This window comes from Cygnus olor, chromosome 2 (genome assembly GCF_009769625.2).
Source record: "Cygnus olor isolate bCygOlo1 chromosome 2, bCygOlo1.pri.v2, whole genome shotgun sequence".
Classification (NCBI taxonomy): domain Eukaryota; kingdom Metazoa; phylum Chordata; class Aves; order Anseriformes; family Anatidae; genus Cygnus; species Cygnus olor.
The window spans coordinates 112,509,565-112,644,816 of NC_049170.1; the positions used below are offsets into that span (position 1 = coordinate 112,509,565).

General features: G+C 40.8%; 1 protein-coding gene across 6 annotated transcripts; it reads right to left on the reverse strand.

The window, feature by feature from the left end:
• Positions 1-82,914: 82,914 nt before the first annotated feature.
• On the reverse strand, positions 82,915-121,504 carry SS18 (SS18 subunit of BAF chromatin remodeling complex). Of its 6 annotated transcripts, none has more exons than XM_040550219.1 (11): positions 121,358-121,503; positions 119,485-119,561; positions 118,209-118,293; positions 105,299-105,452; positions 99,835-100,056; positions 93,282-93,449; positions 92,467-92,571; positions 90,226-90,318; positions 89,385-89,507; positions 86,722-86,855; positions 82,915-84,587 (listed from the first exon to the last, which is right to left on the reverse strand). In XM_040550219.1, the coding sequence occupies exons 1-11, from the start codon at positions 121,424-121,426 to the stop codon at positions 84,561-84,563; spliced, it is 1,257 nt and encodes a 418-aa protein (XP_040406153.1). In that variant the 5' UTR covers positions 121,427-121,503; the 3' UTR covers positions 82,915-84,560. The 6 variants fall into 6 exon arrangements, with proteins under 6 accessions (XP_040406153.1, XP_040406155.1, XP_040406156.1 ...); XM_040550217.1 differs by lacking the exon at positions 82,915-84,587 and adding an exon at positions 84,973-85,203 and having other exon boundaries at positions 121,358-121,504; XM_040550221.1 differs by lacking the exon at positions 90,226-90,318.
• Positions 121,505-135,252: the final 13,748 nt, after the last annotated feature.

Consider the following 135,252-nt stretch of genomic DNA (forward strand, 5'->3'; position numbering starts at 1 on the left):
AAGATGTTTCACGGTTGAACATACATCAAAGTCAGTTGCTGAGGGCATTATATATAATATGCTAAATCTTTAACAGATGGGCTATAGAAGAAGCTGAATAAGTCCTTGATTAGTGTTGTGCCTCTATTGCTCTACAAAACTTCCAGATGCCATCATGTTGTTAATAATCTGGGGATCTCTCTTCACCATATTGGACCCACTTGTCAGCTCTCCCCAATTAGCAAGGATAGCTCCAAGGTAGGAGCACAATTCCTAGGGCAGTGGTTTTCAACATTTTTCAGTTTGTGGACCCTTAAGGATTTGTCACTAGAGACATGGATCTCTGCACAGCAAATGAGAATCTACTGGCAGTGGGCACGCTGCTTTTGCTTACCTTTTGTGGTCCACATGGTCATAGTGTTGGGACCCACAGGAGTCTTCAAGCACACCAGATGGAAAAAGACTGTCTTAGGATAACGTGTTTCTCATAAAGAGGTTTCTGTTTTTCCTGAGTCTTGGTAGCTGAAACTTGTGATTTGCTGCCACATATAAGCAGTCACCAGTCCTAAAAAATCAAATCCTGTGAATAAAGCAAAGCAAGCCCTCTCAAAATGTTTGGGAATAACATATTCAAGTAATAAGTTGTGCTTTTTTTCTTTTCGCTTGACCACAGGAAACGTATAGCTTCATTTAATATTTTGAAAACATCTTCAGAGCATTCATGAATTCAAAGTGGAATAAATACAAGTACCTCAGCAGAACTGCCATTTAAATCAAATTAACTTTACTAATTAGGGGAAAAAAAGAAGGCATCTCAGTATCAGGCATAATTTGTGCTTATAGAACTTCACACTTCAGGTGATATACTCTGCCTGAGAGATAGCTAAGAGAGCAATGTACCCATCAAAATGGGAAATCAACCATGGCTACTAAATTTTTTAATTCGCAAAGATTAAGAAAAAAATCTGATTTGCCTAGAGGAATTTTAAGTCTTTAGAAGAAACCAAAGTCATTATATTCAAATGACTGAGTATATAGTTAGCCATTGATATCAAAATGATTTCTTGTTGGGTAGCTGGAAATAATGGATGGAAATGTGCTTGTCATCACACAGTACCTGAGCACGCACGTTTATTTCACATTTGGCTAGACTCTCAGGTTTCTTATTTTTTGACAGTTGAGACCACACAGTGGCTTATCTGATGACAGGACCAAACTTCCAAGCATCAGATCATGTGGGAAGAGGCACACTGCTCAGACACAACCAGAGGCCCCTGCCACCTGGCCGTGTCTCAAGTACATCCACATCTGCAGGGGGCTTTCCAGCCCTCCTCTTGCTCAGGGGCATCATGTGCAAAGTGCAATCAGTTGGCACCTCACGGCAACCTCCCAAGGCATTGCGTTGTGTCACAGAGGCAGACAGAGGCTGTTGGTGGTGTGTGTATACAAGAGATATAGGAGTAGGCATAGGAAAGCATGAGCATGTGTGAGACTTGCTTTCAGTACTTGGGACTTTATGGGTTTTATGGCTGTGTGATAGTATAATGATGCTGTAAATCATGCATAAAGTGCCTCTAGAGAATTTACCTTATGTACGGGATTTTGCAGGCAGGGTAAAGACATTTCCACCACTCTCTGGCATATGCAACAAGAGAAAACAGAAGAGGAGGCATAGCTGGTAAGCCGTGGCCTGTGGCTGTCATTGTTCAAACGCGTTCTCAAGATGAAAATTTGCCAAGGAACTCCAGTAGCCTGAGAATATGGTGCAAAGGCAGCTTAAAGTCATCATTAGCTTCCCTTCTCATTCTGCCCTTGGTTGCTGTACTGAGTCCAGCAAAGGAAAATTAAGGAATCTCTTCCTCCATAAATGTGAGCTGATAATGATTTGTCCATGAGGTTAAACAGCACAGAAAATAGTGGTCAATATTGGATGGTCGTACCTTAAAAGTGCAAAGGCCATTTGTACATTCTGGTCCGCCATGGAGGGAGTTACAGCACCATCAATAATTGATTCATAAACTGGGCCTACTTATTCCCAAATGCTACAATAATACGTAGTGAGGCTGAACTATGGATACTCAAAATCCTTTCTTTAGCTTGCAGTTGTTTCGCTCTGAAATGCAGCTGATTTTTAATTCTGATGTTCTGCCCCTATATTACCCAAAATCAAATTGTGACCTTTGATATTAATACATCATGCTAATAAAATTTAAGTTTTTTTTTAACAGACGTGACACTTGAGCTTGGCACAGAATTTTAGTTAACGATGCCTTTTTGGGGGAGAGCAAAAGAGCTGAGAGTTAGTTACTTACCCAGCCATCCATCATTTTGATAGTGAGACCTGGCCTAAGTCTTTCTTCTTCAAGACATTAATTTTCCACCTCCTCTTCCTTGCTTGGAGCAGGACTGATCCTGCTCTTGTGGAAGTCAATGGCAAAAATCCCACTAATTTCAGTGGATTAGTTCCAGTATCTCAATTTACATGTGATTAACAGTAATTTTGTCTACTCAGTGCCTAAAAAATTCATAATCAAATTTACAATAAGCTGTGCACTGATTTTGTAGGGATCCCAGCTTATTTTATAGGCTTCTAATTTCAACATTTATCACTTTTGGTTCTGGCCCAATACGCAATCATCTGACCACGGAATGTGTTCTTAAAAGCTTCCCACAAAGTTGCTGGATTTGTAGCTGATGGAATGTTAATTTGCAGAATTTCTTTAATACTGAAGTGCAGGCAGAATTGTTCTGCTCAACAGACAGACATTCATCCTCCGAGCATTTACCATATTGAAAGCCTTTTTGTACTTTATCTGCATTAGCTGAGGTGAACGCAGAGCAATTCACAGCGATGGGATGCAGTCTAGGAACAGGGGGCAGGTGTGGAGCGCGGTTTTAAAGGACATGAAGTTGTCCTTGCAAAAAACATGCATGCTTAAAACGTGAGGAGATCTCTGTGGGTTAATCTAAAACCACCCATGAGGTGTCTGTGTGGAATGGCCACGCCGCCATTTTGAGCCAGCCTAGGCCAAGCGGTCCATCGGCCATGTTATGATTGTCACCTACCCCACTGGCAGATGGGGGATGCTCTCCTTGGGAGGGTCCTGTTTGCAGCTGAAGTAGACCCTGAAAACAATCAACCAGAAGCTATATAGACCAGGCCTGATCTTGCAAGGTGCCCGGCACACATGGGTGCTGCTGTGAGCCACTTCCTCACTGATCCTACCAGTAGTGGACAATTAACAGCACTTCAAAGGATAAAATCACAAGGGGGTGATTTATAAAATATGTGACTGACTCCGTTACTCATTAAAATGAGGGACTAATTGCAGTGGTTCTACTCCAGTCGGGTAGTGCCTGAGCAGGTGTTGCATGTGCTTCCCCAGAGAGCTCAGGCATTTCACCTGTAAAAGGACTGCCGTCCCAGTATTGCATCCCTCTGGATTTATTCACTGGGAAAGATCACTAACAAGTGTTCAGCATCCTTTAGGGTATGGCTCTTCAGAGTGGTTTGTCTTTTCAGAAACAGCCGACTTCCATCATGCTATGACAGACTGCTTTCTTTTACTGCTCCATACATGATTTAGACATAAGTTTCCACAAGGGAAAGGCCACCATGTAAGGATCAGTGCTGAACTATTTTATTAAAGCCCTATCATGTTAACACATCAAGGGGATTCATTTGTAACCTGGACCTCCACCTCAAGTTAGGAATTTTGGCTTTTCCAAGCCTGCCCTCTTCCTTCTTCCCAAGCACTAGTCTCTGCCAGCAGCCCTCTGAGCTACTGTTCCCAAGATGCACCATGGAAACAGCGAGAAACTTTCCAAATGGCATTTTTTTGCATATGCTTGCCTGGCTAAATACATTATTTGATACTTATTCTTTAATTTATGGTTGTGAAAAAAATATACCAAGCCCTGCACAGCCGAGCTCATTGCTGTGACTCTTTCTGATCGCTTTATCAAATGGAACCCTTTCTTTAAGCTGTTAGCTAAATGTCGCGTGAAGTTCTGAGAACAAATTGTGCTGCTTTGGGACATTAACTTCACATTAATTTGGCTAATCACTTCTACTTGATAGAAGTTTGTTTGAAAAACAGGATACTTGGGCTGCAGTGAAACCTGTGCAGAGTCACTTAATAACAGCCATCATCTCTGGTAGTGGGCAGTGAAGTCTCAGGATGGGCAAATGTGGAGTTAAGTATGAAAACACCCAGGGAGCGTGTTTTTCTGGGTGGTTGTGTGTAACAGAATGGAGATAGGGATCAGAAGGAATTAGAAAAAGAAAAAAAGAAAGAAAAAAAAAACAGATTCAACAGAAAGAAATTAAAGCTTCAGTTAGGCTTAACCCTCACTTGCCTGTTTTATTCTGCCCATAGACAACAACATGTGGTATTGCCAAATTTTATCATCAGCTCCACAACACTTGTCTGCTTTCTTGCAGCCCCAGCCCCTGAAGTCAGAAGACTCATGTGAGGCTGCTCCCTTATTCTCTGCCTTCCTCCTCTCCAGCAAAGTCTAATACTTGCAGGAAATGCCTTAGAAACTCTGACTCCTGGTGGCTCCAGAACCAGAAGGCATAAAGTATGTTCTATTTTTTATATCCTGTGATTTTAATGCTAATTGATGACTAATAAGTGCCTGATGCATGATTTCTGAGCACCAAGGATTATCAGGGCTGAATGTGGTTTTCCTCTTCACCCAAGAGGGCAGCTGAGCAGGGGCACCAGCAGCTGGGAAGATTTATGTGTGCAACCAGGCACCTTCTGTGCATCTTACCTGGAAGGATATAATGACAGTAAAGCCTATCAGTGGAAGAGGACTATGAGCATGAAGAAGGAGAAATCTGCCTGCAGAAGGGAACAGATCTCCAGGAAGTGTGAGAATGGCAGGCAACACCACCTTGCTCTGCTCCCCTGGCAAAGTATGGGCAGCATGAACAGGAAAGGAAACGCCAGCAAGGTTTCTGCTGAGGTGAAGGCATCTGCCCTGCTCCTGTTCTTATCTCTGAAGCTTGCTAAACCATATTTCCTAATAGGAAAGATGCTATGTGGCATGGTGAATGTACCCCAGGGAAGAACAGTGAAGGGCTGTGGACAAACCCAATTAAGTAAATGATCTCCTCAGGAGCACCACAAACTGGGACAGCCTGTAAAAGAAAAGAGACAGCCACAAGGAAAAAGAAAATCAAGGGACTATGAGTGACTCCGTCCTCCTGGCAGAAGGCAGCCAAGACAGTCCAGCAGGCTGGAGGCAAAAGAATCCTCTTCCCTGCCTTTCCTCTGGACATGAAAAGCAGCCAGGGCACCCAGTGCTCTTCTCCATGGTGGCAGGCAGGAGGTAAGCCAGGGAGGAGCTGTGTCCTTCCTGCAGTGGATGTTAGATGAAACTGTAGAGACTGAACTCCAAGGCAAGTGAGCCAAGTTCAAAACATTTTTAGAAGTGTGGGGCAATAGAGAAATTCAGCTTCAGCTTCTTTTGTTCTTACTGATGGCACTTTCAAGGCCTGAGATGAAGATCTTCAACCACTGTGCCAGGGGTTTGGTACTTTTTGTCCCCAGAAACCTCCTTTGCCCACCCTTACATGTTTTGCCTCAAAACGCCTCTACTTGTGGTTGCTTTGGGTTTGTCCTGACTCAGCAGTCCTCCCCACAGAGAAAAAGGCAGATGTCTGGTACCCAGTTTGGAGTGAGCCAGGCCAGGCCACTGCATGAAGCAGGAGCTGGCATCCAGAGCACAGCCAAGACTAGTCAGCATCTATGGAGTGCCATCGTGCATCTACGGAGTGTCATCCAGCATCTTTTAGAAGTGCCAGGGCTAGGCTCAGGCATGTGATTAGCATATGCTAATGGCTCATTATAATATGCAAATGACACACTAGGTCAGAACTGCATGCCCATTCAAACTAATGAACTGTGCACTTTTTTTTTAAGTGGCACTAGTAATTGGGTGCATCATTTTTCTGTCGCTGCTAGGCAGAGAATAAGGAAGCCATCTGTAATGACAGGCCGATGTGTGTAGCGATCCCGTTGAGAAGTAAAGGAAAGCACTGCTAATTTCCAAGTGTCCAGCAGGGAACCAGTATACATGCCTCCAGTCACCACCATCACAATTCTTAGTATCTGAGCATGTAATTATATGGTCATATTTTTAGAAGGGATCAGCATTTAAGATAACTGTTGAAAACTCCTAGCCAGAGCAGCATGCAGAGATCTACCTGAGCACCTACTGCCTGAAATGCAGAACACCTGGGTTTCAAAAATGCAGCTGCATGTGACCATGCCACAATGAAGAAAATATTAATACCTCCTTTGTGGGGTCTGCTCTTCCTTTTTAAAGACAAATTCTCCTGTAGAGTTATGCCACTCTCTCTTGAAGCAGACTGGCACCCAGCTCAGTATCATCCACTAAAAATGGATAGACTATGAAGACTTACTAAAACTGATTTATTTCAGCCCTCACAATCGGATTATTTATTTATTCTCTCTGGTAATTAAAGTCCTTGCTTGGAGCCTGTATCAAGAATTAATTAATAATCAAAGAATGATTCAAATACCAATTCATATATTTTTTTAAAAAAAAAATACTCAGATACGTATTGCAAAGGGATATGATTATTCTTCTATTCCAATTTTAGATATGAAGACAAAGGACGGAAACAATTTGTGCTAAATGTCACATTGTAGACAGTCACCAGAGCTCGGAACAGAATCGAAACTGCCTGAGTCTCTGTCTCTCCAGCAGATTTTACCCACAATAGCACTAGAAGTATGGTAGAGCAACGTGCTTGGACTCCAAAGCTGACTGTACAAGGCAGATCTTTACACAACTCAGGTTCAGTGCAGTATCAATGTAGGATATCCCAGACTCAAGTTTAAGCAGGTAACTCACCACGACATTGCACCACACCACATTGACTTGCTTATTCAGGCTTTTGATAGCTTACAAATCTCTGCAGCAGGTTATGTTTTCTGGTGTAGGCATACCTCAACCTTATTAAAGCATCCAATCCCATAGTGTTGTCACTTTGGAGATTAGCTCTTTGATGCAGTGATTTTCAGAATCTTCTAGTTTGTAATCTCTCTTGTGCAAATTACCTATTTACATAAAGTCACTTGTGTCCAATCTTTGTTCTTTTCCATCTTTCCTATGCTGGGATGGCGTTGTGGGGACACAGCCACGCTATAATGCCTTCTCTAATATAACCAATTCAGAAAACTCATTAAAAATGTCTATTAATCCTAATTCATCCACTCACATTGCTATTCTGACAGTGAAGGTATTTCCCTTCCGGCAATTTTATGAAGTGTAAGATAGCAGCTCTGAGCTTCAGTGTTTATAAGGAGCCCTAGAACTTAAGAAGTGCTCACCATCATCACTAACTTCAGTAGCTTGATTGCTTAGAGTCCCCTCATGGGTGGATAGGTCAATAATGAGGCATGATGACAAGACAAAAAAAAAAAAAAAAGATTTTGACAAAATTGACTCAATGTTTAAAGCCTGGAGTAGCATTCAAGCATTCCCAGACAAACTCCATCAGAGGATGTCCAGCAGACAGCAGTGAGTAGAAAGGGCAACAACTTAACTGCTGTGATTTACTAAATGAAAACAGGGGCGTGTAACTGTGAGGAAACCCAGCAAATCTGATAGCAATCTGCAGATGGAAGTGTTAAACTCTTTGCATATGGCTCTTGCTTTTGATGTCAATAGATATATCAAAGAGATCAGGATATGGCCAGAGACTCTCTGTTCAATATCTCTGGACGCAGAGTTCTGGTATTAGTGTTATAAAAAATGTCTCGTTCCCAAAACCCAAATACATAATTTTTGAATGATATTATGTGTTTGCAGCTGGCAGTGAAGTGTGATATAGTGTTAATGTCTTTCTGCAAATGTTAGATGAATAGCTATCAAAACTCTATTGTCTGTATTGGCATTCATATAGCATAGTCTAAAAACACTTCAATCTCTCTCACTAAACTAGAGGTTTTACTATTTTTCACATCATTTGAATTTTTATTACATCTAAATAATAAAATCCATTATTAGGATCAATCTAAATCCACAGTATTTGCAATTTTAGGATTTTCTCCACAGTTTTGGCTCCACTTTCTAGAATCTAAGCCTTCACTATACAGAAGTGAACTTTCTCCTGCCCTTCTGGTTGCAAAGGTATCTTGGCAATATTTAAATGCTGTACCTCTCCAATATATGGCTTAGTGCTGAGCACAGAAGGATTGAATTCAAACTTGTAAGCCACATTCCATTTATAAAATGGGGTCTAATAAAAAACGCTTGTTTGGCTGCAGATAAGGTAGTCATGCTAGCAATTATGTTCCAAACTCTTTAGAACATTTGTAGGGCTTATTTAAGAGAAAATTAATAGAAAATGAACGTGATAGATGCATTATTTTCCAGTTGCAATGAATTTGAATAATATGTGATAATGTATATAAAATAATTGCCGCTCTTAATCACAGGTTTTGCTTCAGCAATGTCTGCTTAAATGACCCTAAGTCGTAGAGTGCTTTTTAGTGTCTCTTCCCATTTCTTAAAAATTGAATTGCTCTTGCTAAATGAGTGGTGGCTGTCTCTATTCCCTCCCCACAGACCACAGAGGATGAGAAAGGAAATATTATCTTGTTTCTATTTCAGAGCCATCAGCTAGCTTTAGAAATCTTTTTTGCTATCTACCTACGAGATGCCCTTTTCAGAGAGACTGTGCTGCACCTGTGTGGGTGTAAGAGCCAGGCTGAGGTATGATAAACCTTTAAATTGTGTCCCACTCACACAATTCACCAAGAACGGCTTGGGAGATGCAAGGGAACATTCTGCCCCGGGGTGAAAACTACCCTGCCACCTCACCAGCAGGGATCAGAGGGGCAAAGTCAATTATCCACAGTGGTGCCAAGTGGAAACTCTTCATGGCCACAAGGCCTTTGATATTCAGACCCAAATCTTGTATGACTTCAGCAGCTTCCAGTGCAAGCAGAAGCAGCTGGAGAAAAAGACATGAGATACAGAAGCTGAGGTTTTGTGGGATCTTTTAAGGAATGAAGGGGGCTGCAGGGCAGGTGGAAGCTCCCTCTCAGTGAAGATGCTACATGACAGAGGCATCCCCATCTCCGCAAGGATGCAGCTGAGCTAAGTGACTTGGGGCTGGACACCATGCCAGGCAGGGTTTGTGCAGCAGGAGAAAGAGGCCAAAAGCTCCCATGGACCTCCTGAGAGCCCACACCTGACAAGAGCCCTGGAACCAAAAGGGATGGTTTCTCCAAAGACAATACAGTCCAAAATTATAGACAGCACCGTGCAAAGATATTTAAACTCATGAGGCTGGATACTGGCAGCAGTTCAGCCACACTGGTAGCTGACAAATTTAGCCTGTGGCTTACCTGGGTTAAATTTTGCTTTGCTGCAGGACTATAAGCACATTAATCACTGTAGTCCAGCGTCTTTGTGTAGCCACCATGGTCCTGAGTGGAAAAGACGTCCTCCCAAACACCCACCAGTGCTCACCCACCCTTCAAAGTCCCAAGTCCAGTGGCACTCAGTGGCTTTCAAGTTGCCTTATGGTCTTTTGAAAAGCTTTGTCTTGCACTCTCACAAAAACATGCAGTTTTCACTTAAGTACAGTAAGTAAAGTTTAAATCAGAATTTGGGTCCTCCGTGTGGGCAGAGAGGAAAGCCAGAGGTCCGGTCTCTATGTGCCAGAGCTGCAGGGCTTGCTGTGCAACAAGCTACACTTGGGGCCTTCACAAAGGCAGTCCCAGAAGGTCTGCAGAAAGCCTGGAGGCCTGGCAGACCCTGTTCATCCATAGTGTTGGCTTCATCCCAGACTATTACTCTTGGCAGTAAATTGTGCTGTGTATTTTAATGGGGAGCTTTATTTGTTGAAAGGATTAAACTTCTGTAAAATATTTGAAAAATCAAATCTTAATTCAAATAATTAGGATTCAATGGCAGCAATACTGCATATATTCAATGCTGTGAACTTCGAAAGGCCTTTTAGGTCCACAAAGACTGCAGACCTGCAGTTTACTATTTTTATTTGCAGAGGTTTCTAAGGACTGTTAAGTCAGTATAAGATGCCACAACAAAATAATACAAAGAGAACCAGTAACCCACAGAGCTTGCAAGTTGGAGCATCGGCAACATTTAATAACCAAATAAACACGCAAATGGTTAGGGAGACAACTGATCAAAGACAGGAGAGTCCCATAAATCAATAATTACGGAGGTATCAAAGTTTGCAGCAGGCTGCTACTCCCGCCAATCCAGGCTTGTCATGATTCATTCCAGAGAAGCAGGGTCAATTTTACATGCCATATTTATCACTGATTTAGCATGACTTACGTATTAAAAGGGTTTTTGTATCATCTGCTGTGGCTGCAGTTAACTGAGAGGTGGCATGCAACCTTCAGACCTACAAAATAGAAAAAATACAGGTTTCCACTAGATATAAAGTGCAAATTATCCTTTCCGTGTATTAAGGGAAACTAAGTTCCTCTTAGCTGCATTTTCTAAAGTTATGTTGCATGGGCCAAAATCTGAGAATATGTTAGAATACTGATATATCAGAGGTGGCTGGATACATCAATGTCACTGACATTTTTAATATTTATGGCAGAATGCTGGGGCACACACTTAAACTGGGGGAATTACACAGACCGTTTGTTTTCTGGGAAAAGCTGTGACAGTATCCATTTGCCTTTTCCTGTTACGGGGTTTGCAGTGTGTGCGAATTCTGAGCAAATACTGTTTGGACAGGTTAGATGCTTCTTTGTTTTACCCTATGACTCTGGGAAAAAGCCAGGTGATAAATACATTGACTAGTCATGGTTCTTACCATCCATACGAAGTTTGTTTCATTTTTCCCTCTTTACTGATTAAATCCCATCAGATTATCCCTGTCAGTCAAGGCTTATGTGAACTAGTGATCCAGTCAGCCTCAGGCTATGTAAAGTAGCCTTTTGGCCCAGCCTGACTTTGGTTGTATTGTGTTACCTGGGATATTCTCCAACCAAGAGAGAATTACAGAGCTATTGAGAAGTGGCACATTGGCTCATCCCACCACGGCAGACTGCTTCCTGAGAAGCTAGCAGTTCTAGCCACGCTGAAAGTGAAATTTTAATACGGCCTTGGCAGCGCTCCCTTGGCATGTCCCCAAATTTACACTACTATAACCAAGATCAGCGCCTGTGCCAGCGTCTGTATTGTATTAAAGATAAATTGGACAAGATGCGTTCATATCTGACCAAACCCAGCAAATCAAAAACGAACTTAACAAAACACAATCAGATGGTCTGACTCATCCTCTTTTGATAGATCCTCACAAAATATGGCTGTTCCAGAAGTGCTAATGTGATCTTTTATTAAAAGATGACACTGTGAAATAGGTTGGTGGGGGGAAGGAGGAATGGGATGAATGGGATGGGACTTGACAAAAAGGAGTTTTCCTTGTGACTGGATCAGCCTCGTGAATCCCATCCCATCTAAATGGAAATAGATGAGCTATCTCATCTTCATTGACATACACAGAACAAAACCACTGCACAGGCAGAACACCATGAGCATGCACAGTAGGTAGACACCAGACTATAATTTCTTGTTCAAAATACCAAAGTGCACCAGTTTAACTGAAAGAACTAGGACATGATATGAAACAGGCATGAGCTAAAGCACAGAACAGGAGGAATGGCTGGAGCCTACCCCCTCCTACTTCCAAAAAAAGCTGCCTAATCATTAGCCTGGGGAGTCATGCTTTCACTCTCCCTCTCTCCTTCTCTCAGTGAATTCAAACCATTTTTCTGCACAGTGGTGCAGTTTCATGAGGAGTGGTAAAGTGTTCCCAGAAAAAAAAAACTACAGTCTAATGACTAGACGTGTGTTTGAATTCTTTCCAACAAGGATAGGAACGGAATGTGGATTTCCTACTTGCTAACCCCTTTTGCTGATGCAAGATAGAAATGTTGGTGGTTGCTTTTCCAGAAGAGTTTTAAAAGAAAGTGAATCCTTCTGAGAGTTTTCTGAGGAACTTAGTCTAGTCAGGCTATGCTGGGCATGCTCTGAGAGCATCTCCAGAGCCCCTCAAGGGGCTGCCATACCCTGCTGTTTGTTCATTACTGTAGAGGAAGGGGTCCATCAGCCAAACTATTTTCAAGCCCTGTTGGGCTGCAGAGATGGTAGTTAATAGGAAGAAGATGTGAGCATAACATTAGAGGGGGAGTTCATTTTCTGTCTTCAGAACTGCACAAAATCTGGTAAAGAGGAAGTCACAGCTCTGCTGCCATATGCCACAATGGCTTATTTACTTGCATACTTACCAAGTATTCGGCCAAGTCACTTGAACAGCAATATTCGTCACCTGTCTTATTTGTATACCTGTATGTCTTCTGTACAGGCCGTGACCTGACTCCTGGGAACACGCCATCCCTGTAGGACGTAGCCTCTCCCATGGCATGCCCTGGCTCCCACAGACATGAAGCCCAGGAGTAGCAGCCAGAGTGGGACCGTGCCGCCCTTCAAACCATTCCCATATGGAGGCTGAAGGGTGCACGAGACCCACAATGGAGCTGGGCACAATGCATATGAGCCACAGGTTAGATCAAATGCAGCCAAGAGAAGTCAAAGGATCAATCTCGCATGGTCTCATATAGGATAACCTACTTCTCAAATGGCGGTGACAGCCATGCCAGTAAAGCCAATGTCCATTTAGGGCTTGAACTCAGGATGCTGAATGTGAGACTGTTCCCAGGTGAACTCTGTCAGCCCTTTATCAGTAAAGTCAAGGAAAGCAAGACCATATGTAACACAATAACGCATGAGAAGACCTTTGTAATGGGGTCATTAAGATCAACCTGAGAGCGCATTCACAAATATCATGACAATGTTGTGGATGCTAAGTGCTACCTAAAAAACGCACTCCTGTCTAAGTGCTAGTATTAGACATGGTGCATTCTTGTCAAATACTGTTTGGTCCAGTAATTGAAAAGGATCATTAAACATTTACTGAAAGTCAAACTGGAAACACATGGATGAACGGAGTTGTACTTGAATACCCCGTAGCTGTCACTGATACTACAAATTAAGTGGCAGCATGTCACAGTTTCCAAGAGGAGAGGCAGCCCCCACCCGATGGCTCCCCACACAGAGCTAAAGAAGGCTACAACAGAGGGGGACACGTGCATGCGTGATCAATCTCCGTGCACCTCCCTCAGAGTGCCGGCCATCATGTTGGAGCAAAACATTGGCATTTGCACTTGCACTCCATTGACAAGATACACCTACAGATTTATTGTGCATGAATATTTGATATGACAACAGATTTGATATCAAGTAGGCAGAGTTTGAATTATTTAATTGCTTTCCTAGCGTATTTTTTTTTAATTATTTAATGAACTTTGTGATTGGAGCTGGACGGCCATGAAGTAAACCTTAACTCCAACATGCTCTTGGGCTGAACTAGTAATGTCCTCCACTGCTTTGAAGAATTTCAGCATCCACTAAATTCTGACCCTCTGCATGATACTGTCCTAACACAGTCTTTGAGATCAACCTGACCACCACCAAAACTACATCCTTGCATTGTGATGGCCTTCTGGCAAAACAAGGCCATGGATCAGCCTCAAACCCAGGACCATGGTCAAATTCTACAAAGTCCTTTCTCCCCATTTCTCTCCAACACTTTCTCTGCAGCAGGCAGAACTTGTATCAAGATTTGATGTCACAAATTTAAGACATGAAAGCAACACAAAGAGAAAATTAAAATGTTTGTGATCCATTATGCAGAAGGAGCATATTCTACATGAAAATATTATTTACATGAGTTCTCTATTCTAAAACTTGATTTTATATTCAAGGTTTAAGGTCTCCATGGACGTGGAAAAACACTTTGAGACTCTGAGGCTTTGAAATGCTGAATTGCCTTGTATAAGATAAAATCGATATTTTGAAAAAAAAAAAAAAGTAAAGTGGAAATTAATGTTCTTGTAATAGGTGAGTAGCTTTTACACAATTATTTCATGGTGATAGACTTGGTTCTGATGTAGCTTAATTAGCAGAATATAAATTATATATGTTTTTTTAAAGATGTGCATATGTATATTACAAGATATTTTTTTTATTTCATTGTGGAGCAAACCATTTGATGTGGCTCTGCAAAAAGCTCTAATACACATCAAAAAGCAATCAACAAACTCTTTGAGTACATCAAGCAGGATAATTTAGATGGTTTTTAATCATGATTATGAAAATATAATTAGGTGGTTTCATGTTGGTTGGTGAGTGCGTAGGGAAAAGTGATTCTCCAAACAGAAAAAATATGGATAATATTACCCAGGAGCCATGAAACAACCACATACACATGCATACACAAACCAAACAACAACAACAACAAAAAACTGCTGGCCTGCTTCTCTAGTAGATCAGCAGGTAACACGTTTAAATAGAATGTCATTTCCTTTAGGATGCCAGGAAGATTCTTATTTAACACCCAGAACTACACAGAAGTAGCTTTGGAAAAATGCCCCTTTTGAACGTGCTAGAAATCATTAGTCTGCAATTTAATAAAATAAAATCCTCTTTTCAGAATTTAGGCAACGAGCAGAAGATGCACTTTGGGTATAATCAAACAAGACTTTTATTGAAGGAAATGGAGGTATTGCTGAGAACGCTTTAACTCTGTCTGGGCCTCAAGTACTAGAGCCAATGCCTTGTGCATGTGTGCAGTCTTCAGAGGAAGACAGCTCTAGATGGTTTCAACCACCTTAAGTGTCCTGCTGTTGTCCTATCCCAAGGAAGGCTGCCTAAGGAACCCTCACTTATGAGGACTTTCAGTCTTTTTTTGTGCTGATCATGACTGCTGTTTCCAAATAACTTACTTTTCTGAAACACAATGCTGTATGCCATGACGCTTCACATCTTTGTACGACAATTACTTAAATATTTGAAGTGTCATTATCGAGTCCTTTCCTTTTATGTACTAACACCATATTTTGGTCGTCTGTGAACACCGATCCAATGTTCTCACTAACCAGAGGTCTGTCTCCTGGCTGGGTGTATGTAATTTACAAGCCCATAGTGCATGCCTACCTGCCTGTAATCCTCATGCTGATGCTCCTGTGTTGTGGTCTTCACTCACCTGTCTGGTTCTAACAAATCAAGGTCCCCACAGTTAACTTGCCAATATATTAAAGAACAGTCCTTTTTCAGAAAGTAGATTTTTTTTTTTTTTTTTGCTATAGTGAAAACTGCTTGTTTTGTCCTTTCTCTTTTCCCTTTCTCCTCACTGGGTCCTATTTCACGGAGGGCTTTATCTCTTGCTCTGAGGGAGTGATTATCACTGCAGTGATAACTGGAGATATCTCAATAATCTCCTCCAATCTCATGTGGATCCCTAACAAATAATCTCTCTCCACTTCATACCAAAGGCTAGATCTGTTTTCAGTGACTTAGTGGAAATGCATTTCATATAGTTTTAAGGATAAAAGAATTACTTAAAGTTCTTTTTAAGCATTTTAATCACTTTATTTTTTTAATGTAGGTAAATAGTTTTGATACAAACCTTATAGAGTTATATGCTGAGGAGGTGAGGGGAAAAAAAATGCAAGTTGGTGGAAAATGCCTGGAAGTGTTTTATTGTGGTTTTGGTTGGTTGAGTGGGTGGGTTTTGTTTGTTTGTTTGTCAGCTAAGCAAAAATCATGTGTGCCCTCAGAGACTGAGGAAAGAGAGGCAGGAGCAGGAGAGGCAGGTACTGACACGAGACCCAACAGTTTTTCTTGGTGCAGATTGTGAACAAAACAGCTGGGGGGTTGTATACTTGTAGATGTATGTGTGAGGGAATGAAAAATAATGAGCGTAGAGACAACACAGAGAAAGCCACCTGCTAGAGTAATAAGCAGGTGTGGCACACCTATAGCATGTGGCACAGAGGCTGATGAAGGAAATATCTAAAGAGCCTGTTGAAAAAACGTTAGGATTGTTTGTACATAGCAACAATGAGATAAAAGCTTTCCCCAAATTTGTAGGCTTAATGTCTAATGGTTAAATCTGTGATAAATTATTTGGCTGACTAATAAATGTTTGTCTTCTCTGTAGTTAGATGCACAATTTTTAGTTGGCACTGTTAATGTAGAGAACATACCCTTCATACTGAATTTAGATACTTGAATGGCTACTAAGCGTTTTAGGCTTAAAAATTTTACACAGTTGGGACTTTTTAGATTATAAACTGATACTGTTAGAGATCGAATTTTTTTAATCTTTCATGTGTGCCTTTTCAATAAACTTTGCCTGTTTGTATGTTCAGTTTTTATGAAATTTCTGGTGCCTAAATTTACTGTTTGGACAGGTTCTTAGATGATGGTACAGTTTTTAAAACATGACACTGTGATCTGATTTTTTAAATTCTTATGTACTATTTATACATTGCTCTAGGGTGAAACCAAAATACAGTTCTTCCTAGCCAAATGCTCACTAAACAGAGATACATTTCCAAACAAGAAACCACTTTGTTTGCTCCTGCCTTGCCATAATTAGGCTTCACATGCATCCTCTAAACAAATAATCAAGACCATTCCAAAAGAAATCCTGGGTTCTCATCATCCTCTTCGCTTCCTAACTCAACTAAGCCAGCAAGGCACAGATTTTGGCTAACAACTCAGACCTTAGGGAGAAAAATATTAGCTGGCATCAAAGCCTGGACTGCACAAAATAGACCTTCTTATCAAGAGTTAGAGAGAAGAACTATTGCTCTCTACCTGGGATGTTGGGTTCCATGCATTCCCACGTGCTGGCACAGGTAGTGATGCCTCCTTTCCTTTGGAGGACTGCTACAAACTCTGGCCTGATCCTGTTACTGCTGAAGCAAAAGGGAGTTCTGTTGTTGACTTCAAGGAGACCAGAAGCAGGCCCTCTGCTAGCAAATCTGTTCTTTATAGTCCTTTCCAGATACTAAATAAAACTGTGTTTAGCAGTAATTTGGATGCCAGCAAGCTGGCCCGGTTTGTCATGAAATTCAAAGATACCCAACCACGTGATGTTTATTAGGATACAATAAACTATCTTCTTCACAGTCCAAAGTGCAATTTCCTTTCCAATAAAAATATAAGCTTGCCGTATGTGCAAACAATTTTAGCATTTCTGTTTTTATGCTATCTTACTGACAAGAAACTCCCAGCTGTTATAATTTGTCTCATCCTTCTCTCTCTTGTAGAACCAGCCTTTGTTCCTTTTTGCAGTGCCAGGGACTTGCTGAGCTCCACCTGATGTGATTTGTCCAGGCATTAATAATGCATCTTCAAGATGCAAGATGCATGAATTCCTCCAGTAACAGATCTGCCGGCAGGCTGCTGCACTGCATTGTGCTGCTTTCTGGAGATGGGGGAGGCAAGAGGGCCACGCGGGCATGCACACGTGTGCACGCAAAGGTCACAAGGCTTGGGAGCGAGTGATGTCCTGTTATTATAAGGGGGTCACTGCATCCTCACACTGAGGTCAGGCTGAGGATAATGAATATTACAGGAACCGTACCTCCAGCAGGAAGGCCCTTACACACCATCCAACAAATCCCAGTGGAAAGGCCTAAGATGACAGCCACTTTAGACAATCCAGCAAGCAGAGCCTGAGCTGGTGCATGCCCCACCGCCTTCCCTAAACATCACAAAAACAAATTAACTTTGCTCCCAGACTCTCCCCACCACCCGTCTGTGAGCATCTGAGGCTCGACCGCACTCTTGGAGGATGTATGGTGCTCGCCAAGCGTGCTGTGGAGGGGAGAGCTCACCCCGGAGATCACCACCATAAACAAGGCCACCACCGATGGTGGTGGTGAGCCCTGAGAGCTGCCCTTGATGGCAGCCCCCACTTCTCCATGTTTCCTTCCCTGCACGGCTTGCGATGGGCTCTCCTGCCCTCCTAGCCCCCCAATCCTTAAAAAAAATAAATAAATAAATAAATAAAATAAAATAAAAATGCAATTATTATATTTTTTTCAAATCTCCTTTAATCGATATGATCGCTCGCAGGGCCGCGGCTCGGCTCTGCCGGCGTCGCCATGGCAACGGCTCTCGGCTCTCGGCGCGAGGACGCCCCGCGGCCCTGGCCCCGGCCCCGGCGGCCTCCCCCGCTGCCCGGGCCGGGCTGGGACCTCCGAGGCGACGGCCCCGGCCCGGCCCCGTGGTGCCGGTGTCCCCCCGCGGAGTTACCCCGCCGCCATCGGGGCTGGGGCCGGCAGGGCGGTGCGGGGAGCAGGGCGTGAAGCACCGCCTGTAATTATCGGCGAGGCTCCCGGGACGGGCAGTTGCTGCTCTTAATGATCCGCCAGGCTGCAGGCCCGAGGCAAAGCCCTGGGTCCTCAGCAGCTTCTGCTGGTCCTTTACTGCCCACGACCATGTGCTGACGGCCATTACAGCCCAGGCCCTTTCCTAGAGGAAAGCACGTCAGCGGGCAAAGGAAAAGCCTATACGAAATGCTTTTTTTATATATTTCTGCACTGTATGAGTACACCAGTGCAGGGTTTTCCAAACAACGTGTCCCCAAGCAATGTTTCCAATCCCCAGTGTTGAGATCCGGACGGAGAGGCTGTCCCCTTCTGCAGGCCTTGGCAGTCAGCCAGAGGATCACCAAGCAGCTCAGAATGGATGCACTTAGTACCAGTACCCAGCCCACGCTGACATTTTAAAAATGCACAGTGTTTGCCATTAAAAGTAGCTGATGCCCATGCAGGCAAGCCGGGCAGACCTATTTAAGCGCTGTTTGCAATCAGCGGTGACCTCAGATTAATGGTCTTCAGTCTGGTCTGCTGAGAATGACAGAGTTTCTTGTTGGAATTAAGCTTCCCTGTCTTAGAAAGTCTTTTAAACGCTTCAGGAAAAATATACAGCGTCTTTTCGCATTCATCTGGCCATGCAGTGTTTCTCAAATAACATTACTCTGTGGTTTGTTTGTTTTTTAAAGCTTAGCATAGCGTTCCCCCATGCTGTCATTTGGGAAGAACAGAGAAAATTATTAAGATGTGTCTAAGACCAGAGAGAGATTGACAGATCGGTAAATAATAGGAGGGAGAGGAGGAAAGTAGCTCTGAGGATCAGTTTTAAGAATTCAGTGAGGACAAAAATTAAACAAAAACCCACACACATTTAATTGTACAATAATTTCACCCATTTAATCCACACCGAACTTTATAGAATTCTTTCTTGTTTCACTGAGAATATTTCTGTTCATTTCAACAGGTATTCTCTTTTATTTATTTATTTATTTATTTATTTTGCATACACGTGTAGAAGAAAAGACACTGAAATTGAATTCACGTATCCATGAACTTTGTTTACAGCAAGCCTTCAAACTGTCTACAGAAGTCATCTTGAAATCACTTTTATATTTTTGAATACTATTCACCTACAGATCAGAAAGGATAGACTGGGACTCAAACGATCCATTGCACATAAACTAAACAGTGAATTACAACTCACAAAAACTCTGATACAGCATCTAGTCTGTAAGCAATACATAGGCTGAAATATATTCACATGAACAAGTCACAGAAGAATTTACACAGTGAATAAAATCAACAGAAATTAAAATGTGGTCGTTGATCAACCACAATCAGGAAAGAGAGCTAAATTCAACAAATCAGCTGTTTGCAACTAATAGTTTCCCTAGGTCTCATGATAGATGTGGGTAAATGTTGACTTTCTAATTATGACAACAGAACCAAAGAGAGTGTTGAGAAATCAAAATTAACTAGTGCCTTTCCTGAATTAGTGTCAGAATCTATCAGTACACGTCTAGATCATGGCTGTGAAACATCCTGAGTTCAGAGAAAGGGCTTTTTTCAATGCGTGGTTTATTACAAGGGAAGTGAGTTAGACTTTTTTTCGTGATATAGAGGAAAAAAAGTGTTCTTATTTGATGGCTGAGTTTTGATAAATTGAAAAAGGGTCTCTTACACCTTGGGAGATTTCAGGTGATCTTAATACCGGTGTAACTCACTGTGTCTTGAAGAAATAAATGCACATTGCTCCTGTGAGTGGAGTGGTGAGGCAGCCTTGTAGGTCCTCCAACCTGCTGCGGGAAGGGAAACTTCCCACCAGGCTTTTTAGTTTGAAGAGAATTTCTATGGATGCCAAGGAGTGTTTCATTCATCTGCTGTGCACTGGCTTGCCCACAAGAAGTTTTATGTATGGAAATCTAGATATACTAAGAGCAAAATGTGGTTTGGCAATCCATCCTGTTCAACATGATTTTGTTGTTGTTGCTCTGAGAAGCTAGGAAGGAGGCGGCTGTTTTCCTCATGGTAATTCTGGCAATATTTGCTTTGAAAATACTCCAGCATCAGCATGCTTTGAAAAAGGACTTTAACAGTTGGTGAAAGGATGATGGAAAATGCCTTGTGATGTTACTGTGCCACATACAGTACTATTTAAGAACAAATTTCTATTGTATATAAATAGGACATTATGAGATAATGTCATTTTACAATCTCAAATCTCAAAAATTTTGCACAAATCACTAAACGAAGTACACCCTAAGATGGAAAAGGCTGAATATTTTAATTTGATGTTTTTGTAAAATATTCATTTTGACTTCAGTTCTCATAAAACTTCAGTAGCCCAAATTTACTGGCAGTTCATTTATGCAGAATGGTTTGACAGTTGTGTCACTTTCTTTCCAAAAGCAGCTTCCATAGTGATAATTCAATAAAGTTCTTCCATTGCCAACAGTTCTGACTTTAACAAATTAGCATTTTCCAGAGCAGGGAGGAAATGTTTAGCATTTCTTTTACACACTGGTCATGTACATACAAACTGGAGGTCCAGCTTACACCTGGAGGTGGACAGGATTCCTGTAACTTGCATCATAGGAGACCTTGGGCCAGCCCCAGTGAGTCCTTTCTGGTCCACTCCAGGATGCTTCTTAGAGTTGCCAAAAGTGTGTTGCCTCCCATGGACTTTTGTGGTCCTTGTTTCACTGAGCGATGGTCTCAGCCATCGTTGTGACCCACAAATTGTTTCTCAGCTCTTTGTTGTGCTAAATAAACCCCATGCTCTCTTATTTAGGAGGTGTGATTAAAAATCCTCAGCTAACAACACTGCAGAATCTATTCTTTGGGAGAGGTGAACTCCAGGGGAAGGACTCTGCAGAGCACTAGAAAGGGGCAGCCCAACAGCGGCCCCACTGAAGTGGCAACATAGCACTGACCTAGACTCATAGCAGGTCCTTTGACCAGAGGGTCTGGAGTATTAATGGGCAATTTCAAGGCTGTAAATGCTGCCTTTCCTTGCATACTTCTCAAAGAGTTAGACATAGCCGCAACTAAAATCAGCAATCTATAACACTGCCGTGGCAGCCCCAGCCTACAAGCCATTGTTCAAGCGTAACCCCATGAAAGCCGAGACGAGAGGAGGCACAGCGCCTTGCCTCCGGATGCTGTGGTATTGATAGTCCCGGGAGCGAGCGGGAGGGTAAGCAGCGATAAACTCAAAAACATCAGGAGCTGAGCAGAACACCTGATTACAACAGCCTGCGCCAGGTCCCGGCGGTAGCGAAGTCGATGCACTCAGGCAAGGTGATGCAGGTCACCATTGCCGGGGAAGCGAGGGGAAGATAAGAAAGTGAGAAGAGAAGAACAGCTCTGCTTGCTACCCGGGCCCGTCGGGCAGATAAACCGCATGCACGCATGAGACTGGGAGAGCCCGGCTGGCCCCGGCAGAGGTGGTCCCTCGCCATCCCCGAGGCAGCCCTGGCCACAGAGGAGTGTCTGACCAGCGAGGAAGCAGCTGGCCTTAGCAGGCAAAAAATAAAAATTAAAAAAAAAAAAAAAAACAGAGCCTGAGGCGGCAGCAGCAGAAGAGATGGGAAAGAAGTGGTCTGAGAGCTGTTTACGCAGAGACACCACTTCCAACCCTTCCTCCAAGCCAAAAATGCAATCTATTTGTGTAGGTGTATGCGTATTTAGCAAACTTGACATTTTATCATCAGAAGTTATGGAGCTTTAGTGTTTGCTTAACTGTTCTCTTCTATAAATATTAATAGGCATGCTGTCTTTTATATATACAGAGTTTCATAACAACGGAGTCTATCCCGGCTTTGAAAACTCCTAGTCATCTATTTGCCTCAGGTATGTAATTTCTTTGATAGGCAAGAATATTCAGGCTTGCTTTCTCAACATTTATGGAAAAAATGGGGAGAACTGGGGGCTTGCCCAGGTAAACCTGCAGTATTTCAAGCAACTTGCAATATTTCAGTATTCTAATAAACTCCTGAAGGTTTCTCAGTTATATTTTTTTCCCTAGTAGTGTAGCTTGATATGGTATTGTACATAATTTAGACTATTTGCTTGGTAACATAGAATATCATACTACAATATGTACAAAGGAAGCAATGGCAACAGCTTACACTAACTATTCAGTACTTTACTCAGTTGTGCCATGTGCTGTGTGAGTTTTTTAATCACTGAACTATTAGATGGAAGGATAGTAGGGTTAATTCCTCGTTTCTCCCCTTCCTTCTAATCTTCATTGCAGGTATCTACAGCAGTGTTCCGCTTAGAGACTGAGAAAACCCTTTGTTTGTGGATCCAAACAGAATATACTGACACAGAAGCCAAACACTGCAAAGGATGATAAAAGAGTTTCTAGCGACACAGAGAAGTAGAACTTTAGAAATCCACTATAAGGTAGTTTTTTATATCAATTTCTTTAGCGCCTCCAGAATTATCCAGGATTTTTAGATCACAAGTCTGGACTTGGGCGCCTGCAGGTAGGTAGCATCAGGCCAATACTAAATATGTGAACTTTTTTGTCTATCTAACCACTCTTTTGAAAGGGGCATCGATACAACTCCATGACTTTGGCCATGAAGCTGACTTAATAGCTTCTTCCATGCCAGAGGCCATTTGTTTCTGGGCCAAAATTCATCATCTCTGAAGTCATGACAGTACCACTGCCATGCTTTGAACTGGTTCACTAGAATTAAGTCTCTACTTAAAAGAAAAAAGAAAAAAAAAAAAGAGTTTTAATCTGGTTTTGCTGCCAAAGCCAATTTATTGCATAACTGAATCCTTGGTCCCTTCAATCATTAAGCTGCTAGTGAAAAAGTTATTCGTTATCCCTGAAATAATGTTTGCCAGCAGCCTTTTCAGAAATGTATACCACATCATCCTACTGTCTGTAGCCTCGGATCAGCAAGGCAGTCAAGCGTGTGCTTACCTTTAGGTATGTACTTAGTCCCCTTAACTTGCTGCTTTCACAGCAGGTTAGAAAGGCTAAGCACATACTTAAAGATAGGCATACACTTACCTTTCCCCTTCTTTATTATAGCACTTGTAACCTGTAAAGAACTCTAACAGTAGCCAAATTCCTTTTTCTATTAATTCTGAAAAGAAGCACAAATATTTACTTAAAATATGAATTTGCTTGTCATATCTTATCTTTGGAATAATTACTTTAATTAAAGGAATTTATAAAAACTAACATTACACCTACATGCCTTAGAAGTTAACATGAGAATAGTGGAATGTAGAGTGGCTGATTTATTAGTCTTAAAATATGCACTTGGAACTAAACAGGTGAAATTTTAAGTTGGGAAACAATTCATTTGAATATTACGTTTTATAAATTAGACTTGGATGAGTTGTGTCTACACATAGGGAATACACAATCTGATTATCATTAAATATATTTTTCAAATTTATATTCTGTAAAATAAAATGCATAAAGAATGCCATTTTACTGCTTCTTGATGGCCATTTTTAGATCGCATTGACCTTTGATAAGGACAAAATTAACAAAACATAACCATGATCTTTAATACCATATGTATACTAATACTAATTCTATATACTATACATTTTTATGCCTGACCCCAGTTGCCACTAGTGCTACTACCCTGGTTCTACACGCATCAAATGAGTCAATCTCTGGTGTTTCCCTCCTCCCCTCTCCCCCCAAGAAAACTTCTTCAATCTGTCTCCAGTGCCTTGCAGTCAGGTGAAGTCTTTATTGACCTCTTCATAGCCAGCTCTACCCTCCTTAACCTGTGAACAACTTCAGACATTGCTCCCTTAACTATTTCTTGAAATCTTATTTTCCTTTAGCTTCTCTGACTCTTTCTGCTTGTCCTCCTACCTCTGTGATTTTTTTTTTTTGGTATATCATAGTGCTTTGTGATCACTACTGACCATTTTATCCAATACTGCCTCACTGGTTACTTTGACTCCCTGCCAGCATCTATCAGTTCACTCCTGGCTGGTAAGTATATTGCAAACACCTGGAAAGAACCATCTTTATTTTCCACATTGATAGAACACTGAGTACTGCTCTTAATACTAAGAAATCCAGGTTAATGTCTGGCTGCTGGGTCACAGGAAATACCTGAAACTAAGAATATGTTTTACTCTTTGATTTGTTTAAACAATTGGTAAGAGAAAGGCAATGTATTGTTTACATATTGTGGGAACAAAAATGTTTTTTGTTTTTTTTTTGCACCAGAATTGGTAACATAAGCAAAGGAAGTACCAGGCATGCTGCTTCCTGGGATTGCACAGTGTATGGGGGGGAAGACAAGTACTAGATTGATGTTCAATGGAAAAACATTGACTGGGTGTATGTGACCAGATGGCTAAAAAGCCATTAAAAACAGTAAGAAGGTAGCAAAAGATAAGACAAACAAAGGGGGGAATTAAAGTTTGATAACATTTGTAAGAAACTAGTAAACAAGCATCGGGTAGTTTGTGAACCTGTAGTATTCATCCAATGAGGAACCAGGGAAGAGAGGGTCGGGAAACAGAGCATAAAAGGTGTGAAAATTGTATCCACAATCGCTCTCCTGTTTGTGAGATGCCCGCCATTGCAATTGCAAATAAAATGTTACATCAGTGAGACCCTTGCCTGAGTCTGCATTATTGGTTAGCGAGTGTTTCTCACAATATGGTTATTTCATGTCAACTTTACGATATTATCTTCTCTAATGTGATTACACAGCAAAATAAACAATGCCAAATCATGACTTCTGTGTAGGGAAGTCTAGTCTTTTAGACTAGAAGTCTGGCATGCCAGCCAAAAGCATACATAATTTAAAAAGCACTTTGAATACTGCCAGAAAAATTGTGTGAAATATGTGTGAACTTGAAGAGCAGAAACTACGCAAAGGTTAAGTTGTGTAAGAAAATCTTTCTCTCAACTGTGGTCCTATTAGAAAATAAAGGCCTTTTTTTCTCTCGTACATACATGCATGTCAGTGATGTGTACAGCACACAGACCAGAAACACGTATTTATTTGTGTCCCTGCCTGTTTGGAAAAGCACACAATTTCATACTGAAGGAAATACAATTATGTACTCTCAATGTGAATGCTTTCTTATATCAGGTTCAAAGTTAGTAAAGAATATTGCATAGTCATTAGTGTTTGATTCTAATACACTCAGCCAAACACCTTCAGTCCTTCCTGCCCTGGTCATTAATTCTAATAGCAATGGGAAAGCAGGAAAAAGATACACGTCACGGCATGAAACAAAAATCCTAAGATGAAGAATGATTTAATGTTTAAATCAAACCTCCTTTATATTATGTTAGGGAGTTTGAGATGTGCTTTTTTAATCTTATCTTCCAGGATATTTTTTTTCCACAGGAAAACTTCCCCATAAATTCACAAAATGTTCTGGCGCTTGGTATGGTTTTACACCCTGAGAATTTATTATTCATGAAATAGGTCTTTTGAAGTACAATTTCTAAGTATTGATGTTTTATCTTTAAACAGCGAACATGAGCATTGGCTTAAAGGCCCACTGACAATCGCTCAGGAATAGCTCAACTGCTCCTGTCTAGGCAAGGTCTTCCCCACACAGAGAACCTTTTGTAAATATTAGTTACTAGAATTACAGCACTAATACATGTAGTTAATAATTATCACAATGTGCCAAAACTGCACAGTTTGCTCCCTGATTACAATATTAAATTGCTATTGAGCTGTGGTATTTGCTTCAGGCAATACTACTGAGAAGCCTCCAAAGACTTTGGTTGGCCTCCCTGCACAAGAATGGGAAATGTGTGCCTGCACAGAAAGCAGAGGCAGCGCTGGGGTTTGCCAGAAAACAAACAAAACTCAGACAATAGAAGGAAAGTTTTATCAGAGCTGAAGTGTCCTTCCACTTGGGAACTGTCATCTCGTGAAAAGAAAACACACACACACGGTGGATTAGAGCTTCTGTGGCAGACCATTACCATGGGCCTAGTGATTCAAGCTGTTCACGGAGGCTCTGAGAGCTTTGTTTTAGCTGCTTTTGATGATATCTGAAAAGGAGCTAAGCCACTTCAGAAGAGTTCAGAGGTTCCTCCTGACATGTTTGCACATCTCTATCAATGAATGGTATTTTCTCCTGTTACTTTTGCCCATTGCCGTGCAGACTGAATAGCCACTACCTGAGAGCAGAGTTGTGGATAATGGAGATGAGCCATCATTGCTGGTACCATTTTTCATCTTGGTAGTGCATTACAAATTCATGGTGAGCCTAAACCCAAACACCAATTCTCAGCTTCAGATCTGAATTCTTTATCTTTCTAAGCTAATGAACCAAACTTCCCAGTTGAAGAGTCTCCATTTAACAGTGTGAAAACCAGAAATGACTCCGGTTGTCTCCTTAGACTTCAGGCATTTGGCCTGATACCAGCATTCACACAAGCTCAAGGAAGGGTCTGAGAGGTGCAGTGATGTCTGAGCCCAGAACAAGTCCTAGATTAAGGTTTCTGCTTGAGGATAAAAGCTGGAAAATGAGTCTGCAATGCATGGTAATTAATGCTCAGTAATCTGGTACACAGATGTAACCCTGTTTGATGGGAGGAGGTGTGACAGATCTACTGGGAGCAGAGTTTCAGTTTCAGGGTTTGTTCCTTCTTTCCCTGTGATCAAATCCAACTTCTCTGATTTTTCTAAAGTGAATGCCTTTAATGTTTGGTGAAGCACTGAGGAGTACCATAGTCAGAAGAGGGATTGCAGGTACTAGGATATTAGTAAGAGTAGCTAACAAATGTGGTTTGCAGATACGGATTCCAGTCATTGCACATACAAAAGCTGTTGAAACAGAGCATGCAGGCTTTCGGCTCTTATTCTAAAGCAAAGCCAGGTGTTTGCACTTGGAAAGTGCAGGTGTGCGTTTATGTACTGGAGTTTATCAGGCCGAGGCAGAAACCATATCCCTTATGAGATCATGTGCCATTGTCCTGCTTCTGCATCATTAAGGCATGCTGTTCATATAGGCTCTGGGAGTTACTCTTGCGATCAGTATGCTGGGTTTTCTAACTCATTTTGTTTGTGAGCTTTATGGTCTCCTTAACAGAGCTATGTGAGTTACATGGGGCAAGGCTTCCATCTTCTTTCAGAAAACATATGTTGAATTGAAATAGTAATAATACTGTAACCCCTAGAATAGGAACCAAAGAAGAGGGGGCATGCGTTTGCTGGCTGCTTGACTAAAGATGTGTGTAGGTACCTCAGCTGAACTGAGTATTTCATTTCAGTGTTTGCAACTTACCTCAGACACTTCCTCAGAGAAGATACTAGTGCTAACTTGTGCTTTTTATTTATGAACTTGCCAAACTGCACAGTGTGTGCATCAGGTCTCAGCCGTCAGGCTTATACTGTGAGCCTCTTGTCCAGAATGAAATGTCATTCTTAAATTAAATCACAAAGGTGTTAAAAAGAAAAAGGGAAGGAAAAATTTGTCTCCAGACTGTTCTCAGGATTCTTCTGAAACCAAGAACATAAAATCAAATAGAAAGAAACTGTTGTGCCATTAAATCTATCCTGCTTGTTTCCTAGTACCTATTTTATGGGACATTGTAGTGCCTGATTTTAAATGTCCCTAGCAAAGACTGTACCTATGGGTTCTTTTGGATCACGCACCAAACTCAGATTAAGGTAGCCAGATGCTGCTTTTCCTGCCGGTTCTGTTCTGCCAGGCATTGCTGAGATATTTTATATCCTGTCAACAACCCCTCTTCAAGAATAACCCGAGAAAGCAGGTAGGCTATTACACAAGTAACAAGGGTCTGCTCTCTTTCTTCCAGTTTCTTCTGTATGACAGCTAACACAGAAAAAGATCAAGGCTTGTCATAGAAAACAAAAAGCAAAGAACTACCCGGTGTTATGTGTTACATTGGCAGGTACAATTAATTATTTATGCAGTACCACTGGTACAGCAGCAGACCGGTCAGGTTCCCGATTACGCTGTCTGTGGGCATTTTGCTGATGTATGTCAGCGCCGTTCCTGGTCGAGTATTATGGCCGCATTCTGCCGCTGAGTCCGTCTGTCTTTTATTTGTGAATTACCACTTAAAGAAAAGGCATACAGCTGGCAGGAGAGTGTCATCTCATGCAGTATAAATGTCCTGTTAATTCCTGATAGTGCAATAATTTTGATCCGATTGTGCAGCCTTTATTCTGGATAAAATTGATTGGATTTGAAAATGTAATATAAGAGCTGGAATAATGTGTATTAGTGCGTATTATTCACATGGCAAAAACAGAAGTCTAGAATCTGTAAAAGGCTAAAATTAAGAGAAACAGTGAAGCTATGTTGATATTATTTTGAGGCTTGTATAAAAGTTGTACTAATTTTCTTCTCAGCATTTCTAATAAATCTCCCTCTCCCACTGACTTCCAGAGTGGTTTAGAGAAGAGTTTCTCATCTGTGCAGGGCTGTACCTTTGAAATTCACCTCCTGTACTTCACAGTCAACCCGCTATCACCGCCAGCCTGGGCTGAGATGAGCTATGACTTCCCTATCTGCTCCTCCTAGCGAAGATTTGCCATCGGTGCTGACAAGCCTGTAGCAGCCTCGCTAGTTGTAAGTAACATTTCTCCTCGCTGACAAAATATCCCATCAGCCTGTATCAGTCTGGAGAGCGCGTCTCTGCCAAAAAGCCCCACGTCATAGCCACGGGTCACAATGTGAAAACCCTACCATCAGGGCACCAGTCAAAATTTATTCGCAGACTGGCCTCACATGTTAACTCATCACCAAACTAAACTCCGCTCAAAGGCTGGAGCGTGTATTCACAGAGGGTGGAAATTGGTTCCTCTGGGAAAGCTTCAAAGTCATTTCAGCCATTAAACTGTGGCTGGATGTATCATAAGCACAGGAGAGGTCGAGGCACTGCCTGCGAACCACGGGGACTTGGTGAAGAAGTTCCTGTGAAATCGGCAGTGCAATTGTGTATTCTGTTTCAGTCCGGCTCTGCAGCAGGAGCGAGTCGCGTCTGTACATGAGACTCATTATGCTCCCTCTGTTTAACATACCAATTACTTTCTGTATTTACCATGTTTAGAGCGGCTTCATGTCAAAAATTAATAACGCTAAAATAAAGAGCAGTGCTGCTGTGTGCTGAAGGGGAAGTAAAGCAGGCTAATAGAATGGGTAATAGAAAAGGAAGGTGGATTTGCAGCTGTGGGGATTGCATCCAGATGAATTTCACGGCGTGCAGTGGTGGGGGTCCCACCGAGGCCCATGTGCTCTTTAAGGCGTACTTCAGACAGCTATAAGTGTATCTTGAGAGGTCGCAGCGCCTAAGTAATTTCACCCCGTAAGCAGTGTAAACAAGCAGCGGTGCCAGTCATCCCCTCCATGAGCTTCGCTCCAAATTTCTTGCCTCTGTGTTGGTATTGTACAGAAATGTTTTTGGGGAAAAGTGATTAAGCTTGGAGGACAAGAAGACAGGTAAACATTTTTGTCTTTTTTAACAGACCTTTGTAGAACCTTGGGCAAGTGAGGAAACCTTAATTCATCCCTGCTGGTCCTAGGCAAACCTCTACAACAGCAGCAGGTCTCTGACCTTCCTTTTCAAATCTCAAGTCCACAAAGGATTTTACCCAGATTCCCCAGGGAGTCTGACAACTCCAGTGCATTAACCCTTTCTTTAAAATTTTGAATGCAGCACCTGTCTGGTAATTGGGCTTGATATGCTCAGTCTCTAGTAGACAGTGTGCCATCACGCACTGAGGAGTGCTTCCTTACTCACGTTAATCATGATATACAACAGACTGGGCAGCCTCCTGATGGGAGGTGACAGGAAAAGGACCATATTGATCAATGGCATTGCAAGAGTTGTCATTAGTGGAGATCATGAAAAGAGCCATGATATTTATAAACAAAACAGATGGAAAAAAATATGTTTTCATTCAGAGAAAGCCTCTTTATGGCTCAACCTCAACAAGCCATACAAGACCTCAACAAGCAACTAGTATTCAGCTTGTATACAGGCATACACCATTACTTTATTTCAGTATGTCTCCAGTTTCAGCAGGATACCTTCTCTAGGCTGGCATGAGAAAGATCCTGTTTTCTTCATTACTTCACTCACAATCATCATTGATTCATTATGGGACACTGTGTGGGAGAGGAAGGGGGAAAGCTCTGAATCTATTTGTTTTGCTAGGCTGAAGGAGTATTAAAAATGGGATTTTCACAGTGTCTTTCAATAAGCAACTGGTTGGTTATAGTGTACACCTTCATGCACATCCTTCAGGTTGGAGAGATTCAAATTCTTCTAAAAGACAGCTGGGTACACACTTCTTAGTCTGCCTTCTTTCCACGTAGTGTTTTTTCAGTACAGACCCAGTACTGCTAAAAGGAAGAAGATAGGAGTCCAGCAGCATGATGGCAAAGGACAGGGTGAGTGCGATTCTCTCTGCTTGCTGACCTTGCTCAGACATTCAGGCTCCCTCAGGCAGCAAGTCCAGGTACAGATAGACAAAACTAATTCTGCCTCTTGGCACAAGTGGCGTGATCCTCGATGCAGAGCCTCTTTGTGCAAAGCCTGACCAAGGATCTTTAAGTTTGCCTCAGACTACCCCTACTGTCTTATACCTTGCGTGTTCCTGGGGGAGCAGACTCGCAGGCTGGATATAGCCCTTCTTGCACCAACAGTAATGGATGGTGTTTTAACATTTTCCTGTTTTTCTTGCTTTGGAAAGCTAATCCATACCTAAGCAAACAAGCTGTTCTTACAGTAAAAACACACTCAGTGCTGAGAGTTTGCCTTGCATGTTTGCCTTCTTGTAAAAGATGGTCTCCATTAAGAAATCCGTATCTGATAGTCCATTCTATAAAGGCTTATGAGATGCTTCATGTGAATAGACATTTTAGGGCCAAATCCTGAGCTCTTTGCTTGCTTCTTTTCCATTTAATCTCCCGTTCCCTTTAGTGGAAGTTTGCTTTTCACTGATTTCTGCTATTAATCCATCATTTCTTTCCCAAACTCAGCCATGCTCTGAAGGCAAGGCGAGGTTCATTCCTTCTAATGCATCACTCACAGGTAATGAAATCTCTGCCAGCAAAAATATGCAAGAATTATTACCGTGCAAACACTCCTCTTCTCTTGTACAAGAAGAAATTCCACTCATGCCAACACTAAAGGGTAAAACAGGAGAGATCCAGGAACACTTGTTAACAATCAGCATGTGCACTGACTGGCCTGGTAACTGATAAGGAGTACAGAGTTTTATTAATAATACAATAAAGAGGAACCGGCTTACTTGTCTTGAAGCCAGTTAGTTTTTCAGGACTAGAAACCATAAACTTTTTAGTTTTCAACGCAGGCAGCAATGATTCTCAATACACAACAGGAGCAGATCTGCTGAGTAAGAAGGTACCATTTTTATAACACTGCTTTCAGAACGAGACAGACATCAATCTTTTACTCTTAAACAAGCTCAGTGTTATTCTTCCAACAGAAAGGTCAAAAATACATGGTATGAAATCTAAATCACTCTGCTGCACTCTGCTTGGACTGGATGTAGGGCTATTTGCCTCTCACTGACTGTGTGAAAGGAATATGTCAGGTTTAAATGCCCTCCCGAAAGCCTCCTTCTCGAGTTACAGTGAGCGATGGGGTCCTGGAACTAGCAAACAGAGACTGGAGTCATTCTTACTGTGGCTAGGAAGCACTATCGTGCACACCAGTTTCATGCCCAGCTGCTGTGTGCAGCAACCATGGAAGACACTTTGCAATACTTTGTGTGCTGACCTCCACCATGAAGAATTGGAGGAATAAATCCAATAACCTGAATATCTGTTGTTTTTTGTTTGTTACAATTAAAGTACCACAATTTTTCTTAAGTGTTTTGTAAGCTCAAGACACATCAAAACACATTCAACAGAAAGGGACCCAGCAATGCCAGCACTAATGCCCAGGTGAAAGGAGCAGTCAGTCTGTATTTGTGCTTGGTGGCAACATGGGGCTATTGGAGGTTTGTGCTGAGGCACTGCAGGTCTTTTCTTGCTCTCTGATATGATCCCCGAGGCCAGTCCTTCCAGGGTTTGCCTCACAGGGGTTCTCTAGAGTCAGTCAGCAATTTCTTGATGTTACAGGCCAATTGTCAAAGCAAACTTTCTGATTAAAGGAGGATCTTATTTGTGTCATGGTGAAAAATAGTCCAGCCAGTGAGAGCATCACTTGGGCTAGAAGACACCATTCCTGCACTCTTTTAATCAGAGTAGGAATTGTCATTCATCCAAAGTGAATGTTTCAGTTGCTTGTGGTGTACAGCAGGTCAGTTAAGGAAACATCAAATGTTTTTACAGGATCATAACAGCCATTTCTCTGTGTGCTCTTAATTTCTGCTCCCCAAGACACGCACTAAAACTATCCACACCAGAAATTATGCCACAAAACCTAGCTTCTTGCTGTAATTACAGGATTCGGTTAATAGCAGTAATTTGTAACTGCTCAAAGTTATGAATAACTCAATAATTTCAGGGCAGCTCATTGCCTGGGCCTGTAGAAACCTCCTTCTTTGAATTCTAATAGATATTTTAAAGCAATCTCATCACTTGCCAGCGGCTTAGCAAAATTTATATACCACTGAATGGAAGAGTAGAGAGTTCAGAGCATCACATAAGAAAACCAAGGATGTGACTATTTGGGATTCAAGAAAAAAGACAAATCTCACACTGAAGGTCTGGTAAATTACTCAGGGACAAATAACATCCTACTGATTAGCAGTGTCCCGTAATTTGCATAGGTCATATCAGGAATGTACAACTGACTTCATGTAACTCAAGGTAATCAAAGAGTCTGAATCTGGAATCTGTCTCCAGCAAGTAATGTGCACCTTCCTATGTGATAATTGTACAACTCGAGGCCATCTACAAAATACAAACAGAATAATTAATATCTCCCTCATAACATAAAATGGTGGGATGGACTAATGTTGTTTGATCTCCTTGAGTCTTCTCCTTGTAATAAGCTCTTATTTTGTATTGCATTATGCATAGTATATTCACTCACGTCTCACCGTTGTACTGTTTTCCACCAACACAATGAAAATCCCGGCCCCCTTTTACATGAACCCACACCACATATTGCCAGAAGTAGCTTACATCTAACCTGAGGCCAATAGCTGCTGGGAAGTAATTAGTTGTAGTGCTGCTATAATCCCTTAGTAAATGTAAGTGTAACTCCTATTTGTGCTGAAGGTGAAATGTTTGTGGTAACAAATGCCCTTTTCTCTGAATAAAAATGTATTTACTTTTAATCAATCAGGGACTCATTATCAGTGTTGTCTTCATCTCCCTAAACCTTGGCCTTTTGTGTATGATTTCAGCATCGGAGGAGAGTGTCTGCAGGTTATTAAGAGAATGTTGCAAAATAACTCTAATGACCTGAATCAGCTAGGGACACATGGTCAGAAATTACGAGGCAGTCTTATCTCCTGGCACCTCCAGGCTCTCACCAGACCCTTGCAGTCCTTGAAGCAGGAGGAGGAGGCCAACGTTGCCCCTACGATTTAATCAGTGGGTACGTTCCTACACTGCATGAAGGGCAGCCTCCAAAGGGGGAGAGGGATCACAAGGGAAGTGCTGTGCTTTGCAGCTGAGGACTGGGAGACGTAGACTCTCAAGGGGAAAATGGAGAAGTGGCTGCCTTAATTTAGGGAGTGGAGCTGGTTGAGGAGGAGGGGGATGGCTGGGTGAGCTCTGTGGGAGCTCGTGAGAGCCCAAGTCATGCGACGCAGGGGTCTGGGCTGGCCGGGGGCTGCACAGCACTTGTAGGGCTGCATTCCTCAGCCGTGCTGAGTCCATAGCTTATCACCACCATGCAGGGGGACGGGGAGCCACCGGCTGGCCTCTCCCCACAAGGCAACCTTCATCCTGTCCCTCACAAAGGCAAAGCATCCAGAGCAGGGTTGAAGGTCTTGGCCGTAAAGTTTTGTTGCTTTTAAAGGCTGAGGAGGGAACTCCGGGAGTCTGTTGCCATGACCTAGGGAAGTTGCTTTGTTATTTCCAGCTTCCCCAGTACACTTCTCTTGGCCAGCCCTAGAAATGAAGGTTCCAGGTCTCAGTAAGTAACTTCCCAGTGGAAGCCCTGCAGCGTGGTCAGGTAGAGGGGTTTTCCAACAGGCTTTTCCAGGACATGCATGGGAAGGGAGGAGGGTCCTGTGCAGGAAAGAGCATGAGCAATGCTCTGCCTCACTCACCTTTACAGTCCTCATGGTCAGCCCCAAAATGGGGCAAAACAAAAGCGCATACTCCAACAGGTACATCATCAGGGATGTGCGAGTATTGCAAGAAATGAGAGGGAAATCATTGTGGCAATCTACCAGGAAAAAAAATGAAAGGGTTCTCGGACTATGTGGCTTCTTCAGCCCAGTGCAGAATAGCCCATTCTCCTGCATGTTTAGTTGGCTTGGTCATTTCTCCCTCCTTGTTCTTTGGTGTCCTACCCACAGCAGCAAGGGAGTGACTAATGTTGCTGGAAGTGGCGTTGACTTCAGGTATGGCTGCAGTACCTGAAATAACTTCAGTAATTTGGTTTTAATTTTTTAATATGTTGAGATGTTGACATCGATTTTGAAACATTAAAGCCAATGAGAAAGAGAAAATCTTAATAGAAAACTCAACCTAAAGAGGAAGTACTCAGAATTGGTGTCCTTTCCCTACAGAGTTAATCTGTTATCACTTGACCTACAAGTAAGGCTTCGATAGACAGATGAAATGGCAGCACACCTCATCTGTTTGCTGGGGAAGGAGCACGGTTGTGGTAAAAAGTACATGTATTGCGGGAGGAAATTCTGATTCTGAACACATGCAGTTAGCTTTTGATACAAAAATCCACCAGTACAGACTGTGATCTGGACTCCATTATTACCTGCTTTAAAGATCTCTTTCTATAACATCAGCAACGCTGAATCAAGCCAGCATATTTGACTTACAAGAACAGCGTTTGCAAAGGATGAATTGTGACAAAAATTGTCTCCTTCCTTGTTTCTTTGTACAGTGCAGATCAAGTGATACACTCTCAGCAGTAATGCAGCCTGATCATTACTGAGCACTCTCCCTGGCATGCCTATGAGCAAACTTTCTATTGTTTCAATTAGATGATCTTGGGCATTCAGGGAATTTAATACTGATGGAGCTCAGCTCCTAAAATCCTAGAAATTAGAGCCTGAGAGAACCTAGGGAATCATCTTGTCCATCCCCTGACAATGCAGATTATTTTCTACAGTATTTTTACTGTGTTTTTTTCCAGTCTATTTTTAATGATTCTAGCAACGGGGTTTCCATCGTTTTTCCTGGGGGACTATTCCACATTCTAATAGATCTCACTGTTAGGAAAATTTTCCTGATATTCAGTCTAAATTTTCCTTTGCTCAATTTCATCCCATTACTCCTAGATATGCCCAGTAGAGGCGGGTGAAAACTGAAAGTGAGTAGGCAAACCTGACACATTATGTGTGCTCAGAGCCAATTTACAGCAGCAGGTAAAGTGATAGAGTCAATTTGCAGCATTCTGTAAGTGACAGAGAGGGTCTTAGGGCATGCACTCTCTGAAAATGGTTCTGAATCTTGATGAAAACCCCAAAGTATAGAAAAATATCCAGAAGCTGTAATGACTTTATATTTTTTACAACATTCAAGCTGAACACAACAAGAATCCTCTATGAAGAGATAACAGGTAGGGCACCTTGTTTATGGTATTGTTGCCAATAAAACTTAAATTTATACAGGCATCTGAACAGCACACTTTTAACCAAATGCTGCAAATTGTCGTTTACTTTTACATGCTAGTCAGAATTAAAATGCAGCTTACATTTCTTGAGCTATTACCCACTAGATAATGGATAATGAAACCCATAGCTGAAAATTGTATTTATATTGTAAATGTTCTTGTGTAGGTAACTATATTTCTGTTTAATTGTCTGATATCTTACTAATAAACTTCCTAAATCCCCTGAAGTCCCCTCTGTATACACACACATTGCTCTTTCTTCATTTCTTCCTTTTTTTCTTTCCATCTTTTTATGCACTGGTATGGGCATACCTCTGTTTCCTTTCTTACTGCTAATTCCTTTTCCTGCCAGGCAGCCAATCCTGCCACCACATTGCTAATCTCTTCAGACCATTTACTTATTTTCTTTCCTTATTCTGTATGACAATCATATTTCTCATCCTTCTGTTCACTGCCATGTATCTCTTTATTCTTGGACATACACGTACCATTTCTATCCCATCACCTTATAGTACCAAAAAATAGTTTTACATCCTACTCCTCGTTTATATTCTTCCTTATACTCACCTCTTCCCCAGTGCCTTGTACTGACACTCCCCCAAGACCTATCTGCATCAGCTTTCAGCCGGTATTTGTGTCTGATGGAAACTGTAATGTTCTCAGGTATGGACGGTGCCTCCCTTTATATTGGTTGTGGAAGACGACAGACAGCCAGTGAAGTAATTCACAGTGGTGAGTGATACAGTCACTGCAGTAGGAAAGGGCTATGATTTTAACAGCAATCCAACCTCCCTTAAAACTGTAAAAAGTTTAGCAGACAAAAGAAAACTCAAATATTACGTTAATCTTATAGTGATATGAGAAATTCCACAAGGAGGTGACCAGAATTGTATCCAGATGCCTAGGTAGGGATTGAACCTGGCAAATTACAAAAAGCAGGAACATGATCTACACACAACAAAGTGAGTACATCTGGAAGAAACGAAGTCACAGACACTGGAATTGCTGGCTGAGCCACAGTGCATTACTGCAAATTCTGCACGGGGGGAGGAATTCAGCAATTGGGACAGGCAAGGAAAAAAGGGGGTTGTGAGACACTACAAGGAGATGCCGGTTCCTATAAGGAGCCACAGTGTGACAGGGCAAGGAGCCAAAGGTATTTCTGGGGCTGGTGGGAAGTGACTCCACATGTCACTTTTTTCCCACCTGCATTTAATCACATAAACTACCTTATCTCCAACCCAGACTGTTTCACAGTTTTTTAGCATTTTTGTTAGCTGGAACTCAAGAAATGTGTTTTGAGCAAAACCCAAACCCTCTACATCACTGAAGATCTGTTAAATTAAGGTGTTGTCTCTTCCTGTAAAAAACTGCCATAGTTAGTGGCTGAGTCAGGTATCAACTCCTGTAGGGGACGTCTGCTCTTAAAATTTGCTTTTCACCGCAGTCCTCTAAAGCTCTCTGTGTGCCCTACCAGTACTACTCTTGGGTTTTCCTCTCCCAGGGGCGAGGAGTTTAGCAGCACTTACAATTAGCGGTACTCTTCTTCTACAGCTGTTGACGTACAGGACAGGCACCAATCTTTAACTGCGTTTAGGAATCAGAAGAAAGTGTTGTACCAACATCAGCTGTCTTCATTGTTCCCTAGGGGCCATGCATAACCTTATCTCTGCACTCCTTTCATCTTATTTCCCTCATTGATCCCATATTTCTCCTACTCTGCTGACTGCAGTACTCCCCGTGACCCCTTCCTCCACTCCGCTTTCTGCCTCCTTTCATGCCGTTTTGAGTTAGCTTTTCCCCTCTCCTTCATGAGCGTCTTGCCCTAAAGCCCACGGGAGTGCTATCCTGATCTTCTCACCACTTGTGTTCCCAAGCCCTCTTTCTTCTTGACATTGATTGTAATTTGCTTTGTTCTGTTAACTCATAAGCTCTTTTGGCCAACAATCTTGACTCCTTCTTTCTTTTGCCAGCTGTCAGATATCTTGCTGGCTAGTTGATGAAAAGGTGTGTCTACGCGGTGTTAGGTACTGAGCTTAAGTTTGTTTGTTGTCCTTCATTTAAGGCATCTATTAGATAAGGTTACCGCATATCTCCTTGGAAATACAGGACATATAGGAGGGTTAACCCCCTAGATAAAGAGGATTTGTTGAGGTAGAGCTCTGTGCTGAAGAGACAGAGTGCAAGGAGAAAGACAAAGCAGCAGTCTGAACAGAGCTGATGTGTAGTCCTCTCAGCTTTGCTGTGGCTCTGCTTTAAGAAAAAAGCCTCTCCCCTGGTCGCTGTTTTATGTGGGGACCCAAAACATGCTGACATTTGGGAAAGATTTTGAAACAATTGTGAAAAACAAAATACACTTCCCCAATAAACCTGCCATATACTTGCCTACTTCGTTCTTTCTCTGCCAGCCACTACTTCCTGAGCATTTCCTATTTGCTGTGTCTGTAACTCTCTGGCATGGCATACCATATGGGAGCAGAGCAAGTGTCTTAAGGTATTTTTGCCTTCAGTGTGAAGATCTGCAACCTTCTCACAAGCCGTAAGGGAAGGCTTATATGGGAATTTTTTGGACAGGTTGCTAGCAGGAAGAGCTGTGGGCAAGAAATCTGTGCATGATAACACTTCCTCTAAGAAAGCAGAAATTCACATGCTGTTTTAAATTAACAGAATTGTATCAGAAGTATTTCCTCATCAATTTCTCTTTCTAATTGGGCTAACCTGATAAGGTCACAAACAAAACCCTGGTGTCAACACTGGGACCTTGTTCAAACAGGGAAATTCGAGCTGGTATTCTTCTTGAACCAGCAACAAATCTGCTCTCAGAAAACAAAGCTAGCTAAGAGAAATTAAAACAAGGCCAGAAGGCACTAAAACAAGAGTTGGAAACTTTACAAAAGGAATTACAACAGCATCTGGAGGTTTCCCAGGAATGGCTGAAGTGATTTGCAGGCAGAGGTGAACTCTCTGTTGGAGTAATGACTGCAAAATGTCCTAACGGACAGAGAAGGCCAGCTGCAAAACTGAGTTGGTAAGCCCCCAGAAATGGCAACCATACTGCCATAGATCCTTCAGGGTTGGGAGACACCAGCTGGGAACCCACTAGCAGGAATGAAGAGGAGCAAGGACTCACTGGCTACATTTCAGCCGCAGGAAGAAATCTTTGGTTACAGACCCATCGTGGTAGCCAGCCACCTGGACATTCAGTTGGGCCGAGCAAAGAACTTAGGAAAAACATTTACTGCAGTTGATTTGCTTGACTGGCAAGTCACAGAGTCCTGTGGAAGAGGCTGAGCTTTCACAGGTCAGGTAGAATCATAGAATCACAGAATGGTTTGGGTTGGAAGGGACCTTAAAGACCACCTAGTTCCAGCCCCCTGCCATGGGCAGGGACACCTCCCACCAGACCAGGTTGCCCAAGGCCCCATCCAGCCTGGCCTTGAACACCTCCAGGGATGGGGCATCCACAGCTTCTCTGGGCAGCCTGTGCTAGTGCCTCACCACCCTCATAGTAAAGAATTTCTTCCTTATATCTAATCTAAACCTACCCTCATTTAGTTTAAGGCCATTCCCTTGTCCTATCACTACACTCCCTAACAAAGAGACCCTCTCCTGCTTTCTTGTAGGCCCCCTTTAGGTACTGGAAATAACACAAATACCTAATATCTTTTAGCAGAAACTCAACTGGAGATTTACTTTACTAAATATAAATTCATGGATTGAATGAAAGTTGGTGTAGATGGAAAAGTTTTAGCAACAAGCTTGAATAGCCATGCCCTGAGTGTCATGGATTAGATTTACCAAAAAGAGATCTCATGCAAACCATTGCCTCTTGACTAGAACCATCTATAAATCTGAATCAGTCCAGACACAACTAACAGCCAGAATAGAAAGAGGAAAAATGAAAAGAGAAAATCCCATCTGAACTACAAGAAAATCTAGAGAAACTTGTTTCTGGCATGTGTAGATGTGAGTGAGGGTTTAAAGGATAAACTGGCAATGGATCAATTCAAGGGTGCTCAACTCGACCTAAGCTTTCACACTGAGGTCAGTGAATAGCAGCCAGAGATACCCCAAGAGGTCTCTGGAGTTTGCAAAGAAAATTGTGAATCCCCCATTGCATCCAAGGACCAAAGGAGGAAGTAGTTTCTGGTGACAGGGATGAAAGACAGTTGCCACAAATTTTCTACGAGCAGTTCTGTATCAGGGAAGTAGGATACAAATCTGCACCAAAATGTTATTGGAAAATAATAAAAATGAAAAATTTGCCCCAGTAAAATAAAATTGAGAATAATGTCAACTTAATTTGAAAACTTGCACTGTGAAAAGAAGGGTTATTATGAATATAAGGCTGCCCTGGGCAGACCATCATTACCTCCCAGAGAACTCCTCTTTCAGCTCAGGGAATGGAAGGACACCAAATTGAACAGTCAAAACTCAGGGACATATAACAGGACCAGCACTCCATTTTTATTTCAGTCTGGACAGCTAACAACAAGAACAGGGATTTTGGCGACTGAATGTGTAATAGAGTCAGTGAAATGTGAAGGTATTGTAGATGTTGCTTCAAACCTTATATTTATTAAACTAGACAAGTAAAAAAGACTAGGGATTTGGAAGATCCATAATGAACTTCCTAATTGATTTCAAATGTAGAGAATGTCTGGGGAATGTGAACACATCTACAAACTGGGAAAATAGGTTTTGTAACAGGAGGACTTCTGTAATGTGAACAAGAGTTATGAGTAACTGAGGTAACAGATGAGTTAATAAGTGAGTTAGAGTTTATCATACCTAGTAACAACAGGAAGGGTATATTGAAAATGTTGTCTTTGGAAATAAGCTGTCCTGTTTCTGAGCATAGAAACCATTACAATAGCAATGCATTCTGCTGTCTTTCCTACAATGGCAAAGTGAGGAGACCAGCAGAAATCTGTTTTATGACCCAAAATCTTGGTGAAACTTTACCTAACAAAGTTCTTGTAAATTTGTTCTGGGACCAAGTCCCTGTTTTTTGTTGTTGAGCAGAAGACACTGTAAGTAAAAAAAGAATAAGAAGGCAAGCTTGCAAAATTTGAATTAATGGATTGAATAAGTCATAAGACACAAGAAATTTGAGACAGTGTGGAAGTTACCTATGCATCATGTTCTCATAGAGGCAGAAGTTTTATATGACTCCTCTTGTACAGTTGTGGACTTGCGAATAGCACCAAAACCATTCCGTAAATTTGATGAGAACAGAAATCTGAATAAAAATATACCCTTCACCTGGAAGGATCATTTAATACCTTCTGTTATTAAGATCAGAGACATATGGTCTTAATTCCCACTGGTATGTCTCTGCTGGGTGGTGACCATTCCTTCAGTTCCTGAAGTACACTGCTCCTCAACATCTCCAGTGTTGCTTTCAGGCCAACAGTATGCCAAGTGAGTCTCCGTGGAGTCACTTGAATCTCTGGCTGTGACAAAAATCAAACGGTGGAGGACTTCTGAAGTTTTCACTGCCAACTTGTACTGGGACTTAGCCTTGCCTCAACTGTTGTCATCTCCTGTAAGACAACTCTGGAAGTTCCCCATCTACTGATTACACATGCAGCCGTAGGAAGGTGTGATTCATGGTTTGTGGCCTACTGTGCTAGTGACTGCTTCTTTTGTAGGCTACCACTACTGAGAATTTCTTTATACTGGGAAAAGGACAGTGGCTTCATTTGGGGGAGAGTATACACCCAAAAGGAAAATAAAGCATCATTCAGGGAAAATATGGGGATACTGGAAATTCAGTGATTCATTAGAGATAACCTTCTATTGGCAGCTGGCCAAAACAAATCAGACAGTTAGAATGGCTGGCAATGTGAAATTAGCTTAATAGGAAGAGTTTAAAAATGCAGGAAGACTTAAGTTTGCTTTAATTTTGCTCTGTTAAAATGTGAATAAACTTTATCTTGACTTTGACTGAAATAAAGTAGCACTGTTTCAGTGGACTGAGCTGAGGGAAAGAACATACATCAGGTTAAACCTATTTAAGACCAGTATGACTAACTATCAACCTTTAAGATAACTGTAGGGGGTAGGTACGTACCTCTACATGGTAGAAACCATATGTTTTCACCAACTGTAAAAAGAAAGGTGACACAGAAAAGAAGTATTTTGGTGTTTTGCAAAAAAACATGGGTGTGGGTGTGAAATACACGAATCAATGTGAAAGGAAAACAGAGGCATCAGCCACTTTGGAAGAACTCACGTATGACCTGAGAGCAGCAGAAACTACACAAAGGTGCAAAGGACCTTCGAGCAATGAAACTACCTGTCTCTGGATCCTTCTTGCATCAAGCAAGCAGGATTTGGTACGTTTCTGTAAATAAACAAAATTTTATTATATACATCATCTCCATCAGCAACTACCCTTCCTACATGGAATAATGCAGACTTCTGGCTACACGCTCACATTAAAAGTGGTTAGACAGCTGCCCACCATCATGGTGAGATGCAGTACAGTAAAGAGATGGGACTTAGGATCCATGGTAACAGGTCCATGTTTTCTAGCAGAGAACTTAAATACAAAGATACAGACTCAACAGAATCTTCTGCCACAGTTCTGAAAATTTTCTTCCATGAGTTAATTAAAAGTTTGGCTCACAGGAGATTAATCCAGATTTAAACACATTTTTTTCTAGTTGCAGAATCTAGAGAGCAATATGTTAGAGAAAAGTCCCAGACATATTACAAGTGAGCTAGGAAAACAGGGCGAATATTCTTTATCTATAAAGAGAGAGAGGTTTGTGATAAGGAAAACATTATGATCAGACACACTTCACACTGAGTGGCTGAGGCAAATTGAACAAGTGGAGCAGCACCTGATGTGGCTTGTTTTCTTTGCTGTTAGGTTGCTGGGTTTGTTCTTTGTGTTAAAGTTTTGGATGATATCTACATAGTTTTAAAAAGGCTTCCCTGATGTCACACCTATTTATTCCTTTATTTTGCAGGCAGTCTACAGAGAGCAAGATCTGATCCACAACAGAGGATCCTTTGAGTTGTAGTGTTTACCATGCTATCTCAAGCCCTAACCACTTCATTCTTTGTAATTTGATTATTTGGTCACGCCCTGGAATGCAAAGTATTACTCTGATGTATTTGTATAAACCGAGCCTCTTCAAATACAGTAAGTAGCTGAATGATGTATGTTAATGACATGCTCTCAATAATTTTTATAATGCGAGATCTCAGCCCAGATTTAATGTTTAATATCCCTGGGATTCACATTGAAATTATTACACACATTATGTATTCCATTCCTTGGACTTAGAATTAATTTCAAAACAGAACAAAAGTGCATCCTATTTGTTTTCTTGAGGGAGTTTGCATCAGTAACAGTCTATTTATTCTGGAGTTTCTGAAGTTAGAAATACCTTTTCCCTTTGCTATCTTTGATCTATCCTGACAAACTGTGCAGAACATTTCATTTCTGTGTCTTGCCTCAGTTATGTCATTTCCTCATTCACTTGAAAAATATTTATTCTATCAAAATTTACCTCCCTAAATAAAGGACACAAGTTGTTACAAAACAGTCTCACAGAATCTTTGACATAAAGCTGCCTGCCAAAAATAAACAGAAAAAAAAAATAGCTGCTTCTCTAGATCCTATTTATGGAAGACTGCATAGAAGAATTCATAATCTGCATTGCTTTGGTCAATCATTCAATCTTTGCATTGGTGATGTTTCTAATACAGGGGCTTAGCCTCTGGAATGACTCCAAACAGGATGGAACAAAGCAGCTAAACCTGTGTTAGGTTGTGATCTGAGTACTCTCAGGCAATAAATCTTTAATTTGCAAGACTGCCAACTATCTCAAAATTAGAATTAAAGGAACATTTAGCATTAGTGATGTTCTCAGTGTTGTCAGCAATTGCTTTCCTAGACATTTTTTTGAAAGTCTAGGTCTTACTTGGAAGCATGCTTCCAAGATACCCACTAAACCCACTAAACCCACCCTTTCTTTCACCTCTCTCTCAAAAATCAAGCCTAAAAGGTGGCAGGAAGATGTAGAAGAGGAAAAGGAGTTAAAGCTCCCATGTATTTTAGTCCCACCAGACAGGAGGATTTGTTCTCTCTGGGCTTATATCCATCCTTCTGTCCCTCAGCAGGTCTTTAATTTTACCAGTGCAGAAAGAAAACCCCGGTGTCAGCTAGTCTGTTTAGGAAAAGGGAGCTTCCCCTCCAGCACGAGGACAGCATAGCGGTGATGCTATTGGGCTGTGTGAGGGCAGAACGATCCGCTGCTGTGGCTGGGGAAGGATTACTGGCTTAAGCCCCAGGTGTGTACGGTTGCTTGGCCGCACAGTCCTAGGCTGGCGCCACAGAAGGTTTCCCACCTTATTTCTCCCTTGGGCATGCTAAAGCCTTCGTGCACGTAGCCCACAGGTACATGGTTCCCAGATTTCCCCTTTCTGCACAGCATGTCCCTGTGCCCAGGTGGTCTTGGCTCAGCTGGGATGTTGACCCAGTCCCACGTATTTGACGGCAAGTGCCTCAGAGCAGCTTATTCTCCCCACCTCTGACGGATGCTCCAGTAGGTACAGCTCCAGCGTCACACCAAGCAGTGTGAGCAGAGGAAATAACGCCTCCTCTCATCTAATGGCTCCATGAAGTTTTCATATTAAGCAGAGCAGGAACTGAAACATCCCAACTGAGTGCCCTAATCCCCCTGCCATGCCTCCGTACTTACTCTCCCTGGCTACTTAATTCTCTCTTATAAAATGGAGCTGCTTCACTGGAGAGAAATTGGGAACAATCCCCCACAGTCCCTGCCCTGTTAGTTATGGCATTCCCCCATGAGATGTAAGCTTCAAGCTTTTCCAGTACAGAAGTGAACCAAGGTCTCCTACAGCCTGACTGAATGATACAGCCGCTGAGATGCTTCTCCTTACCATGAAATGAAGCACATCTCCAAAGGACTGTGTTCCTGCCAATGTGCCTTTCCATATGCAATTACCTTCTCCCCCCTCCTCTGCTTTGGGATGGGTAAGAGGTGGGAATTTGGCCCTGAATGAAAGATTATTAGCTTCTCTCTCAGCAAGGGAAAAGACAGGGACATACAATAAGAATATTAATTTTAATGAGAAACTCAGACTGGCAAGAGAACTTTATTGGCAGAAGTGAAATTAGCTTTTCTACATAAACAGTTAGTGGTGTCAAGGGACTAGTCATTCATTGCCCAGAAGGAAAAAAACAAAACAAAACACAAGAGTCTTTAAGGGTCCTTACTCTCAAGAATGCTCTTCGCTGTTTAATGCAGAGAGGATTTGCTTTGTACTTCAGCAAAAATCAAGTATGAAAGATATCATCCCTTTCCAGTGTTCTGAAGCAGTAAATATCCAGCAGGAAACAAGTACTTCAAGCTTCTCTCTTGACCCCTTCCCCTTCTTCCACACAGACATGTGCTCACACTCTCCACATATTTATATTTTTTTAAAGCTGTTTCCAAAGTTGGAAGGCATGTTAAGTGAAAAAATCCTTGCGTTCATAATCTCACCCAGAACTGTTTCTGCTTTGGGCCATCCTCACAGGAGTCACCTTCCCTGATCCTGCCTTTCCTCGTTCCCCCTCCCTCTTGCCCCCTGATCTGGGTTACTGGACTGCTAGGGTTAGACTGTCCAGTTCTGTTGGACGTGTGACACCCATCCTTTTTTCCCCATTTCCCCTTTCATCATTCCCCTGAGCTATCCCAGGAGGGGCCACCAGGTGACAAAGGTCCCCACTAGGTGACATCCTGTGGTTAATTCACTGGAAGTCCAAATAAAATAAATAAACTGTCTCTGTTTTTGGACTTCCAGTGAATTCCATTCACTTCCATTCACTGGAATTCCAAAAACAAAGTTTAATGCCATTTTACCATTCATGCTAGGACAGTCTCAGTCTACTAGGGCAGAAGCCAGCCAAGGAGCCTACCCTGCAGCTTTCCTCTCTGTGTCTGGTAGTAGGATGGGATTTAACCCACAGGGTAAGAAACCATGGAAGAACTGTGTTACACAGATTATACAGACTCCCAGAAGGAATCTTTTGTCTTGCTCACACCTGATATCGTACAGAAAAATAACATTTTATGTTGGAGAACTAGGATGCAGCCAGTCTGCCACAAAAGGTGTTATTTAGTGGAAGTGATCCTATTTTACACTTGAGAGTAGGGCCAAAAAGAAAATACCCACTAGGGCATATTTCTTCACAGAAACTGGCCGCACCTGATAATGTCTTTTTTTCTCCCATAGCACAATGAGAAGCAAATGCGTGCAGGTCCTCTGTTTCCACCTCCTCATTGGCTAGAAATGATTGTGTGGAAAGAGCATGACACTGCCATAGCTGGCATCCCTCTACTTCCCCACTCATGGCAAACTGCTTTTCTTAACTGCGTGATTTTTGCAGGTTTTATTTAGAAACACCATTGTATCTCACTGGACAGGGGCTTAAGTAACCCAAGCTATGAAGAGAAATAAGACATTCAAAATCTGTGTTTTAGTGGTAGATGAGGAAACACACATACAGAGTGAGAGAGAAAACACATTTGGTCTTCGTGACCCATTGCATTATGCAGCCAGGAGTCTGCACACAATAAAATTTCTTTCATTGTAATTATGAACAGCCACCCAGTCTAAGCACTATTGCCTTGCCATAGTCCTTCCATGCAGCCAGACTTTGCTTTTTGCTCAGCTGCAGCGAGTATTTTGCGGGACTCACTCTGCGTACTGACTCTGAAGCAAGTACTGACTCTAAAAGCAGCACTGGAGGCACTGAAACAGACCCTGTCACCCTGCCACATGGCCACTCAGCCTCTGCCAGCAGCCAGCAAAGCCGTGTTGGTGAAGCTACTGCTGGTGGGAGGCAAAAGATAAAAAGGGCAAAATAACCCCTCCTAGACCCCATAGCTGTAGCTCCAAGTAGCAGCAAGTCCAATGGACCCCACTGCTGAGGAGTTTCCCCTTCCTTCACCCCAAACCCTCACTGGTTTCTCCCTCCAGGCCCAAGCAGCAGGGCAGGCATATCTGGGAGGCTAGGGTCTGCCTTGGTGGTGTCAATACTCATGGAGAAACATTTATACAGACTAAAAATGGCCTTAGCACATCCATTGGCTCATTAGAACATGCTTTGTCAAAGGAAGGGGATTGCATGTGATTAAACATTCACATTGTTTTTGGTTTTGTTTTCTTTTTCTTTCTTTTTTTTTTTTTTTTTTCCTGAGGATAAAGAGCAAATTGAGCCCACTCACGCTTTGCCGCCATGTCCTGGTAATTCTGAACATGCTCAGTTTACATATAACTTTGCTCATCCTTTTTCACATCTTGAATTCAGGTTACAAATCTGTCTTGGAATATACTCTGCTTTAATTAAAAAAATATAGACAAGAGTCAGAGCCATCTGTATTTCATACCATACTTTGTAATGTCTCAATATCACAAACTCCAAGGAGTAACACTATACATTAATGGGAACATGTGTCATATCTTCTTGCTCTTTATGACTTACGGGCTATCTATATTATCCCCATGTCTCCAAATCTCTGAAAACAAGTGTAAATAGTAATTCTTATTAACTGCAGAGACACCTGCACTGATATGGACAAATCTGGTCAACAGCAGGTTCCCCTGCTGTTTTACTAAGCCAGCAACATGCTCCTGTCTCTGGCAGATGCTCCTGTTTCGTATCACTTCTAAGCAGATACCAACTTTATGCACTTTTTGAAATTCCTTTCAGGAACCAGTGTCCTTCTGGCTACCAAGGGCCTTTTGCTGCAACAAAGCAATGAAGAGATCAGGAAGGTACCAGGAGACTGAATTTTGGTCCTCAAAATTACTGGCAGCTTTCGTAATCTTTCCGTATCCCTTCTGCCAGGGATTAGCAGCAGCGAGAAGGATAGGTTTACTGGGGAAGTCTTGTAAAATAACCAAACATTACCACTCGAAGCATCCACCCATTAAACATCAGTGAAATTACCAGTTTAAGCACCTAGGATTGCTAAATACCTTTCCTGGGCGCACTAATAGGTAATATTTCTTCTTGAAAACTCTGGATATTTATGTGAAGCAGGAACAGTGTTAGGAAGACAAGTAACATAGCATCAACTTGGGAAAACACAGCAATAAACAAATCCAAATGAATGATAAGTGGAGCACGTGCCCCAGTGGTTTTTGACTATCCCTGTAGTCCACAGAAACATGGGGCTGAAGGGACCCCGTGGGCTATGCAGTGCGAACCCAGGTGATGGCAGGCAACAACTTTATGTAATTCCCTTCTTAAAATGAGGAAACTCCATCTTAAAATTTCCCAGGGTTCTGCCCCATTATTTTTTTCTAACAGACACCTGTCCCTAACCATGGTGCTGGCAGTTTGCCCCATGCGTGTCCTGGAAGGAGCTATCTCCCTTGCAGAGACAGGGTGCTGCTGTCCCCACATCCTTCCCAGGAACCAGGCATTTTCAAAATCTTGCAGTTATTAGAAGAGAAACAGAGGTGAGGATCCAGCATCCTATCATATAAGCATCATATAAGGGCAAGTCCTCAAAAATTTAGAAATTTCTGTCTTTGATTCAGTGGGACATTTTCCTTCCTGTAGCATTTGCTGGAAGAAGAGGCAACTGGGTTTATGAGCAATTTTAAACCTTTTTTTCCCAGAGATGCTGAAGGGGACAGCCAAGAGCTGCACCCCACGTACTGAAATACCTGAGCAGCTTTGTGCAGGCAGGCACAGCTCTGCATGTGTGGCCCAGCTGGGGGCTGGGGGCCCGTTGACACCGAATCCTGCAGCCAGGGGGGTTCTGCCTCTAAACCACCGTGATTAAATTGCAGCATGGCATTGCAAGTAAATGCAGTGGATGAAGGGGAAGTGTAGCTTTTGGAGCTATGTAGAGCTTTCCTTTGTTCAGAAGCAAGAAAGGATCCTATATAGATATATAGACTAGCTACCTCTGCACCTTAAATAGAAATACAGTCTGATATACTAAACCGGAGTATATAAGAGGCATGCCAGGATAGCAAATTCAGAGTGCACATAAAAATGAATACGAGCAGTGAAATTAAAAGGCAGCATTTTTAGAATTGTTAATTGTATGGTAATTGGAAGTCAAAGCAAGGTCTATTTAAAAATCCAGGATGTCTATTAGGAGTCTGCAGACCAACAGCACGTCAACAAAAATTAAAAAAGGAGGCCAGATTTTAATTGTAAATGGGATACTAATCATCAGCAGCTCAGTTTCCCAAGTGTCAGTCAGAGATGGTTGCTTGACATTTTACATTTCACTCTTCCCCTTAACAAAAGCTCACCAATTGCTGGTATATTGGCAGGTTCCTAATAACTGCTAACTACTACACATTTAACCAGCTAGCAGAAGTACCCATTTGGATAAAAGCCCAAAGCCTCACCTATAAGTGCCTACATCCTGATTTTGTAACTAGAGAGATGAATACAGCAATCAATCAGTTGTTCCGTGGTAAAGGAGTCAGCACTACATGTGATTATTACTATTCATTTTTCCTGCACTCCAGCTTTGCTGAAACACAGGCCAAAGGACTGTCTTTGTAGTATTTCTCAGGAAACATTGCAGTTAAATACTGAGGCTAATGTGTGCAGTTATCTGAGAGGCAGATATTAACAGTTCCCTGATACCTTTCTTGCGTACACAGGGAATGTACAGCACATCGTGCTGGGATCACTTGTAGGGGTTTTCACTTGTTCCTTGGGACAATGCTTGGGGCACACCAAGAACATCTCGCTGGAGAATTAGCCCGAAGTATCTAGTACACTCTCAACGTGAGTACACTCATTTCTAGCTGAGAAATTTAGCTCTGAGTAGAATTTTCAACCAGATGAAGATTATCTACAAATGGAGGTAATTTCACAAGGCAAGCTCCCTGCTGGAGCCGAGATAAATTTGTCAAGTCCCACCATCAGAGCTTAGTGCACAAGTAACTCTTTGCCTCCTGGAGGAGGTAGGATGGCATCAGGTACTTCTTTGTGCAGAGAAGCATAGAAACAGAAATGTAATTTACAGGAGCCTTGTCCTTTTAAAGTCACTTTCTGTTATTTGGCCTACTAGCAATGGGAGGAAACCTTCCCAGTGCTGAGTGCCAGGTAGGCAATTAATGCAGTCATTTCTTCTTCATTGCTGCTCTTCAGCACTGGAGAAGCTGAAGACTTCAGCTCTCCTCAGAGGATGAGGGCTGGTACAGCAACCCCACTCATTATGACTGACTCTCAAAAAAAACTGTGTGTCAGCTAAGCTTGGGCATCCATCCTGCAGGCACTCCAGCCACCATCAGCCTGCATTTTAGAGGCAATACGGATAATGATAATGCCTTACAGTGCAAAGTTTCACACAGCTCCCAGGGTCTCCAAACCAGCACGATAAATCTCTGCTAAGGATTTTACCAAAAATATTTAAATAGCTAGAGTGTTTTTTTGTTGTTGTCTTTTGTTTTTTTTTCTAATGTGACCTTACAGGTATCTCATGTACAGCCTGGGGTAAGCACTCTGGGAGGGTTTGTCGGGAAACATTCATTCATTTCAATTCCAATTGGCTCTGTAAAGCCATCTGGCTATGTATATACCATTATCCTATACCCATCACCATGGTATCTAAGTGCCCTCTTCATGTCCCTGTTTATATTCATTATTCACGAACCTTTGTGCAAACAGGATTTTGTTCCCCGTGAAGGTTTGGAGAACGACTGCTCTTCATACAAATGGCCACATTCATATGTTAACGTGGGCGTCTGTGCACAACAAAATATTCATTATAAGGCCGTCTGCTATGTATCATTCATTATTCTTCCATTTCAAATGTTTCCTCATATCTAGTGAAGAGACTTCAGTGACCGCTCACTCAGCACAAATAGTAGGAGTGATCAACTCGCGGAGACCCCCTGTAATCACAAGCACTCTCTTATGATAACACCTAACACATCTAAGTCCTGGTCCTTCGTGGCCGTTTCCAAATACCATCCTAGTGCTGCCACAGCAGAAATCTGGGTTGTCTTATGAATAAGCATAAAAATGAGAAAAAAGTTCACATTCCCCAAGGAAGTGGTTCAAAATATGGGAGAGAACCAATTTTGCTTCTAACTGGGGCTTTCTGTATGCTTGAGATGCTTCTGGTTTGTCATTCCATGTCCATCTTCTTCATCAAGGGAAGCCCAAGGAAGAGGATACATCTTTGGATAAAGGTCATGAAGCACATACTTTGGATTCAAGGAATTTAGATGCCATTTTCCAAACAGAAGGACTGGAGCCAAATCTTTAAATGGGCACTAAAATGGGAGATTTTGTCTGCATAAATGCAGAGTATCCTGCATCTTCTAAATCAAAAGTATGGGATCTTCTCTGCCATCAGAACATTTGTGGATAAAGCACCTATTTAGGAATGCAAATATTGGCTTTGAACATTATTTTTTTTTCTGCCATTTGCAAATCTTGTCTGAAGTAAAATCCTAGAAATTGACTACACGATCTAGGCATACAATCTAACGAGTAAACAATACAAAATCTTCAGCTAAACACCTAGGAATGAATGAGTGCCAATGTAAAAAGAGTAATAAAGAACAAAAGAGCCCTCATGAACACTTAAGCTTAAGATAAGACCTGTGGCATCCTATTCAGTCATACTGCACCTCAATCCATATCATTGCAAAAAAATTAGGTGCAATGAAATTTTGCAGTCACATTTGTCAAACGTGCAATAGGATTCGACGTCACTCAGGGAACCTGATGCACTTAAATACAGGAGAAAACTGTTTATCACTATGAATAGCCTGCATAAAGTCAGATCAGAGAGGAGGAACAGCGAAATTCAGTAAGAGACAGCTGAAAATTGGTTTGGACACTTTTCCTTACAGTATATAAACTTACTGCCACCTGTTTGCTTAGTAGTAAGCAGAATCTATGAATTAGTTTAAAAGGTGACTTTCAAATAATATTTAGCAGGAGCAGATGTTGTGGAGAGAACGCTTAAATCTTTCAGAGTTATTATCTTTCCTGAGCGAGGATGTTGCATGGCCTCCACAGCCGTCCAGAGTGGCAAGTGCTTCCCAGCATGCTCAGAGAGAGCTGACACACTGAACTAATCTTTAATTTATTGATGTACTACTTCACTGAGAGATGTAGTATATCAATAAATGGCTTTAGTTAAGAAGCGAAGGTCTAAGAAGCAGTGGTAGAAGCTTGCAAAAGTACATCAAAGCTTACAGAAAATAAAATCAAGAGCTTCTGGGAGAAAATTGATGTCTAGGAAGGACAGAAAGAACAAACAAACAGCACAAACTTTTAAGTAAGAGTTTTGTACAAGACAACATTGCTGGACTTCTTAAACACGTATTTTGCAGGCTTTCATATGCTTCTCAGTTGTCCAGCGGCTTATAAAAAGATTATTATGGAATAAATAACAGCAGTCAACAGTAGAAAAAAAAAAAAAAAAAAAGAAAGTAGCCCAAAGATGAAATTGGAAATCACCGTCCTATTTGGGGCAATACAGTCTGGTAACTGATGGCTTTTTTGAGATGTTATACCCCAAATCACTTAACCTGCTACTGCAATTGGCAGCACTTGGAGACTTGTTTGGCTTGACAATAAGCTCAGCAGACAGGGAAGGGAATAAAAGCAAATCTGAGTTCACACAACGTAGGGGACAGTATTTGTGGTCTTTTTTTTTTTTTTTTTAGCTCCTATCATTTCTTTTCTCCACAAACAATTGAAAATACAAGATGTGTATATTCACAACAGCTGCAGAAGGCAGTACCTACCTGCATACAGCCGATGCATTCTGATCTTCCACATGGGTGAGCATTGCAGCTCCCTTCCCATGCCCAGTCCATGGAGGAGGTGTGTTGCCACATGCCCCATCCCCAGTCCCACTCTGTTGGTAGGTATTAGCTGGCTCAGCAGAGCTCCTGGGACCAGGTCCCTCTGTCCACTGTTCTGCATTGCCCTGAAGGACATGGAAAACCAGGAAGTCTGGTGGCACTGGGCAGCAGGAGGAGGACCCAGCGCCATGGCAGGTCCCTCACACAGCACAGTGCAAGTGGAGGTGTGAATCAGGCAGTACATCCTCTGTGACACAGCATGAAGGATCTCCCTCCTCTAATGGTTTTTATAACATTGTTCCTTAAATCAACATCTGCAGGTGACACTCCTTGAATAACCCCTCATCCAGTTTGGATAACACATGTGGCACTGAGCGGTGACTAGTTCAGCATGACAACTTTCTCCCCATTGCCACCACAAGGTCCCAAGTGCTCTCTCCAAAAGATCCCTTCCCACCCCGGGGAGAGGAGCTGTTGCAAGAAGGTGATTCAGGGAGATTCCCTGGCCAGAGACAGTAAAGACATGATAAAAGCAAAAGCATTAACTGTCTCGGGATTAACCAGTGCTGCTGCTAATGACATTGCATGGAGAGCCACTGGAGATCAAGGGAAAAATTGTCACAGTTGAGGAGATGATCCAGGCCTCTTGAGAAGGCAGGACCTACTCCTTGTTCCTGGGTAAAAAAAATAGAATAGAAATGTAGGGGAAGAGCTCTCACCTCATGGGAAATTGCTACTTCTACAATCTTGACACATTCCTGCAGAACACAAAGGTTTTGTCAAATTTCCCTGTTGAAAGAAGGCATGTCTCCCAAAAGCTTTTGGGTGTCACCCCATCTCCCTGCCGGTCTTCACCTGCACAACCCTGAAACTTGTGGGAGACTCAGACAGGACAGAGAAGCTGTGGGCATCCATCGCTGGCACCCTGCAGCAGGGAGCCAAGTGTGCCATGGGAGATGGGACACCCATCACCAGAGGAGTGGCCAGCAGGTGGAGGGAGGTGACTGTCCCCCTCTGCTCTGCCCTTGTGAGCCCCCACCTGGAGTGCTGCATCCAGGTCTGGGGCCCCCAGCACAGGAAGCATGTGGGGCTGTTAGAGTGGGTCCAGAGGAGGGCCACAAAGTTGATTAGAGGGCTAGAGCACCTCTCCTGTGAAGAAAGGCTGAGAGAGCTGGGGGTGTTTGGCCTAGAGAAGAGAAAGCTTGGAGAACAACTTTTTGCTCAGTCAGATAACAACAGGACAAGGGGGAATGGTTTTAAACTACGAGAGAGGAGTTTTAGATTAGAGGTTAGGAGGAAATTCATTACTATGAGGGTGGTGAGGCACTGGAACAGGCTGCCCAGAGAAGCTGTGGATGCCCCATCCCTGGAGGTGTTCAAGGCCAGGCTGGATGGGGCTTTGGGCAACCTGGTCTGGTGGGAGGTGTCCCTGCCTATGGCAGGGGGGGTCAGAACTAGATGATCTTTGAGGGCCCTTCCAACCCAAGTTGTTCTATTCAATGTTTGTAGATATCCTCAACCTTCAGGGACTGCAGTGGAGGACACCAAATGCACAGAATGTGCCCCCATGCCACACACATCTGTGCTTTCCATTAGCCCTGGTTCAGTGTGTGGAGACACTGAGATGGTTTCCAGAGGCAATCCAAACTCCCCATACAGCCAGATAGCAGGGACACACTTCACAGTTTCATGGATAATGCTAATCAGTGATGAGATGTTTAATTTAGCCAAAAGAAAAATAAAAAATAGTGGTACCTCTTATCCTGTTATAGCTTCCCTTCCCTACTTAAGTGTCCTCTAAATTTTCTTCCAATTTCCCTTCCTTCCCTTGAGCTCTTCCCCTGACGTGGCACTTTTCCCCCAGCCCATGCCATCTGGAGGATGCTCAGTGGGCTCTTCTGGACTTCCTGCAGCTCTGGCTCTCTCTCTCCATCTTCTTCTTCTTCTTCTTCCTCTTCTTCTTCTTCTTTCTTCTTCTTCTTCTTCTTCTTCTTCTTCCTCTTCCTCTTCTTCCTCTTCTTCTTCTTCTTTTTTTTCTTCTTCTTCTTCTTCTTCTTCTTCTTCTTCTTCTTCTTCTTCTTCTCTTCTTCTTCTCTTCTTCTTCTTCTTCTTCTTCTTCTTTTTTTTTTTTTCCTTCAAAAGAGCTAACGCGAGTGTCAGCTAAGGGAGTGAGACGTATCCCTGTTAACAGCTGCTCCTTAAAAACTTGCAAAATTGGCAAGTCCTGCAAAAGTTGGTGTAGGTTGTTTGCCCAGGGGTTGCAGCTCTGGAGGAAGTCCTAGCCCTGTCTTTTCTCACTCTGATGATTTCTTGAACTGGAGTGAAAAATCCTTTGCTACATTCATTTTTTATGCCAGACGCATCTTCGCTGATGCAAATCACTTATGCCCCAACGCATTGTTTTACATTCAAAAACGCAAAGGCACTCATTTACTGCAGGTTTCACCTGTGCACTGCCTGTGTTAATGTTGCAAATTCATTTAACACGTAGCTCTTAATGTCACAGGCACTCCCTAGCATTTTAGGTAGGACATCCAGATCAGACCTGAGGATGCTCAGTCATGCACTCGCCTGACTACAGAGGTCTTTGCTGTCTCAGGCTTTCAGACACGTTTTGGTATTTCTGCCCAGGCTTTCACTTTAAATCAATCCAACAGTTACAGATTTCTACAATGTCTTTGCAGTTTCAAAGCTTCCTCTTGAATTTCATACTCAGGCGAAGCTGCCAGTGAAAACAATGAGCCGTTTGCTGGAGTAATGAGCATAAAATTGGAGCCGAGGTCAGTAAAAATTATTGCAGGAGAAAGGCTGCGATAGCTGAGTATATGCAGCACCCCTGTTAGCTCCCTGTCAAAAGACTAAACCTTTCATTCCATAGATCTTTTTATAAACCCCCTAGCTTACAATTTTCTCTATAAAACAACCGTGGATTTAATTTGGCTTTTAAAGAACAGAAGGAAAGGAAACACCCAGTACCTGATCCATGTCTGAAAGGTAAAGAGGGAATTTTATATAAAACAGAGCAAGTCAGAACTTTTTCTATTTCAGGTTTTATTGGGGCTCTGATTTCAAGTCGGAGAGCATTTCAGAGAATCTCATATTCTGCTGTTTTTTTTTTCTAATGATATATTTTTAATCCTAGATTTCACCAGTAGTCAGTCACTCCTTCTCTCCCTTGCTGCCCACCCGTGACTTACTGTCAGTATTTCTGGCTGACTCTATTCACAGCCCTCCCTCACTAAGCTCCATGTCTGCGCTGAGATTTCTCCCTACAGCCACAAAGCCAAAAGCCTTAATATAACCTGGAAGCCAAGCAAAGTCGGCTGCAAGAGGCTGAATGAGAGAGAAAAAAAACACAGACTGTGTGCACTGAGCACTTCTCAGGTATTTATAGTTGGAGTGCTAGCCATAGGAAGAGTAAAAATTCACTTGAAAATAATGTGCTTTTTTAAATTTTTGTAATCTATCTATATATGCATATTTGATTATGCTAGATCTGTTGTTCCTATGAACCATTATGAAGATGGGCTGAGCAAAAGGTTCTAACTTTTTGTTTTGAAGACTAAGCCTGGTCTAGATGGGCTTTTCAGGAGTGTTGGTAGCTGACTGGAGACCCAGCAAGGCTGTCAGAAACACCACAGAAATTAAACCTGAAAAAACAAAGGTAACATGCTTCTAGTCAGGGGGTTTAAAGTTTTTCATTACTATCTCCTTACCGTAATTGAGGTACCCAAAATTGGTTTGGAGAAAAGATCTCTTTGTTATTCAGCATCTAAATTCAAAGCTGATAAATCTGATTGTTCCAAAGCATATACCTTTAGTCAGCCGAGATGATTTCCAGTGAAAATGGGGAAGATATTTATTCGTGCCCTTACATATCAAGTGGAATAAAAGACAACTATTAAGAAAAACTAGAATTTCACGTGTTATTTCATTATGCCTATAGTTCATGCAACCCCTTTTTTCCCCATATTCTAGGGCACTGTCTAGGATGCCATTTGCAGCACTTTTAGGAGAGGACACATAAAAATTAGTCAATTTTATTTTTTTTGCAAAAGGCCTAGAGGCAAATAATGCAGTCTTCCCCTCATCAGTAGTAATAATGATAACAATTGATATTAATAATGATTCAGAACAACTCTCTAGCAGAAATGTCTACTGTAAGAAACAGAGGAAGCCATGCTCACTTTAAGGATCTATGAAAGACCTCTGCTAAAAGCTGGTGGAAATCTGACTTATGAGTCTCAAAAAAAAAAAAAAAAAAGGGTACTTTTTTATCAATGATAATGTTTTCCCAGCAGCTGGAAGACAGGCTGAATAGGCTGCAGATTTATGGACAGCTACTCTAACCAAGTAATAAATGTCCATACTTGAAAGGTGTATACTAAATAGGGCAGGGATCCAAACGACATACAAAAGGTCCGTATCAGAGAAGGTGGTAGGAGCTTTCCCACAAGTTCTTTGCTTTCAGTCGAGTTTTGGGAGGAAATGAGGCTCCCACAATCACGCTGTATGTCAGTCAGTCCTCCCCTAATAATTCTCCAACCCATTAGCGAGTTTCAGACAAATTTGAAAAGAGCAATAGAAGTCTCAAAGATATTAAGTTCCTACAAGTTTCATAAAAAAATGAACAGATGGATAGAGGAGAAAAAACATGATTAGTGCGTCTGTGGAGGGGAAGGGTCTCTGCTGCCTGTCTGCAGCCTCCTGGCTGGGCACCTCGGTCTGGCCTCAGCCCCCAGCTGCCTCCCAGCTGGCCAGAAGCAATGCAGGGCAGCAAGCAGAGGTAGGTGCGAAGCAGTTGGAAGGCAGGTTTCAGCCACCGTGCTGCCCATGGAGCTCCTTGTTCCTGCCCTGATTCAGCTGCTCAGAGAAGTTGCTCTTCCTGCAACAGCAGGGTTTGCTCATCTTCCCTGGGGGTGAAGGAGGGGAGGTACGGATGCCAATCTGCTCGCCTTTGGAAATTTTGCTTGCCATGTGCAAGACTTGTCTTTTTTCTTCCAGTCTTGTTCAGCTAAATTCATTCATTCAGTCTTGGCTTTGGTCAAACTGCAATAGCATTTTTCGGTGAATGAAGTGGATTCCACCAAAAATCTCTCTAACTGTTCTTGTGATTCTCAATATTTCAATTGGAATTCTATAAAACAAAGTTTTTTCCCTAAACTTTTCAAAGCCACCAGGAAAAACAGCCAGGATGTCCAAAGCAGACATGCAAGAGGGAGCTAGGGAAATCCCATTAAAGAATTCACTAATAATTGATACGTAGAATATTTTCTTGCGGAGGCAGATTAATCTTCAATTCCTTGCAGGAGGAGCACAATTCTGAAGAACGATGAGAACGTTTAGGTGTCTTCATTGAAAAATGCAAAGGGCAGAATGCAAGTGCCTCACCCTAGTGGGTTTGATTAAGAAGTGGAAGGGAATTGAAACTGTTTTTCAGAAGACAGCTATTCAATATGTCTTAGGCTAACAGTTTGCCGTTCCAAAGGAAGTCTTGGGAGAAAGGAGGGGAGGCAGAAAGACCAACAGCAGAGGTACCGGCAGCAACAGGCTCCTTCCGTCTCGCTGACAGTTTTGGCAAAGCAGAAGACCAACTGGGGTTAGGATGTCATCAGCTATTTAAGGGGTTTTTGCTTATTTATTTATCCATTTATTTATTTATTTATTTATGCATTCTGAAGGGGGCAAACCACACTGCTTCACTGTTGACTGCAGGATCCACTTTTCTAAAAAGAGTCTAGGCAAATTTTAATGTCCCCACAGCCCAAGCTGACAATTAATGGGATCTGCATGCATAAATTCTTTTCCTCATTCCCCGTTCAGATTCTTATCCCTTCCCTCGAGAAATACAATTGCTGAGAGGTAAGTATTATGTAGTGTTTTCTTTCCAGGGAAGAGAAAAGAAATATTCTGACATCCCAGCTGACTGGCATTGCCTGGCCTCTCACTGACCTCACTGCAATTGCATACCCACTGTTTAGACAAACAAAGCCACCTTTCGAAATAGGACTGCTTAAACACTGTGCTTGGGGAAGATGATGGGGAAGGGAAGCACTACCTCTTAGGCTTTAACATTTTAACAACTCGACAAAATGGAGAGGAGAGACAAAGTTCTTCGAATGTCTTAGTCTGAGCTTTCTCTCCATTGCCAACATCCTTTCTACTATTCTTTCACGAATTTCTCATTGTGCTGCTCCAGGAGTGAGATCAAAACCAGGGAAACGGGGGACTTCTTTAGCTGTTGCCCATTTGATCACTTCAAGAAAGTACAGGGGAAACTCTCAAGATTAGTAGACAATATTTTCCATACTGAAGTTTGAAAAATCACATGCCTTTAGAAAACCTCTGGGCAGGTAGGGCACGTGGACCAAGCTCTTCAAACAGCAAAAGACAAATACCTTTGGAGCTGCTTTGTTCACCGCAACTCCGTCAGAATGAATTTAGTTCTCCGGGTCTTGATGTTGCTTTTGCTCTCTTCCATTAGTGACAGACTGGCATTCCCCAACTGTCTATTTTTGAAGTCCTCTTCCAGAGAAGGCAATACAAATACCTCCAGGTTTGTCATACCTTTGACATGTTCCCAACCTTCCCTTTTTGCACACCCCCATGCCCCCTCTCGGGTAGGCAGGGACAAAGTGAGACACTAGCACTGGGTCTGCAGATGCCCAGGAAATAGTTTCTATAGCAACAGTAACTACATTAAAGCATTCTCAACTTTTTTTTCCTACTCATCACACTTGAAGATTTCATATAGATACCAAACACGCAAATGCTATTTCCTTTACAGAGAATTCGGACCTGCTCTCATCAAACCAGCTCTGTGGTGAGAAGTCTGCTTTTTCCGTGCGGCTGTAGGTGTGGGGTTTGCCTACTGATGCCAGCCACCAGCACAGCAGAACAGCTGGCTCCTCATCTGACTACTGCTAGGACCAGGCTCCTCTGCGATGGTGGATGCTGAGGGTGGCACCATGTTGAGGCCACACTGCAAGCAGTGCTGCCAAATAGGCTGGAGCAGCTGTGAGAGGGCTTGGTATGCTGATACCTGCTCTGTCTTCTCTCCCCTTCTCTGAAAACCTAAATCCCCGTGTATCTCAGGAGGTGGGACAGCTATTTTTGTCACACGCAAATGTTCTCTGGTAATGCTAAAGGGTGTGTGAAGAAATAATAAAGATAATAAAAAGGATATAACCATGAGTAAAGGGAATAAAACTACAAAAAGGAAAAGTAACACTGAAAAAAAAAATCAGGGGAAAAGCTTCCCAAAAGTGAGATCTAATAGGCCATGAAAGTCTCCCAAAGGGAAAGGGTAGAAGCCATATCACTTGGGACATTCAGAAGAAGACGTGATAAAAGAGCAATAAATATGCAGCTGAGAACAAAGCGGTGCAGCTAAGGGAGAGAGAGGCAAGGATGACCCAGGAGATATATTCCACTTTAGGAGCTCTGGCTCACCTGCATTTGGCTTTTAAAGAATTCACCTGACGTGCAAGTGCCCCCTACTGTAGCCTGAGACTTTGTCGGAGAGAGGGTTTTGTAACTTAACACCTTGTATTTCCTTGCCATTGGTTCTGATTTAAATGCTGCATTGTTCCAACTGCTTAGTAGCTGTGTGATGTATGACAGGCTAATAAGCACAAATAATACAAAAATGAGTATTTTATGTGGCATCTTCCTCCCTCAAAGTCTTGCAGATGTTTGGGTCCCAGTGATATTTCTTAGAGGATGGCGCTTGCAACTGCTATAATTAAGCAATACTGTGCCCATTAAGTCACTCGAGAGGAAATTAGGAACTAAACTAGTGCTGTGTGCCCAAGAAGCCAAAATTGTGAGCTGAGATCTTTATTCAGTGCATGAAAGTCTGCCTTTTTCTAGTTTACTTTAAAAGAGGTGTTATTCCTATTACACACCTTCAGAGGATGTAAAAAGTGAATTAAATCTGTATTCAATGTTTATTTTACATGTAAATTGGGATCTTAAATTGTGGAAAAAATATGTTTTTGTCAACAGTGCTTTCTGTTTTGGTATTACTGTATTAGTTTTTAATGGGCAGCAGAAATGTGCTGATTTGGAGGCTTTCCAGGGGTTTGGCAGTATTCCACTGCGTCAGCACTGAGTAAAAAAGATGTTATTCCTCCTTCTTGTTACAATAAGAACCGGATAAAGGTAATGTCACTTCTCTGAGTCGCCCTGGCAAAACTCCATCTACAGAGAGGCAGTTTGACCAAAACAACCACGGTATAGATGTGGAAATGATACATGATAGGACATGAACTCCCAATAACCTGTTTGGGACAATGATACTGACACTGCTTATACAAATCGGCTTCAGCAGCAAATAACCCAGCGGGGTCAGGAGTGTCGTATCTAATGGAGGAAAACGACTGTCTCCCAGACAACACCGAATGATTAGATCTTGGATAATCCACGGTCACAAGAGCCTGACATCAGAGGACCTGCTAGCCCGTATGGAGATTACAAAGAAGAGGAAAGCTTTTCTGATTGTTTTCTTCAAGGCTGATTTAAGACGCACAAGGTAGCCCTTCTTCATAAGCTCTGTTTGGGCACTCCCTTCTGCTTGCTACCAGCAGTTCCACATCTCTGGTAGAGGAACATCATCTCAGTTATTCACTACCTGTATTCGACAGCCTCCATACAACTTCTCAATTGGGTCTTTGACTTTGCAGCTGTGACCGTCCCCCAAGAACCGCATGCATTACCTTAAGCGCCAGAAAGTCTTTGTAGACCCCAGCATGTCAAAAGTCCTTTCCGGGTGATGTGCTTTTTACTCAGCTGCATATAGGAGCACCAGCAAGATACTGATGTACGTTTTCAATTTAGTTCTTGGCTGATCTTTCTGCACTTAAATTGCCACTTCAACAAATTGCTCTTCTCACTGGTCTTGACATATGTCTCCCCTGATCTTGCACTCGGCTACAGTTTGGCAGCTTCTGTAGATGCAGCTATCTATTCTTCTGGTTTCCAGGTCCACAGACACTCTTCTTTCCTCTCTAACTACCTGCCTTGACCGAACAGGATTTACATAAAGGGGAAGCTATCCATTTGTCAGTGTATACAAGTAACTAAATAGTCTAATTTTTAGTCACAATGCCTTTCTCATGCTCGCAAGGCCACTCAGAATAAGCCAAAAGAAGTCAACAATGTGCCACCTCCCTGCCACACCACTCTTGAAGTAAGATTTCAAGATTGGCCTTTCTAGAGTGATCTACCTCACTCTGTAGTGGTTGAACCCACAAACATTCAGAGTAACCAGTCACTCTATGCTTATTCTGCCCTGTTTTTCCTCAGTGGGAAGTGGCACTGTAATTTTGATGTGTTACACTGGCATATCAGCACACTCAGTCATACAATCGTGTCACTTTTGTAGTTGGAAAAGTAAGGCAAAGCGTCAGAGGTGGAAGGTGAAGGCCTGAACCTATCTCCAACTGGTAGTCCTATGGGCTGTCCAGCCCTCTCTTCCTAGAAGGATCATTCATTTCTCCAGAAGGAAACACGTCTTTGTGGGTTATACATAGTGTACGGCAGGACACAAAATACTCTGTTATTTGGCAAAGTCAAATTAATCACACCAGTTATGGGGATGCCAGGCACTGCTCAAAGAGTTTTGAAAGGCGAGAATCTGCTTTGTCTCATACAAAGTCTCTGCATAATGGGGGAAAAAATCCTGTTTGTCAGCTGCTTCCTTGATTATGTTCAATAAGAGTACACAGGGCTGGTTTTATTTTCACTTGGCAATTTCAGTGTTGCTATGACTTCACTAATCTCCAGTCCATAAATCATTTGAGTAAACAATACACCAGCAAGCTCAAATCCAGAGGAAATTTCTCCAAGGCAAGTTTTTCATCTTTCTGTTTTTCAAGAGAGAACTCAGGAGACTCCTCCTACATGGGATGTCACCATGAGGAAAAACTCCTGACATTCCCGAGGTTTAGCTTTAAATCATATCATTAGGCATAGGTTTTAAAGTGAATAGAGAACAGCACAGTATGGTCAGCTGAATTTTTTTTCTCTCAGAGTTCTTCTCCCTCTTGACCCTTACATGAGGATCCTTCCGTTGACTAGAGGGTCTCTGTTTCTCTTCCCACTTCAAAACCCTTCCTCCTAGCAACAGAAAAATTATCGATGTGTGGAGGCTTTCAAGGCAGCCCATAGCTGTGCTCCCTTGAATGTCAAAAGGGGTTGGTCTCACAGCTACAAATCAAATGTCATTTTACTTAATAATGTATTTCGTAGCAGTCTATATCTCGTCCGAGTTGTTTAGTTGCACATCTATCCTTTGAGTTTTCTCTACAGCTGCAATCCAGTGCAAATAACCCTGGGATAGGGGAAATGTGCATCAGCTTTATAACACAACCTAAAAAATATCCCACTGGGAAAAACACTTTATAGGAATCAGAGGCAGAAAAAAGCAACATGCAGAGATGCACGTACTGAACAGGTACATCAGTTGGTCTAAGTCTCTAATCCTTGTATTCTGCCTGTAACACAGTGGCAGAAGCATACAAAATACACAGAAAACCATGAAAGATCCAGAAAGGAGCATTCACACCATTGCCCACTTTGTGCAAATGTCAGTAACTACACACATATGAAAAGCAGAAACAAACGGTGAAACCAACTATTTGTTCATGAGGGGGCTACAAAACAAGGTAACTCTGGATATAGTCAGAATTTTAAAATCTCTTTTGCAGGCTGGGAATGCAGCTTTTATGTGCCAGCCTTTGGGAACTCCTCACCTGGATGCACCAATGGTGCAATGGGTGATTAAAGAAGCCTGACGTTGGAGCCTTGCAATCGTCTTCTGCTGGGATTGTGTATTTTTCTTTACAATCAAAGTACTTTCTTATAGCTGACATGCAAATTGACAAGGGAAAGACCTGATGTGTAGGGATCCATGCTTAGGTATGACTTGGGTATATTGTGTGATGACAGCCAGAAACGTAATTCCCTTAGCATTTAGTTTACCCATCTGTAAAATGGTGCTCTTATTTTCCTCATAGTCAGTAGTGAAGAAGCCTAAGGAGCTCTTGACACATTTCCTTTCTGCTAACAGAGACTAAAATAGCTTTTATTCTAGAGTAAGCACTTTGTCCTTCACTTTTTTACTCAGTCCTTTCAGCAGAAAAAATATCTTAGGGTTATCATCATGGTCAGGATCAGTGTTTTCTTTCAGACTACTGGCTTTCCTAATTCTCTTCCATTAAAGGGTCTACCCTGATTTTTCCTGGCTGCGTGTTGCCTTGTCAATGCAGCAGGAGACAGATGCTGAGGCAGTATATGAGAGGTTTTGTTTTCTCCTCATCTGCCTGCATGCATGGCTCCATTTCCTTCATTCTCAGCTCTTGGCTCTCTTCATCATTGCTCCAGGCTCACCACTCACAGGAGCCAGAGGCTTTCTGGCCTGTCAGTTTTTGTGAGAGTTTGCTCAGACGTATCCTTGGGAGAGTCTTCACTTCCTTCTAATAACAGTAAGAAATCCCCAGTACGGAGCAATTTAAAGGATGGTAAGAGGGTGGAGACCCGCAACACAGAAGTCCTCGTGCAGAAAAGGAAGCCCCAAGACACAAATCTCTGTTAGGCGTATTTCTCTTTTGCTTCTACTTTCCTTCTTTCACATGAGATGATCTGCCAGAAAATATTTCTTCAACTATCTTCAAATGTTCATCTTCTTTTTGACTACCCCAAGGGCAAAGTCAGTCCTTGTTTTATTATCACCTTTTTTTCCGCAGAGGCAATGTAGAGCAATCTCCAAATAAAAGCCCCATTGTTTCATCCCCGATTGTCAAAGAAGTGTTTTACAAAGGTGAATGGGCCACGAGGGTCCCATCATGGAGCTAGGCTAAGTGACCTGCCTGAGGCCACACAACAGGCTGTAGCAGAGCTCACACTCACCCTGTGACTCCTCGTCTGCCATGCTGGGAAGTGCTATTCAGTCTGTACATTCAGCAAGCACAAACAAGCAGGAAGGTGGCACTCACCAGGCCACCTTCAGTAATTCCCCTATGAAAGTACCCAATGGGTCTTCAGGAAAAATTCCCTATAACAAATGTGAAACTGTCCAGAACGAGCTGCTTGTTCTGATTTTAGAAAGAGATTATACTGATATTTTTGTCCCTTGATGCCATCATCTTGTTTCTCTGAAGACATCACCTATTTTCCATATGGGGTGGTTTTTGTTGTGGAAACCTGATGCAGCTAGGCTTAATGGGTGCTGTGCACAGCCTCTCTCAGGGAGTCAAGGGATGTTTGCAGGATGGTGATACTTGGACCTTATGAGCACCAGACAAGCTAAAGGAGAAATGAAGTTTTCAATAAAAATGTTGAATGTTATCATTTCCTTCTGGTATTATCTCCCCTTCTCTTTGAAATGTTTCCCTGCAGACTCCTAGTCTTCTTTTCACCTGCCTCCCTCAATCCTCTGGCTCCCTTCCTTCGAAACAAAACATCAAAAAACAGTTTAAAAGCAAATGAAAATTTATCGAGTACAAAAAAACCCAAAAAGTCAGACATATGAAAATATTTATTTCTATAATTAAAGTAGGATGTGATTCTTCTTCCCTAAAAGCCTTCTACTGGATGGAATTTTATTGCTTGAATATTTGGGGGGCATCACAAGAACCATTCATTCTTAAAACATACCCACCTGTTGGAGTGACATATTTTTAAGTTAAAATATGGAGGAGAGGGTGTCTTAACAAACAACAAACAAAACCAAACCAAACAAAAAACCACATTATTTTTAATAATTACTTTCTAATTGGAAACTATGGTAAACTGAAACTTGTTTAAAGATGATTTTAAAGTAAAAGTTTGCAAAATTTGAAACAAAATGAAACGAAAAAAAAACACTTGTAAAGATCTTCCTTAAAAATAAATCTTTCTGGTTAATCAGTATGACTGACAACAGTGTGTACAAGTGAAGGGTTGTTACATGTTTGGTACATTTGAGTCCTAGACATATTGCTGCTCACCATTTATAATGCCACTTGTAGTTTGTGTTCCTCTTGTCTACAGCTGTTTGGAGCATGCAAGGATTTATTACACTCAAGATGTTCTCAAGAAGACACCTGGTCTGAGTAGCTCAAGAACTGAGACCCAGAACCTTCCACTACCAAAAAGCTACACTTACTAGCAGCTATACTCGCTCCTACAATGATGAGTACTTGCATGGAAATCAGCAAAGCTGCACAGAATAATCAGCTGTGGAGGGAGCGGTGGCCTCCTACAAGGGTGGTGGTGGTGGTCACCCCAGAGTGACCGACAGCCACCACCCCTGCTGTTTGCCAGGGCCAAGGATCCCATCCCATCCCATCCCATCCCGTACCAGTGAGCAGGTCCCAGGGCAGCAAGGGAAGAAAATAACAGAAACTAAGGAAGGAAATGTTGTATTGGACAATTAAGCACCAGTTTTTAAAGCAAAGCAAATGTCGTATAATCACCAGCTAATTTTGATATTTGTGCAGTTGATTGAAAATATGCAAAGAAAGCAGCATTATTTAAAATTATTTTTAAATGTTTGGAATTTATTAGTTGTCTATGGAAAAAAGATAATTAAGGATTCTAAATATAATTAATGTGCTGAGTTATAAAAAGCCCTGCTTAGGTTAGGGGTTTTCCAGCAGTTAGCAAGATGGTTGACACTGTAATGACAATTTTACATTTAAAGATGTTTGCAGATCACATAAATATGTATTGAAAAATAATTTCACAGTGGGTGCATAAGGAATATACCTCAGTCTTCGTTTTAGAACTGTTGTTCATGAACAAGTAAGTATAGGGAAGAAATGAGGCCATGGTAGAGAATAAAGTACAGACTGTAACGTGACGTGGACTTCCCTTGTCTTTGGCACATGCAGAATACCTGCTGGAGCAAGCAAGGTGACACGTCTATTTCTGGATGTCTTAAATGTTGATTTTTCAACTAAAAGTTGGCATACAAACAGTGCAAAGGAAGGAGAGAAGGGTTTAAAACAAAGGGGGGGGAACGTTTGTTTTTTTTTTAATAAATAAATAAACACAATTTCAATTATTATTTTTTTTTAAGTATAATATAATGGCTACTGGGATAGTCTTTTCACTTTGATTCTCTGGAGAGAATCTAACTCAGGACTTTTGATCACTCAGGGTTTACAGCCCTAGAGGCAGGGAGGCATCTTCTAACAACAGGGTGTCCAATTTAGCAGCAGGTCCAAGCAAACTGGCAGAAGACTTCCTGCAAAAGGTGACTTCTGTTTGGTCCCACATATATCCTGTACTATCCATCACAATAAATGTGTGGTTTGCAGACTCTCTGCAAAGTTTGCCTGTGTGTTCAAACCCAAGAGGAAACATGATGGGGAGGAGGTGGTGCTCTGTGAGGGTCCCAGCACCCAGGGAATCTGCCCGAGGAGCGGTCTGGGCACCCAGACACAGTCTGTTAAATGTTCAGAGGGGAAAGTCAGCCCAGACTCCATAATGGACAGCATCAAAACACCATACCATCCAGGCACCAGGCATCATGGACCTTCTGGAAGGCTCTGAAGTTCAACTGAAGGACCACTATGATCTAAAAGGCTTTAGGTAGGTCTTCTAAATCATCTGCTGGCAAAAAATAACACTTAGAAGACAATCTTTAAAAAGCCAAATGAATCAGAAGCCTGAAAACTGAATGGAAGGGTCAAACTTCTCTGGCTAGGAGCCTAAGATTAAGCGTAAAGGGACTTCAACACTCACTGATTTCCAGCAGGTTATAGCCACCTTAGTCTGTGCCACATTGTAAACTGACATTTAACATTTAAACTATCAAAACATAGAGTTTGCAATCAGGTACAGTGACACATAATACTTCACCCATCAGGAGGACTAGGCTTGCCAGATTTTCCCTGCACTGTGTTGCTTGCCTTTGTTTGAATAGGATGATCATTGGTCCTCAGGAAAAATAAATTCAGACTGTACAAGAGAAAGCAAAGTGCAGATAGCAAACTGAAGGCTGTAGAAGGAAATTCATTCTTCTCTAAAGGTATAAATGATAGTATTGTAAATAATGCTTCTCTATATCAGGTCAGGTAGATTAAAAAAAAATAAAAAATCTGGGTGGACCAGAACTGTTGCATTTTGTTTTAGTTTTTGTCATTTTTGTCTTAGGATCCTTACTGTATCCTTGCAGCTGCCTGGCTCGATGCTGTACCTGGAGAGACTCCCTTACACTTAAGATAACCACTTAGCCTCCTGGAGAACAAGAGCAGTCAGGGCGAGACTTGTGTAACCCCAACAAACTGAAATCAATCCCTCCAGTAATGGCTTTCCCAACTCTTTGCTTTTGATTTTCTCCAAGCCAAGGAGCTTGTCTGAAGCCAAAGAAACAGGATATGATCCACAGTTCCACTCCATGGGCATTTCATTGCTCTCTCTGAAACTAAAAATTTATCTAGAATTCATAGTTGCTTTTTGAAAGTCAGTTTTCCTTTTTTTTTTTTTTTTTTTTGTACTTTAAAAATGAATTTGAGGCTGTGACTTTACTTAGGCTTTAAACAAACTTTAGACTCCTTGATGCTCTGTGTTCAGTTTGAATGAACACACTCTAAAGTAATGAGGACAGAAAGTTCTTTGATGTTTTCCACAGACCTCTGAGACAAACAATGCCACAGACTGTTTATAGCACAGACCTCCATTGATTATGGCAGCGTTCAGTGCCTATGATCTGCTGTCAAGTACTGTAACTCCACTCCCTGTTGTAGGGTATCTTGACCTTGCATGCGATAAGGACAGAAGAACATCTGACCTCCCAAAATGAGGTGAATGTTGTGGGCATTTATCACTCAGCCTATGCAAATGGCCTCACGATCCCAGAGGGAAAAACAGGCTGAGGTGTAAGCAAACACAGAGCTGATGCTGGAGAGCTCACTGCCACCTTCCTTCTCAAGGAGCCATTTTCCCTTCATTACAAGCAGGCTCTTTCATGAAGACCATACTTACCTGCCTCTCTGAATATTAGGATACTCACAACATGACAGCACATCCCTGGAATATTACTACTCTAGTGGAAGATCACTCTGTGGAAAGAAGGAAGATAAAACTCCCAGACATATGTTGCCTGGTTTTAGGGTATTAATGGGAAAGAAGAGACCTGCTGAGGGATTTATGCTACTCAGCCTATCCTCCAGCTGCAGTCTCACTTTAACGTAGGGTCTCTGCATTTGGCAGAGAATATTATTTTTCCAGAGAGCTTCTCTCCCACTAGAATCTCCTAAGATTCTGGTTTGGGGAGATTCAAGGGATGGCCATGTATCTCAGGAGGCCAGCATTGCCATGCCCCTGAGGAAGGCCTCAGCTGCCCAGAGGAGCATCAGGCGGACAAACAGCCAGGGCACAGCAAGCAGCTGCTGGCTTTGACAAGGGTCTCCTCTCCCCTGGCATGTCCCCATCGCCTAGGAAGGCCCAAACACTGTTCCACGAGCAGAATATGGCTCTCCTGCCTTGCTCTTCAGGCGGGGATTACGTGGTGAGATGCCCTCACCAGCAGAGCAAGCCCAGCCGCCCTGCTCAGGGGAGGGACAGGAGCTGTGAATGCATTCCTCAATCTGGATGTGCCTTCTTTCCCACAAGAGCCAGAGGACCGTGTGTGCCAAGGAGAGCGCAAATGGGCACAGACAGGACCCTGCCAGTCCCCCTCCCGCATATGTACACACTTGGCTGCTTTGCTTTTCCTGAGCTGGTGTTGCCACAAGCTTTCTTACTGCAAGGGAGATCTGAGTGTACTCAGTTTTTCCATACTCCTCTGGCTTGGCTCTCCCTCTTATCTCAGCTACAGCGCTGTTTCCTCTCCTAGGTCTGATCAGACTAAAAATAACTCATAGAAAAATCACAACTCCAATCAGAAACAAAACAAATTATTTTAACTTTTCAGAGCAGCTGTTCTGCTCTGCCTGTAAACCCAAACGATAGGAGAAACATGATGCACTGAGCTGAAACAAAAACCTTGGGAAGTGGGGAGGGAAACTCTGTACTGCCAAGGAAAGGATGGCAGACACACCTCCACCATGGCTAGGGGCTGGGACACCTGTGTTTTGACACCGTACTGTATTGGGTTTACGTGGCAAGGGTTTGGTAGCAGAGGGGCTGCGGGGGTGGCCTCTGTGAGCAGAGCCCAGCAGCTGCCCCATGTCAGATCAGAGCCAGCTCCAGACAGCTCCAAAAGGGACCTGCTGCTGGTCAGGGCCAAGACAGTGAGTGAGGCTGGTTGGGCCTCTGGGAGAGCAGATTGAAAAAAAAAAAAAAAGAAAAAAACTGCTGGACAACAGCAGCTGGGAGAGAGGAGCGAGAACCAGCTCTGCAGTGCAGCAGGAGGTGCTCCAGGCATGCAGCAGCAGTTCCCCTGCGGCCTGTGGAGAGGCCCCTGGTGGAGCAGGCTGTCCCCCTGCAGCCCATGGGTCCCACATGGAGCAGATCTCCACGCTGCAGCCCGTGGAGGAGCCCCCGGTGGAGCAGGTGGATGTGGCCTGGAGGAGGCTGTGGCCCATGGAGAGCCCCCACAGGAGCAGGCCCCGGGCCGGAGCTGCAGCCTGTGGAGAGGAGCCCACGCAGGAGCAGGGGGTCTGGGGGGAGCTGCCGCCCGTGGGGGACCCGTGCTGGAGCAGTTTGCTCCTGGGGGATGGACCCCGTGGTACGGAGCCATGTGGGAGCAGTTCCTGAAGAGCTGCTGCCTGTGGGCAGCCCCCACAGGCTCAGTTCGGGAAGGACGGCATCCCGTGGGAGGGACCCCACGGGGAGCAGGGGCAGAGAGTGACTGTGAGGGAGCTGTGGAGACGAAGTGTCAGGGACTGACCACAGCCCCCAGTCCCTGTTTCCCTGTGCCGCTTGGGGGGAGGAGGTGGAAGAAGATGGATGGGGGAAGGTGTTTTTAGTTTGCTTGTAGTTTCTCACTGCTCTGGTGTGCTCATGACAGGCAATAAATTATATTAATCTCCCTACGCTGAGCCTGTTTTGCCCGTAACAATATCTCAACCCTTGAGCCCTTTCCATCGTATTTTCTCCCCCATTTCCTTTGGGGAGGGGGAGCGAGAGATAGTTGTGGTGGAGTTCAGCTGCCCAGCTGGGTAAAACCACCACAGGTACATAACTCCTGGGCTTCGAAATCTGTCTAGATCCACCCCAGGCAGGGGTCAGACGCCTCCGGATGGAGAGGGAAGCCATGAATAAGGCAGAGGCCAACTCCTGGAAGGAGCTTCCCTCTTCTGTGCTTGTTTCTGTCAAAAGGAAATGATTAAGATGACTATAAATGATATTAATGTTGTCCTCAAGAAGTCACAAGGAACTCTGCTCCGAGCCAGACTGCTGTTCCCCTGGAATGCAGAAACATGCCTGTTTGTTTCCCAAACAGTAATTTACCACAGACAAACACAGAGCAAAAGGAAACATGCGGTGCTGGATGGTGTTTGAGGGAGCACAAGAGCTGGGATGTGTGACCAAAGCAGCAGGCCCTCAGACAGCCTCACTTCCCGAGCTGCGTTCGCTAGGCGGCAGTGTGCAACCTGGGGCGTTTGTCATCATTACAGGGGTGGTGAGGTTCAGGAGAGTCACAACAAAATACTGAGTTTAGAAACGATTTTGTTCCCATATCAGATTAGCCGTATTTCCCTTCTGTCATTGCTGTTTACAAGGATATTGACATATAAACCAATGTTTGTTTGGTTGAGCTCATTTTCTCTTCCTACCTATTTCCCCTCTGAAATCACCAGGTGAACTATTTGCAGAAACAATATTATTTGATAAATATTCTCCTTTTTCCTTTTCACAAATTATCTGAGAACAGACATTGATTTTTTATTACTTCGTTCATTATCTAAAGTATTTGTCAAATTGTTTACAATAATATTCCAAACCATGCATTGCTACCAAGTGGCCTGTCACAGCTATCGCTAACAATTTTGACATAGTGATTTACTTTCTGGAGCTGAATCTTGAATAATTCTTCATGTCATTTCTAAATCCCTAAGACACTGTTAATTTACTTTGCAGAAGCATCTTCTGTTCCCTGCCATGCATCAGGATGTCACTGTGCTAGGTGCTGCACAAACACAGCTCAGAAAAAAACTTATTCCAATACACAGTCTAAGTCTAGGAACCAAGAGGTATCAGCAGAAATGCCTGAGCACAGAAAGAGGCATATGGGTATGACAGACACCAGTTTAGCAGGCAAGCAGTCAAAAAGTTGTCAAGTATTTTGTAGGCAGCACAGCAAAGAAGAGTTCTAAGCAGAGACCAGTAAAACAATGAGGTATTTTCCATAAAAAAATTAACTTTTGGTTTCTCCATTTATCTGATAATAAAGGTCCCCTATATTACTTAGTATTGCTTGTGTTCTTTCCAGACCTCTCAGGTTAGCTGCATGAACAACTTTGGTATTAAAACATCTAGAAGAACAGTACTGGGACAGGTATTTATGACCTCCACTACCACTTTTTCTAATTACATTTTCAGAGTAAAAGAGATCCCAAGAAGAATCACAGCAAATATGAGAAAATCTACTTTATCAACCTTTACTTTAAAAGAGAGTTTTTTAAGTTCAGACAGGAAACATTCCCATTTTTAAGACTATGTAATATGACTTGTATTATTGTATTATGTAAATTGACTTGTAATATCAAGGCACTTCCTGTCCAAAGAGGAAACAGTCTGAATAAAGGAACAGGGAAAGTCTCCACGTATGAAGAATTTTCCCCATAATTTTCCACAAGGAGCTCACGTCTCTTTAAAACCCGTAATCACTATTTCAATATATAAAATTGAGCTTCAGCAGAACCAGGCCAGGGCATACCATATGTGACTGCTGGGATTATATAATGGGAAAATTCTCATTGATTTTTATAAAGCATCAGATCCCAGAGATTTTAAAATTAGGCACTGAGGTTGACCCAGTTTGGGTGGAAAAAGCTCGCCGAATCCCAGGGAAGAACACAGCCCAGGGAGAAGTCTCAGGAGGTACAGTTATTTTTAACCTTTCAGACCTGCACGACAAAGAATGAATTCTGAAAACTCTGAGTAGGAGAGAGGTATTTAGTCTCAAAATTTTAGAATTCTCTCCCCTCCTCCCCCAGATCTTGACCCCACCAGAAAACTTGCATGACAAACTTTTTTTTTGGATTAAGAACAAATTTTGGAGTAGACTGAAGCTGCCATTTCACTCTTCCCTCCACAGGTGTGCAAGACGAAAATAAAATAAATTTTCAGGACATGATTCAACCAAAAATTAGAATTTTGAAGGCCAGAATACCAAGACCGAAAGTGTTTTCATTTTGGCTGGAATCAAGAAAGTTAAACTTGTAACCAACCTAAAGCATGGCATACATGAAGTGTTTAAACGAAGTGGTGCATTATGCTCACAGCTAGCATTTGAAAACTGGTCTAAGAAACGCTGCAGTTTTCCAGTGATTAAGTATGCCTCATTAGATGATTCAAACAAAATTTGATCTGGACAAGTATTCTGTTGAAATTGTAATTGAGTTTTCTTTCAACCTAGTGCAGGTTTCAACCCTTCTTATAAATGTGACAGGACCATTAGCTGAATAAGTTTTATTGTATGTGCTGGACAGCATTTCAGATACAAATTTGTTTATTTCTAGTGGAGTAATATTAAACAGGCATTTGTTTCAAATCAGGTGGGGATGAGATGCTTGTATTGGTATCTGATCTTATCATGCAAGTGCGTATATTTTTAGCTGCTCTGAAATAGGAAGAGGGCCGAGCACACATTAGGTAGACAATCTAGTTACATAGTTCTTGCCATTTATGGATTACAATCCTCACTGCTGCTCGAGCTTCATTACACCATGTAAAAGGGCTAGACTAGGGCTCCAGCACTCTCCCTCCTTTCCTTGATCGGTAAGAATGGAAAGATGGGAAAAGCAAGGAATAGGAGAGGCGGAACATCTTGAAGCTCGTTTCTGAAGACCCCTTTAAGACCCCAGGGACACACAGGATGGGTCCTTGCTTAAAAGAAAAATGAAATAAAATCCAAACCAAATTTTATTTTCCTGTTAAAGCCAGGTTAAATTCCTGATTGTGTTCAAGTCTTGGCACAAACAAGAAGGCAGCGTGCACTGTGGTACTGGCAGTAGGTGGTAATGCCTTAAGCTGGCATCGCCAGTGAGGACACGGGCAGTTTCTCAGATGGAAATCATCAGCCTCACAGCCATATTTTGTTAACAGAGTTGAACATTTCTCATTCATTGCAAGCTGGTTCTATTTGAGTCCTCCTTCTCTTTTGTAGTGGAAGAAAAATTATTCTTAAATCAGTGCCATAGATCTTTTTTTTTTCATAATAACCTTCCCTAGCTCTTACAAATGTTTCCATTTTTACCTACAAATTTTAGTGATGCCACATTTGCCCAAAAGCGCGAGGTGCAAACCTGTCCTGTTGATCCTCAGTCATCTGCCATTAGAGAGAGGAAACAAAGCACACGACCACAGAGAGGAGCTAGGGCAAACTTCATTCTAAGGCAAGAAAGAGTCAGGTTTCATTGATCTACAACTTGACATTCAGTTCCTGCAACTGAATAGAAAAAAGGCATTTATAACCTATTAAAAACCCAAGGATGATTTTAGTCTTTTTTTTTTTTCCCTCATGTTGGAGAAATCAGGCTTTCAGAATAGCCTGGGAGTTGTGAATAAAGAAGAACTTTGCTATGTTTATTTAGAGAACCTAAGCCCTCGGAGCCAGCATTTTCACTAATGCATTTTACATTAGCGGGCTGCATCAGGAAATCCTGACTTTTGGTGCCAGGGGGGTAATTAATATCAGATCATGTTTGCAAAATGGTTGTGTTTATGTGGGAATGAGGACTGAGCTCTAACTGTCAGGGTTTGAAGTACTCAACTTTCCTATGGAGCTTCAACTACTTGCTGGAGAGTGGGATGCTGAAATTAAAGTACGAGGTCTCGATGGCATAGTAGAGCTGCCGCTGCTGAAAGGAATCGTGGGCTTTAGGTTTAGGAACAGAATCCTACAAGGAGTGGCTGAAATGGTCTTCTTAAAAACTTCAGGAGGGTGTAGATAATGTAGAAATGGTTCTTTGATCCTGGCTTTGGATGTTTGAGGGAGTTCCAAAATATGTGTAACATAGCCAAGCCAGGGACCATTTCCAAGTCCCTGCGCTCAGGCAAGATTCACCTGTGGTGCAAAGTTACTTTTTCAGCACACCTTGGAAGATGTGCTCGCTTTTGTGTATGCACCAGTTAGCAAGGTCAAGGCCAGGTAAGTAACTCTGAAAGCCAGCTCCTGCTCAGGTGCCGTGGAGGGACTGCTGTGCCACCCCCAGCACGGGCACTGCCTGCAGCTCCAGCCTAGAGGGCTCCTGCTCAGCTGAAGGTGGTGGATGGATATCCTGAACATTCAGTCATCTTCATTGGGGTCTCAGTACCAAAAAGAGAAACAAGCCTTAGGAGATGGTGGTGCTTAAGAACAGCCCATTAAGTAGAGAATTTGGATTCTCATCTCCCCCAAAGCTACAGTTTCTCAACACCAATTGGGAACTTTACACTGGTGCTTCATGAGGTCAAAAAACACTCAGGAGTATGGGCCCCATGGAATCATAAAATCCTAAATTTGTGTAGGCAAAGTTTGAAAACAAAACAATGTTTTCTGAAGTTAAAAATAGATAATAGTAGAGCTGAATAGCAGCAGCTACTAATGTTCCAAATGAGCTTCACCTACAGGTTTCCCAGGCTCTAAAAACATCCATTTCAGTGGGCTGTGGCAGCTGGCAGATCCTCTGTAAGACCCTGTATTTACTCCCTTCCCATCAGACCCTTTGCTGGAAGTTCGTGGCTCCCTTGGCAGTAGTGGGGATTAAAAGTAAAGGTGTAATCTATGTTAGAGCTGATATATGTTTGGTACTGTAATGAGCCAATATACTATTATGGATCTTGTGGTCAGCTTACTGCATTTGATAAATATAATCTATGAAAGTTATTCCCCACTGACATCCACCCACCATCATCTCTTCCCCCTCACCCCTTGCCAGCGGTCTTTCGGGAATAATTATCCCCACCAAGAGCCTATTTCTAATGTGCCCACTGCCTTTCCTCCTGCCATGAATTGGTCTGGTACAGGCACTAAGATAACAAATCTGGACTGTATCGTTATTATCGCTGTTATTTTACTAGTTCTTTGATCCTAAAATAGGGTTACCAATCTAATCGTGTGCCGTAACTATAGGAAAATGTATGTACCTAATGCATTGTTCCTTGTCAGATATTTGCATAACTGATTATACCAAAGTCTGGGAGTAACGTCCTAAGCTTGAATATTCCTCAGCAACATTACTTACAGCTTTTGTTTTCTGTGAAGTAATGGACCACCTCTTCCTTTTCTTCTTCTACCATTATCTCTGGATACTTATATTTCTTTTTGTTGCTTACCTTGAGTTTATTTCAATGTTTTAGCATCCTTTTAAGCTTAATCCTTATAATTAAACCTTTCAGTTCACTTCCTCTTTTGTTTGGAGGCACTGATAAACATTTGAACCTCCACACTGATAATTTGTACTTCTACCTGTAGTAGAATTGCTTTGAGGACTTGCAAATTCTCCTGAACTCTCTTTTTCTGCAGACCTTTTTTTCCCCATGCCATGTCTCCTCTTCATCCTCTGAGACCACAGAATTTGTCTTTGTGGAAATTCGCTGTTTGTTAGGCTTCCTGAGGAAAAGTGAACTTCCATAAATTTCAACCTAATTTGACAAATTTCACCAAATTCTGAGAGGGTCATTTCAAGACATTACATTTCTACACAGATCATGAAACAACCCTACTATGACAGATTTGATAAATATTTCAATCCAAGAAAGGATGAATTGAAACTGAATTCCATTTTGAAATGGAAGAAAAGTTAGAGCTCAATACTTGTTAGGCATCAGAGAATCCAACCATAAATTTACTGACACTACTATGCAAAAAATGAGCAACATTGGCTCTGCTGTTCAAAAAATTACTTGCTTCTCTCTTTCCTTTTTTAAGAGTGGACTCTTATCACCTCATGATCTCTTACTCAAGAGATGATTCCTCTTCACTTGTGAGAATGAACACAGAAGACCTTCTCCATTTGGCTGCTTTCCCCATACCTCCCATATCAAAACTCTCCTAAGAGCCCACCTGTACATTGCTGCATTCACTTCCCAAGAGACGCTTGCATAGATACAATTCCTCATTACCATCAACACCTGCATTTCAGATTATTCAGCCTGGTTAGCCGCAGAGTGCCCCAGTGCACCTCAAGCAGATCTAATCTGAAGTCTAGAGCAAACTCTCACCACAATGACAGCATTTGCTCTCTTCCCATTTATTACTGCCACAGATTCACAATTGGTCTATTTTCTGCATACCTCAGGGAAGATGTACTGGCTAATTCACTGACATGCTTGTCCTTCCTGAAGAAGTTCTGCATATATTAATATTCAAACCTTATAAATAAATATAAGCATCTTTCTGTAAAAACAGTTGTAATTTTGATCATATGCTAAGCATCCTTCTGTATATCCCTCTATTTATTGCATGTACACACAGACATCTGGAATTTTAAGCAGAGCCTTCCCATACCAGTAGAGAAGGTGGTCCCAAACACATACCAAAGGAGGAACTACAGATGATCTTATCAACGGGGGCAGCTCGCTCCACAAAGAACTGTTATCATCACAGGCATCTTCCAGCAACTCCACCAGCAATTACACCTTCGCATCCATGCCAAGTTTCAAGGTGAGTCTTGCCTGCTGCTCTTCAAGAAGATGAGCATGGCCCAAAAATTGAGACATCATGGCTTACAAAAAAAAAAACAAAAAAAAAACAGGAAAGATGACCGATGTGGTTCCATGATGAGAGAGAGCAACAGCAACAAAGGAAAGTGCTTCTTATTGTTCACCTAAATATACAATTTGTATGCACGACTAATAACATAATATTGGGTAGTCTACATTTACTGTTATTTGACCCACATGCTGCAAAGATGCCAATACATGGCCAGCTTGACACATACAGCAGCATTCAGCAACAACTCAGTGGAAACACAGGCAGCCCAACAAAAGGTGCTTCACCCCACCAACTCACTTCAAAAACTGCTACAAAGTGGTAGTGCAGATGTACTGCCAATTGCTCATTCAATGGTGATCAGCTGCCAATGTCATTAAAATAATTATAATAGGGGAGATTATCAAGAAAACTTAGTTGCCAGGTCACTATCATCATGCTTGGCCCATGGACCTCAGGTCTACCACGTCTTAAACTGATGAAGCAGCTGAATTCATTCACCTCCGTGTTCCTTACTCGCTCCTCAGCAGAGTGGGTCTCTCATACGATGCCAGCTTTCTGCCTTCCTGCCCAGAGAGCAGGAAAACACAAAATAACGCAGAATAGAAGGGCAAAGAATACAAGCAGAACCAAGTTTCTGCAGTAATAAAATATCAGTGCTGCCTTTATAGCAACAGCATAGCAACAATCATAACAAGCACCAGTGAACACCAGGCTCCATTAGAGATGTTAGCCTGCACGCAAGGTATTTGTAGTGGTTACGGATTTCCTAGTACCCACCAGGCATCCATTCATTTGCAGTCCTAAAACCAACCACTTGCCATCAGCAAAAACTTTTGGGGATACAACAGCAACCCACACAGTTACCTCAGTTTTGCTATGTTCTTCCCTTCACTGTCTATATGAATACCAAAGCAAATGCTACATATGAAACCAGCATCAAGTCAGTGAAAAATTTGGCATATTCAGATGTGTGCTCTCGTTGGGCTTAAGAAATTAAAAACTCTGGCATTTATTAGCAGAGCTGTTTCCCCAACAGTATGTTTTAAGTAAGATGTTTCATGGTAGAAGGCAAACATTGTATTGTATCCAAGCTGGAAACAGCCTTGGGAGCAACCGTATAGATGTAGTTATGTAGGTGCTCATATAAAAAAGATAGCTCTTGAACGATCTCTACCATTGCTGGGGAAACAAAGATAAAAAAAGGATACACAGATCATTAACCTTTGAGACTGACACCAGATCAGCTTGACAAGAAGCTACCTTAACAAGTAAGGCCATTAACAAATATTTAGACAGAAACTCTAAGAAGGATGGCAATTGTTTATATTGTAGCCCTGTGGAGAACAAGTCTAAAGGCTCCAGGGTGAGAAGCGCTGTTACTGGAAACTAAAAATTCTTCACTTGACCTGAAGTTTGCTGAAAAAGTTAGGAAATAGAACTGATGTAACAATTTCATGAAAACAAAATGTGTATTCCTACCAAACCTGCCCTAGCAAATGGCATTTTTCTAAAAATGCATCTGTAATGGAGCTGTGTCAAGATGCCAGCACACTTCTGGCAACACCAACTGCAGTAGGTGATTAGAATTTATGCTGTGTAAAATTAACTTTTAGACGCAATGAAAATTATGAACCAAAATGCAAAAGCATTTATATGGCAATTCACCTACGCCATTTGTTTAAAAAGTGTCAAGTGAATATAATGCTGTGTTCTGAACAATTCAGACTAAGAACTGGTGTTCTAGCAGCTTTCTTTCCATCCCCAGCTTTCCCACCTGAAACCTGATATGGGAACGTGCAAAGCCACCTACATACTGAACTGCCTTCATTTCTTAAGACCAAGTGAAGAATGGTAAAGGAAAATTAGAAAATGTTATCTATAGAAAAATGAAGACATCTCCTGTAAAATAATCAGGTCTAGGCATGGAAAATCATACATTCTGCTAAATTAAGTCAAGAACTTGAAAAACTGTCGTAGAAAGCTTATGAGAATTGAGTGAAAGCATCCAGCAAGTTTGAAATGGAAGTATGTCAGTGTTCACGTAAGTTTTGTGATATATTCCACCATACTGTAGTTTAACCTGGCCAGCAGCTAAGCACCACACAGCCTTTCACTCACTCCCCATCCCATTGGAAATGGAGAACAGAAAAAGGTAAAACATGAGAGAACACAGCAGTTAATATAAGGACAGTTGAAAAAATTAAATGAAAAAAAGGAAAACAAAAAAACCCACAAGTGATGCACAATGCAATTGCTCGCCAGCAGCTAACCGATGCCCAGCCAGTCCCCGAGCAGCAGCCGCCCCCCGACCATCTCCCCCCTTTTATTGTTCACACAGCACCATATGGCATGGGATATCCCTTTGGCCAGTTGGGGTCAGCTCCCCTCCCAGCTCCTTGCACACCCCCAGCCTCCTCCTGGCAGGGCAGTGAAGAGTTGAAAAGTCCTTGACTTAGTGTAAGCACCACTCTGCAGCAACTAAAACATCGCTGTGTTATCAGCATTATTCTCACCCTCAATCCAAAACACAGAACCTTTCCAGCTACTAGGAAGAAAATTAACTGTATCCCAGCAGTTACATATTGGAACTGCAAAAAAAAAATCATTTTCTGAACAGAACAATGCACCTCCAGTTCAGATGCACAGTTCACTTTAGCTCTGCAACCTAATCCAACAGCCTGGTTCTTGGTGCTAATGATGCCCATTACCTGCTTTTGCAGAGTAAGATTCTGAAAATTCAGACTAAACAAAATCTGTGTATACACACAATACTGACTGTCAAGAAGGAACCAGCGGAAATTTCTTCCAAACTCTAGCATGCTGCTTGTTGCATAAAGCTGCGAAGCACAAGTTTTTATATTATTTCAAAAGAAACCATTTAATCTGATCTAATGCAACTGTACATATTTGTATACATAATTTCCTTTTTATAAATCCTACACCCCTAACCTTAATAATACACTGTGGATTGAGTTTGCAGTTGTGAATGTTGTAAAAAGTGCTTCGTATTACGGATTTAAAGGTGTTGCCTTCCATTTTCATCATATTGTCTGCACCCTTGCAAAACCTACTGTTTATTACATACAATTGTTTTACACGTACTGATTTCTGAAATAAAGAAACCCAACACCTACTGAACAGAAGTTTACTGAACTAGCCACAGAACTTCTCCTGACACTTAATTAACTCTGTATGATTGAGTTGGTATTATCCTACCCAGTACCTACTATGTTGTATTTGTACACATACCCATTTAGTAAGTTCTACTGTGGTCAGCTGCATTTCCTCAAAGTTTTCAGTGCTGAACAATCTAAGTAGTACTATTTCCACCTCACTGTAATACCTGAACATATATTCTTTTCTCCACTTCATTTAGTGAGTGTTAATCAGTGGTCCCAACAGAGCTCTGGCATAATTTATTATCAATCTTCATCATTTTTGATATTTAACATTTATTCCTACTCTCCTCCCCTCTCGCTTCATCTGGTTTCCAGTGCTTCAGAGTCAACCTTGCTGGATATTCCATCTTGACGGAAGCTTCTCAGAGAATTTCAAGATTTGTGAATGTAAAAATCAAGCGCAATTCCACTGGATTTTATTACAAATCTCTTAAAGTAATTCTAATCAATTAAGATAGTTTTGTTATACTGTTTTTATTTATCATCGCATATACTATTTAATATAGTACTATATATACTTTCATATAAGTACTATAATAGTTGACAGATGTTTAAATCTACACTTTTTTTTTTTAAACTTACTACTTTATCCAGTTATCTTTTTACTTTAGAAGGTGCATTTGGGTTCATTTCACAGGATTTCACAGTTATTTTATAGTACAGCAAATTTACCTATTTTATGGTACAGGAACTGTTGCCTGCATAGAAATATCAGGTACTTTTTAAATTTCTTCAGGGCTTCTGGCTGAATTCCACCTGGACTTGCTGATGTAACAATTTCTCTTCATTTTTATAAATTTAAGTATTGCCACCTTTTTGGAATCTAAGATACTTTTTATTTTTCAAAAAAACATGAAAGTATGTTCCAGCATTCTCTGTGGCAAGAACTGCAGAAGTACAATATTTTTGCCCTGAAGTCTCTGCCCATCTTTATCAGGAGTTTTTTTTTTTTAAATGCAATTACTTTAAGCATTTAAAACTAATTTTAGGAAAATAAAAGAGGGTCTATTTGCAGAAAGATACACTTATTCTGCTTTATAAAACAGCATTTTTGCTTACAGATATTAGAACGTGGTGAAGCCAATTTAATTCCAAACAAACAGCTCACCATTTTTTGCCTATTCTGACTCCTTACTAGAGCAGAAAGGAAGACAAAACTATCTGGAAAGAAAGAGCAAAATATGATGGCAAAAGTCACAGCACTTCAATAATTAAAAATCATTTAATTCGTTAACTACTCCTCTTTACTCTTTGGACATTTGTACCATTTCTGTTCACATACTTTATATGCTTTCTTAATTTCTCACTTAGCTCTTATTTTTTACACTCTAAAATATAACACCTTTTTCACAAGTTTGCTATTGGTTGGTCTTTAGTTAATAAATAATAATTACTAAAATGAACCTTGTATCTTGCTGTTTCATCATCATGCTCCTGTTGTGCATACATGCTTCTTTTTGTTTAGGGAAAACCGGTTCTTTTTTAATACATAATTTTGGTAGGAATACTCAATTTTGAGTGGAGCTGTTTCCTCTTGAGTTGTTCTGCTGGCATAGTATCAGAGGAATAAGGTAATTTTTGTCACCACCAATTAAAAAGTTTTACGAAACAGGACCGTTATAAAACAATTAAACCTTGAAAATGCAGTAGTCTCTAGGAGGGAAACCCTGGAGGAAATTCTGCTTATTAAAATTGCAATTTTAGTTTCCATTAAAAAGGAGAATAAGACAACAGAAGATGGGCTGGCAAGACAAATTATTTCTTAATGTCAGTTGAGCTTATTTCAAATGAGATAACATATCTACACCAGGTTGGGTTCAACACATTGTTGCCTCCTCAACTCATTTATCTAATTCAGTCATCTTGATTATAGCCTCATGGACCTTCATTTTCAGAGGAAGAATTTCGTAACAAACAACCTACACAACATGCTGATTACTGAACAGTTAATTCTAATTAACTTGGCTATGGCAAGAGAATTTTGATAAAGTCCTAGAATGCAAATACAGTTTGGTTATCCTGGCCAAACTTCTCTAAAATAAAAACCCACAGCAGAGTCTCCAGATGAGACATCAGAGTGATAGGGATCTAATTTAAAGAAACAAATGAGAAAATTAAAATCACAAATAATTTATTCTTCCGTTAGAATTGATGGAGTACAGTTTTAAATAGCAATGAAGTACACAGTGGTGGAAAATTGGCACAGAACCTACAAGCATTTCATTCATAATAATGTTCCTCATGCCGTATCTGTTCAAATCTTGATGTGTATTTTCTATGAAAAAACTTTAAGGAAAAAATTGCTTTCCCTTTAAAAATGAGTAAATTGAAAATCTTGTCTTCCATATATATTGCCATACATAATATGGACACCTTTTTTTTCCCCTAATATGATCACCAACTGAAAAAATAAGATTTTACTCCTGGGCTAGTCTTAAATTTTGTCCTTTATAAACATTGCCAGGAATTCTTGAATACACATTCCTGCACAAAAGAACATTCATTTATCTGATACACAGTTGCAGGACAGCCTCAAACCCAATTTTTTTTTGTGTACTATGCTACTGATCAAGGTGCTGCCTCTATCTCACATGCAACACTATAAGCATTAATGCAGTTCAAAACAAAATTTGGCATTTACCTCACCAACAGGTTTTATATTTGATGTTGTAAAACGTCCCTTGGTCTCATGTTAACCAATAAGAAAAATGGACACACACACAAAATGCCCCCTTTCTAAAGATATTAACTCCCACTCAGGAAAGTTTAGATAGGTTTTACAAAGTCTTCTAGGCTATTTTGATACATACAAATTATTCAACTAAAGGTTAAAATACTTATACAATACAGTCCTGTCCTCCATATTCTTTTTCAAATTCTTTGCATATTCAAGCCAAGTAAAGTTAACACTTCTCATTTTGTTTGTTATTGCAATTATTAAGAGGGATTACAGCTTGCTTATGTGAAGCTGTGACAAAACACTTGAGAAATACAACCCAAATGTTTATCTTGTTACCCAAAAAATGTCGCAGAAAATTGTCAAACTATGTTAGAAACCATTTTTACAAAAATGTTTCACTCAGAAAAATTGAAAAGCTTAAAAAATTAATCTTTGCACAAGACTATACTGTCCTTAATTATGTTCCCATTTAGATAACTGGGATTCTTATTCTTTGTACATGAACCTATCAGTGATGTGTGATGCTCTTCATCTTTTTTCACTATCTTTATTGTACACCATTTCGAGACTTACACAATCAAGCACTTATCATGCCCCTACCCATTTTTAACTGTAGATTTCTTATCCTGCCCAACGAGTAGTGTACTGTCTTGCATATTCACCACATGAAAAACATAATATACAAAATATTGCTGCTGTAAAAAGTGTGCATTTCCCCTTTTCCCCTACAAAAAAAATCTGTGGAAAAAATATTAAATTCCCATAACCTTCATAAACATACAAAGCTGTTCGCACCTTTCAGTCTGTAACAGTCTATTTGATATACAGTTCTCAACTCACTGCAAATTGTTATGTCACATATTTTCTGTCCAATATTGCCATCTAGAGTAGAGATGTGAAATCAGTTTCTGAGAATCTACAGTCTTTAACAATTAACCCATGAAGACTGTATACCATAAAACAGCCACAAGATTTTTCCAAAAACTAGATGGAATGGGAGGTTCTCATCTCAGGAAGGTGTCCATAGTGCTGAGAAGACAATATGGCTGCTAATAGATATTGCCTACCGGAATGTGAATACTTTTCACTGTTGGTAATTTCCGTACTGACCCTAAAAAGAAAATTCAAAACATATAATTAGACCACAAGGTATATTATCCTGTATTAAAAGCTCAAATCAGAAGGTCTTCCAAACAAACTATGATGTTAAGAGGTGAACACAAATGACAACAAATGGTAAACTGAGTTGACTACGTATAGAGATTCACCTCAGTAAAAAATCCTTTGTTTTAATGCAAGATGAAATGAATTTAAAGCCAGGAATCTAATTTGATCAGAATGGTATGCCTTTAAACTCAATACACCACTGTGAAATTTGCAGAACGCCACCAAAACTGAAAGACAGTAATTCTTTCCCACCTTAACTTCAACACTTATTTTAAAATAAGACAAGGTCACCTAAATTCAACAAATTTAGGAAACTAACCTGCTTCCAGAGATATGTAAAATATTCATCTATCAAGCATCACGGAATAGACCGATATGTAGCTCAAAAACCAAGGTACACAAAGAATTAGCAAGCTTATCCTACTAGGATCAATTATTCCATAATTCCATTTCACAGAATTATTACCATCATTGATAACATCACATACTGCAGAGGAGAGCAGAGGTGAAAGCATCAGTGCTACAAGTTTATCATGATCCTTCACTACAAGGTTCAAGGTCTGTAGAAACATGTAGCATGCTATGAAGCAAACATTCTCCAAAGCGCAGCCTCAGCACTATTCCATGTTAAGTACCATCACAATACGGCAATACTTTAAATTTCATTTTTATGTTACAGTGTCAGTTTTTTCCATTGTATTATGCCAATCAGGAAGAAAAGATTCAGAACAGATGAGAATTTAAGCAGTGTAATTCCTCTGGGAATGGCTGGCACAGAAGTGTGGAGAGGTCTTTTATAATTGTGCTTCCCTGTAGAACTTAAATTGCACAAACTGAAGGACTAGAGCATACCTACAGAGGGTTATCAACTTCTATTGCACAGAAAGCTGGAAAAAACTCAGCAAACTGAAGTTGTTTCCTTAACTCTACATGTGCCACAACCTGAGCACTTTCATGCAGCTCATTCTTTATATGAGGAAGCTAGTAGTTCAGTGCATGAGCATCTCGTTTTCATTTCAGTAATTAGAAATGCATCTCTGAATTGCCACACTGAAAGAGTTTTGTCTGTTTCTTCTTCCTTGTCTTTTCTAATTTCTGTAGAAAGGGAGCCAGCTGCTCTCCTTTAGAAATGCAGGTAATTGTTGCTACTCTCACTTTTAAAGGAAAGTTCTTAAATTCAACTGATCTTCTACTGGCATATCAGGATTTTATTATTTTTTTAAAAAACACTAAAAACTCAACTGTATCTTAAAATGGAGATAACTAAATATATGTTATTTATGGCAGGGAGAATAATACTGTGTGTTTCAATGACATTCCTGAATTTTTTATGCTGCAAGGATTAGATTTTTTTTAGAGTTCAGTACATCCTATAGGAATAACATCTGTATTTTATACTTTAGTAAGACGACAGACTGTGTTTCTTGTTTTTCTACCCACCCCAGGAGTCCTCCAGTAAAACTCCAGCCTATTGTTTTGGTGGGGTATTTTTATTTGTTTTAAACTTATCTTAGAAGCAATGGGAAAGAAACAGTTGATTTTCTGGTCACTTCTTTCCCACGTTCAGCGTCCCTTTAATACTGCTCAGAGGAAACCTGTGCAAAGAAGGCTTGCTATCTCCTCACACAGCTCTACAGTAAGAAGTTGTACACCTGAGGTGCTTCTGCAACTGGAAACAAGGATTACTGGATTTCTGTTTGTGGAAAAAATCAATTAAATCATTTTTATTGCAAAGCAGTAATGATGCAGCATGAGATTTAGGAACCTCAATTTTCATATTTATCATTCCACATTAGGCTATGAAACAGATCAACTTAATTTTTACAGCCTGCAAGTATCGTCTGGAGGGTCTCACTTTGCCAAATTGCATTAAACTTTGCAAACTCAGAGAAGAATGACTAAACACTCCTCTAGACAAATGCTTCTGGGTATCTCACCTGGAAACAACACCCACGAGAACTATATATACACACCAGAGAGACCATGTCCTCAGATTCGTCAGTTTAAATGTCACAGGAAACTGAAGTTATCAAATGAATGTGTAAGAATCATAACTTTCTGACTGAATGGAAGAATACCTGGTCATATCCATAAGGCCTCTGCTGTGGTGGCTGTGGTGGCCCAGGCTGCGTGGGTCTGTATCCCCCATACTGCTGGCCTTGTCCTTGTGGGTAATTGGGATACTGAGGTCCGGGACCACTCTGGGAAGGACCTGGAGAATGGTAACATGGAAATGAAAAAAAGAAAAAGATGGCTTAAGGAGTTAGGAAACAAACAGGAAAAGCATTGGATTTTTACAGCCGAGCAGGACTAAGTATCACAACCATGCAACCAGGTCTTCTATCTAAGAACACATTAGGGATCAGTGGTCCTTCTCTCACCCTTAAAAAAGCACCTTACCTGACATGGCCTGTGCTCTAACCGTCGCATTTTTTTAATTTTTTATTTTTAATTACCAGTGCACATAGTTCCACACATAAGGTCACAGAATAGAGAAGAACAAGGCAAGAAGTGATAAACTATAAACCCCGGCACTCTCCATTTAGGGGGGCACACTCTCCTCCTGCTGCGTGCTACTCCAGTTCAGAACTTCCTAATGCCAGGAGCAGCCATATGATCAACTGCATTTAGTACTTGGACTCTCTGAAGAGATCAGCAGTGCTGCACTGCCAAAAAGTCAGTTCTCACACCACAGCAGGAAATCATAAATGGGATGTCAGGCAAGCAAGTTACATGCATAAAATGTGAGATGTGACAACCGGTAAATGCTATTGTAGGATGAAAAAAGGGCACCGTCTACTCCCTACTCTTCTAGTCATCTTAACTTTCCAGGAATAGGATAAAGAACTTTGGGTCCAGCCTTTTTTGGCTGTAAAAGGAAGCAGCTCTTTTGTCAGGACAAACTCTGTCACTATTCACAGGGACTCGGCCTGTGTACCATGGGAAGCTGCACATTGCTACCATCAAGTAGTGCAGACACGTTCCAAATAAAATTAACCTCATCCCCTCCTGCCTTGGGAGATATGAAGTACTGAGTATTTCAGTGACACTAGCTATTTCAACACCGTGCCTTAAAAACCGGCATAGTAAGGAAGAATTGAGACTCCACAGAAGTACCTTCTTTAAAATCAAAACCACATCAGCTGGTAACTCTTTTAGTAATTCCGGATCCATGAGATGGTCAGAAAGATGACCTAGCAAAGAAAAGCTCCATAGCCTATTACCATTCTCCTCAGGCCTCAAATCTCCTTGAACTATGCAGTTTCAGCTTTGAACAGTGGGACAAAAATCTTAAAGATTTATAATGATGACTGGGATGCTGATTTATTTTTGCAAATTAGAAAGCAATTAAATATTAAATCGAGCAAGGGTACTATATCCTAAAAAGTGCTGTGTTCACCTGACAAATGAAACTTAGCTTTTATTTATTCATGGTAATTCTTTATGGTTGAATTCTAAATATTCAGCGATAGATTTTATAAAATAAAAATGGAATCTATTAATTTGGGACTTCAATATCTATTTTTGCTTTTAAAAATAAATTGAAAAATTTTTTGTGTTTAAAAATGCTGTAAGTAGCTCCAATGGATATCTTCATCCCTCTCCTCTAGTATTTCTTAACCTAAATTTTCAGAATAAAATTTTTCTTTTCTGACAACATTCAGAATAGTAAGCTAGATAGATCTTCAGTCTGTTCTTATGTTAAGCTTCGCAGAATTTAAGTATACAAACATTTTAGAACTATTAGTTTACCCATAACATCCAAAAGGAGGAATTTTTCTAAATCTCAGTGGATCCCCTTAAAACTTAACTCTGTCTCAACATAACTGGATTTAATGCAAACCTGGGATTTTATCTCCATGGCAAAGAAGTCAGCTACGGAATTCCATGTATACCCATAATGCTGGAAGTCTTAGCATATAAACCTACCACAAACCTAGAAGTCAGCATATGTGGAACTAGATTTCAGAGATTCCTTCTCACAGGCTGGATCTTTTAAGATAAGATATGTACAGCTTTACAATATGCAATCAAGCAAAAGCTTAAGATCAGTATTTTCTGTATGATTTTCTCACTTAAAGCTTTCAAAAAACAACACACAAAAATTCCGTACTACTACTCTAAGTTTCCTGTTTGGGAGGTTCTCCTTGAATCCAAAGGACACATCATCTCACTTGTGGCAGAGGGTTTCTCATTCCTGACATAAATTGCAAGGTTCGCACTACCAGTGCAAACATTTCTAAGACAAATTCTTAGAAAGCATCATAGGTAATGCTCCTATTCATTTCTCTACTGATGTGTACAAGAAATTTAATAGAACAATTCTTAATAGAACGATTCATTTGTGTTTTATGAAATTTTAAATAGTTTTTTTTTTTAAAATCTTGTTTTAAATGCCAAATCCAGAGGTGAAGGGGTATACATGACTCTGTGCCATCCTTGTGCCCTCTGGATTCTGTACTCACCTACTGAGGACAGAAAAGAGCAAACCCTTTATAAGTTACAAACACTTGTGAAAATGTTATCTGAGCACTGTTCAGCTTTCTGTGCAACCACATCATCCAAGCTTGCCAACAGACCTGCTTCCCAACAGATACTGTCTTCTACACTTTGTTTTGGTCCATTGAAACAGGTTTCTCGTACAAGCTTAGCTTTTCAACCCAGTAAAACAAGGAGAGAATAACATATGAGGATCAGTTAGTCTTTCCTGCGATTACTGTCTGCACCCTCAGGCTCTTACCATAACCCTGCTGTTGTCCAGGATAGCCTTGCTGGCCTGGATATTGCTGCTGTTGTGGTGGATAACCCTGCTGTTGGGGTGGTCCTTGATATGCATCTTGCTGCTGACCATATTGTGAGTTTCCTGTAAGATGATTGCAAAAAAGAAAAGAACAACTGAAGATACTTACTTTCATTAAATATTTTTCCTTCTAAGATGCACAGCCAACAACACAAGAACAAAATGAAAATGCAATATTGATTTCAAAAACTGAACGAAACAAAGAAAACTCAAACCAAACAGAAGGAATTCGGCCAAACAAACTGCAGTTAAAGCCAATTTTGCAAAGTTGAACTGCAGCATTTTCAGCATCTCTGCCAAACGAGCATTACATTTACTGGAACATCACAGTCATAAGATCATGACTATGCTAAATAAAATAAAAAAAAAGACAAAATTAAGGACAGCTACAAGAGCACAGACTAGCTACACAAGATCAGCAAGCTGTTTCCTAACGGCACTATAATTATACAAAATATATACACACACAAAAAGATATACAACTGAACCAACAAATTTATGTTTAAATAAAAATTTTCATTGAGATTAAAAAAATCTCTAACGTGTTTTAGTCATTTTACTGTTGTTAGAAATGGCAAATTGTGGTTATATATTTTAGGTGTTTGCAAGAAATTATTCTGAATTCTTCAAGTTCCCTGCAATTTTCAAGACAGCCAGCAACTAGTATTCTACAAGAGCTTTGCATGGGTATAAGTTGTGTTGTGCAGGAATTTTTGTTCCCGTTGCGGGTGGGGGAGGAAAGGGAATGTATGTGCGTATGTGTGTGAAGGTATATAGATACCTCCTTCGTAGTAATGTTGTGAGGAATCCTCATAAGGCCTATCGTAGCCTTGTTCAGGATACGACGGTTGCTGATAACCGTAATCATTATGACCTACATCAATTCGACAAGAGACAGGAAGAAACGTTAATGGCCTCTGAGTGAAAACCCTAAGAATATTTCATTTCTCAGAAAAAGGAAAAAAAGTTTTCAACTGGATATACATGAAAAATAATTTTCAATTGTATTAGCCAAAGATTTATTAATATGATTTCCTTTCATATTGAATTAACATGTGACAGGAAAAAAAAGGCTTAGATCACTAGTTTTAGCAACATCACAGCACGGGATGGTCTTAACCTTCTGATAATCCTTGTTGGGGGAAAAAAAAGTACTTTATCTTTCACTCAAAAAAATGAAAGCATTTAGGCCTTTCACATGTAAATAACCTGAATTAAATTAGAATGAACAAAGAAAGCAATTATCATACTTTGTCTAACACCTGTTCTGCTGATCTCCAATTCAAAAGCATATGCTAAAAGCAGTGTGAAATATAACAAATAAAGCTCAATGAAGTTATGAACCACAGTCTACATTAAATTTTGAAGTGACAGAAAAATAACATTCTCAAGGTCAACTTTTCCCTATGAACAGAATTCCTACAAGGCTTAAAAGTAAACTTTTCCTCTTACATTCTAGTCCTGAACAGAATCAGTACAAACGAGCCTTCCTTTTCAGATACTACAGGCATCTCTGATTACAAAACCAATACGTTCAGTAAGCACCCTACCTCTTTGTTGCTTTAAGAACAAACGTGTCTTACAGATGACAAAAATATATTGCATTGCTACCCTGGTCAAGAAAACGAGCCAAAATTGTGTTTAAATCTGGAATAAAATTATATCAAGAAGGTAGTCTAGGAGAAAACAGTTTTAAAACTAATTAGTAATTAGTTCTGGAACTCTACAATACTTCATTGACTGAATCTAATATAAATACATAACCATTAACACAAGTCGTAAAATATATGCTCTTTACATTCTATTGAAGAGGAATAATGAGGTAGTGATTAGAAATGAATCTTTAGAAGGAATAGGTCTTTGAATTCATCAGCGCTGCCACAGAACTGTCAACGGTAACATCCAATTGCCCTTACTACAGTAAATTGATCATAACCATTTCAAGTTCTTGTCTAACACAAAAGTTCCAAAAGAGAAGGTTAATAATTACAAGCTATGCAACTTGCAAAATAACTGCACATTTAGCTCCAAAAATAACACCCGTAAACATCTATACATATAGCTTGATGCATCTTAAAGTCAATTTAATAGAATTTAAAATTCAGACAACTAACTTGTATCCTTCTATTTGCAATGAGTAGTTGCTCTGGCAATTACATATCTTTGCTTCGTATGTTTCTTTTTTTTTCCCTTAAACATCAACATCTACCACATTCCTTGAACTTTGTAAGATACCATTAGGTTGCACACAGTTCTCACAGTAGTCATGAGTGAACCAACATCTTTGTTCTCCCAGCCTCTGCTCAGCCTAAAAACAGGTTATTCACAACTTTTCTAACTTATAACACAACCCAATAGCTTTCAAAACTCTAAATTCCATGAGGTAGAAGGAGAGATTTATGCAATTCAAAGTTATGGTCTTGTCTTGAAAGCACTGGGGGGAGTTCTAAAGAGGATTCAGAATTACAAGATCCTCAGGGCAGGGACCATTTTATTCCTTTGTAAAAATTACGCTGAAGGCCCATACCAATAGCTGCAATAATACATTTGTGCAGCATTAGAACTAAGCACTAAGTTAAAAAATAGAACATTTACAGAAAAAACTTCTTTTAAGCAAGTTTTTCCATTTCAATAGACTCCTTAATAAAAGGATATCACCCCCTTTCTTATTTATAATAAAGTTATGATAACTGTTCTAATTAATCTCCATTATACTAGATATGCTAAAAGCATAGAGGGTTCCTTAGATACACCAAATACAGAACTTTCATTTTGAAATACTAAAACTGTTGTTACAGTTTCAAATAGGATTATTACAAGTTAATTTTACGACTTCCTCAGAGTATTTAACTAGTCACAGTAACTTAAACTACAGTAACAATTCTGAATTTGGAAGGTTTCGTAAATGTGAGGTATGATATTCAATTACTATTGCTGTCCCATTCCCTAACTTTGGGCATTTGTCTACGTTAATATTGGGCAGGTATAGAAAACGGGAAAGTTAACATTTATGAGAGATTACCATCAGGGTAATATTGCTGGTTCATGCCTTCTGGAGGACCTTGTCCACCATGACTGTATTGGTCCCCATAATAGTCTTCCTGGCCTGAGTACTGCTGTGGTGGGCCTGAAAAACCACAACCAGTCAATATGTAAATAACTTGTTTTCTCTATTATAAAGCCTGCTATTTTCTGATTTTACTATGAGAAATATTTCTCAAATGTACTCCCCACCCATATATTGTTGCATTTCAGACAACATGTAATCCAATTGACTTTTTTTCTTAAAAATACATCTATATATACACACACAGTTGTTTGGCTGCACGAGATTAAGCATGTATATACGTATCAAACGTCAGTTCTGAGCTCATTTTAGGAACATGCATATAACAGCCCCAAGGTGTTAAAAACGAAGTTACTCCTTTTCTAAAAGGACTGGGAAAAACGAAAAAAGCAATATTGCACAACACTGTTCCTTTTTTTTGTAATTGAGCAAATTCAGAACCAAACAGGTACTCTGTTTCTTTTCTACACCTATCACTTTAATATCAAAACAGAATTCTGCATCAGCATACGAGATGCATATTTTTAGATATTTTTTGTTAGAAAGAACTCAAAAGAAACTCGCCTTCATGTTTCACGTTGATACCAGTAACCTATTGCTTCAAGAATCACCCTTACGAAGATAAAAAAAAAAAGAGTATGTACAGGCTGTAACTTGGTCACCCAATGATTTGACTGAAATCTGGTGTATGCAAGAACGTGACTCAAAATATATATATATTTTTAATGGTTATTTAAAAGCCATGTAAGAACACTGAAGTGAAGTCCTACCTTGCTGTGGTGGTCTGTATGGAGGAATCTGTCTCTGACCCATCATGTGATTTCCTTGGTTAACTTGGCCCATCATTCCCATAGGTGGCTGCTGTCCCTGGTAATGCTGGCCACCTGCTTGTGGCATGTTGTATTGCTGGGAAGGAGGCTGCTGGTGCATCATTGGACCTACAAGACAAAAACAACAAATGTTTTCTGCAACGCCTGATTTGCGATTAAATCTTTAAAAAATATCTATCAGGGAAAACTCAATTTAAAAACAGATCAAAAAATTTTCTGTGCTTCTAATGCTCTCAGGGTTGGTTGTTTCTGGACAGACAGGTACGCGGTGAATGTAAGCAATCAATTCAGTAACCAAGTTACAAAATAGAACTGAGCCTAAGCAAAACTGCTTTCAGCTAAAGTTCTGCTTTTGTTTGTTTTAAAAATCACCTTCAAAGAAAGCATAGATGAATACCTGGTGGTGAAAACTTGTTAAATAATGTTTCTATAACTTGTCATTACAAATTCCTCAGGGCATAGTTTTAATACACATATAGTTGTTATAGTCCATAAACAAACCACCTAGCTGTTATCACAAACAATTTTATCTAGCCTATAAAGACAAACCACTTGTACCAAGTCAGACAATCACACAAAATGCATTATGAAGAAAGACCCACAAGAACTGTTAAAAAAATCTTCCATACTAAGCTGCAGAAAGTTTCTACGAGCCACAGGAAGAGACCAGCAGAGATGAAGCACTGTCCATGTCTTACCAACCAAGAAAATCTGGCTAAGACTTGGAGAAACGCAAACCAGTAATGAAAGCAGACAGTTAAAGAGTGCCCCGCTGACACCACATAGCAATGAAAATGATGATTAAGCCATTTTATTATGTGATTGCAGGTTATGCTGAGATAACTTTTAAAAACTATAGCCTCCTCACTTCCTCTGAAGCACCACTTCACAAGAGTTATCTCAGTATTAAAAATATGAGAAGGGAAGAGTTGTAACAGTGAGCTATACTTTTTAAACAACATTTTTATAATATGCTAATTCAAACAAATTAATGCACATTACACATTTTATAATGGTGAAACCCTAAGCGCTTTTTAAAATACACCACAAAGAAGCAAATTAAGCAGTCTCACTAAAAAAACAGAACAAATCAAAATATTAAACTAGTTCAGCCACTCCTCGTCTCTCCGTATCAAAACAAAAAGGAAGACAGCAAAAAGTAAAACTAGGTAAGTTCTGCCAGTGCATTTTTTATTTTTATTTTTTAATAACTAGGTGCTGGAGCACAAGCAGAAAGTCCTATATAGAAACTGCAGCACTAGCAAATTGGCTAGGTATAGTCAGTAGCAACAATGGATTTACATAAGGAATAGAATACAGTCACTTAGGCCCTCTCTGTGTGGGGTTACAAGAGAAAGTTAAGCCAAATTAATTAATGGTATGAATTCAAAGTGCGTTAGTTAAATCCCATTAAACCCCTGTGTGGAATCTCTCAGTGAGAAGTGAAGTGGCCTTAGTTACGTTAAGCTTAATTTTCCTCTGAAGATAAATATTGGCCGCTCTTAAGATGATCTAGTTCTGCTTCTATTCTTCAGCATGACAGTTTCTGTGTGCCAATATTAAAGTTAAAAAAACAGTTTAAATTGAGACTCTGTAATTATTTTTCACTTAAAATGTATTTCGTTTTTTGATCTTCTGAACAAGTAGGTAATTTAGATCATTCCATTTCACTGATTTCCTGTTTAGAGGTACTGAGAAAGATTAGGCAGCCTTGAAAAAAAAATAAGAACTTGTCGCCGTAATATTCCTAGATCTCAAGAAAGCTTGTTAATTAACAATATTAATATTAGTCACAATACAATGTGATAAAATGTGTTGGGTCCCCACGGTGCAATGTAGAGGTTTTCTGTTTGCTTTTTAAATTAGAACTTCATTAACGCTTTGTAGAGCCACAATGAGAATTCACTACCCTGTATCAGACTGTGCGTTGTGTTAATAACTGCACGCCTGGCCTCCTTCCAGTTTGGTTCAACAGCTCTCTCCTACTATGAAGACACCTAGCAAAAGAACGTGGTCTCCATCAGCTCATGCAACAGAACCCCTTTATGCATGACTTTTGAGGGGTGAGGGAGCTTGGAATTTGCTTTTTCTTTTGAAAAAGCCTACAATAAAACTACCTATATTCAGTATTTAATGCTTATATGACAGAACTGTAACCAAGAAAACCCCTTCACAAAGCTTAGGTCAAAGTCTTAAGATCATTAGTTCGTAATCTAAGAGTTACTAATATTTATAGCACACATTTTTACATCCCACTTAAATTATAGCTCTTGAAATTCCAATCAGGTCAAAACAAGCTATATTCAGCAGGAGTCATCTCCAAGTCTGGAAGAAATCATAAGACATCACACAGAGAAGTTCAAAAAAAACATTCGCTGATCTCAAAAATTCCTTTCAGAAACCATTATTCTCCAGCAAATTTCTAGAACTGTTTATTCCATGGGGAATAAATAGCTGATTTGCATGGCATCCAGAATGAGTAAGGAAATATTGTGTAGGGCTGTCATGGTGAATATGCAGGTACAGAGACAGACTGTTGTCCTTCCAATGAACAGCTGTAACTTTGGTAGTACAAACCCAGATATGCCCTACAAATGATTCCGTACATTGAGGAGGCTGCCTTCGCATGTCAATATATTGGAATCATTCTTGGGATAAAAGTCTGAAGAAAAAGATACCATGAATTTATTCAGTATGGTCTGTGAAGAGTGCAAGTATTTTCGGCAGACATTTATCAGACATTTGAAAAACAATGTAAACCCAAATCATGCTTGCAAAGTAAGTGAACGTATAAAGTCAGGCAACAGGTGAAAAATGAACTATTCAATGTTAAGTTTAAATTTAAAGTCTGTATTATTAAGAATGCACAGTGTTCTCCTCAACTGCTCAATTCAAAAAGTCTTCTACACCTAGTAAATAAGAAAACCCTGTACTTGCTCCAGCCAAGTGTCAAGTATACACGTGTATAGGGAAGAAAAGGTATGAGGATTTAAGTAACAATAGGCTGGGTACTGGATCTTCTTATCATTCCAGCGAATTTGGGAAGTGCACTAAGGACAAACAAGCCTGTTCAGTATAAATAGGAGGGATTTCCATACAAGTTTCAGGTTCCAGAAAATTAGGCTTACACCTCCCATCTGAAAAGTCAAATATTGGCAAGAATTAAAATATTTCATGCAACTAAACCTAAGTAGCTTACCATACAAGAGAAGAAATGCACCCATAAAAAAAGAGCTTCTTCCACATTCAATCAGCTCCTGCTGCTTCCTATCTTTTCCACGCTGCTACGGTAGCTTTTTCGCTGAGGGTCACCCACAAAATCTTCCACTTAAAACGTTCTGCTTCTTAATTCCAAAATGACTGAAATTCTTCTTGTAAGTAAGCTGACTATATACAAACAATACTGTGAAAACTTTGTTTCTCATTTAAGACACTTCTCTGGCTAGAATTTTATAGACTAGTACAAATCAATAATGACTACGGAGTAGACCAAAAGTAAATTCAACAATGGGTTTTGTTACTATGCATTATAATCCTTAATTAGCGCTTTCTAAGTTTTTCCTACCAATAGCATCTACCTCAGGAAGTGTATATACAATAAGATGTTTTGCTAGAAGCTGAACATAAAATGTTATGTTAAAAACACTCAGCAGTTAGATCAAACCTTTTTGCATGTTATGGTGTCTTCTGTTACATAATAACACTTTTTTTCTACAAGTCCTGGCCTCATTCAGTAACAGTAGATATTATTCACTGAAAAGCTATTCAACTTTTTTTTTCCCCTAACTGTTCAATGTGAGATGCCATGCCTATTCGAACACTGCTATGAGGACAGAATTATTAATTTACTCACGGGCTTTCTTATGGCACTTATAAGTATAATGCCCAGATCTTCGCAATGAATATGCTTTCACAACACTCCTGTGAAGTCAGATGGCATTATAACCTCGCCATCCAACTCACTCCTTTACAGACGGGGAACCCACGCACAGAAAGATCAAGGTGGAAAACATCTAACAGCCAACTTGAGATGCTAAGACCTTATCTTTCAGAATATGTAACATTATATTAAGCTGGTGCTGTTATTAACTGACAGAAATAGTAAAATCTCTCATTCTCAATACAGATCACCTCTTCACAAGGCAAAGAAACAAAGCATGCTTAGGGGTTCACAAACGTTTCCTGACAGAAATACCGAAGTTCAGAAAACTGTTCCATTCTGAATGGCAGCACACACTACTGATTAAGAAATCTTGGCCACCTACTTGTATCTATCGTGGTCTCAACAGACTTACCACAGACTTAACTGCCATTCAGAGTCACAGGAGAGGAGAGAGATACACAAACATTTCCACTAATTTGCTAAGGAATCTCAAAACAAATGGAACGAGCAAGAGTAGAAAATGGCAGAACGGTATTAGGTAAACCTGTCTTGCAATGCTCCTGGGTCAAAAATCTTCACTACCAATACCTAACAACCATGGACATCTTTAGAAGGACATCCCCTACCCCAACAGACTGTTGAAAGTTGACTAATTTCGGACAATATTTTCATTGAAACAGCAAAAGCAAACAGCACCTTACTGGCATAATGGACCAGCTTCAAAGCCTTGCTCTAATGCAATGGGGCTGGATTAGCTGATCTTTAAAGGTCCCTTCCAACCCAAACCGTTCTATGATTTACATATCAAGTGCTCTATTTACTAATGTTTTTGTGCCACACTAAAATATCTTAAAGAATGTAATTTTTCACCCCGCTGTCAGAAATGATTCTCCATTTCTGTGAAGCTTCCACAAAATATTCAACCTTGAAGCAGACATTTGAGATGAAGCTAAATGATGATGAACCTAAAGATGAACCTAAAATGTCAAAATTTGGCAAAATTAGGACTTAATGTGAAAGCTTACTGTGACCTTATGTGCAGACAATGGTACTAGCTCTTGCTCTTACAAAAGATTTTACTCTTGTTCTTGAACCTATAAATTGGTTAGATACCACTTCATTCTTTATTCCCCAAGGCCACTTCAGAAACTATTACTTGTTCAGAACAGAAACCTTCTAAGCATCTTTCTGCCTAATTTCTAACGAACAATTTTCAAGTTTGACAGAGTACTGAAAACACAGCATGGGAATATTATGAGGAAGAGTAAAGAACACCATTTCGAGATGGAATAATCACGAGTCCTAAATTGTAAGCCAGTCATACAAAGTAAGTTGTTTTCAGTGGAGCAACTTCATTGATGGCTCCCTCACACATACTGCTACATATTTATTGCTCTCTGCAACCAAGAAGTTTCAACTGAACATGCACAGGGCTTTTCTAAAGCATCCTACAATGCCTACAAAATTACTCTGTTGTGGATTGCCTGGAATACATAGATAACTTGTGAGTTCAGAGAGTCAAAAGTATTTATATTTGTAGTGGTTTCCTCTGCTACGTACCTATCTTTTGTTTCCTTTACTGTTACATTTTAAGAAAAATGCCATTAACTATGTGGACAACAGAAGACTTATCAAGACTATGCCACTAGAGGTTCCCCGCCATGACCAGAAAGATAGCCTTGAAAAAAGAGAAACACTATTGTTCTAGAGCATCAGAAAAAAAAGACTAAAACCTTGACTCAAGACATACCCTTCAGCTAATAAGTATGCATAAGTTCATACAGATTGAAAAACAAAACCAAAACTTTGCCATAAGCAGAAGCCTTGCATAAAAATTCTACACTGTGTTCTAGTGAGTGGTGTGTCCAGATTCAACATAGAAACAGATTTAACAGTTAAGCAGAAAATACTGCTTGCTGACTTGTAAAGGACACTTATAAGAATAGACAGTATAGATGCAATTTAATAATTTGGTCTGTTGTGACTCTAATACAATATTTTAATTCTGTCATGTCCTTGCACTTCAGTAAGGACCAGACTGCCGACAGGACACATCATCTGTTTGTGCTAAGTAAATATCCTAGATACAAAATTAGTTTTGAATTTTACTATATACACAAGGACATCTACTGAAAACAGTAGGGAGTAGCAGATTTGGTCCTGGAACTGAGTTTTATTTCTTAACATTAACAGACATTCCAAGCTAAAACAGCATGCAGCAAAGAACAAAGATTAATTAGGTACAAAAATCTGAGGGCTACCTGACTTTAATTTCTCAATTCACCCAAGAGACTGAAGAGTACAGAGATGTATTTTATCAACTCGAGCAATAATTACACGTAGAAGCGTAAAGTCTGAGGAAGATAAACAGTAGTTCAAATTTACAACTCCTGAAAGCAGATGCAATCGCAGATTCTCACGCAACACCTGAAAACAGTTAAATGTCTGCAAACAAATAAAAAGTCACTGGCACAGCGGAGAACAGAAATGTAGAGTCCAACAAACACGGGGCAAGTGCATTTAGAGAAGGAAATCTACAAGAAAAAGACCAATTAATAAAATTCTGAGTGAGACACTTTTTTTGTGGAAGCAAACAAGCACCTCATTTACCTTGGTTTGGCTGCATGTTCATGTTTGGTCTGGGACCGTAGTTGCCCATCGGCTGCCCCTGGCTCATAGTCATCTGATTCTGCACGGGCACACTCTGCGAGGATGGCACCGAGTGATTATAGCCGCCCATCGATCCATGGCTACTCGAAGGCATGTTCATGGAACTGTTCGTCATATTGAGTTGGTTAGGTCCAGGTCCTTGCATAGGCATGTGGTTAGGTCCTTCAGAAAGAAAAGTGGGGAGAGGGGGAAAGTTTCTACATTAAGCACTATACAACAAGCAAATATTGTCACACAATCACAAAACTAAATAAAAGTTATTAAAGACAATTACTTTAAAATAGAGCTAAGAAGTGTTTGCTCACAATGTCCCCAGCTTTTTAACTTTTAAAAAATAATTAACAACAAAGCGCAGTTCTACCATGCAATACGCTTTCTTTTGCGGAGCAGCTGAAGCTACTAAAACAAAGGTATAAATTATCATACAGCTCATCTTACATTCATATCATATGCAAAACTAGTCCTTTTAGTACTCACACAAGACACCCAGAATTTCAATCTGAACAGCACAAGATCAGTTTAATAGCCAGCTCAGTAGCTCTATTGCAGCTTAGTTGTTACAACTACTGTAACATTTCTGTTTAAATGAAGTGTACTAGACACTTCTGAAAGTTAACATTTTTTCTAAAGTCAGTGTTAACATTGATATGGTACAAATACATGTAGAACAAAAAGGGTCATAGTCACATTTAACACTGAACATAAAAACTACAGTCAATATTCTGCAATTGTATGTACAGGTTATTAGGGTTGAAGATGACGACTGGAAGCACAGCCAACAAATTATCAGCTCACTTCTCGTGCTCACAAAGAAGAGCAACCTGTTTGTATACCCACAAGGCCAACTACATGCTTTTACCGTTTATTCCCCCTCTTCCTGAAACCCAGGTTGGAACTGGACTGTTTTCTGAATTAAATCTACTCTTAATGGATATTTCGAAAAGTACAAACATTACATTGTGCTACAATACCATCTGAGCCGCTTTCTCATTACTTCACCTGGGAGAAGTGAACAGCTATTGGGAGTAAAATTAGTAAGAGGTATGACTAGATATAAATACAAGAAGTGAGAGAAGTAAATGAAAGGCGAGGATTATGCGTATGACAAGCATCACATGAAGAGTTTATGAAGACACATACAACTAGAGTATGTGACAGAGGAGGTCAACTGTAAACAAGGCAAGTGTTGACACATACAGAGTTCACCAAGAAGACACCATTGTTGCCAAACATGCCACAGGCTTTTCTCATTAATAAAGAGTTAAGGAATACAGGAAATTTAAAAGAACATAAAATAAACTATTCCAGTAGAGCTGCAGGAGGATAGTGATCTGGTTATGCAACTCCACACGCAAAAAAAGCATCTGCCTTCACATGTAAACAGCTTCTGTGTTCTGCCCTGGCTAAGGAAATAACTGGGCTAATCTACGACAGAATGAAGGCAAAAATAAGGACTTAGACTAAAAGTTGTACACAAGGTCACAGAGGCAATACCAACTGTCCCGTAAACAAAACAAAAAAATACACAGAATAAAAAGGTAACAATGACAGAAGGTAACAAATTAAGGAGCACAGCTACTAAAAGCCAACATGAAGAAAGAAAATACATTTACGAATATGTTTAGCCACTTGACCTTTTCAAGACACTTCACTGAAATGAATAGATAAGCTTATTATATTGAGGAAAGTGAAAAGGATAATAAAAGGTATCATACGTGCAGTTCACTGTTCCTGCAAAACAAGGTAAGCAGAGATTGCTGAATTGTACAGAGGCGGATCCTTCACAAATACAGGAAAAAAAAGACAGTGAATAGGACTATGACCATGACAGAGAAGTATAGTTGCCAGTACTGTCCCTGCTTCAATTTAACACCGTCTAACCCTGTAATAGAGAGAACAGGGAGACAGTTCAATTAGAAAAAAAATGAGCTCATCTCTAAAGATGTGATCATTAATGTGCTGAAGCAAAGGTAAGGTGAAGAAATCTCCAGACTGTGGTGCCAAGCAACTATATTACCAGGACTGTGAGAAGACTACTCGCTCAGTTTCTTTCCTAAGAAAAGGAAAGAAGACACAGGATTTAGTACCAGAAAGTTGGGGTCTGGAAGTGGGATTTTTTGTTTGTTTTTTGTTTTTTTAAAGTTGTCTATAACAGGTATTAAGAGAGCTCACCAATCATACAGTGGAATAAGTTTTTGAAAACCAGCAATATGTGAAGCAAAATGGGGAAGATACAAAGCACCACAAGAAAGAAGTTGCTGAACACACAAACTAGTTTCCCTAATGGGCTGGTTTAGGCTTCATGGCTAGGGTAGCACCAAAACAGGAGAAAGCACTCATAAGAACAAGCAGGCAGAGGTAATATCAGACTTGGGCGTGTTCTGACATCTAAAGCAGGAAGTCTGTTAGTGGTTAGCTAGAGACAAGGACAGAGGTAAAGCTAATACCATAGTATGGAAAAAAAACACTTGCAAATGAAAAATAGTATGTACATATCTGACAACTTTTGAATACAGTTTGCCAACATATTTCAGGAGGTTCTTCTGCATAAGGACACAATAATTACTCTTTTTATATAAATGAAGAATGGAATATGAATGACACATGAAGTGCAGAATTGTCATTAAAGTAACTGCTTTAAATGCTGTATTAATTAGATTCTGTGTTATCCTCAAGTTAGTGGAATAAGAATCTTACCTAACTGTAACAGGAAGTCCTTTTTCCTCTCAACCACTAATGGCCAGTATATTAGCCCTGAGACTAACTTGCAAGTCAGCCTATGTGCACTTGAAACAACGTTTGTATCTGTGACATTGTGACAATATTTGCATTTGTGACATTATTCATCATCTCCTTCCAAATCCAGACCGCCCTTACACTTGACATCACACAGATTCAGTGAATGCAACTCTTCAAACAAGATTTGTTTGTTTTTTAAAGGTAAAACCCATCATCTGTCACAGGTACAGATAACACTGAATTCCACTACAGCTTGAAAAACGCTCTTCATGACTGTCTTCCTCAGCAAGAGGATACAGACACTCACCTGTCATGGGGTGCAATTAAGGGCCTCAACAGTAGTTCAGGCACTCTATTAACCACAGCACAAACTTGAGGAAAATCACTCTTTGCCCTTCATGTGAAGGGAGAGGTCCATGGCAGAACTTTCTAGCAACTCATGCACTGAGTGTTACTGGACAGCTCTTCTGATCAGCTGAAGAGAAGCTGTCTAGTTACAGCCCTTCTGTAGCCCTTCCACCAATACTCAGGCCTGTGGAAGCCCCTGCTTGGATAAGGCCTTCCAGAAATCCCTAGATAGCATTTTTAAGAGCACACATTTTACTTCTTCCAGGCTAGTCTACTTGCGGTTGTTGACCCTGGATTCTCTTCACTCACACACTAGAGGCCTAACTCCTTTTGGACAGATCATCCTTTCAGATATTTAAAGTTTTGTATCTGGCTTCTGTGACAAAGCATCTATGCAATTTTACACTAAGTGCCCTATAAAGAAAAAGCAAAGGCACAGATTGAATAAATAATTGCAAATGTGTGTCCATGAAATAAAGAAAGCCTCACACAGAAGCAAGCTAACAAACACTTAAGAAAAATTATTCAGCTATCCACTTAACAAGATGATTCTCTTTCCCCTTCTCCAGAGTGTAACTATAAAATGATTTTAGCATGCCTTCCCGATATTAGAGATGCCCTCATCCTAAGCTGTTTATCTTCACATCCTCAGAGACAACCTTAAACAGAGAAGGGAAGGAACAGACATTCGAAAAAGGTATATGTTGGAAGAAAGGCTAAATTAAAGCTTAGTTGGAAACCCTATTTAAGTATCTGTCTAGGTGAATACCCAAACAAACCTATTTACCTTTCACATATCTTCATAAGCACTCTCTTCTTATTCTATCTAATTACAAAATATGTATGTTTAAGGAGTGACTTTTTCTCCCCTGTGGCTCTGCAGTGAAGTCATTATGCTCACATTGTGACTTAGTAATCCTTCTCCTTGGAAAAGATCATTATAATAACAATAATATGATTACACTAGAGGGTCAAAGAGACTGATTTGTGAGAAGCAATGCTATTCTCCATGGGAGCTGATGGATCTTTGATGGATAGAGGACTCCTCAACCAGAGTATCTCTGCCCTACTTAGGGAGTTGTATATATTGCTCTTTCTTACAAATGCAGACCATGACCAACATGTATGATGAAACTAACATCTTCTCTAGATCTTTTTCTATGCTTCTTACACAAGACCTCTGGACTATATTAAGCTACTCTTCTTAGAAAAGCTGTCATTATCAGGTTCATTTTATCAAGATTTGAACACAAATTAGAGACTACAGCAATCAGTACAATTTTAGCTTAAGTTTTGCATAGTTGTTTACTGTGTTTATTATTGTGGGGCTTATCCTCGTGACCACTGTGAGGTGAATTTTCGAAGATCCTTTGTCCACAGATTCCTTCCCTGGAAGGACCAATACCCTGAAGAGCTTTTGTATGAAAAGTTCCTCCATACAGATAAATGAAGGAGTCCTGAACAAAAGGAATCCTGTGAATGCAATTTTAAGTTGGAAGCCAATTCATACGAAATAGGCAGTTTGACTTTATGAGTGGAAATTCTGGAAAACAGCCTCTCTATAAAGAGGCATGCTTTTCCAGGGCTCCCTTCTTTCTGATCTGATTGCTGGAGGGAGTAGTTACTCCAAAGCCAGTACCAGTAGGCACGATGTGGAATTTTACCATCTTGTTTCACTGCTTTGTTTTTGACTTCTCAAGCACTTTTCTTTTTATTGCAAAATAGGACGGTATAAAAACCAACAAAATTTATACCTAGAACAATAATCTGGAGGCCATTTCTCTACAAATCCCTTACCATTCAAGGCGTCTTCAATAATAAAGAACACAGAGGATTAGCGGCAACTGTATGACTTGCTGCAAAGAAGTGATCTAATCTTTTTCACTTTTTATTTTTAAATATTTACCCACGTCCAAAATTCACGCTTTAAGATGTATTTTATTATCTAATTATTTAGCCGTGACGATTTCACATCACCTTTTTATGGAAGGATTTGCATTCGCTCAGCCACAGGCCAATACCTTTCCCCAATAAGCCTTCTAAAGCCAGCTGTACTGCACGGTTTCAAACAGACTAAATTTAGCCAGTTCTGTTCATCAGAGGAATGCTGTGTGTCAGCTACATCAAAGCCCAAGGGCAGCCTGATAAACACTGAATACAGGTCACGTAGCTCTGTAGCTAACAAACTCTAAGAGAGCTCGTACTCGGGGGCATTCAAAGCAGTTTTGTCATCAACAATCTAGTATCCCCTGAGCCCCCATGTCGTTCCCGTTGCTAAGCGACGCTGGTGTTAATGTCTTGGAGGAGAAAAACTTACCAGGCATCTGGCCGTTCATCTGGTTCTGCATGTGTGGTGCAGGAGGGCCCCCACCTACCAGCCCGTCTGAAGACATGTTGTGAGAGCGCGGCGGCGGGGGAGGGCCGCTCTGACTCATCCCTCCTGGACCCATAGGCATATTCTGTGTGGGTGGCTGAAAGGAGACAGTTTAGTCAAACACGGGAAGCAGTTAGTCTGACAAATATATTATACGTACATACGGCACGGCGCTTGGTTGCCTATATTGTTAGGCAGCGGACAAAAAGGAGGCACGGGAAAGCGGTTCTGGCTTTTTTCCGACACGCTTAACTCGGTATTAATTTTCGCCAAACATTTAATATTTCTATCAATTTTACATGAGGTATTACAGACAGACAGCGCTACAGCACCTTCGAGCATTGCTTCAGAATTAAAAAAACACAGATCAATGCCTCATTAAAAAATTATACCTGAACAGTTCAAGATCGCCAGAATTACTCCCTCCCACACAAAAGCTTTCCTTCAAGGCAACGTTTGTTCAACAGAAAAATAACTCCTCTGTCACAATCCTCTCCTATCACTGATTTGTTGCTGTTAACAGACCTTGCACCAGGACAAAACAGGTACAACAAGAGATGAAAGCCTCTAAACGCTCGTAGACCAGCAGAAATTTGCACCTGGGTGTGGTAAAATGTTTGAGATCTCTCCTCTCTCCCCTGAAGCACCGAAGGCCTAGTTCATAATTTTGTGCCAAACACCCCCTACAGACTGGAAGCACATTAGTGCTGGCCTCCAAAGGTCCAGAGACAGCTGCCTAGAAAGGATGTTTTTGGCAAATTTCCTAATGAAATTGTGAGGAAAATAACTGAATAACCTTGAGAGTTCAAAGAGGGAGAGCAAGAAAAACAACAAATACAAGGGGGAATTTGCTATTAGGTTCTACGCTCGGCAATGGAAGGAGGCAAAGGAACGGCCAGTAGCCAGCTTCATTTTCCTATTAAAAACTCCTGCGAGAGCACGGTAGTCTCCTCACGAATCTTAGCCAAACGCTTTCAGGGGAATAAAAATAATCTCTGTAAAAGAGAAAGTATGGGTTTCTGGCTTTTGAGGACCCTGTCTACAAAGCCATAACTATTCATGCAAAAGCCCTTCCTATGAGACAAGGGTGGGTGTATTTTTCAGAAATTCTCTTAATAGAAAGAACAGAGGGGGTGAACTACATTCTTGTCTAGAGGAGCTCCCCTTACCACTACCCCTCCTCATTACAAGGCTTTTAACAGCAACGTGTAACACAGGTGCAGCAGGAGTACTAAGCAGGAGGGGCAGGCGCTGAGCTCTGCTCTCTGGGGACAGTGCCAGGACCCGAGGGAACGGCATGGAGCTGGGACAGGGGAGGGTCAGGCTGGGTGTTAGGGAAAGGTTCTGCACCCAGAGGGTGGTCGGGCACTGGGACAGGCTCCCCAGGGAAGCAGTCATGGCACTGAGCCTGCTGGAGCTCAAGAAGTGTTTGGACAATGCTCAGACACATGGTCTAATTTCTGGGTGGTCCTGTGTGGAGCCAGGAGTTGGACTTGATGGTCCTTGGGGTCCCTCCCAACTCAGGATATTTGATGGTTCTAAAACACATGTGCAATAGAGACATGTATTCACTTCTTGGGGAGAGGGGAGGAAGGAGCAGTACTGGTTTATTCTCTCAACATTCCTTCAGACACCTCAAGCAGGTATTATTTTCCCAGCACTAGTCTTAAAAATACCTCAAGAAATTAGTAAAAGGCTTTTTCTCAGAAGGAGGAAGGAAGGAGATGAAGAAAAATGCAAGTAGATGACTTCTCTTATTAAATCCCTTCCACTCCTCCACAATGAGGAGAACGACCTTTCATAAGCAAGCTTCTTCCTCAACCTATAACAGAAGCAGCAGAAAGTGAAGAAGGTAGAAGTGAAAGGCAGCCGTGAACAGTGTAAGTGAAATGCAGCTCCATTTTGCTTCATCTTCCTCCACTAGTGAGCAGCAGAAGGGATGAGTAAGGCCACATCAGCTAAGTTTTCCTTTCCTTCACCTTTAGAAGTCCACTATCATCCTACCTTTGCATCTAACAAATATGTAAAACCAACATACAGAGAAACAAATGAAAACAAAAACTTCTTAGATTTTATTTACAAAGTATTGTTTGGCATACCAATAAAACCAATACTTGGTGTTTCTGCATGAGGAGCTGGAGCTCAGGGAGTAACAACAGCCCAGTACTAGCAAACAGATCAAAGCCAAAAAAGCATCCAAGCTGAATGCTAGCATGTCCTGTTAGCACTTGTCAAAAATAAGATGAACTTCTTAAGATTCCAATTATAAATCATAACTAAATCTAACATTCATAAAACATGTTGATAATGAAAAATAAAGTACTGAAAAAAGTTAGCTCATAGCTAGGTTTTAGTTATTCTGCAAGTGCTACTGCATAGACACATGCATGCCTTTACGCATAGAAAGATGGACTAAAAACCTCCAAAGGTTATTTGAGACAAAACAATATAATCCAACTCTGAAATCTATTCTAACTTGAGATCAACTATTGTTAAAATACTAAAGATGGATGCTGCAGGGATCAAAAAGTGTTCAAAGAACAAATGCTCAAGGGCAAGGGAAAAAAAAAACAAGCGACAACCATTAAGGATTTTTAAAATCCCAGTAGGTGCAAAAACCTGTAAAAGACTTCAAACCACAGGGAACTGAGAGTAGAGAGAGTAATAAAAGCACCCAAAAAGGTACTACCAGATAATTTAGCAAAAGGAGTTTCTGGATATGGAAAGGGCCAAAAGACCTGTGCTAATCCATTTGAGAGCCTTGAGAATAATGTTAAGAAAAAGGTCCAAGCTGCTAATAAATGTAATCTTTCATTAATATAAACTATCCCATAAGAAAACTAGAAGGTAGCAAACACTGTACCCTTTTTTTAAGCAGCAGGATTGATTCTGGGAATCACAAGGCTCTCAGACTGTGAACCCTGTTCTCCAAGCTACAAGTCTGCAGCGCTTGATATAACAGTGAGGCACACAACACAAGAAATAAAATGCCGTGGTATATGTTTGGTTTGGGGAAAGCAATCACAAAAAGATACTATAAAAGCAGAAGGACTCCAAAGACAGGCAACCAGTGATTAAAGACTCTGAATGCCTTTTACGCAAAACAAGTCAAAAAGGACAATTTTTTTTAAACATAGAAAGGAAATGAACGTAAAAGGATATGACAGAAATACAATTTAATGTATGATCCACAGAAAAAGTAGATCATCCAATTTATGCTTTAACAACAAAGAAAACCCCAGGAGAACAGTCAATAAATTGAGGAATAACATTAAACATATAAGACACCATATAAATCACATAAACCTGAGGAATTCATCAACACAAGACATGAGAGCAAGGTTTAAATAGGATTTGGAAATAATTACACATACATATATGCAATAGAAACAGAGTTACATTATATAGAATATTTTTAAGCATGTTATAAGCCTTTATGTCAGGGTCATAAACCAATCATTACCCAATAGTAATTAAAAAGAAGTGTCTGCTGCAGATATAATTATTCCCCAGTGAAATTCCGCCAGAGCATTTTTCTACTGGCTACACCCAGAAGAAAACAAGGGAAAATATTTTAAAATGGCAATTTTCCTGTTTCTCTCATAGTTATTCCATGCTTCTAGAGGTAATAAACGTCTTTGAAATCACCTTTAATTAAAAAAGTATAAACTTGGGTCATTTAGCCTTTTTTTTTGTTCTTTACAAAAGTTAAGGAAATTGATTTTCCAGGTAATATGCACTAGGCACAATGAAGACCTTTTAAAGTACAAAACGACCACATAATATTCAAAAGCCAAATTTTTTTTAAAAAAGTTAAAAAGGAAGAAAGAAGACCCACACAGTTTGTGAAAGCAAAGTGACCCAACATGAATCCTATACACTCAGCCATTCGGATGAGATTACATCCACATGTAGGTGGGGTTACAGAACCAAAGGAAAGGCTACTTCCCTTATTTTGCTGGCTAAGTGACAGAAAGGAATCGAAGTTAAAATCTCCACTAATTTTATTCCAGTTATTAAGTAGAAAATTTGAAATATTTTACTATGAGTAAAAAGTAAATTAAAGAATTAGAAGTAAGGTAGCGTTAGACATGGCTTCACTTGCTAAACACTACTTTTTTGGCTCACTTCCCCAAACACACAGATTACAATTTATTGCTGCTACAAGCATTTAAAATTTATCAGAGCTTGAAAAAAATAAACTATTTTGCCTAATTCTGGTAAGCCAAACTAGATAAAGAATGAAATTTGCCTGCAATTATAAATTAATAAAAAACTGAGACAAGAAAAATAAACATTAGATTTTAACTGACAGTTTTCAGCAAAATCCTACAAATCCCAAAAGTTATTTGAAATCATAAACTTGTAATAATAAGCTATAAAGTAGATCAAATGCAAGACAGCAAACAATAAAAATCTATTATTGGGGAACTGTACATCTGGAACTTTTATCTATCATCTCTTCCCTGCCCTCTGTCAAATTATCAGATTTTTCTTACCATCGATAGCAGGTTGAAAGATTTGTTTATGGAAAATTTATTGTTATAGAAACTGAGGCGGAATACCAACTCAGTAGTCAACATTCTTAAAGCAGTAAAAATGTAAAATACAAGAAACATTGTTCAGCACACTAAAACAAAGTACCGCTAATCAATACATATAACAAAAGATACTTAAAGTAGACTACCACAAATACAATTTTCTTGAATTGTCTTAGCATAACAATTAAAAACTACATGCAGTACAAGCATAAAAGCCTTCTAATCTTTCTAAGAGAAGCCCTAACTCAGAATTTATTCGGTCATTTTTATTTTCAGTTCTCAAATACCTTGTTCTACAAAGCAAAATATCCCATCCCAGGAGGTATCTTGCCCTGCGAATATCACATTGCTAATATCACAGCACCTGTCCCAGTCTCAGAGAACAGTACCCTGTTGATAGATGGTGATGGCACCTGCAGAGCACTTACTGAGGTGTCAGAGTGGGAAATAAGATCATAAAGGGATACATTTCTGAGATTTGAAAGCACCAAGATATACGTAATTGGGTTGTGACTCTTCTTTACCAGGTGCGGGGTACCTTGTACTGAGAGCATCTTAAATGAAAAAAAACGAACCACCTATATAAATTCTCAGTAATACTCAGGGAGAAGGGATTTCTGTGTGAAAAACATTTTCAATGGTGTCTACCAATTAATGTACCTATGTTAATTACAAATGTAATTTATGCTATCATTATCGAAGTATCAGTTGTGACACTGGCAGTAAAGAATTCTGATTTTACAGTGACAACCAGTTCCTAGGTCTTGATTTACATCGCTATCTTCAATAATCAGAAAAAAATCTTGACTTGATATCTGAACAAAATGTTACAGTATTTTGTGACATAGTAATTAAGCATTTTACTCAAAGAGGAAATTGGAATCTTTAGTTGTTTTAAACTGTACAAATGACTTCACAAAAGTATCTCACTGTACAAATATTCCTTAACACCATTTTAAGAAACAGAAAAATTTAACCCTAAATTACTTAATGTCTCCATAGCAATAGCTCTTCTCTTACTTAAAGTAATCACACGGAATTCTTAACTCTCAATACAACTAGGAATTATTTAAATCAAGTTAAATGATCTGGTACACATTCAGATTTCGTTGTGAGAGACTAGGAATAAGTTAACTGTGGGCATTAGGTCAGGGAACCCTCAGCTATAGGAACTAGACAAATTAAAGATCCTCTATAGCTCCATAAAACACAGTTTATATCAGCCTTCAAAAAAAAGCAGGAGCTTTCTATTCCACAGCCATTTATATCCTGCCTCTTTGGCTTTTAAGATGCTTTCATATCTGGTCCAATATTTACAGGTTTTGCTTGCATTCAATAACCTCGGAGAAGAATTCCACCTCTATTCCAGCCAGAAGGCCTTAAGCAAACTCAATTAAGGCACAAAGAATCCTGCAGAAGCTGAGGTACATTTCATTGGGGAAACAGCAAAACGGTACAGTCAAAAGGACTGGTATCTGTACAAATGGCATTGATGCCACCACAGTGCCTGGCACTGCTCTCGGCAAACTGTCTAAGGCTGAAACAGACACGTACTGTACAGACACTGTACTGGAGAGAGGCAAATCACATCTTCAAGTACAGAAGAATTACATTTTGGAGCATAATCCTTAATCAAATTGGCTGTTTGCTTTTAATGATTTCTAAAACAGCTTCAGAAGTTAGCAGGCAACATAAATAGTTCCTTGCGTACAGTGCACTAGCTCCCCGTGTGGACACGCTTGCTTAGCAACAGAGGCAAAGTAGCTTACAGAAGTTGGAGTTATCCTCCTGTTTCACGTGCAGTACACTAGCGGTCTATGAATTCACCCCTTACATGGTAACATCTCAAAATCCCACATTCTGGTAAGAATTTCTTTTAGTCGAAGTGCTGGCTTAGGCAGCTCCCTGCAGCTGCTCACCGTTTCCCTTTCAGTCTTACCAACAGAGCCATTTAAATAGCCCTGCAGTTAATCTGAACTAACCCAGAATGAGAATATCCACCTTTGCCCCTAATTAACCTGGACTGATTCTCCAGATTGGTTCGTCGTACAGCAATAGTAAAACATCAAACAGCAGAACTGCAACTGATGAGAGAGCAGCACTGGTTATGTCAGCTTAACCAGGGGAAGGCAATGGGAAAATCTGTCAAACAGCCAAACTTCTTTCCGACATTTAAAAGCCTCTCTGGAGCAAAACAATCAACCTGGAAAAGCAATTTTTATTACAAGATTACAACACACATGGGTAACCTGAGGGTCCGCAATCTGAAAATTCTTTTTAAAATGCATCATATCTAATTCACTTTCGCTAAAGCAGGATGACTCTACTAGCCCCAAAAGATACAAAGCAATGTATGTACTGGTGTTGTGACAAAGACTCAGCAAAAGACTAGGTAAGTAGCAACTCACGAACCCTATATTAAAAGGAAATTTAGTTGTTTTGCCCTTAAGTTTTCTAAAAAACTTGTATTATTGACAGTTTTACAAGATCTCCTTCTAGTAAAGGGAAGTTTCTCCATTTCATGGTGACAGATGCCTTTTTCCATGCTCTGCTTAAAATAAGTAAATAAATAAAATCTGACTAGTTATTTGTTAAACTAGTTCATTTGGTTAATATGCCATAACCACGTTTTTACATAAGATGAATGTGTAGGCAATCAGTGTTCATCCAGAGGTCAATTCAAATAGCACCCGAAGCCTCAAGCAAAGGAAACAGATACAGCAGATCACGTGCTGCCCATAGAGCAAAGAATTAATTGATACAGACACACTATACCTCTCTGTAAGGACTTACACAGCTCCACCATGATGCACTGCTTTTAGGACTGGTGACTAGTCATACCTAAGAACTGACAGAAATAATTACATCTCTTCTCTAACAGAACCGTACAACTTCAGGAAAAATCTTCTTTACCATTGCATTAGAAGTGTTTAGACTCCGAGATCACTCAAACACAGTGTTAATGTTAAATTATTAGAACTGTGGTACTACAAAATGAACATAATGTCCTATGTTTCTCAGGCTCTTTGTTGCTAAGGAATAACTGTGTACTAGAGACAGTGTTACTGATGGAGCCTTACCCCTTATGACTTTGACGCACAAAACATAGCAAACAAAGAGTGAAAAAAGAATTGAAGGAAGATCTAATGTAAGAAATAATATTCTTTGGAGAGACTGCAGACAAATAGGTTACCTTTTATCAATTAAGGATTTGCATTAGCTTGATAAGTTCGAGTAACAGTACAGGAACACAAAGCGTAATTTCTTTTACCTATCCCAGAGCTGCTCCACTTGCCCCTCATTCAGAGAACAGCTGGAAAATTGCTCTTCTGTTGAAGTTACTCTAACATGAAGCTCCACATTAAAATGAAGTATCCAAATTTCTTGTTTTAAAGAGCACAATTGCTGACAGTGACAGAAATCCTCCTTGGAGTATACCTGCATAACATGGTGGATATGAATGCCAACACCATTTCTCCTTTTCTCAGGAACATTACCTTCTTTTGTGCTCCTGTCATCACCTCCTATTGAGTGCTTGCCTTTCAAAAAGTGTTCTAGAAATTATTAGTTTTTGAAAACTGTTTATCAAACCTTTAATCAGAGCAATTATTCTTCAAAATTCACATTCCACTCCTGACTAAGAGCTCACTTGCCTTATGGCAGGAAACATTCAAACTTTCTTTTACGCCATTCTTTATCAGTTCAGTTTACACTTGAACTTGAGTTTGGCATGGACTTGTGTCCTGAAAGGCTAATCCAGAACAGTATACCATACTGCTTTCTCCATCTGTTTTACAAATAACGTTATCAACACTTACCCTACTCTTCACTACATAAAGAATTAAGCCAGAGGTTCAAAGACTGATGCCAACTGTGATCATAAGGAAAGAAGATACCACTAACGGATTTTCCACTGTAGTATCACAGAGACCAGACTTTATCAAGCATTTAGTATGTAATAGTACGCAATCAGATATGAACTTCATTAATTTAGGATTCCTCATTCTGGGTAAGAATAAGGTATTTACAAATTTTATTTTACGTTATTGAAACTGAGTCATAGTTGGATTTGCTGGGTGTTGTCGTTTTTTTCCCCAATTAGCATATTTTAAACAAATTTATATTCAGAATGAAGGACTAAAAAAAGTAAAGCACATTCTTCAGTTCCTAAGACACAAAATTGTTTCTATAAGCTAATCATGTCACAAGTACATTAGAAGCACAGACTGAACAGTGCCCATTTGAAAAGTACTAAAGTACTTTTAAGATGATGTAATGATTTTTACCTCTTGATTCAGGCTCTTTGGAAGTAACCAATATTTCATTTTTTGTAGACATTTGATTTTTATAAACACCCATCACCACTGTATATTATAAGTGTTTTGTAACTATAATGACATGGACTCTGTGACAAGATGCTAGACTGTGAGGAATATAGATGAAGGGATGACGCAAGTCCTGTAAAAAGTTGTACTTAAAGAAAATTCTCAAGAAAAGCCACTTCAATAACTTCTGTTTCATAATATTGGAAAGGGTATTAAAAAGAAAAATAATTTAATTAATGCATACATCTTTCTGAAACTCAATGGGTTTTCTTTCAAGTCACTTCACATACAGAATTTAGCTTGCTGGTGGAATAAATTGGCACTTTTTATAAGATCGTTAGTATGTTATAGAAGTGAATAATAATCATAACCCTTTATCTTCATCATTCTTGAAATACACACTGAAATCAAGTGCTCCACATACTGGCAGAAGGCAAGCGGCATTGCATGAGAAAGTCTGAAGAATAAGTTTTTCTGTGTTTAAGAAGAAAAAACCTTCCCTATCATGTAATTCCTGCAAGCTTCCATATTTGCCCGTTATAAAAATGCCAAAAAGAACACATTCAAGTGCAGTACAAAAATTTCCCTCTGTTTCTTCCAGTAACCTGACAGCCATGAGTTGTTTTCTTATAAATACTTGGTAAAAAGAAGCTGCATGGGGAAGATAGAAGGCCTGAGGAAATAAGGTTGTTTTCATTCAATAGTTGGCAATAAGTTTTTACCATCAGTAAAGCTTTCTCTCAGGAAAGCTTAAGAATTAAAAGTTGGGGAAGACAAGATGCCTACTTTGCAGTTTGAGATCCCACATAGTTAGGAACACACACATGTTGTGTGCATACTGCTTCTACGCACACTACTTTTTTGGGGGTTGGTCTTGGAAGTCCCAGTAACCACCTTCAACTGCATCTTTGTTCTCTACAGTTGAAGGAGACTGGTATTTTGCTGTTGCCTCCCTTAAAACCAGACAAATGCAAATCAAACACGTGTTGAGTTCCTCAATTATACAAACCCTTTTCAGGAAGCTGACTCTATATGGTGACAGTAAATAGACTTTCCAATGCTGTCCAAGAAAACATGTCATAACTCATTAAGAGGCACTGAAAGTTGCATCATCTGCAGGCTTAGCCACTGCTCCCGTCCTGTTCAGAAGACGGGCCAAAATAGCCCCACCCTTAGCAACGGTGCTGTTCACACCGCTGAGACTGGTCAGGAGATGAACTTCACATTGCCTTTGTCTTCTGATGTCAAGGCCTCTTATCACGAGTCTAAATATAATATTCAACATTTACAGTGCATACAAAGACAACAAGAACTTTGTTGTGACATTGGAGCTGCGAGTCTTTCTAGATCTGTTCACCTACAGCCTGCAACACTTACTTCAGTTTCACCTCTTCCTCACCTCCAAGCCCTTCATCAAAGCATTTCTCTGCACAACACAGTTGGTTCACTACACTTTTGATTAGTTTAAGACTTGTCTTGTTTCCCACAGGCAATATCAAACTCACTTTGGAAAGGATGTACAGTCGCCTGATTACAATAGTGCATTCTGACACACATGGACCAGGGGCACAGAAGCTGCCTTTTTAAAATTTTTAAGATCCAACCTGAGTCCAACACAAAAGACAGGAAGGAAGCAACATCTACCTTGAATAACAGACAAAGAGTGTGAAAAAGAGTATAGTACAAACATTTTCCCCAAAAAATATAAACTGTTAAGTCTAAGGACTACTGTGAGAGGATAAAATTAAGTTATAAGCCAAAATGATTCGGACCCAATTATTAAAAATCTCCATGAACCTGACCATTTATGTATTTTGCTCAGTGAAAATGCTATCTTAACGGCAGCATCCTGTTTTCAATTTAGTTTTGTCACAGAAAATATTTTACAGAAAGCAATATTTAAGTTCTGAAAATTCCTGAGAGTGTTATTTATTTGATTAAAATGAGAACAAGATAAAATTTAAACAACAAGAAGTATATTTTACTGGAGAACAATCTTCCAGGTACGAATAGACTGGATACTGTCAACTTTAGAAGTTATCCAGACTCCAGCCCTCTCGTTACTACCATTGCAGTAGCTTCCCACATAAAGTTTATGTATTCTACTATTAAAAAAAATAGGTGTTTCCACACCCAGTATCTTGCTCCACATTTCACTGTTGCCAGCCACAACCCTTGAATTTAGTACGACTGCAACTGCTGGCACAGAAGCATGTGACAAGTGACTTCAAAGTCAGCTTAATCTTCCTCAGGTCTGAAGTGGATAACGAATGAAGCAAGTCTGAAGCAGTTTCCTATATTGAGAAAAGCAGTAGCTTGCGTGATCCCAAATTTCTCTGGCTAAAATTCATTGGGAAGATAGCAACTGTAAAGAATGAGTTTCCAAATACCTCAGCTAGAAGTCACACTCATCTGATTAAGTTACCACATCTCAGGCAGATTTTCAAAGATTTGACTTGGTAGGTCAGTGCATTTACACTTCAGTGAGACTGAACATCTAAATTTCATTTTGCATTTTATCTTAGAAGGAAAACTAGGAAGCTGCATTTGTATCCCCCACCCAGTAATCCGAAGAAGAAAAAAACTATTTTGTCACTAGTATAGAATATACCTCACATTCAAGATCAGAAATGTATTTCAGTCCTGATCTGCAAGAGTCTTTCCCAGCCCTATCTTCATTTTTTTCTTAAGAGAATGTCACCACATTCAACTGTAAGAACAGGGCTCTGCACCAGGGACTACAATAAGGTCAAATTCATTTCCAGTTGTCATCAGAACCAGGATATGAATTAAGCCTCCGAAAAACATATTAGCTGAGTAATGCACAGCCCTCTTAAAGGTTTCTTTCCCTTCCCCCACAGCTACAAGCTTGGATTTATAAAAAGAGAAGCCTCTGCAGGCACAACAGGTTGGACGTAATGAAGCACTGGTTTCTATAGTCCTCTAGGTACCAACTTGAAAAGATGCTTCGCTAGTAGCAATGATTGGAGAACACTCCTCCAGAGACCAAAGAAAAAGTAATTCAATTTCAGTTGGTGAGAACTAGTGTCTAGGAATGGCTGTTTTATAGACATTCTTTTTAGCTTCATATTACAGAAATGAATCAAGACTATATTAATTCAAGAAAAGTCTTATTACCAAAAAAAACAAAGAACTTCCTCGTGTTACTCACAATGAACTCCCCAAGCTTTCTGATTAACACACACACAAAAAAGATAGCAAGCTATTTTCATGTTTGTTGTTATCTTTCCTTACCATTCCATAAACAATGGAAAGGAGGGGAAAATTGGTGGTATGTTATGAAACACAAGTTCAGAAATACAGATTCAGAGAAACTGTAGATTAAACAAAAGGCAAATCCAGCAAACGTTTCGTTTGTAAAGCTATGCAGGTTCTCAAGGTAAGTCTGCGTGACCTTATTTCTTACATATTATCACTATCTACCATAAAAAGGTCACTTTAAGATAAAGGAGAGAAACAAAGAATTTAAGAAAAAGAATTTAAGAGACTTCCCTAAAATTCTGCAAACAGACGTTTACCCAACCACCTCGCTCCATGGAAGCTGAAGAATGGATGATATTTCAGCAAAAAACAAGAGTGGAAAATCCCCCAAACTCCCAACCTTTCCCTAAAGTAGCAGGGGGGAAAAACAGTACTGTTATGCGAGGTGACAAAGAGACACACGAGGGAAACTCCCAGGTGAGAAAGTGCAGTACACACAGGTTCTCTGGCTTGCCTTATTAGCTAGTCTTTACATGTTTAATCCCAGAACATCAGTCTTCAGCTAAACCAGTCAGATCGTGAGCTCAACCAAAGCAGTGAGAACATCAGACTCCAAACATGGCACGAAGAGACACTGCAGCTTGTATTCACTGTACAGTAAACTGCAGGCTAAATGTTTGATCAGTACCTCAAATTCCTTTTCTTACCCACCCCAGTATCCTGAGTAAAACCTCTTCCCTCATTTTTACACCATTTTGTACTTACTGCTGGTAGTAGAGACTGCATGTTCTGGTTGGAGTCAGCTATAGTGGCTAGGTAAACCAAGTTCGTATGCAGCATCTGCTGGTACCTACCAAAAAAAAAAACCAAAGCAAAAAAGGCATTAAGTCAGGAAGACAACGTTACTTCATTTACTTCAACCCTATGCATGTCAAGAAAGCTACTTATGAAAAGCAAAATTAAAGAGACTTACAAGGGTACCAGTATCAGGAATCTACACCCTTGCCCTGCACTTCCCTGTTGCCCCACCTTTCCCAGATTTTCCGCCAAATCTGTGCCTGTTCTCTACAGCTCCTGTCTTGCTAGTGCAAGTCTAAAACATGGCGATACTGTTCTCAACTGTTTCACTTCCTGCCTCAAACTAAGTCACCAGGAGACAGCTAGAGTATAAGCGTGGCTGTTTGGTGTAATCTCAGTCAGAAACACTAGGGAAAGGGACCTTCTTTTTCTCTGTCCCCAGATGCAAGGTATCACATTAATATGAATCACGACCAAGCACAGCGCAAACATTTCATCAGGACCCTGAGCTTTGGAAGTTTGCTGTGGAATTTTTTTTTTTTTTGCTACCAAACCACATTCCAGAGTATCAGCATCTAGCCCACAGTCACAAGAATAGCTTTGAAAGCACGAACAGAGTACAAATATGTAGCTACGCACTTGCATGCAGCTTAATATAGTAACTGTGCTACATCCTACTCGTATCAACAAAAGCATTCCCTTAAAGCCAAAATACCTACCACGTACGACCCCATCTTCCCCCCAGACTACCAGTTCTCTTAAGAAGGGCCTCAAGAGCCATACTGTGATACTCCGCCTGTCATCACATGATGGAATATTTATCCAAGTAATGGGAAAATAATTCCCTCCTTCCGCAGCTGTCTCCCTGATCACTCTACAGAAACCCCACTAGACAACAGATCTGCAGGGGATATTTCAGCAAGCCAGACTTTTAAGATAAGTCTTGTTTGTTCTTAGGCAAGAGTACCTCCTTCCCAAAGCTTAATTATGATACAGGAGATTATCTCAGTTATACAGCCCCTGTTTTCATAAGCATCATCATACTATCAACTTGCAGTAATCAGTTTGCAACATTAATTGACAGAAGCGATAGCCATGCAGCAAAAAAATAAAGTGCAGTATCTGCAGCAATACTCTTCTATTCCTCCCAGCACACTTTTCCTTCATCGTGAGCTAAACAAATCAACAACAGTGATCTAGATGCAAATTTATCCTGTCCACAGGATTTGGATTAATATCTTACTGAGAGCATTCAGATGTCTTTCCTTTGTTCTGATAGTCCATTATGCACTGAATAAGGTGGTTATTTTCATCCAACATCTGAAACGATAAAGAAGTGTGAATTAAGTTGAACATTCTTCATGGGAAACTGAAGATAAATTTGAGCCTTGCTACTCTTCTCAGAGCTTTTTTTTTTCATTAAGAAAAAAAGTTAGCATTCCAGAAAGCTCCACTTTAACCAATTACTTACACAACACACTGTTAACCTTCCCGCTTAGTTTTAGAGCTTACAGTTTAAGGGTTTTAAGTCACTGTTACATTTGTCAAGTTCCCCATTCAACTACCTGTACTTGATCTACAAGAAGTTCATAGGAAGTTTTCAGTTTCTTCATTTAACCTCTACCAAGGAATTTTCTTAAAAGTGTATGCCCCAAGTTGGGTTCTCCCCACCCCCCCCAAAGCCCACAGCTGTCCACAAATTTAGTTATAAATGGCATTGAAATGGTTATTGATAGGAACTGAGCTTGCCACAGAACTTGTTTCATGGAAATGCACTGGAACATTAAGAATCTCTTGTACAGAATTCTTATAAAACACAGCTTAACTGGCACAACAGACACGTAAGACTACAGACGTATCCAGGAATATAAACATATGTGAATTACTTCTCTGGCCAAAAAAAAAAAAAAAGTCCTAAAACCATGGAAATTGCAGATCTCCTGGTTTCCTACAAAAAGACAAGAGGCAGTAGAACCACGGCTAACCTGAGCTACCAGACAAGTTACCCATGCCTACTCAGCTAAAGGGGAAAAATTACTACAAAATGGAAAATTTTACATTGATTTTTTTTTCCCTTTGCTTCATCTCAGTGGAAAGATCGTTCAGATCTCTTTCCCCTACCCAGCTAGTGAGTTTTACAAAACTAACAGGGTCTAATCATCTTCAAGATATTAGCCAGAAGGCTCACGACTCCATCACCTCCATTTCCCTTGGAATCCAACCTACACAAGTCCTATGAAAAAAAGAAGTAAGGCCTGACACTTTTTTCCTTTCAACTAATCCATCCTTACTATGAAAAAGGTCAGAAACCTTATGCAGTCCACTCAGGACTTACACCCAGGTAAGAATAAGCCAACCAGCCAAGACTTCATAAATTCAAACCAGCAATTCACCACACCAGACTGGAATAATCAGTGAGCAACTGTTCTTGCCTGAAATTGCTGGGCCTGGAAACACCGGCTTTTAGCAGGAAAGGCAGACAGAACTGCAATATCCCGAGTTTCTGAACTCCAGAAGTTAGGCAGAAGTACACTTGTACACTCTTAAGAGGATCATGAACACAGTCCTACACCAACAGGCTTCACATATCCCTTCACGCGTGCCAACACCGAGTTGTATAAGAAAAACAGTAACCATTTTCACTAGAGAAAAATGGCGGTAAAGGCCGTAATATCTCTTATACCACAGCCTGATACAGAGCGCGCTTGTGAGGCAGAGCTTGAACCGAGGCTCTCCTCAGAAGGCCTCCCGCCTCCCAGAGGAAGGAGGCAGGTGCAGGCAGACCTCCCAGCTGCCAGCCTGGGGGTGGCACTCCGCGCTGCTGCCAAGTAAGCCGGACCTCTGCGCGGGAGGGAAAAACAGAAAGAAGAGGGCCGGGAGGAAAGCAAAGACGGAGGGATACAGCTGTACCCCAGAGGGGACTGCGAGGAGTGCTCCATCCAACTGCGACCGAGCCGTTCCCTCTGCACCGACCCCTGCCAGGCGGAGGCCTCCCCCAGCAGGCGCTGCTCCCCACACCCCCCTTGCTGACACCCTCACGCCCCGCCAGCAGCCGTTACAGCCCCCTCACGAGGAGCTCGCCACTATAAACGAGGAGCTTCCCCCCCGTTGCTCACCTTCTGGATGGCCGCCGGCGTGATCTCGCCCTTGCCCCGCTGCCGGGGGGCCGCGAAGGCCACCGACATGGCGGCGGCGCCGCTGGCAGGAGGGCCCCAGCCCGCCCCCGCCCCTCAGGGCGCCCCGCGCCTGCGGGACGGACCATCCCCGGCCCGGCGTGGGGGGGGGGGGGAACGAGAGGGAGCTGCCCCACACTTTGAGGCAGGGAGGAGGGGACGTGGAGCGGCCGCGGTCAGCTCAGAGAGCTTTAATAAAGCAGCGGGAGGTTTAGCCGGCGGTGTGCTGGTTGAACGCTACCGCTCCGAGTCACGCCGCCTGCCCGGCTCCCCCTCCCCCGCCGCGCCGATGGTACGTTCCGTCCCAAGTCTCCCTAGCGCCGGACGGGCGGCGAAGTGGTAAGTCCGGTTGGGGGGTGGGGGGGGAGGAGGGAGGATGGGAGCTCTGCGGCTCTCACGTTACAAGGGCCGCGCTCCTCCCCCCTCTGCCCCTCGCGGCACTTGGTCGCGCCCGGGCAGCCCGCTCGGGAGGTGAGGGGCGGGGCGAGGGGAGGTGAGGGGCGGGGCGAGGGGAGGTGAGGGGCGGGGCGAGGGGAGGTGAGGGGCGGGGCGAGGGTGGAGGGGCGGGAAAGCGCAGTGCCCTCTCCGAACCGTTGCCCTAACTGACAGGTGGATAATAAAATAAAATAAAATAAGGTAAAGTAAAATAAGGTAAAGTAAGGTAAAATAAAATAAAATAAATAGTAAAATAAAGTAAAATAAAATAAAATAAGGTAAAATAAAATAAAATAGTAAAATAAAGTAAAATAAAATAAAAATAAGGTAAAATAAGGTAAAATAAAAGTTATGGGGGAGCAGCAGCAGGCACCCCGTGACCCCAGCTGCTCACTGTGGGGCTGGTTTCAGCACCGGCCTCTGCGGCTTCCCCCTCGCCCAAGCGAAGTGGAGCGAGGAGAAGCGATCACTGCTGAGGGTTGAAATAAATTTGCTGATAAAAATAAATTTGCTGAAATAAATTCGCACCACATCAGCCCAGCTTTCCCACTGCACTTCCCCTTTGGAGGGGCTCTGGTTTCACTGCAGATCCTCCTGTGCAAAGTTGCCAAGTCTTAAGTTCTTGGCAGGGCAAGGAGTTGCAGAGGGTGGTAGCAAAGCAAGGCAGAAAATGCACAGCCAAAGTGTTTTGAAAATGCTTTTTTCCCCAGGCACATCCGCTCCTCTATGTGCTGAGCTCTGGGCTACGAGTGCTGCCTCCTTCCCAAACCATGGCCTTCTGTAACATGGCTGCGGAGCTTGGGGTTGACAAGGCCCGCCCTGGTGGCTGGCAGGACACGGCTCCGTGACAGGACACCCCGCCACAAAATGGCGGACGCGTTGCGCACTCTGCCCCTTGGCTGTCTCTGGCTGACGTCCCCCCGGCTCGTCCCTCAGGCCCTTTTGGTTACAGCACAGTTTGCCAGCAGCATCGCTGGCCACCCTGTGGCTGTACAGCTGATTCCCAACTGGCGTGCTCTGTCCTGGGGCTGCTCTGAGGCTGGCTCCTTTCCCCAGCCCTGTCCAGATTGCTCCTCCTGGCTCTGCTTTCCATTACCCTTTTTTCCCTGCGACTGCCCATTGCCCTTTTTTCCCCTGTGACAACCAGTTCCCAGACTGCTGTCTCCAAGCTGCTGCGCTCCCACTGCATCCCCCTCTCCAAGGCCCCTTTTTTAGGTCTGTTCCTCTCCATGCCCAGAATTGTGCTGCCCCTGATTACATGGCACCCTGACTCGATGTGACGGTAATCTGGCGTGCTGTCCTCTCCAGAAAATGTCTCTGGCCCGGTCCTTTCCCTGTAGGTCATTCTAAGGAGGAGGAGTGATGCCAGCATATCCATTAGGCTGTTTGTTTCTAACCATTTCACTCATCACCGTGGTATCTGGGCCCGTTTTACTTTATTTGTACTAACAGGATTTTTTTTTCTCTTGTCTCCCACACACTTTATCATCATCCTCACTATCATGCTTGTAGGAAACCAAATACAAAAGAGGAAGTGTCAAAGAAACTTGTTTTACTAAAGTTGATAGGCTTCATGGTGATTTGTGGTTATCATTCAATGTTCTTCAAGTAAACTCATAGGATAATGGTTGCAATAGCTCTGTGCTCAAACTGATACTTTTTCTAGATATCACAGATGACAATAAGGAATCCTAGGAGTGAAGAAGGCAAGACAGCTGTGACCAAATGAGGAGGTGCTATCTCCTAGCCAGTTGTAAATTGAAGAACGAGGGCTTAATTCTTCAGCAGAAGTACACACCTGGCTCTTGAGAACTGGTGAGGTGTCTGAAAGTGTCCTAAAGCTGCAGACACCTTCAGTAACCAGAAGGCAAACACTCTCATCAAGTAGTCTGGACACCCAGAATTCAGCAGAATGCTTCCCCACAAGTATAACTTAACTCCCTCTCTTGTTCTGGTTACCCAACCACTGTTTGCAAAATATTTTGCATTGGGGTAACTTGGTGATCACAGTATTGGGGACAATATTGGTTAGATGTCAGCCACATTAATACTGCTTTTAAGACCTGAACGTTGCTTTATGTTCCCCCACATTTTCTGGTTGATGATGAGCAGAGGAAAAAATAGGCTTGTGGGATTCCACAGGTGAGGAACCTTAAAATGAAAGGAGTAATTGCCTGTCGTATTTCACGAAGGTGGTCCAAATTGAATGTTAGAAACTTTTTCATTCCTTCCTATTTCTATGCAAAATATGGGAGAATAGTGTTTGGAATTCAACTATATCTGATTTTAGAGGAAGACAGACTCATAATTTCATTCATTTGTAATAACTAAAACCATCTCTTTTGCCTGGCTTTGTCTGACAATTAAATGAAATCCCTTTATTTCCCTTTCATTTGTGATGATTTTTCATTCATGTTTAAAATGTTGGACTTACACATTCATAAATAGCAACAGTTCTAAAGAAATGTAGAAAAAAGACTCCACAGCTCCATTTTAAAACCAACATGTAAATAATGGCACAGATGCGTACAAGCAGGGAAATAGATAGCTACAATGGAATGTGCCACATGTCTCAGAACACATAACCACAACAGGGTGTCTCTTTTATGACTTTCTTAATGCACAGCAATATGCCCAGATATCAAAGGACATATGGTGTATTTTCTCTTTAATTGCACATTTCTTTGCTCTTGTGAGTTACTCACAACCTTAACATTATTTAATTGTAATTTAGATGCATAAATCTAGGTCATCGCCAAGAGTTTCAAACACAAATATGTTTCATCCTGATCTTTCACCTCTGTTCTAACTTCATCAGCATATTGTCTTTTTTGTTAATGTGCATTTGAGTATGTCGTATCTTCTGGAGAGATACAAACATGCGTAGAGAAGGATGGGCCCTTTTCTGAGAGATTGTTTCCCATGCTTCCAACTCACATTTTTTAATGACAAGTAGTAGGTGAAGATAGAGTGCCTGAGACTAGGGTCTAGAAAGCTTTAACAATTGGTTCCTTGATATAACTATGTAGCTGAAAGGAAGTGCATAAAAGTAGAGTGATTTTAGTCTTTTTGGGATTGTGTCAAAATTCCTCATTGCAGAGGTATATATTTCAGTTAGTTCCTGAGAAACCTGTAATATTTGGAATGATCCAATCTCCCAACAATCTGAAGAAAAAAAATGTCTTTGGTTCTGCTTGTGTTTTCTGTCACTATTTGAGTTTCCATAAATTCTCTGGAAGAGATGGTAACAAGAAGGAATTGGCAGCCATTCCCTTCCACAAGCAGACAAATACAGAATGCTGATTCATCATTATTTTCAAACTTAGATTTAAATTTCAAATGTCAGAATTGGTATTTACCAAGCTTTATCCAGGAAAGATAATAACGTATAATGTTATGGTAGCCTTCTCTGTTTACAACTGCTTCACTAAAGGTCTCAGTTCAGAATGTTTCCTGAGAACGACTCCTAAGAGTTAGATGTTTCTTGAATAAAGCCTTTAACACACTGGTGACAGCACCTCATTTTCTGCATTCATTTCCAATTGACAAAAATAAATAAATAAATAAAAATTACTTTGCTTACTCTAGTAAGTATGATAGCTCAGGATCTTCTGCTAGTAGGATGCCAGGGTGAATTGCAAGCTCTTTTTTCCAGCGCGGACCATTTCATCTTGCAATTTACAAAGAAGGGCATTTCTGCATATGTTTTGTAACATCAGCAATAAAACCAGGTAACAGTTACAGCAAATCTCAAGGAAGTAGCTTCTTTTGGTAGATGAAGAAGGAAGATAGCAAAAGGAAGAACTGCCATTTTTGGTTTAGTATGTCATTACCAACTGGTCTTAATGTCATCTCGTAACTTCAGTGGGATTTCCTACATGCCCAGTCTCCATGGACGTTATGCTGTTCCAAAAATCTGTGGGCAACATGCTCTAGGTTGGACCAGATCATCTCCAAAGGTCCCTTCCAACCTCTACAATTCTGTGATTGTGTGATTCTGTGAAAATGGAGCTAGCATCTGCCTGCATAAATGGTTGAGTCTCAAAAAAATGATTCAGAGTCTATTTAATAAACAGTAATTCATTATCAAAATACATGACAATATCAACCTATTGTTAGGGTAAATTATGCCTGTTGCTTCCTAAAAGGGATTGTACTAACGGTAAATTTGTCTTGAATTTATTCTGTCAGCTTCTTGTCTGGTTCTTTCAATTTTGCCATGTATATGTTGCACTGGCTATTCTATAGAATATTAATAAGAAGTAGCACCTAAAATGCAAGCCTATATGTTCTGATATAAAGTGTAGTACTCAAACAGCATTGCATATTACAAGGAAATTGGTGGCTCTGCCATGTTCCAAAGGGGCAATAACAAAACTAGAAAAAGTCAACATGATGCTAAATTTTTATTCTTGTATCTGTCATTTTAGTAAGAAAATACAAATATTTAGAATAAAGGCACTCACACCATGTTCAGCAGTTTGCACTAATGGGAGTAAGTGCAGCAGCTGCAGTGAGAAAATCTTTCTGTGTCCTGATTTTATTCTTCAAAGGGGAATCTCCAGCTAGAAGGAATGTATGCAATAAATAAAGAATAGCAGAAAATCTAATCTAAGCCTCCATGGAGCTGAAAATTCTTCGAGAATTCTTGGAGGTTAATATTTTTTTTAGGACACAGAAGCAAAGTACTGTAGTTCACTGATTTTTTTTGAATTTCAAAAGCAAAGCAGAAAAGATAAACCTGAGAAAGCACTGCCAAGCAGTGCTGAAGAAAAGGTATCAATGAACTTGAATATAACTTAATATTCTTGTCTGTTAAATGCAAGGAGTTAGGAGTTTGCAATGGAGAGGTGTAGTATTCTGGAGATGCTTCTGGGGGCTCTCACTTCTGCATCATCCCTGGCCTTTTGAAGACTCATGGCCATATGAAGGACAGAGGAAATGACTGAGCAGCTACAGGGTAGTACTTCTACCTCGTCATCAGAATTCTAATCAACAACTTGCTGAGGGAATACAGAAAGATAATTATATCAAGTGCAGTTTTCTTTCAGACAGCCTGATCCCGTGACCTGAAGAAGGCCTCCCTCATTCCTCTGGCAGTGCTAATTCCAGTGTTGCCCAGGATGCTGTTGTCCTTTGCCACGAGGGCACGTTGCTGACTCACACTCACCTTGTCCACCAAGAACCCCCACGTCCTTTTCTGCCAAGCTGCTTTCCAGGCAGCCTGCCCCCAGCATGTACTGGTGCATGAGGTTATTCTTACCCAGGTGCAGGACTTTGCACTGCCCTTTGCTGAACTTCATGAGGTTCATATCTGCCATTTCTCCAGCTGGACTCCATGCCACTGGTCACAACCCTATGAGCATGGCAGTTAAGTTCTGCTAGCTTTCAGTACACCCCAATGTACTTTTACCTAGCCTGTATTTCAGCAGTTTGTCTATGAGGATGCTATGGGAAATACTGCCTGAAGTCTTATTAAGGGTGAGATTAAAAAAAACATGGCACTCCCCTTATCCACCAAAGTAGAAGGCTATCAAGTTGGCTAAGTGCAATTTCCCCTTCATGAATCCATGCAGACTACTCCCCATCACCTTCTTGTTCTTAATATGTTTAGAAAAGGTTTCAAGGATGATTTGCTCCATCACGGTCTTGGGGATCAAGGTGAGGCTGAATGGCCTGTAGTTCCCTGGGTTCTCCCTCGTGCTCTTCATGAAGATAGGAGTGACACTTGCTTTCTGCTAGTCCTCAGGAACCTCTCTTGAACTTTCAGAGATAATCAAGTGGCCTTACAATGACATCAACCAACTGCCTCAGCATTTGTGAGTACTTCAGATCCCATGGACTTGTGTAAGTCCAGTTAGTTTAAATATTCCCTGACCTGATCCTCCTCCACCATGTAGTCCTTGCTCCACAATTTCCTACATGTCTCAGGGAGTAGAAATTTCTGAAAGTTGATCTTACTGCTAAGGATTGAGGCACAAAAAGTATCCAGTACATCAGCTTTTATAGTGTTCTTTGTCACCAGGTCCCTGCCCCAATCAGGGCTGATAAACCTGTGGAAGCCTTTCTTGTGTTTCACATCCCTCACCAGATTCAACTCTAGATTGGCTTTGGCTTTCCTAACCCCATGCCTGCAGTGTCTCTGTATTCCTCCAGGACTCCTCCTCTGTCCTTACTTCCACCCTTTTTATGTTTGGGTTTTGTCAGGAGCTCCTTGTTCATCCAAGGAGGCTCCTTGTTCAGGTCTCCTTGCTCAATTCCCCATATGTAGGACTGGACCATTATTGAGTTTGGAGGAGCTGATCTTTGAAAACTGACCATCTCTCATGGGTCCCTCTTCTTTCCAGGGCCATACCGCATGGCGCTCTGCCAAATTCTGCTCTCCTGAAATCTAGGGTTGTGATTGTGCTTTGTAGTTCCATCCTCTCAGGATCTTAGATTCCAACATCTCATGGTCACTGCAGCCAAGGCTCTCCTGAACCTTCCCACCACTGACAAATCCTTCCTTGTTTGTAAGTGTGAGATCCATCTGAGCACCTCTCCTTGTTGGCTCATTGCTCATCTTTCTTAGGAATTTTCCATCTATGCACTCTCCTAGCCTTTTGCATTGCTTATGCCTTGTTGTGTAGCTCCACCAGTAGATATCAGGATGGATGAAGTCTCCCATGAGGATCAGGGCCTGCAAACATGAGGCTTCTTCCAGCTGTCTAAAGAAGGCCTCATCTACTTCTTCTTCCTGATCAGAAGGAACAACTTCACCAATGTTGTTCTGCACCACTTGTTTTCACTGAGGTGCTGTATAAGAGAAATGGCACTAGTGATCATTGTCAGTGACAAGACTCTCTGTAATCTATATTTGGGCAAATATAACTGAGTTGACTCCTCATCCATCCCAAGGCAGAGCCCCATGAACCATTTCTGCTGTTGTCACACATAAACGGCATTTGTTTTTGTTCTTTTCTGTCTGCTCATTGTTTATGTATTCAAAGTATTTCTTTTTAAATCACAGAATAGCATTGCCATTTAACATTGTGTTCTTTAACTTTCTATACGTAGGATATCTCAAAGTCACTGTATATTTTATCAGAAGGTCTTTGAAATTTATTCTCTTGGTAAAGAAAAAATAATAAATTATAAAATGAAATATAAATCAGGGAATACAGTTATATTTGTTCAAAAACAGATTACAGAGAGAGTCTTGTCAGTGTTAATAACCAGTGGTGCCATTTCTCTTATACAGCACCTTAGTGACAACAAAACACAGCAAAGAAACAATATACTCAGATTCCTGTAAATAAGATCTGTGAGTATTACTGTGCTTGAAACCAATTTGGGAAAATATACGCTAACTGAAATCTTGTTGTATTGAATGTACATTTATTGTTTTCCACTTTCAACATCTGTGGGATTTTTGCTTCTTGCTTGCTTTTTTTCTACTTTCCAAACGTTTTCAAGGATAAAATAATTATGACTGGAGATCCAGTTGCAGGGTGAGGCTCTTTTAACACTTCTCACACACACTATGTATACATTTCACTCTTCGCTTGGAATGAGAGATACAGCATATTCCAATTTTACAATGTTTAAGAAGAAATCTAGATAGACATGTTGAAGACACATATCACGTCATTGTTTGTACCATGGTATTCATCCTTCCAGAAGGGGCCCCATTTCTCTTTGTCCCCGTTTCTGTATTTGATATGTGTGCAGTAATTTAGCCACCAGGACTGAATAAGGCACACAACTCACTGAAGGCCAAAACTCCTTTCCTGTGAAAGTTTATTTGTTTATACCTTTCTGTCCTGAGTAGTCCCAACATCAGTGGAAACAAAGTAGGTACGTATTTTCAAGAGCCAAAAAAATCACTAGGAAAAACGACTAAGATATTTTGAAATGCTTCCTTTACTCCAAATTTCTAACATAGATTGTGCAGGTACAGGGAATGGTTGCTTGAAATGGTAGTGTCTCTAACCTGTGTTACACAGATATATATAAAATACGTATCTATACAGGTGTGTTTCTTTTCAAGCAGAAGCAAAAGGGAGGAGAAGGAAGATGCTTCGTGTTGTGTGTGCAGTCTGTGAGAAGAGGGTCCCCAGAGTACAGGAGGCCTGCTGCAAGCAGGAGATTGCATTCATGGGGTGAAGTCTGGACCATGGGGACAGTGGGTACTGGAAAGCTGCCCGTTCCCTGTTAAGCAACTGAGGAAAGCAGATGTGCAACCAATCCCAGCATGTGTAATCATAGAATCATTTAGGTTGGAAAAGGCCCATAAGATCACCAAGTCAACCATCACCTAACACTACCAAGCTGCTTACACTACTCCACTGCTTCCCTAGGCAACCCATTCCAGTGCCTCTCTTCACTCTTTACTCTTTCCATGAAGAAAACCTTCCTGACATCTAATCTAAACCTCCCCCGGCGCAACCTGGGGCCATTTCCTTGCATCCTAATGATGACAAACCGTTCGGATATTCCGCTGGCATGTGAGGTGTCCTCCTGCCTGCCCAGGAGAACTTCCCTGTGTGCTCACAGGAGCAGGCACACCAAAAGGTGGTGGGAAGGTTGAGCTCTAGGAGAAGCAGGGAGCACACACAAATAGACTTTAATTGCAATGTCGATAGCTGATGCTTGCATCAAGGTGGAAAATTGCAAAGTAGTTATCATAGGCCTTGGTCTTCCCTTGTCTTAAAATAAGGGCAATAAGGAATGCATGCTAGAAAGAGGTAAATGCCCTTTGAACTACTATACAGACAGGAATTGACTGTAATTTTCTCTAAGCAACATACAAAAATGGAAAAATATATAGTAACTGTGTTGATTTCTAATATTTATTGTGCTTTAAGGATGTAGCAATGGTTTTTACCACTCCCCATCTTTTTCTTTTATTTTGCATGAAATTTTAAAGCATGACTCTAGTCTAAAAAGATACTCTAGAAAAGTATCATGGTGTTATTCCATAATTGCTGTATATTCTTTTGCAAGTGAAATAGCAATTTATCTTACTATTGAATCAGTCAGAAAATCAAGTTGAGTTTGCTTTGGATATCAGTAAGAAAAATCGTAGATTAAAAGACTAATTAGAAGCCTTGCTGAGGGGAGAAAGGGCAATAATAACACCTGTGCCTCTCTTGTATTGATTCTATAGCATTAAAAAGGAGTCTTTTGTTCAATAACATAATTTAAACATTATTATTAAATACCACTAGTCTTCTGATAATGATAAAATATGATTTTGCATAACTTTCTAAATACATTCACAGTTTGGCTATTATTATGCACGTATTTTTGTAGGAATAAGGTACTGTGGCTCACATAAATTCATTATGCAGTTTTCTAAACATCCCGTTCTTTCTTACTCATTCCAAGTGGGTCTTCATTCTGCCATGTGTGATGCATAGTTTTACATTGGTGATTTAGCCATTGGGAACAATTCAGTTTGGAACAAGTCTGGTTTGTAGGATTCAGGGTTTATATATTTATTGAAAATTTTAAATACAGATTTTATTTTTGGTTGATGCTTGTCTTTGCCAGACTTTCTCGTAGTGTTTGGTCAATATCAACTTGAAAAATTAACTAGACACTTACACAGACAATAAATTATAACCCAAGAATCAAGGGTAAGGGTAATATTGCTCTCTGAGAATAGGAAATAAAAGATGGAAATTCATCAGAAATTATGACCAGGAGAGCCAAGTGGAAGAGACAGTGTTTGAATCTGGTGAAGAGAAGCAGATGAGTGTTTACTAGCATTTATTGGTTAGTGAGCAAAGTAATGCATTGTAGGGCTAGAACAGAAGAGAAATATTGTAATATATTGGAAATGTAACAAGAAATTGCCTGTGGAAACTTTTGCTGGTCAGTTTAAAATGGAAGTTGTATGAGCTCTAAAACAAGTGGAATTGGTGGCTCGATTTTAGGTACCTGTTGGTTTGGATTTTTTTAAGAGCAAACATTTTATGGTATGAAAATACAGCCTGCATTTTTTCCTAAATGTGCAAAGATACCAGCTTATATCTTTCAAAGTAATGTACAGTTTTCTGCATTCATTTACATAGTGTTTTACATTGTTTGTATTCTATATAAAATAGAAATGGTGAGAAGTTTAACAATGCAATGTAGCGAAGCTTTGGTCTTAGTCAAGTGATACAGGTAATATTTATCACAAGGCAGCCATGTGAAAAAGGGATGAGTTTTGTATGTAGGGTACTCAAAGAGATTTTCTTTCTCAAATGCTGGACCAGAAGATAAATTTCTGCAAGGAAAGGGCTACTCATGTGTTCTTGTAAGTCCTGTTTTTCATCAATTCATTAGTGTTGGTAGGAGACAATCTTTCAGGAAGACTTTGAGAAAGCAAAGGAAGGGATGCTTATGTGCTATTTCAGTCAAGCTTGAGAACTTCATCTTAAAATCTTCGTTTAATTATCACTGTTCACTTACATTGTTCATTTATTTTCTTCTGCCCATTTCTGGATCTGACAAAGCACTGAACAAAATTTTTTTTCTTTTTCAACATTGATTGATTTGTGTGTTCTAAGAAAAAGGTTTTATGAGGGGAAATACTGAAATTCATACCAACCACTAAAGAAATAAGGTTCTTATCAGCTCTTATGGTGTTGACTCTAGCATCCTCTCCATTAGTCTTTCTTAGAAGTTTTCCAAGCAGTGGTTTTCATGTTTCTTTTCTTCTACCAGTATATATGGAAGGAGCTTCTCATAAATGTCCACAGTACATCACTGTCACCTTTAAAACTTTTCCCCACTGAAATACGTATGAAACCAGTAACAGCATTTAAGTCGCAGTCTGGCGTTATCGTATAGCTAAGTAAAACCTCACAGCTAGCTGTTTTCAAAGGCCATGTTTTTCCCTTCAGCCCCCTCCACGCTCACTTGTGGCCACACGTTCCCACTTTGCCTCCTGTGCCATCACTGTCACTCATCTGATCTTGCAGTGAGATGGGTAAGTAAGCTAAATTAGCAGAAAAACAATTGCTTTTCTATATAAGTAGTTTTCTACACATTGAATTTCACAAATTGGGAGCAGATGAGTTTCAGTGTCAAAGCAAACGAAGGCAATTACTGGGGCAGAAAAGTGGAGCAGAATCACCCTTCTTTGTCAGAAGTTAGCTTTTAGATCAGCTTAGCCATGATTGAAACTATAAATAGCTAGTATACCGAGAATGCTGCTTATCACATTGATCTGCTATCTCCCTGGGCCCGTGTGCCTGTAACCACCCTATTTCCTTTGTCTTCTACTTTAGTTGTAAGCGTTTTGTTCAGGGGTTGCCTCTCTGTAGTGTATATATAAACCACAGATTTTGAAACTGTGAAACTTTTTGCTGTGATGTTTACCACACCGTATCATCTTTCCTTCCTAACAGTTGTCAGACATTATTAGTTACTGTTTGGGGAGGATGACATGGCCTTCACAGAGCTGTTTGTCCACATCATTGTAAAAAGGCTTAGTATTATAACATCTCCTCTGCATAATACAAATAAAGTTAATACTGGAAATAAGAAGAATTTCTCTATTCTCACCTAGCAGTTTGGAATTTGAGGGCTGTATACAGCTGTGTTGGGTACATAGAGAAAAATCTGTCACCTTCCTTCCGGAGGAAAGAACTGTAAGGAAAATTTATACACTTGATGATCATGTCTGTTTGGCCTGTGCGGGTATTGTTCCTAGTGTTATGGCTCCACAATATGTTCTGTGAGGGTAGGGGGGAGTGAAGGAAGAAGGTGGGAACTCTCCTTTTTTTGGTGGTCAAAAGATTACTGTCACCCCCTGAGACTGCAATTTGATGCTGCACCTAACATACTGTGCATGCGAGCTGCTGCTGAAGAAAATAGCCCTGAACTCACTGATTCATTAAAAAAGCGAATTATTTTTTGTGAGTTGCCACAGAGTTGTGTGATTGTTAAATCCAGTTCAAGAGAAGTTGCAGGAATGTACGTATGGAAGTGGCTGGGAAGAACAGAACTGCTGCTTTTTGTGGTGATCCCTCATTAGGATGTGCTGTCAGGATGTGAAACTGTCCTCTTAGCTCGCTTTCAAAAGGGATGAAAAATAAACTCAGCTTGTCAAAAAAAAAATAAACAAATCAGTTTTGAGTTGGGTCAACACACTGGTCTGAGTTAGCAGCTGCAGAACAGCTTGTCCAACACAAGAGAGGAGAAGATGCAGGGAGGGTCAGGAGATGGGGAATCTTCTCTTTTGAGACCACTCTCAAAAAGGTGGTCTTAGGTTGGCTGGTTCTGACCAAGCTGCTCCCCAGGAAGGGGATTCCAAGTGCTAGAAGAAATTTTCAGCAGTTTAACAACCGAGTCAACAAAATGAACCATCTTTTTAAACATATATTTTTTCCTTTTGGAAGCCAGGTGTTTTCACTGGCCTCACAATCAGGTGGATTTGCAGAAGAATGGGAGGATGAAGAACTATGCCATTGGGTGGATAACTGACTAGAAAACTGGGAAATCAGAAACCTATTCAACTGGCCTTACTGTCAGGAAAGTTATAATCTGAAACTGTGTCTTGGATTTTCTACAGTACCTCGTAGTGAAGAAGAACACGGATGTACCCCAGCAACCTTCTCTCCTTCTCTCCTTACGCACCGTAATGGTGCTGTCACCCTGATTTCCTGGTGCTGTGGGGTGGAGGGAGTGGTACAATGCCACAGCCATGACGTGTGGTATGATAGGGAGCTGGCTATTTTTAACGTGGTTTTGGAGGCTCTAAATCCATACTTAATGCTCTAAGTTAACTTTCAGTAAACTTAAAATTCTTTTATGGCCTGAAATTTATTTAAAATTGCAGTTTTTCAGTTAGAATAGCAAAGTTACTTCTGTGCGCTGTTTTAAATTTGTGTTTCTGACTTCACCTACATTGCTGTTTCAGCTGTTTCTGACTTAAATAAATCCTTGCAATAGTTTGCTCCTTTGTGAATATTAATTTGTTGTTAGCTAACAAAAGAGTCACTGTGATTTCTTTAGCATTATGCTTATGCAGACCTGACTGCTGATGCCAGAGTAGTGATTAACAGAACCATTAACGGGCTCTTGAGGGTCCAGAAACAGTCAAATACATCTTACACAGCGCTGCAACTGTAGCAGGTAAGCAGTTTGACATTTTTAGACTTTTGTGTAAAAGCCTCAGATGATCCTTTGCATCAAAAACAAACCAGTTGCTTCTATTTTTACCTGTAAAAAGAGGAAGTCAGGTTAAGTTCTCTTTGCATGACTTCTTTAAAAATGTGAATATCCCTTGAGAAAAACAACTGTTTTTCACAATAAAATACTTTTTATTATTAGCAAACTTACCTGTTCCTTGTATATAGATTTGATGAATAACTTTCTTGTGTAATTTGGAAATAATAATGCAGAGAGACACCGAACAATATTACTAT

Excerpts from the sequence above, each read along its gene's own strand:
- SS18 (XM_040550217.1), bottom strand. The coding sequence starts at position 121,426 with ATGTCGGTGGCCTTCGCGGCCCCCCGGCAGCGGGGCAAGGGCGAGATC. Across the intron at positions 100,057-105,298 it reads GATGAACGGCCAGATGCCTG|GACCTAACCACATGCCTATG; the intron begins GTAAGTTTTTCT and ends TTCTTTCTGAAG. Across the intron at positions 85,204-86,721 it reads GGCCTTATGGATATGACCAG|ACCTTGAACCTTGTAGTGAA; the intron begins GTATTCTTCCAT and ends ATGTTTCTACAG.